At 35.1% G+C, this 142,470-nt stretch overlaps 13 protein-coding genes across 15 annotated transcripts; 7 read left to right on the top strand and 6 right to left on the bottom strand.

Moving 5' to 3' along the window:
• The first annotated feature begins 4,383 nt into the window (after positions 1-4,383).
• Positions 4,384-16,751, top strand: LOC136810204 (WD repeat-containing protein 47-like). The gene is made up of 9 exons (XM_067066775.1): positions 4,384-6,133; positions 6,467-6,596; positions 8,228-8,321; positions 10,599-10,713; positions 11,147-11,236; positions 11,836-12,043; positions 13,983-14,242; positions 14,619-14,864; positions 15,222-16,751. The coding sequence occupies exons 1-9, from the start codon at positions 4,426-4,428 to the stop codon at positions 15,533-15,535; spliced, it is 3,165 nt and encodes a 1,054-aa protein (XP_066922876.1). The 5' UTR covers positions 4,384-4,425; the 3' UTR covers positions 15,536-16,751.
• A 2,909-nt stretch (positions 16,752-19,660) lies between these two features.
• On the bottom strand, positions 19,661-24,350 carry LOC136810208 (uncharacterized). The gene is made up of 4 exons (XM_067066777.1): positions 24,189-24,350; positions 23,205-23,410; positions 21,286-21,950; positions 19,661-20,685 (listed from the first exon to the last, which is right to left on the bottom strand). The coding sequence occupies exons 1-4, from the start codon at positions 24,215-24,217 to the stop codon at positions 20,554-20,556; spliced, it is 1,032 nt and encodes a 343-aa protein (XP_066922878.1). The 5' UTR covers positions 24,218-24,350; the 3' UTR covers positions 19,661-20,553.
• Positions 24,351-29,562: 5,212 nt separating this feature from the next.
• Positions 29,563-31,446, bottom strand: LOC136810203 (KICSTOR subunit 2-like). Its single transcript, XM_067066774.1, has one exon. It carries the CDS (start codon positions 31,416-31,418, stop codon positions 30,027-30,029), a length of 1,392 nt encoding a protein of 463 aa, XP_066922875.1. The 5' UTR covers positions 31,419-31,446; the 3' UTR covers positions 29,563-30,026.
• Positions 31,447-34,207: 2,761 nt separating this feature from the next.
• LOC136810209 (Na(+)/H(+) antiporter NhaA-like) lies at positions 34,208-35,281 on the bottom strand. The gene has a single exon (XM_067066778.1). It carries the CDS (start codon positions 35,202-35,204, stop codon positions 34,287-34,289), a length of 918 nt encoding a protein of 305 aa, XP_066922879.1. The 5' UTR covers positions 35,205-35,281; the 3' UTR covers positions 34,208-34,286.
• A 14,095-nt stretch (positions 35,282-49,376) lies between these two features.
• LOC136810202 (polyunsaturated fatty acid 5-lipoxygenase-like) lies at positions 49,377-60,249 on the bottom strand. Its single transcript, XM_067066773.1, has 13 exons — positions 59,951-60,249; positions 55,305-55,639; positions 54,715-54,852; positions 53,457-53,563; positions 53,064-53,199; positions 52,805-52,903; positions 52,233-52,335; positions 51,731-51,941; positions 51,407-51,564; positions 51,070-51,149; positions 50,772-50,945; positions 49,889-50,049; positions 49,377-49,574 (listed from the first exon to the last, which is right to left on the bottom strand). Exons 1-13 carry the CDS (start codon positions 60,153-60,155, stop codon positions 49,460-49,462), a joined length of 2,022 nt encoding a protein of 673 aa, XP_066922874.1. The 5' UTR covers positions 60,156-60,249; the 3' UTR covers positions 49,377-49,459.
• A 234-nt stretch (positions 60,250-60,483) lies between these two features.
• Positions 60,484-67,318, top strand: LOC136810201 (allene oxide synthase-lipoxygenase protein-like). Its single transcript, XM_067066772.1, has 13 exons — positions 60,484-60,756; positions 61,269-61,603; positions 62,121-62,258; positions 62,599-62,705; positions 62,860-62,995; positions 64,063-64,161; positions 64,362-64,464; positions 64,763-64,973; positions 65,369-65,526; positions 65,940-66,019; positions 66,179-66,352; positions 66,500-66,660; positions 67,084-67,318. The coding sequence occupies exons 1-13, from the start codon at positions 60,552-60,554 to the stop codon at positions 67,196-67,198; spliced, it is 2,022 nt and encodes a 673-aa protein (XP_066922873.1). The 5' UTR covers positions 60,484-60,551; the 3' UTR covers positions 67,199-67,318.
• Positions 67,319-71,537: 4,219 nt separating this feature from the next.
• Positions 71,538-73,803, top strand: LOC136810200 (uncharacterized). Its single transcript, XM_067066771.1, has 2 exons — positions 71,538-71,961; positions 72,234-73,803. The coding sequence occupies exons 1-2, from the start codon at positions 71,568-71,570 to the stop codon at positions 73,166-73,168; spliced, it is 1,329 nt and encodes a 442-aa protein (XP_066922872.1). The 5' UTR covers positions 71,538-71,567; the 3' UTR covers positions 73,169-73,803.
• A 5,677-nt stretch (positions 73,804-79,480) lies between these two features.
• Positions 79,481-91,268, top strand: LOC136810199 (kinesin-like protein KIF23). Of its 2 annotated transcripts, XM_067066769.1 has the most exons (30): positions 79,481-79,584; positions 80,075-80,167; positions 80,677-80,706; positions 80,975-81,080; positions 81,355-81,491; positions 81,739-81,845; positions 82,081-82,245; positions 82,509-82,621; positions 82,999-83,120; positions 83,310-83,504; positions 83,671-83,736; positions 83,845-83,898; positions 84,190-84,251; positions 84,455-84,489; positions 84,593-84,646; positions 84,834-84,898; positions 85,123-85,225; positions 85,401-85,609; positions 85,707-85,766; positions 85,912-85,962; positions 86,856-86,945; positions 87,085-87,324; positions 87,657-87,750; positions 87,869-87,936; positions 88,166-88,183; positions 88,421-88,492; positions 88,731-88,861; positions 88,981-89,050; positions 89,409-89,467; positions 90,983-91,095. In XM_067066769.1, the coding sequence occupies exons 1-30, from the start codon at positions 79,510-79,512 to the stop codon at positions 90,996-90,998; spliced, it is 2,760 nt and encodes a 919-aa protein (XP_066922870.1). In that variant the 5' UTR covers positions 79,481-79,509; the 3' UTR covers positions 90,999-91,095. The 2 variants fall into 2 exon arrangements, with proteins under 2 accessions (XP_066922870.1, XP_066922871.1); XM_067066770.1 differs by lacking the exon at positions 88,166-88,183 and having other exon boundaries at positions 90,983-91,268.
• Positions 91,269-92,290: 1,022 nt separating this feature from the next.
• On the top strand, positions 92,291-115,947 carry LOC136810196 (fatty acyl-CoA reductase 1-like). Its single transcript, XM_067066764.1, has 14 exons — positions 92,291-92,389; positions 109,490-109,725; positions 109,871-110,046; positions 110,892-110,964; positions 111,250-111,365; positions 111,614-111,791; positions 112,053-112,097; positions 112,497-112,612; positions 112,919-113,071; positions 113,507-113,596; positions 113,882-113,954; positions 114,219-114,275; positions 114,456-114,583; positions 114,844-115,947. Exons 2-14 carry the CDS (start codon positions 109,510-109,512, stop codon positions 115,004-115,006), a joined length of 1,584 nt encoding a protein of 527 aa, XP_066922865.1. The 5' UTR covers positions 92,291-92,389; positions 109,490-109,509; the 3' UTR covers positions 115,007-115,947.
• Positions 95,620-99,402, bottom strand: LOC136810333 (uncharacterized). Its single transcript, XM_067066890.1, has one exon. The coding sequence runs from the start codon at positions 99,400-99,402 to the stop codon at positions 95,620-95,622; it is 3,783 nt and encodes a 1,260-aa protein (XP_066922991.1).
• On the bottom strand, positions 102,278-102,802 carry LOC136810332 (uncharacterized). Its single transcript, XM_067066889.1, has one exon. The coding sequence runs from the start codon at positions 102,800-102,802 to the stop codon at positions 102,278-102,280; it is 525 nt and encodes a 174-aa protein (XP_066922990.1).
• Positions 115,948-115,986: 39 nt separating the features above from the next.
• Positions 115,987-125,351, top strand: LOC136810197 (fatty acyl-CoA reductase 1-like). Its single transcript, XM_067066765.1, has 15 exons — positions 115,987-116,075; positions 116,420-116,569; positions 117,800-118,035; positions 118,238-118,413; positions 118,978-119,050; positions 119,207-119,316; positions 119,931-120,108; positions 120,284-120,328; positions 122,069-122,187; positions 122,439-122,588; positions 123,520-123,609; positions 123,772-123,844; positions 124,033-124,089; positions 124,300-124,427; positions 124,602-125,351. Exons 3-15 carry the CDS (start codon positions 117,817-117,819, stop codon positions 124,762-124,764), a joined length of 1,581 nt encoding a protein of 526 aa, XP_066922866.1. The 5' UTR covers positions 115,987-116,075; positions 116,420-116,569; positions 117,800-117,816; the 3' UTR covers positions 124,765-125,351.
• Positions 125,352-128,827: 3,476 nt separating this feature from the next.
• LOC136810198 (CD151 antigen-like) lies at positions 128,828-139,095 on the top strand. 2 transcript variants are annotated; one of them, XM_067066767.1, is made up of 7 exons: positions 128,828-129,047; positions 132,890-133,081; positions 133,332-133,406; positions 133,738-133,839; positions 134,172-134,321; positions 135,954-136,037; positions 136,846-139,095. In XM_067066767.1, the coding sequence occupies exons 1-7, from the start codon at positions 128,991-128,993 to the stop codon at positions 136,900-136,902; spliced, it is 717 nt and encodes a 238-aa protein (XP_066922868.1). In that variant the 5' UTR covers positions 128,828-128,990; the 3' UTR covers positions 136,903-139,095. The 2 variants fall into 2 exon arrangements, with proteins under 2 accessions (XP_066922868.1, XP_066922869.1); XM_067066768.1 differs by lacking the exon at positions 136,846-139,095 and adding an exon at positions 136,365-136,745.
• Positions 139,096-142,470: the final 3,375 nt, after the last annotated feature.

Here is a 142,470-nt window from a genome sequence, read left to right as displayed (position 1 = left end):
TACTCACCGTGTCATCACGATTCATTTGGCAAGTGAATATACCTTTGCCCGGGTCAACCCATGCCATGTGAGGGAAATTGGGTACCATTACTCTGATACAAGAGTGTGGGTAGATAAGACAGATATTGTGACGTGTCATGGCACTCATAAGGTTCGGCCTCGCGTGAGCATCGCTCTCCCAGTGTCGTTCGAGTGTCATGGTATACGCCATGGCTTGACAGCTCGCGTCTGTCAAGTCGCAGTGTCTGTCAGCGCCGTGATTCCTACTCCTTCGTGGGTAGGACCCATCCTGAATGCATTCGGAGAGCTCATATCTATCTATCTATCTGATTGCGCGCTGAATGGAATCGCGATTGGTCGTCACAGATCGGAATATTATTTCGGCATGTGATTTTCACAGTGGTCTACCAATGGTCCCTCATTGCGTTGATTTGATATGGCGGGATGTTTGCTTTACATTGTGATCCTTGACAAGCTGCTCAAATAACACGATATACAAGTACTTTTGGTACTTCTGTACCCGCCGCAGAGTGTATCTCACGTAAATACCGTATAGCGTAAACGACATGGTAATGCATTTTAACCGTAGATATCACATCGAACTTTTTTCAACACTTCATAATTACAAAAAGTAATGAATACATAGGGGTGGTAGTTCGGGGTTTATAAGTCACACCAGTGTGATTTTTTCCTGATGTCATAACGGTGCATTATATGGGCATGGCGCTTTTATCACCAACTGGAACTGTGGTAACCTAAACCTACCTTATTGCACGAATATTACTGGATACACAAGTATTCAACGGCCTTGAAATTAACACGCAAAAAATTAACACGAATTTTATTAGCTTTTTCAAGGACACCGCGGCTGGTTTTAATTAAGGGGTTTTTTTAAATCTCGTGTATTACTATTCGTGTACCGTAAATCCCACAGATCTGTAAGATCCACGGCCTTTACCGAAAAGTGAAGAAATCACGTGACAACAAGCAATTTCACTGATTTGAGAGATGCAAAATAGCTTTTGCCGCCTCTCTTTTTTATCTTGCGCTCCGAAAAACAAGTAAAATTTTTGCTTCACTTTTTTTTGCTGAAGAATGCTTAAAGTTGCCCCTCGGGCTTTACTTTACAGATATCCGTGGTAAATAAGGGGGCGCTTATTCGAGCGGCCGCTTATTTTTTTATTTCAGAAATTCTTATCTCATCTCAACAAATTCGGAATCAAAAAAGGATGAATAAAAGAAAAATTGGAAAAATCCAATTGACAATTATTGACAATTTCTATCATTTTATTCTTAATCGCTTTCTTTCTTTTTGAGACACAAGTATCTACTCAATCTTATTCAATCAATAACAATATTCGATAACTCGATTCGTCGAGAGGGTAAAGCGGCGGAATTTAGTTGTCTAGCGCGACTTCTACTGCTATGTTTATTTTTATCTTTGTATCGTTACACAGGATGCGAAATATTGTTTGGGAAATGGTGGATGCAAATAGCGGTGTGATGGTGTGAGCGCTCTTCAAATTTTATTTTTGTGGATGTGTTGATGTGTGGATTTGTCTGCTATTTTCTCTCAGTTTGAAATATCTTTTTTCTGATCATCCAGGTTCCTACCACTGGGCCATTCCAGAATTTGTCTGTAACAGGGGGGCGGACGACACAGGATTTCTGAGGCTGAGGGCAAACGTTTTCACCAAATTTCGAAATTTCTAATGCGATAGAAGAAAATGTATGAATTTCCAAGGCAATTGAATTAAAAAAGGTAAAAAAGAGTGGAATTTCTGATGCATTTTGCAAAAGTACATGGATTTTTATCGGAATTTCCGACCATAACTGGAAAAGAAAAATTATTTCCGAGACTAGGAAAATTTTTTTTAAATGCACGTCGTCCGACGGGGGGTAACAAAAATTTTCTGCAATGGCCCATTCTATCAGCCAGCAAAAACTATAAAATGAAATGACACATATTAGTATTAGAATTAGAGTCAAGTCACCAGGTGCACAAACAGCCCCATTGGCAGTGCACGAACGAGCGTCTTTAAACTTGAAAAAAACAACCAAAAACAAACTTTAGAACTTCCTTTGTGTAGCAGAATCCTCAAACTATCCCTTGCAATCTCTCCCAGTTTTCAGAGCATGTCATATCATGGCACTGCTGTTCTCCTCAGGCAAAATTTGTCAATTCTGTAGAGGTCACGAAATTGCCGAGTACAGACATCGAAAAAAAAAATTCAAAATGGAACTTTCTTCCAAGATGATACAGGGTACTGTATTTTAGTGAGGCTGAAAGTTCGATTTTTGAGGATTACTATTTTACCAGTTTTTTAGCGATTTTTGCCTCACTGGCCCAAATCTCGCAACCTCTTTAGTACCTTAAAGAAGATCGAAAAAAAAGCGTTCCGAAAAAAACGCATAGCAGAAATTTTTTCATCTTCACAGGATCGATTCTCAACAACAAAATACATCTTTTGGTCTTTGGGTTTGTTTCTGACGTTTTTTCTTCAAAGAATATCGATCACTTTCCTTTTCTCCTTGAGCGCGCGAGAAAAAAATGATTAGCTTCCGTTTTCGCGCGGGCAAATAAAGATGAGGCGGCAATCTTGCATTGAGGGTGCTACTTAGTTTCCGCCCTATTTTGCGCCAACGATAGAATGGTTCAAACACGGGGGTAGTCGAAATGATAAACTATGTCGTTCTGTAAGTGTTTATTTTCTGAGAGATACAAATAGTATATTGAATATTATTAACTTATTTATTTAAGTATTTTTGAGCGCAAATTTGAATATATGGTTGAATTAAAAACAAATAATAACAATTCTGTTTATTCCTCAAACCCCCAGGAAAAGTTTTTTTGCCGACTTAGCTAATTTACAAATCTCGGAAAAGAACTCCAATAGGAATTCCGATACCTAACCCGATTGGTTAATTTCGGAACGGCTTCAAGATAGTCATAATGGCAGATAATTTTAAAAGCTTCTGAAGAAATGTGTGTAATTTATCAATGTTGATGGCTTGTTGATTCTTTAAAGAAAAAAAGATAACAGGTGTAGCTTTTTCTAATCCTGGAATGTCGAGGTTCCAGCTACACTGTTCTTGCGCAAATCTTCTTATAAAAAACATTTCCTCTTGCAATCAGCCATGTTTACAAAAATCCCGAATTTTGTGATTTTTTTACTTGGCCTCATTCAAAATCGGTTTGGTGTTGTTCTAGTGCTCCGTTTATTTTGATTTTTGGAGAGATTGCAAGGGATAGTTTGAGGATTCTGCTGCACAAAGATTGTTTTATTGCGTCACCTGCCATATTTTTTGCTGTTTTCTGGTGCGGAGATGCAGAAAAAATTCGGGAAAAGCAATTTGTTCTTTTAAAGTACAGTATAGCTTTTTCTCAATTGCTATGAGTCTGACAAGTTTTTTAAAGAGAGTTTATAGTAGGTTAATGATGCGTGTCTGTGGGTTTCCATGGTCTTTCAGTAAGGGTTTACACACAGAGTGTATCAAGCATTCTATATATATCAGACTGATCTACCTTACCAAGCTCAGAAATTTTAAAACTTTGTGATCTAAGGTAATTTTTGTTTTTTCTAAAATTTTGAGCTTAGATTCCCAGTCAATTTATCAGTAATCAATTAATTAAATTGGAAATCATCGCATTTTTTCCTCAATGCTTAAGATACATGTTGGATTTTTACACTTGTTATACTTATAGTAGTGCTTTCTTTATAAAAACATCCATAATTTTTAAAGCCTAGATGTTCTTCACTTTTCACTTTTAATAAGCCTAAGAATCTTCTAAAAGTACTCTTGAATTTCACCATTTTATGGGTATTTCTGAGCAATTTCATCAAATTTGGTGTTTTGAGAGTCCCTAAAGGCTGCAACTTGTTTTTAATATTTTAGGCACTGAAGCCCCGTGGTCTTATCTGTATAGCTTTATTCTTATAAAAATGTTTAAGTTAGGGGCCGTCCACATAGTACGTACGCACTAAGGGGAGGGGGGTCTTCTCAAAAGCGTATGCTTGAGTACAGGGGGAGATGAAAGGGTCAAAGGAAAATGTACATACGCAGAGAAAAATTTTTCATATCCCTTTTTTGCTTGTTTTTTGTCGACTTGTACGATTGTTATACACATCAAGGAAAAGAAAAAGTTTTATTGATAAACATTGAGTTTCATGTATGAAATAAAGGTCCGAACCAAACAGTTTGAATTTGAAATTTTCTTCAACCGAGGGGGGGGGGTTGAATGAAAAAGTACGTACTTACTAGAGGGGGGTAAAGCCATTTGCGTACGCTTGCGTACAGGGGGGAAGGGGTACTCCATTTTCGACATTTTAGTGCGTACGTACTATGAGGACGGCCCCTTATGACCTTTACTCTTGTTTACTCAGAGATTACTGATTCGATGAGAATATTAATATTAGAGCCATCATGGATGAAAAATTGACAATAGTTGAAGAAGATCTAATCAAGCTGATTGAGGATTACTTAGAAACAAGAGACTACCATGTTACTTTACGAACACTTGAACGGGAAAGCTCTATAACAAATTGTGACTATTCAGACGTTGTGCTTTTTGTACGAGAACTTGTACTAGATGGCGATTTTGATGAAGTTTTACGGTTTGGTAATTCACTCAAATCCATTGAATCAAATGAAGATTTTGATCAAAGAAGATTCAATTATATCGTGTTACGACAAAAATTTATTGAATTGATTTATAAGAAAGCTCATATTTTGGACAAACAGAATATTGAAACTGTAAGCGAAGTGATGCGTACTTTATCAAAATTGGAAAAAAATTGTGAATCAAAGGAGGAATATAATAATCTGTGTTGGTTGCTCACCTTACCGGATTTGAATGCACATGATGAATTTGAGGATTGGAATTTAGATGTATCACGGTTAAAGTGTTTCAATGAACTATTGAATTGTTTGAGTATTTCAATGCCATTAGTTAAACGTAAAACTGGTCACAAGAAAACAGCATCTAAAGATCGATTATTGGAATTGATGATTAAGGGGCTTTTGTATGAGAAATGTACATCTTATTGTCACATGGTGGCTAACTCAGCCAACAATGCTAATTTCAATTTTAACATAGATCTACTGCACAGCTCTAATGATATCGAATCATCCTTGAATTTGGCATCCTGGATATTAAATCTACCAGCAGGTGTTTTTGAATTGCCCTTTAATCTTTGTGATATTGATATTTGTTATTCAAAAACAAATAATGTGACATCCAAACAGAATCAGATATTGTTAAATCAATCCTTGGATATCAAAAGGGATAGAAAAGGTATCGGTAAATGTCAAAAAGTATCAACCCAAGAACATACTAAACTCATACAAAGCAAATCATTTGACATGCAAGCATCTAAAATTCTCAGCTCTTCCCTTCCCACAACTGATCTTCGCAAAGAACTTTCACTATCAAAAAGAAATTATCCAACTGCTCTTCACTCAAGTATCAATATTGGAAGAACATTAGACTCGAAGCAAGCGAGTAATCCTTGGTCAACACCGGTTCTTTCATCCAGTATTGCCGAGATAAGTCCTTCCGTCAACAGAGCCCATCTTGAACAAACAGTTGAGAGAAAAAACTACTCTACAGTCCAAAGGGAGGACAATGTTATCAACCAATCGTACCAAAATTCAGCCAGGAATAGCCACATCAATGCACAAAATATGACCAGGAATAGCCAAGAAATTACTAGAGAAAGTTACACAGTTCAAAGCCAAGAAATATTGAACCAAATGAAGAGTATTGATGTTACCAGTAGTGCTAAACTAGGATCTTCGTATACAGAATCGAGCTACCTAAAAGCTTACCAAGAATCAAAGCAAGAACCGAACTGGCTTTCAACCATCAAAACATCCATAACTGAAGACCAAAAACCAACTCAACCAATTGCAATCAGTAGCTCGTTAACCACTCAACATAGCACAGATCTAGCTGGAACACCTGACTCTCCTCCTAAGAAACCAGTGGCTTTTGACCTCTTTGAAGCTAAGACACCTGATAAAGAAGGTGACGAGAAAAAGAGACGAGAAGAAATTGTGGACCGTTTGAAGAAACATGAACAAAATCGACAAGATACAATGAAAATACTTCAATCAGATCAGCCAAGCTCAGGTAACCTTTTGAATCGTTATTTTTATTCCATGCACGAAGGGAGGATGGATACATCAGCATGGCCCACTCCATGATATCTAAAGTGGGGGGGGGGCAATGAATATAGAGTCTAAGGAGGTGCAACCAAAAAATTTTACTTTGTAAAATATTGGGAGCATGGCCCCCTGGCCCCCTGGCCCCCTGCAACCCCCTGGTCCTGTGGGCCCTGATCAGTGAAAGTCTAGGTCAGAACTGAAGGACCTGGGGATGAACTTTAAGTTCCACCTTCCTCCATGTAATTGCTTCCTCGGGTAATTGAAATATTAGTGACTATTCTTCTTGTTTTCATACTAGCAATTACTCCGTTGAAAGCAACAATAGACAGTAAGATGCGTTCAAGTTTTGAGAAGAACATTCGAAGTTCCGCCGAATCTTCACCTCAACCCAAAGCACGTCACAACAATCAATATTTCTCCTTCGAGAAGTAAGTTTCTCTCAATGTCAAATACTGTAAGTTGGTCTAATGTCACCCTCGTCACCCTTCTTTAGAGATAGGAATAATAGGAAGGTCGGAATCGCTGATTGAAACTAATTTTCTTTGCATGTCCATCAGTGATTCCGACCTTCCTATTATTCCTATTTCTAAAGAAGGATGTCGAAATTAGAAGAGGGATGTCGACATTAGACCAACTTACGGTAGCATTCTTTGCGGGATCCTTAGATACTGTCGTTTCGTTAAGCAAGTAAGGAAGTAAGTAAAAGGCTGATGGTAAATTTTTCTTTCAATCTTTCATTTATACCGGGTGTCCCTTGGAAAAAAGTCTCCTTATTTGAAGTGAATTTTCTCGAGTTCTATAAACTGTTAAAGAATCGATCCATTTGCATTGAAAAGAGGAAGAATAAACTTAAATATTGAGGCGTCACTTGTTAAATTTGGTCAACTAGATAAAAAGCTATGGCCTAAATGCTAAAACATTACTAAAACATTATAAAAAAGTTTAAAAAAAGGCAAAACACGAGGGTATTAAAAAATTGTGAAGAAATTTTTCTTTTATCAATATATTAACGATCAAAGTCTCTTCCTCCTTTTCGTGGCCAGTTTTCAAGGAGATGTTGAGTGGCTCCTAAGTTTGCCTGCTCTGACAGTATGTGATTTCTTATTGTGGGGTTACACGAAATAAGAAATCTGGGAGCAACTCACAAATTTGCAATCCCAGACCCTTGATTAATTGAAAGCTTCAATCAGAAATTTTGCAGCTAAGCTCGACCCTCAAATGATTCGAAACGCCTTTGCAGGAATGATTAATTGAATGATGTGTTATACAATAAATTTGATACCCTCATTTTTTTGCCTTATTACCCTATTTGTCCTAGGGGGGGGGGCTATTTCTGTAAATTCCTAACTTTTATTTAACTTCAAAATAAATAAAAAATTGACACCTAAAAATTTTCACACTTTGAGCATGATGACATTTCTGGCAGTAAGGTGTCATGAAAATTGACACTTTTACAATACAAATTTATTTTTTATGTCAAATATATCGTTTAAACCATATTTTATTGAATATTTAGGATAAAACAAGCATTTTAGACTCAGGCAACTTTTTTCTAAAGCCTTTGTTAGAATACAATAGCTATTTAAAAGAACAAAAAAATTATCGGTTTTTGCTCACTTCGGGCATGATGAGTGACTTCATCAAAATTTTTTTGTCAAAAGTTGCCTTGTGTGACAAGGATCTTATGTGCCAAATTTCATCCAAAAAAAACCACTAGATCAAAAGTTAAGGGGTGGTACAGGAAAAGCCCTCCCCTAGTTTTGAACCGCCCCTAAAAGCCTAGGTTGAATGGGGTTAAAGTAATGTTTTAGCATTTAGACTATCACTTTTGATCTAGATGACAAAATTTGACAAATGAATCCTCAAAATTTAAGTTTATCCTTCCTCTTTCCAAGGGACAACCGGTATTTTGGGCAATTATCTGGAAATATTATTGCCATTTGATACTGAGAAGTAGAAAAACTAATTACAGAACATAATGTTTGATTTTATTAAAAGAGATTATTTTTCATTTATCTTGAATCAGCTTTTTTATATCCGCTTTATTTTTCTTACACAGAGAGACGCCAAAGCCTAGAGAAGAAGAAACCTCGATCCAACCTCAAAAGACAAACACCACAGATCAACATTTAGGAGAAACATCTTCAAGCAATGTAAAAGCTATTCCTATTCCTAATGAAATATTTCTATATTAAGGGGAGGGGGTACTAGGTTGAAGAATTTCTGGCACGTGCGAATCGGACATCTGAAAAGTGACCCTTAGAGATACTAAATTTTTGCGAAAAGCGAACCTTAAGGAAAAATTTAGAGATTTCTTTGACTTTTACGGTTTTCTTAAATGGAACCAAAAAGTCCAAAAAAAAGAGGGAAATCCTGGCCTTTAAGGATACTATTTTCACTCTTTGTTGTTTTTTGGGTTTGTAACCTTTCATAGAGAGAATTTGGAAGGTAAAAAAAACCGTCCCTTGCCGTCTGGACATATACGCTTTTTTTAATAAGAATACACTTTAGAAGAATGTCCATGATGAAAATGGCCAAACAATGAAGAATATGCTAAGAATATCACCATCATGGAATTTTGCTACTCAGCTATAAGAATGCCATTTCTAGAGCATCTTCAATTATAAATTGTCAGTTACCCCCAAGTAAGGCTCACTCCTTTGACAAAAATGCCATTTTATACTTGAAACGTGTACTAAATGTTAAATAAATCTAGTCTGAATTAGGATCTCAACCTAAGAATGCTGTAAGAATATATTTGGATGATTGGCCCAAAAAAATTAAGATTATCCATGATGAAATGGATTTTCACAGATTTACATCATTCTTATAAAAAAAAGCGTGTACTCAGTCAGCACCTAGTTCTGCCTCGAAGTAGCTTCCCTCCCTGGGGAAAAGATGGAAGATCTTACCGGTATTTCTATTTGGAAAAGATAAGGGCGTGGCCTGTGGTCAATAATAATTGAAATCATTGTTCAAAATTTGAAACATGCTACATTTTTAATGTAAATAACCATAGAAAATCATGCTGAATATGAACAATGCTAGACTCTCATAACAATAATAGGAATTCCCGATTTCTTTGCAAGGCTATTTGATATGCTTGAGTGGGCTTTGACAACAATACAAAAAAATCTTTATGTTATTTTTTTGCCAACCTCCCTTGATTTCATTTGGAAATTTTGCCAGGAGCTGTCTTCACCGAACGAGATGTTTGATTGAAACGTTTACCATTTTTAAACAGATTATACAAACGGTTGAAACAGAACGTTCTGTTTGCGTTTCTCTTATAAACCCTGTTTATTGTTGGTTTATATCGTTTGGTTATTTTATTTTTGAATATTAAAAATTGAAAAAATAAATAAAAACAGGTTTTGTTGTTTTGTTGTTGTTGCTTATTGGTGCTTATTTTCCTCCTTTCCTGAAAATCTTTTAGACACTTGTAATCATGAGAAAGGTATATTGTTACTAAATATGACTTTGTATATCAGTATTACAGTATCTTGTAAAACGACGTCGATATCTTTTTATTAGCCGCAAATGTATATGCAATTTCTCGCTTTTTACCTAACACCTTGCTTCCTCCAAAAGCCACAAAGTCTAGTTTAACAGAGTACACGTTTTTTTTTTTATAAGAACAAACTATATAAGAACATAAGGCTTCGAGGCCCAAAAATTTAAGAACATTCTAAGAACATACTAAGGCTTTGGAGACTTAAAAATATGCAATTTCTTAAGAAATTACATTAAAATGCTCAAAAAATGCTGAAAATAAGAACATTTTAAGAACATTTTTAGGCTTCAAATCCAAAAAACTAAGAACATCCGAAGGCTTCGAAAATTTTTGACGTTCTTATAAAAAAAAAAACGTGTATCTTCATCAAAACTCTATGAGAAGTGTGTCTATAAGAAAATCAATGCAATGCCATTTGACAGACCTTTGGAGTCCATGATAATTCGAACCCAGCTTCCTTACGCTTTGAGGCTTGATAGGTGTCATGGGATCACCCCCTGGAAGATGGGGGATCAACTTTTGCCCTGCAGGGGGAAGTGAATATGTTTTACCTTGATGGGCGACTAATGCAAATGGGGGATTTCAGGAAATTTTATGGGGAGTGGAGGTAGAAAGTGCAAAGAGTGGGTATAATATTTCAAATAGATGATTAAATGTGTCTATATTTGTGCGTACATTGCAGGAAACTGTTATTTTTGTTATTATGTAATATATAGCGAATCGGTTGGTCACAAAAATATTCTTCCAGTTGAGGGCACCCCGGAAAAAGGGTATGTGGGGGAGAAGACCAAGTCGGGGTTTTAGGCCCCAGATGGGGGAGGGGCTGAAAACCTGGAGGACACCATGGGTGTATTAAATATCAGCTCTCTCGGCTTTGATGAGTTTCACCATTTTTTTTCTCTATTTTTTCTATTAGAGTAAAGAAAACGATGCATCGGCACGTGGTCCGGTCATCAACGGCGTACGTCGGCCACCAAGACCTTTACATCAAAGCAACACAAAAGAATTACCTATCCTGTCAGAAAAGAAAGGTATGGTGATCTTAGGCTATCGGATAAAGCTCATGTACTCATTGTGTTCAGGGGGATCACCCAGGTAAAACGGGTTATAGAAGATGTGTCTTTTTCAAGGTTCCTTTTTCATGGTTTGAAAATATATCTGACTGGCTCGCAAATTCACTGAATTTTGAAAGGTTTATCTTACAGGGTTGACTAATATGGTCAATTTTAACCACTTTTATGTGTTTTCGAAAAAAACACAATATTTCACCTGACAGGGTCCGAATATAATTTATCAGGTTAAGAATTATGTTGGTCGGGTCCTAATTTCTTCTGTAAGAGGGTAAAAAGTTGATTTCTGACAGGGTACATTTTTCGAACTCCAACGGCACGCGGAGGACAGTAGCCAAATGAGACAATGTTATGGAATATTCAAGATATGTTAATCTGAAGTAATATTTTCTAGAATCAATCGACCAATCAAACAAATCATCAAAGACACCAAGAGAGAAATATACCAGGTCTTCATCCTACGAAAAACACCAACAAAATCAAGGTCTACACGTTTTTCTATTATTCTATTGGTCGTTCACTTATCGGAGATAAAATTGTAATACTTTCCAATCAATTAATAGGGAGGAATTTTACAAGTTTTGTGAATTGGTTGGTTGTTAACCTGTAATAAAAAAAATTTTGTCCATTTTTCTAAAAAAATGCAACATCTTCTATTACTTCAAATAACCAATTACTAAAAACGTATATTGAAAAAAACTCTAGCTTATCCAACCAAGGGATTTTTTAGAGAGAAAAACATCATAGTCATTATAAAAAATCCCGGTCTGGCAATGTATTGTTTTAGCTTTTTGTGCAATTGTCTTTTGTTACAAACAAAAGGCAAGTTGCGGTTTGCATACTTTTTGATCACGTTACCAAAATCTCCTCTTGGTATTGGTCTATTTTCCAATCACATTATCAAAAAGTTAGCAAAATAAATAGATTTTGGTACGTAAGCTCCATCTTTTAACAATAAAAAGCCTTCCAGACCAGTGTTTTTATAATGACTATGGTAAAATGATCTCTCTCGTGATACTTTGGTAAACCGATCTGTAATTTCTACCCTTTTTTGATAACGTCTAATTCGTATTAACTTTTTAGAAATCCGAGCGTCGTACGACCCATCCGGGCGCGCGCTTCAAACAGATGTTGTTCCGCAATATAATCCAATCGCAATGCTAGAGGACGGTCAAGCAGTTCGTTCCGTATGCTTTCACCCATCCGGACAATTACATGCTATCGGAGCGAATTCCAAAATCTTCCGGATCTGTAAAACTACCACGGTCAGCAGGCCTGAATCTGCTTCAAGGTATTTATTAAAATATCTCTTTTTGAAACTAATTTTCTAGAAGCCCAAAAATCTTAAGAGAACCATTTCTATTTCATTAGAAAGAAGAAAGATAAACTTAAATTTTGATGGGTCATTTATTGAATTCGATCCATTAGATCAAAAGTTATCTTCAATTGAATAAAAAAGTTACTTTCTGAAAGTGCTCAAAATCGTTAAAAATCGACCTTTTAGATCGAAATTTTTAGATTTTGAGAAAATTAGTTTTGTAAAGAGAGAAACTTTTCTGGTAGTTTACTGATTTACTACTCCGACAAAAAAAACATAATTCTTACCAATAGATTAAATCAACATTTTTCATCCATGTTCGCTCGCTCACCGAATTTTTTTAAATAATATTATAGTTTATAATATAGAAGTTCCTTAACTTATTTAGTTTGTCTCAAAGGTATGTTTTGCACTGTTGGAAAGATATTTTAGAGGAGGAAAGTTAAATAGATAAAGGTTTTTGATAGTTTGAAAATGAAAAGTAGAAAAACAGATTTTGTGTATAACTTTTGGTTATATTTTAAATATATCGATGAAGTCAAACATTTTGTTATTTACCCTCTTGCTCTATCTAACAACATGTTACAACTAATCTGGACTTGAGCCAATATCTAGGACCAAATCCTTCTGGAATTCTGAAATTTTTGTAGTTGTTTTTAAAGCTAAATAGGCCATTTGACAGTCGCAAAGCGTGGGTAATCAGGACTACTGCGTGTTAATGACGACTTACTATTGGTCTAAAGTTTTGAATTTTTGGAAGATTTTTGCGTCTAGCCAACAGAAAGCCGTTATGATGGCGCAATCAGTCCTGATTACCCATGATCCATTTCGACTGTGAAATGGCCTATAACTATAAGCAACATTTCCACCATTTTCAATAAAATTTCAAAAATATGAAAAAAAACAGCCAAATTTCAATCAAAAACGACATCACCTGGCAAGATTTTGATCCCTGATGAAGATGCGAGTGACAACAATCGATGTACCGAGCATAATTGTATAAAAGACGATGAAAAAATGAAAATCCAATGTCATAAATGCCAACGAACGCTACATTATGCTTGCACCATACCAGTTAAATATGTTTTTAAATAAAGGTTACCGAAAATACATGTGTATAACTTGTTGCTCTTCGGCAAAAGACCTCGGTAGAAAAGTTCATAACCAAACGGAAAGAATTAAAAGCTGTACGCACAGCTATAAAGAAGAAATTGAAGCCTGCGAAAGCATAATAAAAGTCAAAAGTGAAAAGTGAAAATAGTCTAAACACAATGATCAAAGATTTACAGGCAAGATATCAGGAATACATCAAGGATAAAAATCAAGTTACCAATCTAATACAGAGCCAGTTTTCCACGCTAGAAAAAAAAAACTAACAGCCAAGATAGAAGAGACGTTGAATAACAAGACTCCAAAAATTCAAACCGCAACAGAACCACGAAAGAAAAGTTTTGCTGAAGCGACTAAAAACAAGTTGGCTGAATTGAAACAACACGAGAAGTACTTGAAATTAAATATTACCGACGACTTGACAAAAATGGAGAGGGAACAAATCAAAGAGTGGAAAAAGAGAACAGACGAGAAGAATAAAGCCAGATCGAATGACGATTTTAAATGGAGGGTACGAGGAAGCCCTTGTGAAAAATTATATTTTAAGAAGATTTTTTGTACAAGAACGGTTTAGAGGCCCTTGTGCCTGAACTGTAATTCTGGTAATTCTCTATAATAATGTTTCATAGAGGTCAATAGACCTGCGAAATATATTGCTATAAAATAAAATAAAATAAAATAAATAAAAAAGTATCTCAAATACGTAAGAGTAGAAATGAATCTCCCATTGGGGAGGGGTGTGTTATTACTCATCGGCGATAGTAATCATTGATGATTCTTTATTTCAAACTATCTTTTCCAGGAATGGTGGAGTATCAACGATGCAGGTCGTATTCAGTCGTAACAAATATCACCGTGGTTCCATATACTGCATGTCTTGGGATCCCGAAGGTCGATTCATCGCCACAGGATCTAATGATAAGACTATCAAACTCATTCAATTTGACCCAAACAATTACACTCAGATCGGCGATGATACTGAATTCAATATTCATTCGGGAACTGTCCGGGAACTAGCCTTTGTACCGAATCGGAATGGTTATCTAATCTCTGGTGGAGCAGGTTTGTTTTATTTTATTTACATTTTTAATAATTTAAATGATAATCTAAAGTGTCTTGGTTGTTTTGCGAGATTAGGCTTCTTTAACATTTAATTCTGATAATGCTAATTTCTTCATCTTTGACAACCGATTTCACCTACCTTAAAGGAAGGAATTTGTTGGATTTTAGTTAAATCTACCGAACCCACCAAATTTTATTTCCGCCAAAATATTTCCCTTTAAGGTATAACTTTAAAAATCTAAGAAATTGCTTTTTCTGTTGTTTTTTATTTGTTGGGTAGTTTCAAATATTGTTCCCTTTTTTAGAAAGTCTCTACCCTCACTTTTAGAATTGAGGAGCGAATTATTATGTATGAGTATGTGTTTATTCTCTTTAGGTTCTGGAAGTGTTAACATCACAGATGTCAACGCTCAGAAAGTAGTCGGAACATTCGATGGTCATTCCGGAAATATCTTGACAGTATACGTCGGAGAAGCTGGTGATCTTGTGGCGACCGGTGGAAGCGATAACACATTACGATTGTGGGATTTGAGATCTCAGCGATGCATCGACGTGATCGTTGTCGGTGAAAGTAGTCCAGCGTCGGTCGCGTTGAGCGGACAAAACAGCTATGTAGCATCAGGTAATGATACATGTTTTATAATACATTGTATGACACAATGAAGAAAGGCAAATAATGACGAATATCTTGTAATTCGATTACCTATGGAACCACAAAGAACATTCAACTAGACCAGCTTATGAGAAATCTTTTTGTTTAACTACATTTAGTTTCAACCTAAAATAAGTAGTCTGTTTAAACTAACTACTAAGGTCTTGAATAGTTTTTCAAATATTTCTGTGGCAATTTACTTAGGATTGCTTGAAATATTATATAAATTGAGCGACAAAATTAGATCAGGGTACTGTTTATATGACCCACTTATGCAATTATTCCGAATCATTTTAAAATCATGTTTATTATCTTTTCATTTCCCAGGACAAGAAGATGGTAGCATTTTACTTTATGATATCACCGCTGGTCGAACTTTACACACGATGCGACTCCACAAGAACGATTGTCGTAGCGTGCGTTTCTCGCCCGATTCAAATTACCTGATGACAGCATCGTATGACGCGTCGATCTCTTTAATGCACATACGCGCGGACCTTGAATGGAATCCACCAAGACATTATTCGGTAGCTCAACATGTTGATAAAGTGATTCAATGTCGTTGGCATCCTCATGAGAATTTATTGTTATCTTCGTCTGCGGATAGAACGTCTATTCTATGGAAAGGTTCTGATTTATAACGTTGTGATTTGTCAAAAAAAACGTCAATTTAACGTCGGTACGTTGAAACAACGTCACAATTTAACGTCGGTACGTTGAAACAACGTCACAATTTAACGCCGGTACGTTGAAACAACGTCATTGTGTAATCTAGACTGTTACACTCATTCGGTTTTCCAAGTCAGTACAAAAAAACGTCTCCATAATATACGGTACGTTGGAACAACGTTATGTTTCGTCTAGATTGTTTTATTTATTGGGTAGGGCGACTGGATAAAAGAATGACATTCTTGACCATTATCGACGCGTAACGTTGCGTTCTGACCATTCGGAGCATGGTAGGGTCGAATTGAAAGAAATGAAAGCGCCTATGATCGATTATTGATGGACAAAACACTCCATTAAACATTTAACGATATTTTGCGCCCTTGTGAAGATATTTTATATTCATTTAATTTGATCTCAACAAAAACGATCAACAAATATTCAATGCTTAAATATCGTAAAATGGCGTGTTTCACCAGCTCTTGTTTTGAACTCTTTGTTGGAAGTTACGTATACAAGGGTTAGACGCAATTGCAATAAACATTTTTAGAAGAGATTTCTGGACCTAAAAATGACTTAGACGAATTGTTTATCGACAGTAGTAGTAGCAGGTTAAAGATTTTTTATCAAACGAAATTTTAAATTATATGTATTTGTAGATTCTTTTATTAAATTTGTCCATAAACTCATATCATTTTATTGTTTATTATTTATTTTAAAAAAAAAGTCATTCCTTGCAATTATTTTTTAGTATTTGGGGACAGAGAAGTTTGAAACTTTACTAGTTCTAGAAATGACATCTAAATCGTAGATTTTAAAGCTTACCAAAAAACTGGGTATTAAAAAAAAAAAGTCTGTCTACTATAGTGCTTAGAACTGTTTTGTCTTTATTTTAAGATACTTAGATACCTAGCTAGTTGATAGTAGACTTTTTGACTTTAATGTGGTCCCCCAGCGGTTTGATTAATGGCGTGATTGGGCTTTTTTCCATGAGTTCAAAATTCGTGATGCGTGATTACGTGACCAAAAACTCCGCTGAAGGCTATTTTAATTAGAGTAAAGAAGAAAAAATATAATATATTTAAATACACATTTAACCAGAAATTTTCAAGCTTGTAAAACGAAATGTTTTTTATCTAAATGACCTGTATTATTGAACAAAAAGAAAGATTGGTAGTATGCATTCATGAATATATCATTCCCTGGTCACTTGTGAATCCCAGTTTGAATTCAATATACAGTACTTGTCGTTGATTTCGATCCAATTTTCTTTCTACCAATAAAAGTGAAATCTCACTTTTGTCCCTGGGACAAAATCAGCGTATTTGATTTTTGATTTCTTTTTGATTTCTTTTTGATTTTTGATTTCTTTTTGATTTCTTTTTTGATTTTTCAAAAAGGTGTACGTGATTTTTTTCAGTGATTTACCCCTCGGCTTAGAACATATCGTTCATATATTCACATGGAAAAGGAGGCTTTGGCCATATGGAAAAGTCATCCGCAACCACATAGGGCCATATAGCATAAACCCTAAAAAAGCGATGAGAATTTGATACTTATCAAGAAGAATTTGAAGAGGCTAGTGCGAGCGAAGCGAGCAAAAAAATTGAGATGTTTTGTTTTAAATATTGTGTATTCACCAAATTGGTGAACACAAGTTGTGTATTCCGAGCGAAGCGAGCGAAAAAATTGCAAAATTTTAAAATTTAGTCCACCAAAATTGGTTTTGGAGCGCAATGGCTCATGATCTTCGATACCAAGGAGGTGGTCGATACCGATAGTTGACCAAAAATACCGAAATACCGACAAAAAAGGGTCTTTTACCGATACCGAGATGGTCTTAAAATACCGATTACCGATCAATTTTTTCCTCTAATACCGATTTACCGATCTAAAAAAAGGCCAATACCAATGTACCAATATCCCGTACGCCCCCCTACTACTTAATACTTACTACATAATACTTAATATTTACTGTATATACCTCAAAATTGCTCGAAAATACTTTTAAAATAATCAGTATGCCCAATCCAACCTAATCTGAAAATTTGGTATTAAAAAAATTTCAACTTTTTGTCTTTATAGCGTTTTGAAGACATGAAAATATTTGCTCTCTTTTTTTCTCTTCACTTTATTTTCCCGCGCTTTTTCTATAAAGTTTACAGACTACACAGATTTTGTCGAGACACACTTTTTCGTAGGAGAAAAATATTTCGTTCGCTGATTATTAGCTTTATTTATAAGAATCAGTCGATCTGAAAATTTAAAATAAGTGAGTATGTCCCCGTTTCATTGGGGCAGGTAACTGAATGAAGTATATAGATTGCCGAGAATATTTTGACATGGCTTGATTTTATTACAAACCTGATTACAAATGACCCTTTCAAGCCAGAATATTGTGGTGGTGAACTTTTGCCTATTATTATTGACCATCGTCTAAACAACGTTGTAGCCATTTGATCTTTATAAAGGAGACAGGGGTGTATAAGAATAACTGATTTGAATATTTACATATGTTTTCTTATAATTAGATCAAAGTCATTAAGAGATAGCAGGAGAAAGAAAAAACTAAGATAATGACCGGTTAGTGTAAAACGCAGGTCACACGTCACAGGTCGCAGGTCACAGGTCAACAAAGTGCAGACCGGAAAAAAAAAAGATCATAACATATACATAACATAACATCAATACATATCGCATCAAATTACAAAAAAGTAATACATGCTATTTAGATATTATAAAATAACAATTGAGTAGAATAACAACCTATTTTGACATAGGGACACTTACTTACAAAAATAATGACAAAATCATAAAATATGATGCCTAGCAAGACAAAAGCACAAAAAATATTTATTATACAAAATGTGATGTGGATGGTGTGAATGGATATAAAATGGCACCAAACAGAAGCTTGCAAGGACCCTAAGAGAGTGGTTTTAGAAGGATGGAACTAATTAATTATTGGGCCCCTCCAAAATGTAATTTTCTAAATTGCTCGTCTCAGACAAATTAATCGTTTCAGTATAAATAGAACTAATCATATTTCAATCATGATGTTGTTGTTTGTTGTGTATTGTCAGATATGATGACTATTGAATATAACTTTTTGGTTATTTTCTCATTTGGAATTGAACAAAAACATCGATTCTTTCGGTTGCTTCCGTTAGCTCGAAAGATACTGGTTTTAGTATGTCGATCCATGGTGTGAAAAGAGGAATTGGAAAATCATTTTCGGCCATACTTATGTCTTTTGGTTTGTCTTAAAACGGAATTAAGATACCATAATATTTAGGTCACATTAGGCGAGACCAATTAAATTTGTGCATTTGTTGTTCTACGGGCAGATTGATGACAAAATATGAGTCGGTCGGTCGAAGGAAATTAGGCTTAAGTAATATTTTCAAATAATCTTGGTTAGAAATTCATCATTCATTTTTGATGGAGTTTGTAATAAAATCTTTCGTGCATAGATTCATGATTCTAGATTCGACTCAACTTTTTTTAAGTGTAAATTTTTTAAATGACTAGTATTAGAAATTTGTGGCATAGGAAAATTTAATATTATTATTTTTTCGTTTGCAGCAAATGCTGGGTCGGTCGCGCCCGTAGAACAACAAATTAAATTGGTCTTGCCTTAGTCTACAGAATGAAAAAGACAACAACAAATGCCTGGACATGATTTTGGTTTCGTTCTAGTGATAGTTTGGGATATTTTGGCGTGTACAATATCTTTATATGATTCTGACTTGATTCAAGCAAACTCGAACCTAGTCCCTTAGTTTGCTTTTTAGGATTCTGATGGTGGTCAAGAAAGGCTGTATCGCCACAAAGAAAAAAGAATGTCCCGGCATTTAGCCCAGACCAAAAGGAAATTCGACCATGGATAAATCTCTTCCAAAACGACAAAATATGTAACTAAGCGATATGATTTTTAGCGAGAATAAACCTTTTTGATGTTGCTTGTTTAGTCGATCTGTGCTGTGAAATGATGAAATGAAAGATAATTTGGCAAATGGGGAACTTTATCAATTCAATAAAGATGCATGAAAATTTGTATGAAATTTACTGCAAAGGACTGATTCATAATGTAATAAAACTTCGGTGAATGTTCAATTCTTAATCCAAAACGAAAATACTAGAAATCATCATAAATATTTTTCTTTATAATTTTAGAGTGAGTAAAATGACAAGAGTGAATAAACAACTATTGCTGTAAAAACAACCACTAGAAATCTTATAGCGACAATAACAATCAAAAAGTCTACAAAGCATCTTCTGTAATCTGGAAATAGTACAAATTGCAAGATGTATCCTCGACCGTTACTGAGTACCATCTTCCTTATCCTACCGACATTGAGTCCGGCATGCAACTTCACCAAGATTGATCCTATCACACAGGTAGACAAACCATTACAACTGACCATCTACACAGCTGGATTTCAAACACGAACCTTGACAGGCGGGATAGGCGATCGTGACCCATATCACTTCATATCACTTCCACAGGAATTGGTATACAAAAAAGAAGCAAAACCGGGGATTGTATATAAATTAAATCTTAGACTTCCTATTTACTTAAACTGTACGATCAACGTGTACGTTAATGGATTTAAAAACATCTCGTTCGCTTTTAACTTTTATCAAGTTTTAAATGGGGAGATCAAAAAACCGAGTTGCATCCTAGCTAAATATGCGTACAAGCTTGATCAAACTGATGACCTTGTCTTTTACGTAAAGACATATTATGGCAATATGCATACGATAACGTCTCATATTATCAGATTCAAAATCGAGGAAATGAAACCATCAAGTAGCTGTAACGAAAAAGCTGCTTATTTGTTAACAGTTCTGGTGACTATTGTATATTATGTTTTTTTCTTTTAAGCAGCATTTCGTTGATTCTGTTGCAAAACACAAAAACCCAGGATTTTTGACAATACCTTTCGGAATTTCCAGGACCAAAACTCAAAAAGGAAATACAATAATTAGATTAATTCGAATTCATCCAATGTTGATATAAGCTTTGTGTCAACGGTAACAAGACTTTTTCACAAAGTTGGAAGAATCGTTCATAATCTGCTTCTCCGCCAAATAAATCATGTAAATTGTAACGTTCCGAGATCTATGATGAAAACAAAGTATGTCGTTTTAATTACAAGCCACGATATCATCACATACTCGTGAGGAACGGAGTAGTATAAAAATACCTTAAGTGGATTATTTTTGCATGGATTTACTTTGGAGATTTGCTAAATAGCGGTTTTTGGTGGGGATTTATTTTGGGGAGTGGGAAATTAGAAGCACTGAAACATTTTTTTTGGTTTGTGTTGTTTAATTTAGCAAAATTGTATTAAAATACGAGGATAATGATTCTCTTTTACTTTCGTTACTAAGCTGGAAATCTTAACAAACCAAAACGATTGGGTACTGGTCTCATTTGATTTGGCAAATGGCCACTTTTTATGATTTTTTGTGGAGATATGATGTGGGGAATTTCATTTCCCAGCAAGAATTAATCTACTTAAGACAGAAAATCTACTGCTAGTATGAATCTTTTATGGATAAGTAGAAAAGGTTCAAACGGAGGGCCATTCTTCTTCGGCTATTTTCAAAACCTTTAGGAAGAAGAAAAAAAATTAAGTTTGAGCCATTTAGACATTTTAATGCCCCCTTTACCATGGTTTTTACGAAGATAAAGCATAAAGTTTAAATGATTATCTACCTTTTTAAATATCAATAACAATAAACCAATGACAAGCCAAAACAGAGCAATATATCGGTCAGCAGCTAATGTGGCAGCCAGCAACTTTGGCACAATGAATGCGAACGTTTTTCTTGTATTTTCATCTAAATTGAACATCTCCCAAAAGTTCTGGTCAATTTCACTCAAGAGAACTTCGGCAAGTGTGATGAATAAAGTGCTCAAGGTGAAACCATTAGATTTTATGTTACCTCCAATTTCTTCTTTCAACTTTATGACCAATCTTTCAACTTGATGTTGATCAAATTTCATTCCAATGAATAAATCTTGCAGCCATTTTGTTTCAGCTTCAATGCCACGTAGAAATGATTTGAGGACATCATTGGTGTTTTTCCACGAGCTGCAACTTGATGATGATCTTGAAACACTTCTCCACCATGATTCTTTTTCGACTTTTGTGAAAGTGTATTTTGGAGGTAATGAGAATGCAATAAGTAACTCATTCACGAAATATTTACAGTTTTTATGTTTGCTGTCAAATTTGATTCTCATTTGATTGAAATTTTGACAGAACTGATGGACATCTTCTTGAAAGATTTCCATGTCTTCACTGATGAGCTCCATGTCTGAACCTTTTCTCTCCTGGTCTCGCTTCCTGAAAATGTCTTCGTCCGCCCATAAGAGCTCTAATAGAAAAATAAGCTTAAAATGTTAACGTTTCATTTTCAGCTCAAACTGTGTCTGGGAATATTTACATTTTAAGTACAGTAAGGGGCCAGTAAGTTTTAGATTTTCCTTTCAAATTCGAGAGTAATTCAGGAAAAGGGACCTACTACACGGGTGCTTTTTTCAAGCTTAACAAAGTGCACTGTAAGGGCCAAGATGATTAATCAGCATTAAAAGGTAGTCAAAAAGTGAGACTGGAGTAATTAACGTTTAAGAAATAAACTTAAACGCCTAAACAAAAGCGAATATTAGAACTCTGGTAACGATGAAATAAAAAATGATGGACACGAGATGCAAGGAATATCAAACCTCTCCAAGAACCTAATTTTTTAACCTACAAAATTCCTAAATACGCCGCTGGAAATGCATCGTAAGAGTCGATTTTTCGCAATACTTTACTTAAATTTGGCTAAATTTTCTCTGCACTGTAAGGATTTTTTTAATTATAAGTTTTTAAATCAAGTACCCCTCTGCCGGGAGAATAAATATATTTATGGAAGAGGACTATTAATTAAAGTATATTCAAAGTAAACTTAACATGGCAGATTTTTGAGAATAGTTGTAAAACATCGAGCCCATCCATAGAGTACCTAACTAACGGAGTGTCCCAAAAAATACTAGACAATTAAAAATACCTGTCAGAACGATAAATGTGATATTCAACCGTTGCTTCAGCTGTAAACTGTCAATTTATAGCAATCAAAAGAAATTTCAAAGTGTTTTTTAGTGAAACGATGAATATATTTATTCTGAAATTTCTGGCGGTAAAAGCTCATATAAAACGCACGCTCTGATTAAAAATTTTTGACAACTTGACAAGATTATACAAACAATATTATACAGACCAGAGTACTCAATGGATGAGCTTCATGATTTACAACTACCCGAGTTTAGAACGGATAAAACACAATGTAAGTGTCTGGAGGGTCAGATACATAGATTTACAACCCCGAAGGGCTAGATGTCGAGCTTTAAACCATTGCAGGAAAAGAAAATTGAAAATCGGAAAAAGTATTGTTGCTATTGTTTTCGAAAACCCGAAAAGCTTTTGATTGGTCAATTGCTGAAATTCTATTGTAATGTCACGTGACTTAGGTAGGATTTCCTATCTCTAACCACAGTACACTTTTCAGCCAAAGCTTGACATTTAGCCCTCCGGGCTTTATAAATCTATGGTCAGATATCGTTGTCATTTTCAAAAAAAAAACACTTACTTTCTTTGTTCTGTGCCTCTTTACATTCTGCAGTATAAAGAAATTTCAAAGGAGTTTTTTCGTTAGCTCTTGTCTTGTAGTGAATCATAACACTTGTGAAATTCTCTTCTGGTATGGTATACAGATAAAGGTCAGCTTTGGAGGATGTTGTCCGCCTTTCCAGGATAAATTCTTCATATTTGTTTTGATCATTCAATAGCTTGATCCTGAAAATCGAAAAGAACGAGGGGTCATGAATAGAATGTCCAAAGTGTCATCAAATTAGCTTCAACTACATTACATAGGGGGGTTGTTGGGGTTCTAAATTTATCTACCATTTTCCCGTCAAAATTTTTGCTGAATCCCGGAATCACGAAAATTGAAAAAATAGTAACACCGTCACACCGATTTGTAGATGTTAAAATACTGGCATAATGACAAAAAATAAGGCTAAATGCCGTCACCGCCTGATTTCTTTTTTCGTCAAATCCCGTGATACCGTACTAAAAAATGACCGATCCGGTCACACCGTAAAAGTATAAATTCCCACTTACATAGTAGCGGGGCCAACCCTTAGGATCCGTAACATCTTTCATAGGACTCAACCAGATGTGATTGGTTCGAAAGTAGACAGACTTTTGAGACTTTCTTGAGAGGGGGTCGTGAATTAGCAAAAGTTTTTATGACCAAAAAACTGACCGTTATAGGCAAGACCGATAACCCCCAAAATGAATAAAAAACGACGATTTTTCAAAGTCATATAAAACGAAAATAATTGACAATGTCGGATAGAACATGAAATTCTAAGCAAAAAAGTATACTACAACAAATTGTGTACTCAAACATATAAAGCCCCTATAAAGAAATGCAGGCTTTTAAAACCCTCAACATTTACTTAGAAACAGGCCCGGCGGAACAGCCGTAAAAGTGGAGTGGTCAAAGTTCAAAATGAAATAGAGAATTCGCCATGGAATCGGAGAAAAAGTCTATTTTACTCTAAATTACCTTTTACTTTCTGCAGGACTTTCAGACATGCTTCTTCCTTTTACTGATTCGTTTCCAAATATCTTCTTCTAGACATTTTAGTACATTACACACACTTTTTGATGAAAATCTCGAGAAAGTTGCTCTTAAATGTAAATATAGACTGTTCATTTCAAACTAATCATTTCAGAAGCATCCAACGAGCGATTTATAAGAATATCTGCTAACTTTCATTTCGTCATTTCCAGGGGGTCTGATTCATGTGATCGACAAAAATAACACATCTGTTTTTTAAAAGAAAGAGTAATTGATGACAAAGATGTAGATCCCCCTAATCTAGATTTCAGTGTTCTGATTGAATTACTTTTTTGATTTTAATAAGTATCTTTTCTAAGAACTTCTTTTAAAAAAAAAAAATCTTTCACTAGGAAGTGCCCCGCTAAATGCTACTTAGAAAGGGGACTTTTTATAAACAACCTCGAAATTTCCGAATTCACGCATTCCAATCAGGAACAGAAATGTGTACGACCTAATTACTAAAACGTGAAACATCCAGAAAAAAAGGTTTTCCTCCTATTTCCCGGACGTTTCACGTTTTGGTATTTACGGTGTTTTTGGTATGGGGGTATGGTTGTCCCTATCATTACTACCATTTGTCTACCTCACGCTTTATAATGTTTGTAACGTTCTTATAAAAACGTTATATTGAAAGTAATTTTTGTGCGGGGCAACATCTCATCTCTTGTTTTGTTTAATTAAAAAAATGTAGGAAAGGAATTTTAACAGATATGTCAAGTTAATCATCTCTGTTGCGGCAAAACGTTTAAGAGGGGTTATTGGTTTTTATAGTCCGACATATACATATCTGATAATGTTCTAAGAGAAATATCCTCAAAAAGGTTTGTAAAGTCTGTTCACGATAAGTGTGCACTCTTTTTTCTTTTACATATAACTCTTGAAGGAATTCTTCAATCTTTATAAATTTGGTATCGTTGGAGAGATATTTATGAGTGGAACAATTTGAAATAAAAAAGTCTTTAAAAAATTTCTAAAAACGAAGATGAAAATAAAGAAGAAAAAAATGAAGATCTTGTAGAAAAGTGCTATAACTTTAATTTTCACTGGAGAGATTCTTTAATCTTAGGAGGTCATCACTGTTAAAAAAATTCACTAAAATATTTATTCAATATATAAAGTTATGATACAAAGGTAACAAGTGATTGACCCCAAAAAACAGCAGAAAACAGCGTTTTTAGACGTCAATCAGCTTATAACTTTGTTTGATATCTTTTGACTGAATGATTATTTTTGAGAAATTTTTTCATAGTGATGACGTTCGATGATCAGAGATTCACTTCAGTGAAACTAATAGTTATAGCACTTTTCTACACGATCTTAATTTTTTTCTTCTTCATTTTCATCTTCGTTTTAAGAACTTTTTTAAAGATTTTTTTATTTCAAATTGATCCACTCACTAATATCTTTCCAATGATACCAAATTTATAAAGATTGAAGAATTCCTTCAAAGGTTATAGGTAAAAGAAAAAAGAGTGCACACTTATCGTGAATAGACTTTAATTCTTTATTCTCACAAAATTGTGAAAAATTGTGAAAATATATTTTCGCCTCAAATCAAGTTGAATTCACTTCTGAGATACTTTTTGAACGAGTAACCTTCCAATATTTTCGGGCAATAACACGAGAATCGGCGTTTGTGTAAAAACTACGCGCAGGCGTTCTGGATGGGAAATAAGTGGTTTCATTTCCCATCCAGGAGTCTCGTCTCTAGCCCTTCGGGCTCATTGCCGTAGCAGGTGCGGGGGGGGGCAAGTTACGATGTATGCATGCTCATAATCTCATAGTCATATATCGTGCATTTTTTAACGAGCTCTTATATTCTTTTATCCATAGGTGAAATCTTATTGGCTCATTTAGCTATAGAAATTAGATGAGACGAGATTCATTGTTTCTGGTGTTGAAATTCTAACAACAGCCATGAGACCGAGGAACACGACAAAATTCCGTGCAAAAATTTATCTCCATACCAGAGCAACAATGTCATCACCTAACGTTGGTAAAGATGGTATCAGGCTACCAGATGTCGAACCTCTAAAACATTGGAGTATCATAATACATTACATCGATGTTGATGCTGATGAGGAGTTGCCAATGCTCTCTATCATTGATGCTAATAGGGATGAAGAAGGTTTTCTTTTGTGTGATATTAAAATGAAAGTTGGTCAAGAAATGGAGACATACTTGGAGCAAGAATGCGAATCGATGAAACTACTGATGTCCGGAGAAGGTGGCAATGTCATAATGGTATCACCTTCAGAAATAAAAGATTTTTCTCATGATTGGAATATGAACAGAAAACCTTACAGATGCAACATTATAAGAAACAATACATGCCAAGAGTTTGTGAAAGCTTTGGCGAGAAAATTGGGTGTTGAAATCCCAGTAAGAAGTTTTAAAACCGCAGGTGAATATTCAGTATTCGGTATTGGTGCATTGATTGTTGGCTTAATTGGTATTGCCTTTGTTAGGCGTTAAATTCAAATCGAACATTTATTCTAACTAGAAAAACAGTTTTGACGTTTCAACGTCTTGATGCGACCGTAGCATGAAGGTAGAGCATCTAGCTACGGTGCTCAAGGTTGTGGGTTCGATCTCCAGCCAGGTCATACCAAAGATTCCCAAAATGAGGACCCCTCAGCGGACCCAAAATTCACGCCATCACGCCAAATTTTTTTCCATTTCACGCCATCACGCCAAATTTTTTTCCATTTCACGCCATCACGCATGAAAAATTTGATTTTCACGATCATGCCAATTTTTTCGATTTCACGCCATTACGCCTAGAAAATTTAGTTTTCACGCTCATTTGCTACTTTAATGGGATAAACTTTCGCGGGGATTAAATTTCGCGGATTTCGCGGATTTGGGTGTCATCCGCGAAAATCCGCGAAATTAAATCCCAATGGCAATTTGGAAAGGCCTCATCCGCGAAATATTTCTAATCAAAACTTAAAATATGTCAAATAAATACTTTTTGAATGTTACTTGCATCAAAAAAGCGCAAATAATGTGTATTTCGACAACCAATATGCATATGATTTGACAGTATAAAGATACAAAATCGTGAAAATATTGCCATCCCATAGTGCCACCCGCGAAATTTTATTCCATTAAAGTATTCACTTAATTTTTGCCCACAAATAGGTGTGTGTTTGGTCGTCAATCAGTTTTTCGGCATTCTCATACGAGTATATCAAGATTATATCATTTTTCCTATCGGAAACACCCGAAAAATCTGGAAGGAATTTGACCTCAGTTTTTCTATTTTAGATAATACACAGGGGTCAAATTCCAGTTTTTTCGGGTGTTTCCGATAGGAGAAATGACGTAATCTTGACTTATGCATATCAAAAATAGTTTGACAACTGTTGGGTCACATCAAAGGGCACCGGTTTGAGGGCTGAGGTTTATTTGAATAAATTTACAAAGTCCACCATGGTTGGGCAACGGAGAAATTTTTTGAATTTTTAAGGGTTTACCATTTCAATTCAACTTGAAAAATAATTCATGTAAGAATAATGGAGATCTTTTAAAAGTACAAGTAGCCTTTTGGTAAAAACATGAGGGGCCAAGCCACTGGTCCCCCGTTGACGGGACGCATTAATTGTGAATAGTTTTCAAAAGGGGAACGATGGGAGAAATTTTCAATTTAGTATGGCTACAATCGCCCTCATTTACTATCTTTTTTCCAAAATATGGTTTAAACATCACAGGATTCCTTGATCAATGCCAATCTGCTCAAAATTACACCTCATAATAAACCTGTTGCTTCTTTCTGTTTAAGGCTACAAATATATATTTTCCTGAAGTAAAGGACCCGATGTCTTTGATGCATCTAAGAAGGAGAGGAAACTGTTAGTTACGGTGGAAGCGCAACCATGGTTTGCGCCGACGGGAGAAATTTTCAATCATCGACCCTCTCATAGCATTCCACTTTATTTTGAAGACTAGATAGCGACTGCTAAAGACAATTGAAAGTTACAAGGATAAATGGCAGATGAATAAAACTGTTTGAACCGTTTCTTTTATGAAAAAAAAACCCTCTATCACGCCATCCGCTGGGGGGGGGGCTCCAAAATGGTACTTGATGCCTCTCTGCTTGATGCTCAGCAACTAAGAGACGGATCAAGGGTAAGTGGAGAAATCCAGGGAAAGGAGTGGTGCCCTCCCCTACCTTCGGGTGGGGTAGACAGCTATAGGAAAAGGGAGCCTTCGGGTCGCCCTCGACTGCGGTCGCAAACTTACTTACTTTTACTTAAGGATCGTAAGATTCACAATATATAATTTCAGTCCCACTAAGGGTCGAGTTTGAGATGATGTGTGTTTTCGTCAAAAGAATTTGTTACGTAGCAAACCCATGACACGACAGGCCCCGGGTAAAGTAGTTTTAATTTGCATTAATATCATTACATTATCTTTGGATACTTATATCTACATAAATTAATCATAGAATAATTGCGGACATGCTTCAAAATCTATCTGCCTTTTCCAAATCTCTATTATATATGTGTAAGTTTATTTAACATTGGATGGAATTTTCCCATTGATGATATTTTATGCGCACTTTTGCGCACAATACACTCTTCTCGAGATGCATAAATTTATTGTATGTTGTCCTCGTTTTCAAACAGATTTCATTGCTATGAAATTATACATTTAAACCAATTTAACAAATTTTTTTTATTTGGCTTCACGGCACTTTAGAATTGGCTGGAATGTTAATTTTCGTTGAGAAAATTTAATAATTAGTATATGTAATCACATGATAACGAGTGCAATTTTCGAATTGTACGAGTTATTATGTGATTACGAGCTAATCGCACAATGGCTTTCACTACTTTTTCTCAGTTAGGAAAGTAAATTACAGAAATTACACTGAGAGTTTTATACTTTTCTCTTCTCTTTGTGTCTTACTTTTATTGTTGTTTATTGATTTTCTTTCTCACAAAATAAATTTTGAATGTAATTAAAACGTTCGATGCAAAAAAAATGTAAGAAAAAACATTAAAATCAATTTTGTAAACATTGGCGCCGCATTGGAGAGTGTGATTAACGATTAATTGCTCTCTAAAGGATGCAATTAACGATTAATTGCTCTCTTTGAGGGCGTGCCAAATAAGAAAAAATAACCCATCGTGCGATTAAAGCCAAAAACGTAATGCCAAGCTATAACTCTTTTAATTCGGAATTTTGAAATGAATTATTGTAAATAGTCACACATCATGTATACTTTGCAAAAAGTTAATTCATTTTGTAAAAAGACCGTTGAAACTAATCTTTATTCCCGCTATCATGAGTTTATATATAGCAAAGTAGATGCTTATATTAAAAATAATCTTAAAATTTCGATCCGCAACTAATAACTAGTTGACTTGTAGTCTTCACAAAGTTTTACAGCTTGTCTAAAAAGCCTTCTCTCACACGGAGGTAAAATATTAAAAATAAAAATTTAGAATATAAAATGAATGTCTTGACCAGATGGGGGGGGGGGTACTTTGGCAAAAAGGGGTACGGAGATGTGCCGCTGGTCAGGGTAACTTTTTCACCTCCACAAGTTCTACATAGGGTCGTAAAAACATAAGAATAGAAAAATCAGTCCCGCGTAGGGTACCTTTTTGAGGGAATTTGAATTTGGAAAAAAAGTGGGAGATTTTAAGGAAATTTTGGAATCACTTTTTTTCTCAAATTTGGCAAAATTTTCAAAGTCATTTTTGGCAAGGGTAATCCACCCCACCCTCGAGGCTTCGAGAATGTGAATTAACTGAATTTACGAAAATAATCTCAATTCTTTTGATAATTAAAGAGTTTAGATTGATTTGGTTTTAACATTTGGAACAATTTATCGTGTCCCAGATTGGCTCTCATTTCTAACAAGAAGTTTTGTATGTAACTGTCACGTTCCTTCTTTTTCATCTTAAAAATGAGCACCAAATACATTCGAACATCAACTTTGATCAAGAAGTATGTACTCTCCAACCTTGTGTCATGTAAATAACCAATCTTATCAGTAGCATTCAAATCATTTGTTCGATCAGTCAACATGATGATGATATTGGGCCAGTGAGCAGTTGCTGGCACATTCTCAGGTGGAATATTGACAATACTTGGATATGAGTTGATTCCAGTGGGTGCATTAACCAGTGTGTTATCCATGAAATATCCGTGTCCCTTATACACTTTCTCCTTGGTGGTGGTATCAAGGACAAGAGAAATACTATGAGCATCTGTTTTACGTTGAAATGTGGTAATCTTGGCAACGTAATCGATACTGTTCTTGGTTAAGGAACCTTTCAGATCCGGCGAAGCAGCTTGACCATGAAGAAGTGTGGAATAGAAATAAAAACTGAATTTGGATAACATGTGAAGATGAAAGAGTTGCAACCATTGGTATAACGCTGGTGTATCGATCTGTTTCTTGGCACCTCTCATGAAGAAAGATTTATAGGTAAAGGAAGCCAACAATTGCTCTTTCACTGAATTGGATGGGGACAGCAATCTCCATGCATGAAGCTTTGATTGACACTCTCGTAAAGTAAGCAGTGATTCTAAAAACTCCCATTCACAAAGTTTGAGTTCTGCTTGCAATAACGTGTTCAGAATCTCGGTTTCAAAGTTGAATCCCGTTTTAACAGGATCCAATACAGGATGGTGGAAATCTTTGGTGAACATTGTGTTAATCTTCTGAATGGTGGTAATGATTTCCTTCGTGTTTCGCACGTGGCTCCACTTACACTTCATAAAGTATTCGTAAAAATCAATCATCTCTAGCCTGGCCTGTGTGAACCGTTTCATTTGTTTACATAGCTCTAAGGCTAGTGCCTCGCTATCATGAACTTCATTCGCAGCATCGATCAATGTGAAGAGGTCTGTGGAGAGCTGAGTATAAACAGGTTTCAAAGTACGGTTAAAGATTCGTTTCTCAATAAAAGCCATCGCAAAATAACTTTTCTCGGCATTGGCGAAAGTTATAAGCGAGTTGAGTAAGCCGTTCCATAACTGTTTCGAAGGGTCCGGAGTGCCACGTTCTTTATCGGCAAACTCGTGAGCACGATCGAATTGAAATTGTGCAATCGAATAAAAAAAGGTTTCTAAGAAAGCCAATTCGTGCGTGATGGGTTTCAGTGGACCACGTTGTGTTGTCTGACTTGTTGAGCTACTCGCTTCTGATGACATAGTTTATTTTTATTCTTTTTTCTTTATGCTGAAAAATATATTAATAAAAACATCATGAAACAAATTCAAGTACATTAAACTTAGAAAGTTACCAGCTTTTTCAATACAAACAGCGTATATCATTTGTATTTAAACGTCCAAAGATACAACTGGTGATAGTAAAGGACAATGTTGAGAAATTTAAATCAAGAAATTTTAGGTCAAAGATCGAAAATCGACCCTATGAGAAACTGAATTTCGAAAATTTAGCTCCGTTTTTTGAGTTCTTTGACGTCCGTCTTTACGACCCTGTTAGAAGCTATTTTACCAAATTTCAGCCAAAAATTTCAAACTTCGACCTTGTACTTCGTAATTTTGGGATCCTTTCAGACTCAATTGTTGTTTGATTTTCTGTGAGATTTTCAAGGATGTAGAAGGGACTCTATGGCTCCACATACCCGACACCCATTTTGCCGGAGTGCACCCCCGGCTCAGTGAATGGACACTGCTTTTCTTTCGCCAATAGAGAAGGAAGAGTGTTTAAAAATGAATTCTAGACAAAAGTCTTTTCAGAATTTGACAAGGAAAGTATTTAATGACTACTTCCCACAATACTATCGAAGATCTAAACACTGAGGTTCTAGACAGTTTTTTTCTACACTATAACTTACAATAAATATCTAAAATTAGAAAAATATGTACAATATTCTAAATTGTTGAATGTGTTTATTCCAACATTAATCACCAAGCAGATGAGATTCTTTTCAGATCATCTATCTAAAAAGACCAACTTTAACTATGGCATTTACCATATCCATTGCAGAATTTTTCATGAAAACAGATTCAGTTTACATTCCGAATACCTATCCGGTGAAGGATAGCATAATGAACAATAGCAGTCACCAAACATATGTATCAATCTTTGAATTGCCATTCTCTACGACACATGGGACAATGCTGTTGTGACTGTTGTGAGTTCAACCATTTCAAAATACAATGCATATGAAAAACATGAGAACACCTTCCCCATACTAATGGGCAGTCATCACCGGGAACTTTGCAATCAGGACAACAACCATCGAACTGCATACGGCATATACCACACGTATCATCATTTGTAATCCAATGCCAAACAGCTACTGCCATCCAACTTTTCACTTTCACTTTCATTTTTGATATTGTTTCATTTATTTTTGCTATATAAAAAAAAAGAAACATTAGATAAGGAATTGGATTGTCAAAGAATTGTAGAAGTAAAGTAAATACCAAAGACAATTTAATCCAGATTACTTTAGTCCTAATAATATCTTTCGAAAATCTATCGTACTTCAACGTTTAGACTGTTACAGGAGGGGTCAAGCAGTTAGTACAAGACATCATGCCGGTTAGTACCGTGGTGGTATACCTACAAAATTGTCAAAAATCAGATAGTACTTGATGGTACTAAGTGACTGCTAGGGTGGTGTCAAGTAAAAAATCTAGGAAAACAGTTAGTACAAATGAATACTAAGTGCTACTTTTTTACCTTTTCTAGAAAAATATTAAAAATAAATACTAAAAGCAATCAGGGAAATCCCCCTCCATAAGAGAAATCAAAGAACCTAAGACATTTAAGTCTTCCCCTTTGGAGTTTGTTTGGTATTACCCTTTAGTTAAACACTATATCAGGGGAATTCCCTAACTATAGATTGATAAATAAAAGAAAAAAGTCAGTTGATTTTCCCCTAATGTTCATAGGGTAATTCCCTGTACTTAAAAAAAGTTTTGTGTTTAAATGATGTCACACTTATTGGTTTGATATTTGTGTTATTAGTAGAATAGACGCGGTGTTGGAATAAAGCTTGATGTTGTAGTGATAATTTTTAATGAAATGATTATTTTGTCTAATATGCATCTTTTTCTTAGAAATGTTCGAATGTTTTGCTTTTGCCAAACCTCTGTGAGAGTCCGATATTAGGAGTTTATGATATTTGAAAAAAATAAGACAAAGGAAATGGATAAAAATAAAAACGAAAATAAAACCGAAAACAAAAACGAAAACAAAAATGATAATGAAAATGAAAATAATAATGAAAATGTAACTGGTTCTGATTTTGGGAACATGGTTTGACAAAAAGTAAATATCACACTCTCGTTTGATAGGTTTTAAGGGGTGGTCCTTAGTGAATTTCCTTTGAAATCACTTAGTATATTTCATACTAACTGTCAAAGGGTGGTGGTGTGGCCTCTTTCCTCCAAAGAATCACTTAGTAGGCATGATGTCTTGTACTAACTGCTTGACCCCCCCTGACTGTTATTTGATTGCTTCACCCAATTACACCATTAATAATCTTTTAATTAAAAAATTAAATTTTCTTTATCTGTCCAAAATATTCTTAAAAAATATACAGTGTGTAAGTTAGAAATATATAGTGATTATCGAAAATCAAATGCTTTTAAATCACAGTTGAAGTTTGAGAACAAGGGTTTTGAATTTTGGAATTAGGGTTCTTGATTTCAGAAAAGTTCTAGTTTTGAAGGTTTAAAAATCTGTTCAGATCATAAAACATTATTAATTCCATTACTCTCGGGTACCTAATAGCCGTCCCCCCCGCTAATTAATTTTTCCAAAATTTTCCACCCAGGACATTCTTATTCCAACCCCCCCGCTTATTAATTTTTGGGAAAATGTTTTTGAAAGTTCCCTTTTTTGTCTTAATTCTGCTGTATTAGCCTCCTTTTCAAACATTTTCCACCCAGGACATTTTTATTCCAACCCCCCCGCTTATTAAATTTTGAGATTTTTTCCAACCCCCCTGCTTATTCCAACCCCCCCGGCTATTAGGTACCCGAGAGTAAGTCTTTACCAAACAAAATAGCACACAAAACTAATTCATTTAAAAAATTACATCACATTACATCAAATCTTTTACTAAAGAGATCTTTTTGAATGTCCAGAGGAGTAGTCAGACCTCCAAACATACCACCTAACCCAAACCTGTTGGCACTTGGTGAATTCACTCTGACCAGCTTAACATCCTCACCAACTTTCCCATAACGTTGTTCAACAAAATTGCAGACATCATCAATGCCATCAATTAATCCATGTTTTATAGCATCTTGAGCGAGCCAAATGTCTCCATTAAATAATAAATCATCATTTGCATTCAATCGACCACCACGACTTTTCTTTACATGGTCAATAAAATTTTGGTGAATGGCATTTAAAAGGTACTTAATTTTCAATACATCATCCTCTTTCTCTGGTTGAAAAGGATCCATGAAAGATTTGCTTTTGCCTGCAGTATAGACACGCCAATCTACATCATACTTTTTAATTAATTCGTCAAAACCAAACTTTGCATTTATAACTCCAATGCTACCAATAAAGGAGTTATTAGTTGCATAGATTTCGTGACCAGCGCATGCAAGCCAGTATCCACCAGAAGCTGCTAGGTCTTCTACAAAGGAGTAAACTTTCACATTCTTTTGCTTTCCTAATCGTGTAATCTTATTTGCAATTAGCTCAGATTGTGCAGGTGATCCCCCAGGGCTGTTGATATTAAGCAACACTGATTTCAGTTTTTTGTAAGAAAATGCTTTATCAATTGACTTTTCCAAATTCGCAATATTCAATCTTCGACTTGCACCAAGGCCACCTCCTCTCCCTGCTTGTATTGTACCAGCCAAATCAATGACAGCAACCTCAGGCTTTGACTTCATAAAATTTGGCAATAATTTCATTTGGGAGTTTGCAGACAAAGAAAGCAAACGGATGCTCTGTTTTGTGAGATTTTTGTTGAGGCTCTTGTTGATTGAGGTCATCATTATTTTTAGTCTTTTGCTTATTTGGAGTGAAGTGTCAAGAAATAAAGATAAAGGTGAAATACTATGAATGATAATTTTCTTAAATGGGAAAAGACTGCACAGGCTGCACCAGGTTCGCTTAACAAATTTAGTCTAGTAGATCAAAATTTGTAGTTAAAAAAATGGACCTTTAAAAAGGTTCTAGATCAATAAAATACCTTCCGTATGATATTTTTGACAATAAAAAGTGTTTTTCAAACATTTTTTGTAAAAAGTGTTTTTCAAACATTTTTTGTATTTTACAGTAATTAAAGCTGACCTGTGTCAATGACCTGTTGACCTGTGACTTACGTTTCGAACTAGCCGAATAAAATTTATTTTCAAAATGAGCGGAAATGATCGAAAATGGGTTATTAGATTAACAACTAGAAATAGACGGAACTGAAATAGACATGTCTTAATTTTAAAGATTGTACTGGCAGGATTTTGTGTTTGTAATGAAGAAAATATTCACAAGGATTTATTTAAACAAAAAACTAATGTTACGTTTAAATACCTTCTGGTATCTTTTAATACTCAATGTGATAGTTAATTTCATCGTAAAAATGCATATACGTTCAATTCTAAAACAAAAGAAAGAAGGAAAAGCAAATCGAATCACCCTTTTTTGACGTATTTTTGCACTTTTTGAAAATTGATTTTTGACTTAAGTGATCATAACTCTTGAACCGATTGTCCAAATGTAAAAAGTAATACATCAAAATTTAAGTTAGACCCTCCCCAATTAAAAAAAAAAGTAAAGTAAAAGTAAACCTTACAGCTTACAGATCACTATGATAGCCCTTAAAACGTTGCAAAACATTCGAAGTTTTTTGTGAACTACCCGGTACATCAATTGCTTTGTTTGAGTCAATGAGTCAATAAATCAATGATTACCTTTTATTGTGAAAAGAAAAGTCCTGAAAAAAACTTTTTTCTTTCTCCTCTCTAATGCCAAAAGATTCATTTTGTTACAGCTCATAGAATTTGAGAAATTTAAACTTACAGTGTTCAACTTTTTTTGTGATACAATGCAACATTGGTAGCAACAATGACAATAAATAGAACAACATTTCCACTTGTTGATTGTTCAAACTGTAATTTAAATACTATATGAAGGATATTCAGCAAAATATATTGACAAGTAATTAGTTGTGTCAGATACTTTCATAAGTTTTAGTAGGTTAAGTTCATAGATTTAAGATCATAAATTTTTCTGGTTCAAAAACCGTTTAATACCAAAAAATTCAAATTTATATGGTAAGAAAGGGTAAAAAATGGCGAATTTTACGATTAAAAAGGCTAGAAGAATAGTTTGTATATGTTACTGGTACTTCTAAGGTGGATGCGTTTAAACCTGGCGTAATGAAATCAGGTGTTTGACTTACTCCAAATTCTTACTTTTTATCTGCTCATTACGCCATTACCCAATAAGTAATAACTGCCTCTCGTCGAATATATTTTGCATACTGTGCACCATTTCCAGGCTAGTACTGTAATTTTCGTCCTATATCTTAATTGTGTTGTCATTCTCAGTCCACTTTTGGCGATGGACCAATGCAACATCAAGAAAATGAGATTGCATATTCTTATTGTTTGTTTTCATCCATCCCTTTAGAGCTTTAGCGTGGTGGTGGGCAAGGTTTAGGTGGCAATCACAAATATCTTCATTTCGCTTCCTTGTAGGGTCTTAAAAGTGAGTCGGTTGGTATTGGTTGGTTGGCTGTAAAAATTTTCGGGTTTTCCGTTATAAATAAGACCTCCATCATTCATTTTTGGAGCGTATTTTTGAAGGAAACTGCCAGCCAGCGCAGCAGCCAAAACAACCACGTGTTATTGGTGGTTTCAAATTATGACCTTTGAACACTGTGACCTCTGACCCAGAATGGCGCATGTAATGATAAACAAAGTCAAAATGCCGCGAATGCGCTAGAAATCGCTTGCAGCAAATCGGCAATAATAAAATTTTTGAATTTAAAAGAAACCTCATGGACAGAAAAAGTCACTGAGTCACCAACTCAATTCTACTCAATTCTACTCAATTCGGGCGACGCAACAGAGAATTACAGTGTGTAAAATATATAAAAAATTTTTGGCCCAAAAAATTCCCCAAAATAGGGTTTTTTGGACTTTGTTAAAAATCTGTTCATTAGTTTTTCTTAATTTTTTGCACAATGACGTAGAATTACAGTGTGCTAAACAAGAGCAGCCACCGGCTAGAAAATATGAAATATCTGTTCTTGAGGTCCCTTTCTCCTGGAAAAAACGAACTGTTTTGTATTCTGGACTCTCCTAGAATATACCATCTGTTCTGGAGGAAAACGGGACTCCTGGAAAATGTATATCTGTTCTCTAGAAAGATTATGCTCCTGGAAAAATATAACAGCTATTCCCTAAGAAAGTTACAATGTTCCTAGAAAATGAGACTGTTTATTAATAAAGTTACGAAGTTCCCTTGGAAAAAAAATCTGGCATCTGGTTGTGTTTTTCACAATTTAGCTCCTGGATTTGTTGAGCAGATTGTCTGCTGGAAAATTACATGTGTTTCTCCGTAACATGTGCTCCTGGATTTTAAGAACAGATGTTTTTAAGGCGACTCCTGGATTTTAACTGGGTGTTTTAAGGCAAGTATCTCCTAGATTTATCTCTAAAATTTACTCTCCTGGAAAAAAAGAACAGATATTTCAGAAAAATTCGCCGGCGGCTGTGGCTAAATTTGAGAAGGTCTTGACAAACTTTTATACATGGACAGGCTCACAGGATTTAAAGATCACATGAATATCAAAAACTAGACTATAAAATAGTTTGCAATCTGGATACCCCAGCAGACTAAAAAATAAAAAGAAGGTTAAAAAAACATAACACTTGTCACTTCAGACGTCAGTCAAAAAAAGAGATAAAGTTAGATGGCTTTTCTACCTGAAAGATCTGTTAACATTGACCTATCTCACTAAATATATGAGTGATTAGTTTTGATAAGCTTATCACTAAAAATTGTGTTTAAATAGTCAGCTAATAATTTGTTTATATGTTTAAATATGAGCTTACCGCCACCACACTCTAATTTGTATAGTCATCTGGGGTAATTACGGGACAGTTAAAATAAAGGGGTAAATACGGGACAAGCTTTAGTGTCAGGAAGAGCTGCAATCACTTTGATTATATTTTGACTGAATTCTGACATCAAGATACTATGGTTTGAAATTATAATAGTCTCGTTATCAGACAAGGCACTGTATCTCTAAAAAGTGTGTCCCATATTTACCCCATAGTCAAATCTTAATCATGGGGTAATTATGGGACCAGGGGGGGGCACGCAGTTACTACAAGACAGTATGACACTTACTATCGTGGTGAAACTGTATTCAGAAGTTATGAAAATAGTTACTACACAGTGTAGGTTGAAACTTTTCCAGGGGGTCTGAGCCTTGATTTTCCAAGGGGTTTTTGATCAGTTTCAGATTTTCCAAGGGGCTTATTAAAGGTTTCCAGGGGGTTCCCTCCTCCTAAACTGGCATCAATACACAATAGTCACTTTCCAGGCCCTTTTTCACAAAACTTCACTTTCCAGGGGTGTCGACTCTTAATTTTCAGGGGATAGTTTGTTATCCAGAATTTCCAGGAGGGTTAGTAAAAAAAGTTCGTCAATACCCCTGTACAATTTTTTTTGGAATAGCCCATTGCCCCAGATTACTATATCCAGACGATCTCAACCGAACGGAATCGACGATCGAACCAGTCGAACCAAATCGAACACAATCGACCGATTGAAATTCGCTTGTCGAACGCAATTGAATCTCAATCGAATGTCAAAATTCTGGGTAATAGTCGATTGGTTCGATTGAGATTGTCTGGCTTTATTCTTGCAGCTTCCCAACATCCAAGCTCTCAAACACCACAAGCCGAATGAAATTACTTTCGATTTCCCGTAGATAGCAACTCCGGAAGTTTTAATTTTTTTTTCAAAATCTATCCTATCTTGTAGAGCTTTGAAAAAGAAAGAAAATGAGGGGTCATAAGCCTCCAGAGGATTAGTGGTTGTAAAGATATTCAAATTTTAGTGTCAAAAATTTGACTAAAAATGTCAAAAAAAAGGTTAGGAAAATAGCTTGGAAAAATTCAAAAAATGTGTCAAAAAAGAAAAAAAAGAAAAAAAAGAAATTTTCCAGTCATGCTTCTTAAATTTTGCATATCTCTTTTTCTAGTGTAGCTAGAAACCTCAAATTTGGAGGGAGAATTCTTTGATGGTGTTAAAATATTATTATATAAAAATATTTGTAAAATGTTTAGTATATTTATCAAAATAACAAAAGATATATCTTTTTTTGAAAAAAGAAGACATTGCATTGTTTTATTTTTATTTTTGAAGAAAATAGCTTGGAAAAGGTTGAAATGAGTCAAAAAAGGTGGTAGGACCCATTTTCAAGGGGCCTCTGGAAATGGAGGAACAAAAACTTACGAGTAAAGAAAAAGTTTTTCTGAAAGGAGAAACCCCAAATGAAAAGAAAATCCATTTCGGCAGAAATAAAAACTTTTTTTTGGAACATTCCCATGCTAAAGAAGCAAAAAAGTTAAAAAAACTACATGAAAATGAAAGAACTAGAATTAGCGATTGTGATTTTTGAATTCCTCACCCTTTTTCTGATAAACATACAAAGTTTCAGCCTCCAAATACATTTCTCTCCGTTTCCAGACACATTTGTTCTTCGATAGTTGCTAATTTTTTTTCTCCCGTCGGCAAACAATTTTCAAAATGTTGCAAAACGTTCGGCATTTTACCAATTTGCCGTCTAGCCTGTGTCCACAGTGTTATATACCGCTGGAAAGCTAAGATCGCGGGCTTTCATTTAGTAAAAACCGGAACGCTTTAGCATACATAGAAATAAAGTTCCAAGGGTTCAAAGTTCACGGAAAAATGAAACATTTGGTTTGACGTCAACGAAAATTGCATGACTTCTGAAGTCGCTACCGTAGAAATTGTGCGATGAACAATCCGGGGATCAATGAATCGACGATTGAACGCAATCGAACGCAATTGAACATCAATCGATGAACGAAAATCGAAGATCAATCGAATCTGAAAATTGCGGTAATATTCAATTGTGATTCGATTGCGCTCGACAATCGAATTTCAATCGGTCGATTGCTTTCGACTGGTTTGATCGTCGATTCAGTTCGACTGATTGAGATTGTCTGGCTATATAGGGAGTTAACTTTTAATGTATTAAATGTCCCATGATTTGATTTATTTTTGAATTAATTTTATTGATTTTATTTGTCATGTTACTTATTTCACAATTTAACTTACCTATTCCCTTGGTGCTCGGTGAGCCCCAGCCACTGACCTTTATATAACCCTGGACCAAACAATATCTGCCATCTTTGATTGGAGTTTTTTTAGAATTGGTACCCAAGGAGAAGCCATTGCAATGTTAAAAATTAACGTCTAACGCCGCTACATCATCAAAAAAATTTGAGGAAAAGTAGACCTAGCGCCGACATTAGGGTACCAATTTTCAAAAAACTTCGATCAAAGATTTTGCTTGGCTGGGATTGAGAAGCTTTGTCCAGGTATACAGGTACGAGCCAGGAAGTATCTTATCCATTTGGTGGACTAACTTTATTGGAGTTTTTCTTGTTCCTTATGGTAATAAGAATATTTTAAGCTTCTGGGCCACCTGGATTTCTCACCTGGGTGTCCATAATGGCGGATTTTTGGTCATGTGACCCCCGTAGGCAAAACTGAAAATTCTGCCAACCCAAATATAGGCATATCATATATCAATCGATCAGAAATTTGATACTGATTAATTTTGAGATACAAAGTTGGGTCTGAAAACTTTCCTATCTCGAGATATAAATCACTTTCGTTTTCTCAGGTTTGGCTGCAGTTGTAGACGGGCTTTCATGGAGTGAGGCAATTCTTTTAGTCATATCTCAAGAAATATGCTTTCAAACATATCAAAGCTTTATGTGCTCCTATAAAAGGCATTAAAAATTGTTTGTGCAAATTTTCAAAAATTTTGCAGTATAAATGTGTATTTTACAGACCAGAGTACAATTTCCTTACCGTCGAAAAAAAGATCTTTTTCTCTCCAAATTGGCCTTTTTGTCTGAAATGAATGAGCGAAATGTTTCCCAATAGGGTTTAGAACCAATCACTACTTCGTAATCTCACTCAGAGGGGTACTTAACAACAAGTAAGGGCTAAATGTGTCCGGTCAGCACTTTATAAGTATGATTTACGGTAAGACATGATCCCGAAAACTGTGAAATTTCCAAATAATTAATGAAAAATTCTCTCATTGCATCTTAACATTAAACGAGAACCATCTGTTCTTTAGATTGACTAATGCAAAGAATTATGAATAATGTAAATCGTTACAGTGTGTATTTTACAGACCAGATTTAAGTGCTTCTAGGAGCTTGTCTTGTTCTAAAACGCTTTGGATTACTACAGAAATTACCCGAACTTGAGTATTTACTGAGTAATCCATCAAAATTCGCCAGTTCCTTTATCTTTATTGTTCATGCATGAAACGAGATTTAGAGGGCTTAGAATCTGTGTTGTCTGTAGGGCCAAAAAACGGCATAATATGGCTTCGAGAAGCGATAATCCTAGGCCATTGTAGGAAGCCTAGTGATGGAGCCATATTTGTGAACCTGCCTGGGGCTATTCTGGTTACTGTTACAATTATAAGAGGTGTATAATGGTCCAATACATCATTGTATATCCGCTTTAACTACATGAATGCAACACAACGCCTTCAGCTGGTTGAAGAAGCCAGACTGTAGGAATTTTAACTAAAAGCGCTTTAAAGAAGTTATTGCCATATAAAATAATGCTTTAAGCTACATGTCCAAAATATCCCCGTTTTCTTACAAAAATCTAAGTATAATATTAAGAAATCTTGATTTTAAAATTCTTATTTGTTTCGGAAATAGCTTGCTGATGGTGATCCCATTTTCCTTTCCCCTCATGAGGTTTTAAATTTTTAGAATCATCTGGTCTCTGTGGCTTTGTCAGAACATGAACAAACGACTGGACATCCTTCTCCTTCGAAAGCACTGCTAGCTTCGTTGCCGCCTCGTTAAAACATAAAATGAAACAATAGGTTTCGATGATCTACCTTGGGAATACCTTGCTAACAACGTCAAAACTTCGACAAAAGTCTCTGTTGTTCTACTCTTCTCCAGTCTTTTATCTATATCATAACAAAGATAACAGATGCGAAATCATCGTCATTTTTCAAAACTCCGATGAAATAATATCGATTACTTTAAGGGCAGAAACTTTCGCGGGTAGAAACTTTCGCGTTTTTCGCGTTTTTGGCAGTTTCTGCCAGGTAAGAAATTAAACAAGAAATTCGCGTTATAAGTTAATTTCGCGAAAAATGAAACTTCTCCTAAAAATCGCGAAAGTTTTTTCCAAGTTTTAAAAGCCGAAAAATCTAAATAAAACGAGGACTCGGGGAAAGGCCGGGAGAGGGTAAGAATAATTTCGTCCTAGCTATAAGGGGATGTAGATTCTCAAGACAGTTAATAAAAGACAGGATTTTTAAAAATGCTTCGATAGCTTATTTTTTGTATTTTCTATAATGATTTACTCGATAGTGATACAATTCCCTTGCTCTTTTGCCTTCTTTTTACCACCTGAGGACATTTCACGAATATCTCTGCTTCCATTTCCAGCTTCTTCATTCGACTTTTCTTCCTTTTCTTTTTCTCGGATGGGGTGGTGGATAGCGGTAACGTCATCACGAAATGAGATTTGAAATAATATTTTATTCATTTTCCCTAGCCATTCGCGAAAGTTATTGCTAATAAAATTGAACATTCACAAAAAACCGCGAAAGTTTCTTCCGTAAATTTTCTCCAAAAAGTAAAAATCGCGAAACGTAAATCCGCCAAATTTCGCGACTTTTCGGTCTCGCGAAACTTTCTGCCCGCGAAACTTTCTGCCCTCAAAGTATATAGGATTGAGAGTATAGGATTCAAATTATGATATTCTTATGACACAGGCTCGCAACTTTGGCATACTTTTTTTTTCAAGTCAATAAAAAAACTAATTGGAATGACAAAAGTGATTCAAAAGTATACACGCAGTTGAAATTCTCCATTTCAGCGTATAAAAAAATTTGGAAATAATTATTTTGTGACTTAAGAGTAACTAGCCGTATGCGCAGCGTCGCACGCTGCGTGTCCCAATCCAGCAAATCACTATACATCTAAAAAAACCAACGGAAGAATAAAGATAGCTGCTGATTGATGATAAGATTTTGATTTTATAAAAGAAAGGAGAAAAAAGTTCAACGCCATGAAGAGGAGGCATTGTAGAGCCTTGTTAGATTTTCCAAAACTTTTTATAAAACGTTGTAAACACACACGTTTTAGCATATTAATATATAGATTTTCAAACTTTCAAGCTATCTATCAATCATTTTACCTAAGTATTTCAAAGAAATAGCATTGTGACGGAATATCAACAGATTTTTATACCAATTTTAAAATACAGGCGGCAACGAAGCTCGCTTCAAAGACACAATGGAAGATAGACGTCCAGTTATGATTTATCCCATGTGAAGGCGCAGTAGTGTACCAAGTATTGACCGTCGTCTAGGAGATCAGGACTAACTCCAACTCGGTGCTGTGTTTCACTTAATGAAAAGTAAATGCTACTTTGCTAGGACCAACCCATACCATGTGATGGTCGTAGGGTGGACAGAAACTCTACAGGCCGTTCAGCGACTGTGCGACAAATCTGTGCTAGTGTCTAGACAAGCTTGCAAGAAATAAAAACTTTGGGGCTTTGTTCTTTTTTAGGAAAGTAATTCAAAGTCTGACGTCTGGCGCATACAAAGCTATCCAGGCTTAGTGGTCTCAAAGCCAGACTAATTTCATCAAAATTTTATGCTTATGTAGCTACGCAGTTCTGGAAGTCCAAAGCACTTCTCAAAGTCTCAAAGACAGGCTACACAGATTTCTCGTTACATGCATGAATAATAGAGATAAAGGAATTAGAGGATCTTGACGGATTTTACTCAGTAAGATTCTCCAGCTCGGGTTTTTCCGTGGTAAGTCTAAACATTTTAGGGCAATATAACCACCTAGAAGCACTTAATTCTGGTCTGTAAAATACACACAGCGATTTACATGTATTCTTGATTCTTTGCATGTGTCAAACTAAAGAATAAGGTTCAACTTTGTTTAATGTCGAGATACAATGAGAGACTTTGTCAAATCTTTGAGTTCATAGCTTGGAAGTTTCACCGTTTTTTGGATCAAATCTTACCAAAAATAAATTGCTTATAAAGTGCTGACCGGACACATTTAGCCCTTATATATTCCACACGTACCTCTCTGAGTATAATATGAAGAATCGAGTGGCTCTAAACCTTATTAAGCATCATTTCACTAATTCATTTCAGACAAAAAGGCCAATTTGGAGAGAAAAAGATCTTTTTTCGACGGTAAGGAAATTGTACTCTGGTCTGTAAAATACACATTTTTACTGCAAAATTTTTGAAAATTTGCACAAACAATTTTTAATGCCTTTCTAGGAGCACATAAAGTTTTGATATGTTTAAAAGCATATTTCTTGAGATATGACTAAAAGAATTGCCTCACCCATGAAAGCCCGTCTACAACTGCAGCCAACCTGAGAAAACGAAAGTGATTATATCTCGAGATAGGAAAGTTTTCAGACCCAACTTTGTATCTCAAAATTAATCAGTATCAAATTTCTGATCGATTGATATATGATATGCCTATATTTGGGTTGGAAGAATTTTCAGTTTTGCCTACGGGGGTCACATGACCAAAAATCCGCCATTATGGATACCCAGGTGAGAAATCCAGGTGGCCCAGAAGCTTAAAATATTCTTATTACCATAAGGAACAAGAAAAACTCCAATAAAGTTAGTCCACCAAATGGATAAGATACTTCCTGGCTCGTACCTGTATAAGGGTATATAGTCCAGGAAAAAATGGCCAAAAACCCACCTTGAACGGAACTTTGTAAACCATGGTTTTTTAGCTTCCTATGTACCTATAGATCACGGTTTGGGATGGTTTTCAGGTTAAATAGGTGATAAAACCCTAAAATTTGACCTAAAACGGGGTCTTTTGCTCAATCAAGGGTCCCCCCTTTACTAGTCGATTTTTCAAAGTGCTCAAATGAACAAACTTTTGTGCTAATCTGATAGAGCTCGAAGTGCTGAGAAAGAAAATGGGGTCAAATGCTTGGTTTTGAACATCCGTTGCGGAGCTAGGGCCCGCCAAAGTCGTCAAAATGGCCATTTTAGCCCTTTTTCTGCTGACGTCAGCATTTTTCCTTCAAATTTTTAGGCATTTCTGACACTTTCACTGGATAGCCCTGAAAGAGTACTTCAAGAAAATGGTATGGTTTGTTGGGTTACAAATTGTAGATCTCGAGATAATTCAGTTGGAAGTTCTTTGAAAAGTGCATTTTTTTGCTGACTCAGCACTTTTTATGGGATTTGTAAGATCTATAAATGGGAATTATCTCAAATCTACAATTTGTAACCCAACGAACCTACCATTTTCTTCAAGTACTCTTTCAGGGCTATCCAGCGAAAGTGTCAGAAATGCCTAAAAATTTGAAGGAAAAATGCTGACGTCAGCAGAAAAAGGGCTAAAACGGCCATTTTGACGACTTTGGCGGGCCCTAGCTCCGCAACGGATGTTCAAAACCAAGCATTTGACCCCATTTTCTTGCTCAGCACTTTGAGCTCTATCAGATTAGCACAAAAGTTTGTTCATTTGAGCACTTTGAAAAATCGACTAGTAAAGGGGGGACCCTTGATTGAGCAAAAGACCCCGTTTTTGGTCAAATTTTAGGGTTTTATCACCTATTCAGCCTGAAAACCATCCCAAACCATGATCTATAGGTAAATAGGAAGCTAAAAAACCATGGTTCACAAAGTTCCGTTCAAGGTGGGTTTTTGGCCATTTTTTCCTGGACTAATATAAAGGTCAGTGGCCCCAGCCCCCCAGGCCCAGGTCCAGGTGCCAGGAGGTTTTATGCAATATTGTAAAATGACGACCCTGCCGATTCACCGGACATTCCGGTGTTATTTGTCCGGTTTCAAAAAAACCGGAAAAAATCACCGGACACAAGTCCGGTGTAGTGTCCGGTGTGTTTTTTTTGCAAGTGAAAAAATTGCACCGGACATTTTTTTGCCGCGGCATTCTCCGATGTCCGGTGTAGCGGGCATGGGCGTTTTCTTAATGTTCCTCAGTCCCGCCCAATATACTTTTGCGCACGCCCATACAAATTCTCGTTTTATACCGTTTTGCTAGGCTGCATATTCCAAAACGCACCGTAATCCCGACGACGGATTGTATCTAGCAGTTCTTATGTTTTGGAGGACTTCAATTTTTGAAATCTAGTGATAGATTTTAGTTTCAATCGGGCGCCTGTGTAGTTCCTTGGTTGTAATTACTCAGCTAAAATATCCAGCTTTTCGAGACTTTAGAGCACAGTGCTCGTGACCACGCATTAGCGTATTCATTTTAAGAAAAGGCCGCGCGGACCGCGCGGTACCACGAAACGCCCGCTGGAAAAGTGCGCACCGGACAGTCCGGTGTAGTCCGGTGCGCACTTTTGAAATTTACTTAAAAAATCACCGGACACAGGAAAAACAACACCGGAATGTCCGGTGAATCGGCAGGGTCGTGTAAAATGTGGATTAATAAATGAATAATACACAAGGAAGTTATATAAGACGGTGAAACTAAATGACTCAACTTACGTATGAGGCCTGAGCCTTGTTTGATCTTAGTTGTGACATGATCGATGTGAGCTTTTCAGTCAAATTTTTCATTGATAGTCTAAAATACTAAATCACCTACCTAAATATTTTGCAAAGCTAGTTCTCATTACCTGGTAATAAGATGCTGTGTAGAGTACTTTGTACATAAATCAATCTCCCCTGTAATGCCTCAAAGAACATCATGGGAATGATTTTATGACTTACCTTCTCAAAGCTGAAGGACAATTCACAAAAGGTTATGGTGAATGGTGCAATTTTTAGTCTTGCTTGGTCTTGCCGCTGCTTGGATACCATTTTAGTTTTTCAAAGTTGCTGATTCAGCGCTTTTCGGTCAAATGTAAACAAACTAATTTTTGCGGGAGATTAAAACGAAAGTAGTTCACGAAAGTATGTCACTTTGAATGATAAAGTAGATGGAAGCCTAATTTCTTTTGAGTACAAATAATGTGTCAATTTTTATTTTTTATGGATGGGAATATACTATAAAACTGTTCTTATTACTATAAATCTAAGTTTTCCTTTGTATTATTTTATACTTCCTGACATAATGTCACTTGTTATATGGCATCAAACACAGCACAGCTACTGTAGAGGCCCTGCCCCCTAGCGGACCTTCAATTCACGCAATCACTCAATGTATATATATTCGCAGTACACTCTTCTCAAGATGCATAAATTTATTGTTGTCCTCGTTTTCAAACAGATTTCATTGCTATGAAATAATAAATAAAAGCCCCAATACTTGCTTGTTTCAAAATATTTCCTCAAAGTAGGGACAGTTTTGACAAGGCACTCATTTTAGAATTTTAAGACAGTATAGACCTAACTCTTCATACAAAAATTACGGGAAACGCATATTTGGACTTTGTACCCTATGCTGCACTCAAGCACTTGAGCAAAAATCCCGCAAAGGCGGGACAAAAATCAGTTTTTCGAAGTTTGCAAAAAAACGCCACATAGAAGATCTTTCAAATTCAGTATGTGAATAGGGCAGTAAAAAATACAACTTTTCTATTTTTCCTTTTTTTTGCAAAAGTTCTAGGAATGAAAATAAAGGGATAATGATAATTGAATACTATCCATTGATGATCCGCGGCACTATCGTAAAGCTAGAATCACTTCGCGTACACTTCGCTTGAGAAAATGATTGACAGATTGAAGTTTTTCATCCCCGCGGCGCGCGCCGCGCGGGAGCTCGGGCGCTATGCGAGAGTTCTCGGCTCAATCCTCGGACCGCGCTAAAAATGGTAAACTGAGCTGTGATAGATCATTTCGATGGAAGTTGCTGGAATGTTTACAAGGCTCTTGACAGAAAATCGTTTGTTTTATTGTCAATGATGACAGTGTGGTTATTAATTTTGTTAGATCTGACAAATTGATGTTTGTAAGTGCACTTTATAGTTTTGATTCCCATTGAAGAATCATATTCTGGTTTTCATGTTATTAGATGCTGTTTTAGAGCTTTAGGTCTACACTGTAAGAGGAATTTGTGAAGAATAAGTGAAGGAGGGCGTTTTAAAAGAATATGGTTATTGGAAGTAATATGGTCAGTCCTGTAAAGGAAAGACCTTCTTAAAATTCTTTTCATGATTAGTTAGGTCTCTGTAATTTTGAGCAAATTAAATTTCTCATTTGAGCTCGAATTAATGAGAGTCAACTATTTTTCCTTCGTGTAACATGCATTCAATTCATGGAAGTAGCAATCAGATGTTTATTTATTTTATAGCTCTTTTCATATCAAAACTCTGCAATTTCCAACATAAAAAATGAGGAACTAAGTTCAGGCAAAAACATTAAAAAAGCAAAATAAAGATGAACTGTTTTTGACATTTGCCATGGGCTTAACTGTAAGGGTTTGTAATTATACGATTTATGATGTTAAAACTGAGAGTATTATTAAAAGTAAGTTGAAAAAGTGTAAAATCATGGCAGAACAGTGTGTGGCAAGATAGGTTAAATCGTTGAAGGGTTTAGAAAGTTATTTGCTGTTTGATAAAGTAATAATTTTTATCGATAGGTTCTAAAGAGACAGTAAAACATAGATGGTCTTTTGCTAAAATCATTGTTTATGTAAACCTACCAATCTTCTCCTAGCACATACCTGGGAAAATGTACATATGTACCCTTTGGATTAATTTATAGAAAAATAGCAACCTATCTTTTAACCTTCACTTTTTTATTCTTAGGAAAATCTGTCACCGGAAGCAATATAAGGTTATAAATCCATATAATGAGGCATTTAGATGTATCAATTCAGAAGAAACGCAGATCTTGTTTTTGAGAAGTAGAAATATGTAGCAGTTATATAATACTACGTATTGCAGCGTATTGAAACAATGAAGTCAACAAATTTGTATGATCAACTTTTGGACAGTATTTCTTTTAACATTAACAAGAAGGTATTTACAAAAAAAACAAATACATTTCTTAAAGTTAACAGGCTCAGATGCTGATAGAATTAGGAACAACTCTTGGTGATAGCCATGGGTAAGGATTTCTTCTTCTCAAGTTCTTCTCATCATTGTCTGTTTGAATCTTTGACAGAGCATTTATGAATCTGCAAAGAAACAGGATTTGATAATTCAAATAGACCTTATCGGAGTTTTTGACTTTTCTAAAAAGCGATGCATTGTGGGATTGTTTCGAGTGTATTACAACAGAATTCCCTCGAGGAATCCCTAAGAGATTTCTATTGTACTGTAATACACTCGAAACAATCCCACAATTCATCGGTTTTTTAGAAAAAACAAAAACTTCGATGAGGTCTATTCACAGAACCGGTGACAAGGTGATAAGAAAATGAGCATTAGAGAGGTATTATTTGACATGGGAGAAATACTGCTTGACATAACACAGATTTAGACTTCTTACCCAAGATAGTGTTCCAATATTTCAGGTTTGAATTCGTAATTTGTTTCATAATTTCCGATTTTGTTGCTTCCTTGTAAACTTAATGTTCGTCCAAGTTCCATAGTGTCCAAAGTGATATTGACGTCAAACAATTTGACCAAGTCCTCTTCGCTGATTGAATCCTGTAAAATGTTAGGAGTAGTATAAATTAGGTTTTGTTTTGTAATCATACTATGAAAGTAATAAAGATGTAGATGGAGAGAAAACATCTCAGTAATGCCCTATATGGTCGTTCAAATTCTTTGTAAATCTATTCAATAAAGAAATAAGGCGCTTTCATTTGATGTACTATCATTGGAAGGAAAAGACATCAATTTATAACCCATAAGAACAGGAAAGAGGCTGTTCCCTTGATTTAAAAAAACTTAATTGCGGAAAGTCCTTGTTAAAAATACGATCTGAAGTGGTTGCAAGGCTAAAGAAATAAAGTACTTTCATAAGGATACATTGAATTTCATTCAAAGTTATCTTAAATCTTCACTTTCAAAAGGCCCTTTCCAAATTCTGACAAAATGAATCATATGAGGTTCCTAATCGTAACATTATTTTTTTTGTAAAATCTATCGTATCTTTTTGGCAGCGATCCCTAGAATTTTGGGGATTGTGCTTATTATAGCAAGTTTCTTAAGTTCTCATGGCATGGTTATTATCTTTCCATATACTTGTTAAAATGTAATGTCTTCATTCAGATTACCAAACAGCTATTGCTTCCAATGATAAGTCAAATAGAATAAAGGCATTGACTCTCCATCTAGTTTTTTTTTATTACCTTCATGATCATACTTAATGCTTGGTTTTATTTTTTCTTCAAAATAAAATTCTTCAAAATCCAAATCACTATTACCTTATTTGTAGGTGGAGAACCTTTGAGGCGGAAAGGGAAGTTTGGTGGATAAGCATATTCATCGTATTGGTTGAAATTTGCGGCTGCGTGAACATTTGTCAAGATGAAAACCAGCGTGCTCAGGGTCTTGGTTAGATCTTCCATCGTCGTGAATTGGCCATTGCCCAAAACACCCTATGAACAGATTTAAGATCAAAAAGATTTTATTCCTATACAATTAAATCTTTCTAATATGTTCACTTTAATACTGGCTGATCATACCAAAAGAAGCAAAATGGTAATAACAAACTATAACTACCTTCATTCCTTCTTTAGGGTTACAAAGGAGTTGAGCGAAATTTTGCAGTTCGAAATCTTCTTCTACGTTCTTGTCTTCGTCTGGAAGAAATTATTAAAATTCATTTTTAAAGTTTTTTTTCGCTAAGTTGTATGAGAAGTATTTCTTTTTATCATCTTTGTAATTAAGCTTAAAATTCGCATACTAAGATTGAAGAATAAGATTGTGATTTAGACCTCTATTTGATCTTGGGTGCTGATTCTTGGAAGTTTGTATTTAAAGTACGAGGTTACACTATTGCAACCTTGTCGGTTAAGTGAAATTATGTTTTTAATTTTTATTCAAGTAAAGTACTGACCATAGATAGTTTTGATACATTGCTGAATGTAATTATGGATCGCTTCGAACATTGGTTTTGCGTCTTCGTAATAATGATAATTTGGAAGATTTTTCACTCCTCGATTCTCGATGTCATTTTCTAACCAGCCTTGATCTTTCAAACTGAATGATTGATATCTAAAGATAGGTGAGACAATATCAGCCCCAAAAAATCTTGATCTTACAAGCTGATGAATGCTAAGAATGTTCGATAGTGAAACTTCCTGAAGATTACAAGACTGTTTTTAGTTGATGTTTTATTTGCTTATACCTTAATTAATAACGGCTTGATTACTGTACTTACTTTTTCAGCATGAGATCGTAGCAATTTTCGAGCCCAAAGACGAGAATGTTGTTGAATGCACCATTTTCAGCGGTAAGTACTGGCATTCCATCCGTGTTGATATTGAGTAAGAAGATGAAATGTGGTAACATCAATTTATAAACAGGATGTGATGGTGAAATTGTGTTGTGGAAACAGGTCACGAAATCTCCAGCCACCAAATGTGTGCCCACTAAAAGAAATCGTGGAGATTTATCTAAACTAAATACCTTATTGTCTCCAGACCTTTACAACCAGCCCAACCTATTTAAACGCGTAGTACCTTGAATCAAAGCATTGTTAATCAGTGAGTGGCTAAGTTTACGGTAATTGGAATCAATTAGCTTCCGTTGGATATTTTTGTGAAACTTTCACTAGGGATGATATTTATACCTTTTTGCCCTTCAAATTTTGGTATCAAAGCTTAGGGTTTTCGGAAAGTTTAAGCGACAACTAGAAACATTTAGAAAGGAACAAAACCTACTCAAGTGAGTGACAGGTTCATGAAAATTAGAATCAGCAACGCCAAACCAAAATTTCGCGTGTAACCAAACTCGCTCTTCGTCGATTGGTGGTGGGTAGAAAACCTGAAAAAAAGGAAAAAGACATTTACCTCAATACCCAGAAGGAAGAATCTTAATTGAATTTTGCGATTACCTTAAGGGAAGACATTTTGGCGGAAATTTAATTTGGCAGATTATAGACAAAAACGCCATAAATAAGGAAAAACATCACTTTAAACCCTTAAAATGCACACATTCGGGGGAGCAACGACAGTAATTTAAATTTGGCGATAATTTAATTTGTCGGAGGTGGGAAAAATCAATTTGGCGGGAACTTAATTTGTTCCCTTCAACGTAAAAATCAAATCTTTTGTTTTCAATTTTTTTTGCAAAAGTTAACTCGCTCGACTATTCTTATCCTTAGAAAAACATCTTCTTTAGTTAAAGGGGAAGCCCTCAATCTTTGTAAATTCATAAATCTTTCAAACGTTTTGTCAAAAGTTCTTCAAATAACTTACACAAATTATACTTGTTTGGATGGTTGTTTACTTACCGGGTTGGTTTTGGATGCGATTTGGAATAATTGAATGGCCAATGGAATTAAAATGCCATCCATCCTTGCATAGAAAAGTGCGATAGGTGCTACCATGCGCTACAAAGTGAATTTGAAAATCAATAAAAATAAATTCGAACCATACAATTCTCGAAAGGGTGTAAGATCTTATGATAACATTTTCAAACCCAAAACTTCGACAAAAAATAGACGTTATAATGAGAAAATCGCTTTTGTGACAAGCAATTTATTGAGTTACCTCTTTGGAAGCTTTGGCAATATAGCCATCCAAATCTTTGTAGTCGATATAGAAGAGTCTGTCATTCTTGTAGGCTTGTTCGAATGTTTGCCCTTGCAAAAAGTGCGTTTCCAACAGTGATGTATCCACAGCAAAACTGAAAAGATAAAATCCAATCATGCTCAAAATTTTTAGAAATTATTATCGCTGTTAGACGTAAAAGAAATTCATATAGTTTGATCTGTCTCAGCACTCTAAACGATTTCAAACGGTAAAGATGTTCACGTTTAAAGCTAGTAGCTTCAGTAAAATAAAATACGGTAAATTAGGGAACGGAGATGGGCATCTCTGTTTAATAAAAATCACTCGACTGCGTGGCGTGATTTTACGTTTCTTAAAATAAATGGCACTTACTTTTCTGGTAATCCACCATCTTTCAAGACACCACGAATTACCGTACAATTTGGTCCAGTCAATCTTAATTGTGCAAATTTCTCATCTGTACGCCAAGCAGCATGACCCTTGAATCAAGAAATTCGAATAATTATCAAGCGCCACATTTGTCTATATTTTTTAGAATAACAATACTTTTATCAATACATAAATGGAGCGCTTCCCTTGCTCCCTGGTTAACGTCCTTAATTAGCTTAATTAGAAAAGATAAATCTCTATAAGAATGTTATCCAAATAAACACCCGTTCTGCTTAGTTCAGTTAATTCGACTGTTTTTAGAAGATGGATTTTGATTTCTTAAAGAATTAGCCTGGAGATCCATGCTATGATTTCTTATTTTATATTCTGATGGCGAAATATGGTATGGGCCAGGAGTTTGAATTTCCCAGATCCTAATAAAGGTTAAAAACTTAGCCAATCAAATTTTGTTATTCTTTTACTGGTCACACTTTCTTAGAGAAAGCTGTCATGGTGAATTTATGATCTACCATTTTATAACTATTGCTATAGTAACCAACTCTATAGCCATCTTATTCAGCATTTAATTATATGATGCTTAGTGAATGAATTTAAAAACACTTCTATGTTTGGGCTGGCAGAGTGAAGAGCTTGAAAAGCTTAACGATCGTATCGTGGAAGAATGTAGACGTATTGGTTTTGTACGGGAACGAGGAACGTTGCCCATGAGTCGATTGAGAGATGGCCTTTGTATTGAGCTGCGAGGAAGCTACAGGCATCTCTCGACATTCTACGTCGATCGATCGTTTAATGATCTCGAAGGCCGAAACATTGTATTTGAATACATTTTCAATCGCTAATTGTTATGTTTTAATTACTGAAGAAGTCAACAACGGATTTGTCGCTAACTACATCTAGTGTCAGTTTATGCTTTGTGCCCTGAATTCTACAATGCCCAAAAGGCTCTCCCCTTCTTCCAGCGTTGGGTTCCAGATTCGATCCCGAATACAAATTCATTGTTATTCAAGAGACAATCCCCGTTCTCCCCGTGACAAAGCGCAAGTTCCGAAAATTGGTTTTTATATTAGTAAGTGAGGACAGCGCTAAGTTCGAATTTCCCACTGTAAATATTTTGAGGCAGAAATCTGCCTCACAGGTCATACCCGTCCTGTATACATCAGATTTTAAATACGGGTCTCCTGTCTATTAAAGAATGGGCCTGTTAGTGTGATCTTTCGTTTTCAAATCAATCAATACTTACGTCAGGGATTCTGAAAGGTGATAACGGGCCACCATAGACTTTGTAAATATCATTAAATGATGAAAATTCATCTTCATATCTCATCTTTTTCAATGAATCCGAAATCTTCCCTGTCAATCCAGTGAAACCCACTTCAGCCTGAAAAGAAAAAGGGTTATAAGGAGGTATTGAAAGAAAACGTTTGTTCTTTCTCAACCATTATACAGAAATGGCTGAAATAGAGCGGTACCAACATATTACTTAAGTTTCATGTAACTCTAAGTTAAGAAAGCTTAATAGTCACTGAGATTTTGTATACACATTTTTTTTAATAAGCAACCATGTTGCTAAGGCTCGAGCCCTGAAATTAGTCATTTTTTTTCAATGTCTCGTAGAGTAAAACTTTTTAGATAATCTAAGCATGGTAAACGATAGCCCTTGACCAAATAAGCATAAATATGGTATAATATCAGGGGTGGTCAAATTTTTAATAAAATGAGCTAGAATACTAAGCAACTCAAGCCCTGACCCAAAAAATGGAGTTGTAATGAATTTTACTCGAGATTCCCACGGAAGTGAGGCTAATTTGATTGAATATGCTGGACGCTTACAAAATAGTCTCTGCTAAAAGCTTCTTCAGGCGGTAAAGTCTTGACAGTTCTTGGCATTCCTTTGATGTCACCGATAGGTTGATAGGCGAATTCCTTTTTCTTTTGTTCTAATTCTGCTTCACGTTGTTTGTAAAGTTCAGGAGAGTTCTTTTTCACCATTTGTGGTAGTTGTGAATCAAACTTGTTGAATTGCATTGCTTTGTAAGGAGGCAGCCATCTTGATAAAGGGAAATGGACATCAGCTTCGGTGTCGTGTTCAACAGCTACATGTTCCACAAACCAACTGTCGTTCATTCCACAATCGTCACGATTTAAAACGATGCTCTCAACCCGACCTGGAAGGAAAATAAAAAGTTGGTGGTGAGCAAGTGAAATAGACTGGGGCTGTTGGAATAAGCGGGGGAGGTTGGAAAATCCAAGAAAGTTCAATAAAAGCAGAATAAAATAAAAAGGGACTACATGTTTGTTTTTTCAATTCATCATGAAAATTCTTAACTTTTTGGGAAAAATCGTCCTGAAATATTCTTACGGTATCCATTTTATAATGACGTCAATTTTCAGAAAAAAACTCCTGCAAACAAGATTTGTAAAAAATTTGAAAAATCAATTTCAGTTGTCTAATCTGAAAGATCACGAAAAGTAGATAAGGGAGTTGTTTAGATTTTTCGTCAATTAGACCTCCTTATAATGTTCCCAATAGCTGGAAATCTGTCAAAATTCCTTGTGCTCATTTAGATATACATTCTCAATGAGCTCGGAAGATGGGCCAAACGTATTAACCGAAGACTGTATGGTCTACAAGGTTTTGATAGCTAGCTCGCAACATATTTTGGTTTTAAGGTCAATGATTTTCGCTAAGTCAGCACATTTTACGTCAAACAGTCGATTGGAAACGACTGAGAAAGCTATTAACTATTCAACATGCGATAAAAAATTTAGGAGTTGTCTCAAAAAGTCTAATGTTTGTCTCAAAAAAAATCTGCCTTTTCTCTTAGCACACTCGATGATCCGATCTCTGGCTTGTTCATCTACGCACTGCACTAAAGTTTCTTCTGTACTATCTTTAACTCTCCTTACTTTACAGAATAGACATATATTCTTTTCAATGGGAGAGTCTGAACATACACGGTTTGATTTCCTTCGTGGTTCCTCGCCATCATGAACAATTTCTTCCGGATCGACCTGTGCTTGGATCTTCTCATGCTGGGATTTCAGCTTGTCGATGTCTCTCTTTAGGGTGAAACGTTGGTAACATTTCCGGTGATATGAAAGATTATCGGGTACTTTGTCGGGACTGCTTGCTTCAATATCCATCAAGGGATGCCGTTTTAAAGTAGCTACTTCTTTCAGTTTCAACCAGGTATCGAGTCTCGTCAAAGGTATGAGTTCATCAGGAGTATCGGTACAGTGGATAACACAAGTGTTCTGACGTATAGAAAAAGGAAAAATCGAAATAAGTCTTTTGCGTGGAGGTAGTAGATATTGTATCGCATTCAAATCTCTCTCATACCCCTACATCACAGTTAAAAAATTGTCCCTGGTGAAAAATTACGCAGAGATTCCACCTTCTTTTTTTCCCAACTGAAAAAGGTTTAGAATACGCTCAAACTAAAAAACTAAACTATGATAAATATATTTTGGTGCCCAAACACTACATAACTGAATTTTGCAAGTTTCAAACAATATAATCAGCCTCCCCCTACAGATCAATGATACAAGTTGTTCTCTGTACAAAGCACTGTAATAGGTTGCATTTAGACAGGAACCCGTCTGCGTATTTTTTTAAATCTGATGAATACTTGACGGGTCAGAGCTGTGAGTCCGATTTTGGACTCAAAAAAATTACAGTGGGAAATTCGAATTTAGCGCTGTCCTCACTTACTAAAATAAAAACCAAATTTTGGAAGTTGCGCTTTCTTTAAGAAAGTGTGACCAGTGAAACAATAACAGGATTTGATTGGCTGTGTTTTCAACCGTTATTAGGATATGGGAAATTCAAACTCTCAACCCAAACCATGCTATATATTTCGCCATCAGTATATAGAATAAGAAACCATAGCATGGATCTCCAGGCTAGGTTGCATTGGGAGACTAAAGAAATAAAACTTACCACATTTGAACAATTTTGGTCATTTTCTTTGCGTTTTGATGATGTTGGGTTTGTTGCAGCTTTTTTGGGCAGGACAAAATCTGGATCGTCGTCTTGCTTTCTCTTTCTTCTTTTATTTTTATATTTCCCCATTTTTATCTTATCTGTATGATTAAAACTTCAAAACTTAAAACAAACTATACAAAAAAACACATAAACTAACCACATAACAGATCGCCACAACCATACTAAACAAGTCGAGTCTTACACTAAAAGTGAAAGCATATTTAGAATAATAAAAAACGCCATTTGCATAGTGCTAATTAAATATATTTTGTTACAGCTATTAGTCATAAATAGAGGCCATTTGGATGGGCTTTTGATTACGTTAAACAAATACGAAAGAAAATAGAAACTAGAAGAAAATACTACATCTCATCCATTCAAAATTTATGTTGTGAAAATAATGGGAGTTTCTAAACATCGACCAGAAATGGCGACCACGACCAGCGACCACGACCGGCGACCAGATAAATTCGGGTTATCGAGTTTTTCCTCTTTCTCCACCGTTGAGTCTTTCTCTTATGATCATTTATTTATCGAATTGAAAAGTAAAGCTCACCCCTGTCTCACCTACAGTGATTATAAAGCCACGTGCAAAACGTGTAGAGCAGCCATTTCAACGCTCATGGAGCTTGAATAGAGTGTCAATTTCTATCCTTTTGTATTTTCGGCATCAAATTAATTAGTGGCAAAATTTGTGCTGGAACTTATTTAGGAAGCTTTATATTTGATCATTAGATCATTATTTTGTCAAAATAAGTAATTTTGACAATGTAAGGACAATAGAATAATTGATGAGATTGATATCTCTAAAACTGGCCTTCCCAGCTTTTTCCTACTGACACTTTCTATCTATTCATATTAAAGGCATCTCATTCAGTACAATTAAAATATTTGGTGTAATAAAGTTTACAGGCATCACACTTAATTGCCCTGTCAATATTTTTGTCAAAAAGTGTCACTTTGTTTAGAAAATAACTGGTACGTCAAAAGTCACTTTTAGTATTCTCTCTAGCTAGAGTAATTCTCAGCCACGTGCTCAGTGGTTCATTTGAAAGCCACATCAGGACTCGATTTGGATGTTCTCTACGGTGGAGAGAGCAGGTAAACTCGATAACCCAAATTTATCTGGTCGCCGGTCGTGGTCGCTGGTCGTGGTCGCCATTTTTGGTCGATGTTTAGAAACTCCCGAAAATAATGAATTCTCTAGAGTCTTAAAATTTCTTTTCTTTTTATATATTTATATGGTCATTTTAGCGCCTTAATAAAAGTTCATACAGTCAACTATAGGCATGTCCATATAGACAAAAGTATCTTTATAAACTCTTTTTTCATTTTCATCTAGGAATCTTTAGTTATCAAATTGATTTTTGGAACAATAATTGACTAGTTTTTCAAATATTTACAAAAATTAGGGAAATTCTGATTTACAGATCAAAATGAGCGTAAATTATTTTTGATGCTTTGGCGCCCCATGAAAACCCAACGAATACTTTATTTTGAGGTATTTACTTCGTAATATGAGATTATAGGTGGTAAATTGTGTTTTTCTCGTATTTTGAGTGGTACAGGCCAAGTTAACACAAACTTTTGATCGAAATTTAGGCAAAATTTTTCATTTTTTCTATTTTTTTCAATTTCGGCGCGCCTTGGTGACGTCATAAATGATTTTTTTTTAGTTGTTTTTCTTTGAATGTAATTGTCACCTAATTATGAACATATGCTCCAAATTTCGTAGCAATACCAATTTTAGTTCCCGAGATATTTCCCAAAATGTAGAATCTTGGTCTGACTAATTTTCACACTTTTTTTTTTCACCAGGTGTCATTGTGACGTCACTAAATCCTTATTCCATTAAATTTGAACTTGCTAACATCGAAATTCTTATTCTACATAAAATTTGGAAACTTTTCATATATAATTTGTCCGGTGCACTCGTTGAGCCCAAAACCTCAAAATTTGGCTCTCAGCTCATGGACTATAGCCAAGGTTCTTAGCTAATAGTATAATTTTGACTTTAAAAAGATGTACACTATTAGCTTAGTTGCAAACAAACTCGGTAAAAACATGCTCGCCTTTATTCTCAAGACATTAAAGATATTTTGTTATCAAGTCAAAAACAATTTACAAAACATCTACGTTATTCCCAAGAGCAATTAAAAATGACAAAATTTTCCTATTTTTTAGAAACGCGTCATTTTATCAAAATAATCAGAAACGACAAATTGTCGTTTTGATTGCTAGAGAAAATACTTGAGTCTGATTCGATGCAATAAAACACGCCGCAACGAAATTTGTTAGCAATCAGGCGTTTGTGAAAGTGTAAGCGAAAGCTTGTTGAACGGAAGTTAGCAATCATGTCTGACACTCTGGCTAAAAAAGCCCTTTGCTTTGGTTGCAACGTTTTCGAAAATTTCCAGTTCATTTAACTAAAGCTCTATAGAAATAAAATGGATTTCAATAATTTTGAAGAAAGTTGTGTTACTTTGCTTACCGAAATCTTTATCTGTAAGGATGGTGTAGGAATCAATTCGCCCGTATTCGAAATCATTGTGAAGCCATTTATCAAGGACATGTTGTTCTGAATGTTTTCCTTCGTGATCGATCAGCTTAATTTTGATGGTTGCATTTGTTCCCGAACCCTTAGCTTTTCCTGTTGTTACTTTGATTCGATAACGTTTGCCTGCTGATCCAAACATTTTATTTGATTTCAAATTTGAACTTGTTTGACGTAAAGAATTCTCTCTACGATAATTGTTATTCAACTATGATCCATTCGATATCAAAGCATGAATTTATAGTCGGTAGATCATGTCTAAAGTTTATAATGCCTTTTACAATGTACTCCCTAGACAATCGATGTTTCATTTGCTCCCGAGAGACTTAATTAAACGAAAAAAATCGTTTTCTATCCTTTTGGGAATATTTTTACAAACACAACTAATTTTAATGGCATATTTGGACGCTAATTAAATGGCTTAAGGGAATATCTTTGTCAAACTCTTGAGCTTATAAATTGATATGAGTTCGATGAATCATATAACTTTCTCAGTGAGCCAATTGAGTAGGTGAAGAGCACAGCATTTTTTATTAAAATGTTTGGATCAGCAGGCAAACGTTATCGAATCAAAGTAACAACAGGAAAAGCTAAAGGCTCCGGAACAAATGCAACTATCAAAATCAAACTGATCGATCACGAAGGAAAACATTCAGAACAACACGTCCTTGATAAATGGCTTCACAATGATTTCGAATATGGGCACGTGGATTCTTACACTATGGTCACTGAAAAACATTTCGGTAAGATTTCCCTTTTTTAGCAAGCTTTCAGAAAAGTTTCACATACCTTATAACAAACAAAGGAAAGAATTGTACGGATGTGCTAAAAGCATAGTTGTTTTGCTAAATCATGACTGTAATATTTTAGGGGTGTAAATTTTCTCCAAGACTTAAATTTGATACTCATTTCATTCATCAATCTAAAGGTATCCGAAACTTACTTTTTTTAAGTTGTTTGAAGTTTTTAGTTAAATGGTATTATAAGGTATATAACGAAAAATGCCTTTTAAAGATATATAAAATTAAACTTAAAATGGCGATTATGGCTTTTGATGATGGAAGTTTTACTCTATTGGAAAGCTCCCTGCCACTTGCCACACAGCTAAACCGATGGTAATTTCGTTCGAAAAAGTATTAGCCTTGAGCTATGGTCATTGTTAGAGTGGAAAACTTTCTGGTCGTAATCGACAAAATTCACTGTCTGAGGGTTGAGTTCACGAATGAAAAATGAAACTTGACAATATTCTTTTTAGGTCGGGTTGAGAGCATCGTTTTACATCGTGACGATTGTGGAATGAACGACAGTTGGTTTGTGGAACATGTAGCTGTCGAACACGACACCGAAGCTGATGTCCATTTCCCTTTATCAAGATGGCTGCCTCCTTACAAAGCAATGCAATTCAACAAGTTTGATTCTCAACTACCACAAATGGTGAAAAAGAACTCTCCTGAACTTTACAAGCAACGTGAAGCAGAATTAGAACGAAAGAAAAAGGAATTCGCCTATCAACCTATCGGTGACATCAAAGGAATGCCAAGAACTGTCAAGACTTTACCGCCTGAAGAAGCGTTTAGCAGAGACTACTTTGTAAGTTTTACTATATTTTCTTGACTCTTTCGCACAAATTGCCCTGCCTTTTTAAAGACGTTCAGGAGGAGACTGACGCCTCGGTGATTATTCATTGTGTGATATGGTCCCGATTTTCAATTTTGATTTGCAGTACATTGTGCCCGAAGTATAACGATTTCGTAATGATTTTTTTAATTAGTTGATGTGCCGAGATTTTAAAAATTTTAGGTTGAGGTAACTCATAATTTGAAAGGGGTCAACCGAAGAGATTCATTTAAAGGGACATAAAAGTAGTAAAATGTAAACATTGCGCGAGCCATGTGTCATTAAAGAGAAAAATTAAAATCACGTGTCCAAAACAAACTTTGTAAAACAATTGAAACAATCATTTTTTATTTTGACATGTGACATTTGTCTAGACTTTTTATCCCGCGGCATACGATTTGTTTACAAATTTCGTCCCTACTTTTATGTCCCTTTAAGTATATATAGTGGCATTTTCTCTTCCACTAATCTTTTAACCTTTGCTTTTCAGGCTGAAGTGGGTTTCACTGGATTGACAGGGAAGATTTCGGATTCATTGAAAAAGATGAGATATGAAGATGAATTTTCGTCATTTAATGATATTTACAAAGTGTATGGTGGCCCGTTATCACCTTTCAGAATCCCTGACGTAAGTATTGATTGATTTAGGGTTTTCACAAATACTAATCTCCACAGCTCAAATTTCCATAAATCAAAGAAATTATCGACGCTCAAATATTTTGACAATTCTGTATTCAGTATACATTGAAAGCATTTACGAATGTTAAAAATTATCCAACCAAGACTTTGATAGTATTACACCATTTTTATGTAAGAACACAAAGGCTACGATGGTCAAGATATTAAAACTAAGTTAAAGGCATTGCGTCAACATCCGGTGGCTACAATTTTAAATGTTCTTTAGAAAAAACGCGTCGAGTAAATTGTGACTCACATGTTGTACACAGTGTTTTATTCGAATTTTCCAGGGTCATGCTGCTTGGCGTACAGATGAGAAATTTGCACAATTAAGATTGACTGGACCAAATTGTACGGTGATTCGTGGTGTCTTAAAAGATGGTGGATTACCAAGAAAGTAAGAAATGTCCATATTTTATCTTGCTGTTGGAATATATTAATCATTGAACAGAATTTTGTTTAAAGCGACTCCATTTTATTGAGTGGACGAAAAAGTAACCTATTCCATAAGTTGTGCTTATGTTAAAAATTTTGATCGCTCCCACTTTCAGTTTTGCAATCAACAAATCACTCTTGGAAGAGCATTTCTTGGAAGGGCAAACATTCGACCAAGCCTATAAGAATGACCGTCTCTTCTACATCGACTACAAAGATTTGAGTGGCTACATTGCTAAAGCTTCCAAAGAGGTATTAAGCCAGTTTTCTGAATCCGATATTTATGATTTCTAGATGACTATGGCTTCGTGAACGGGTTAGGTCGCCAAGGCTGACTATTTATAGTAGTAAATGCTATATTTTGATTGGTTTAGTAATCTCGATAATTTACTAAATAAATCCACCACAAAACTTTAAAATCTCATTTTCAGAGGAGAAACTAGTCCAAAGCACAGATATCTGTAAAGCCCGAAGTGCTAGATAGGCAACTTTAAGCTTTCTCCAGCAAAATAAAAGTGAAGCAAAAATTTGACTTTTTAAATTTCGTGCCGATGGATAGGATCTAGCATTTTAATTGTTTTCGGAGCGCGATATCAAAAAAAGTAGGCGGCAAACGCTATTTCACATCTCTCAAACCGGTGAAATTGCATATTTTAGTCACGTGACTTTGGTAGGAAATCCTTCCAAACCTAGGCTTCACTTTTCGATAAAAGCCGCAAATCTAGCCCTTCGGGCTTTACAGATCTGTGGTCCAAAGTCTCCATATGAGGCAAAAATGGTTATTTTCAGGTGTTTTCAAGCATATTCGCGAAATTAAATCCACGCGAAATTTTTCGAAACTCCGACTCGCGAATTTCGTGAAATTTAATCTCACGAAATTTAATCCGATTGAAGTAACCGAAACAAGGTCCCTTAAGGGCAAAGGACGTATTTTCATTCTTTTCGAGAAGCTGTTTTCTATCTCTTTACACTTTTCTGCACTTTTTTAGACTCGTTTCAAATTCTTTATGTCCTCTGGCAGAAGAGGATATTTCTAAAGTGAAAAGACGAACATTTTTCAACAAAAAAATCGTAATCTTTTTACCTCGCCTTATGTTATGAGAAGGGTTTAGAGGTGTTATCTGGTTCTCTCACTAGTATTACAGCAAAAATTATCCGAGGCGGACCCTCTGGTTGAAGATATATTTGTCCTTAACTCGTACACAGAATTTAACATGTACCATGTTGAATAATACGGATATTTGAAGGACTAGATTTGTGTCTCAGGGGAAATTGATTTAAGAAATCTAATTATTTTCATTGCACTATTATTATTTTAGCGCATGGTAGCACCTATCGCACTTTTCTATACAAGGATGGACGGCACTTTAATTCCATTGGCAATTCAATTGTTCCAAATCGCATCAAAAAGTAACCCAGTAAGTTTTTAAGCATCTTTTCCTTCAGTACGTTATAGGAAAACGTCGTGCTAAATGGTTATTTTACTTTAAATGAGTGAAAACTTGAAAGCTTTCAAAATGAACTCAGCATCTGTATACAATATACATGATTTCTCTTGAGAGGGTCAATTCGGATAAAACTTTAAATGCATGGCAATATTGACTTTTCCCTTTTTCAGGTTTTCTACCCACCACCAATCGACGAAGAGCGAGTTTGGTTACACGCGAAATTTTGGTTTGGCGTTGCTGATTCTAATTATCATGAGCCTGTCACTCACTTGAGTAGGTGTTGCTTTTCTCTATATTATACGAACTCGGAACCCAGGGCCTGCCAAAGCAAATCTTAAAGGCCCCACGCTAACAATTCCGAACGCTTATTCTAATACCGTAAACTTGTTACTCACTTTATTAAGAAAGTGCGTCCCATGCCTTTATTCAAGGTACAGTAAAGGTGAAAGAAATGTTGATCCGAATGTGGACTTGTGAAAGATATTCAGGTAATAAAGGTGCCGTTGATATTTCTAGTCTTTTAAATTCACTTATGAAGGCATTTGCTTCTATTCAACCTTCTTTCTTTCAGTGGGCACACATTTGGTGGCTGGAGATTTCGTGACCTGTTTTCACAACACAATTTCACCATCACATCCTGTATATAAATTGATGTTACCACATTTCATCTTCTTGCTTAATATCAACACGGATGGAATGCCAGTCCTTACCGCTGAAAATGGTGCATTCAACAAAATTCTCGTCTTTGGTCTCGAAAATTGCTACGATCTCATGCTGAAAAAGTAAGTAACCAGGGAAGATATAAAGTCATACAAGGTATACTTTGCCCAAAAAGTCAATCTTGAGTATTTACAAGATAGAAAAATACTTAAGCAGAACAGCCTTAAATACATTTAATATTTTTTCAGATAGAATGTTGAATGTTGACGATAGAATTCGTCAAAGTGATAGTATTGCATTTTCAAGTTTGTAAATAGCTACAAAAATCTCATCTATAAAAAGTAGAACGCCTATTACAGGCTTGCATTTATAGCAAAAAAGCCATTTATTTGCTAAAAAATAAGGTTGCTTTGTCAAGCAAGAATAGTTCTTATGAAGTTTTGTATCATCGAATATCGAGAACTAAAAACTGTTGTAGTTAAATCTGATTTCACTAAAAAGCGCATTTTTATTCCAGGTACAAATCATTCAGTTTGAAAGATCAAGGCTGGTTAGAAAATGACATCGAGAATCGAGGAGTGAAAAATCTTCCAAATTATCATTATTACGAAGACGCAAAACCAATGTTCGAAGCGATCCATAATTACATTCAGCAATGTATCAAAACTATCTATGGTTAGTAAAGTGATGGAAAATCTAACCCTCTTTATGTTTTAGATGTTCAGAGGTTCAGAAACTCGGTTTGTAAATTTTATATGAGATCTTCAAATTTCAATAAAATTTGAATTAAAAATCTTAATGACTGTAGGTCCATACAATAGTTGAATTTCTGAATCTTTTTAAGAAACTTGAAACAGGTTACCCCAAATTTAGGATAACTCACGGATGACAATTTGCTTCGGCAATGCGCCCAGCCTGTGGAAGGCCTGATAATATATTGGATTTTCTTAGATTTTTTATTATTCGACTTTCGAATCAGAAATTTCTCCTGAAAAATTATGTTATACCTGGTCGTTTGAAATTTTCTCGCTCAGTCATTATTGTTGGTCTTTTTTATATCTAAAAGATACATTTTTAATTCCTTTCAGGCGAAGACAAGAACGTGGAGGAAGATTTCGAATTGCAAAATTTCGCTCAACTTCTTTGTGACCCTAAAGAAGGAATGAAGGTAATTTGAATTCATGGCTGATTTTCTTCAATTTTTTCAATTATTAAAGAGAATGTGTCAAGAAAGGTGAACACATACCTTAACCTGATTGGGAATCGGGTTCTTTAAATTAGTGAGACTAACTTTAAATCAAGTCTGACATATAAATTCTGTTCGAAGGGTGTTTGGGGCAATGGCCAATTCACGACGATAGAAGATTTAACCAAGACCTTAAGCACGCTGGTTTTCATCTTGACAAATGTTCACGCAGCCGCAAATTTCAACCAATACGATGAATATGCTTATCCACCGAACTTCCCTTTCCGCCTCAAAGGTTCTCCACCTACAAATAAGGTAATAGTGATTAATTATTTTTAAAGACAAAAATAAAACCAAGCATTTAAAGTGTGATTAAAAACAGAGTTTACCTTCTGCTAATCCTAATATTTTACCAGGAGTTTATTACTTCATTACCATAATTGAAAACTCTTTTTCGACCAGGATTCAATCAGCGAAGAGGACTTGGTCAAATTGTTTGACGTCAATATCACTTTGGACACTATGGAACTTGGACGAACATTAAGTTTACAAGGAACCAACAAAATCGGAAATTATGAAACAAATTACGAATTCAAACCTGAAATATTGGAACACTATCTTGGGTAAGAAGACTGTTTGTAGTTTAAGGATCTCAGACTCTTGAACATTCTATTAAAACTCGTCTACTGTGAGAAAATACCCTGGACTTTCTCCTTGCTGAGTATGCTATTGAAAATTTAAATCCAAGTTAATTGTTAAGCTCTAAACAATTTGGAATTCACAAGCATTAAACCCAAGGAACATTTTTTCGCCATCTATTGATAGTTGATAAGTATTTTATGAGATTATTGCCCTAAATGATTCTATTCAACCATTCGTTTTCTTATAAAGCTCTTTCCACTAAAACTTCGATTCACTTCTGAAAATTTAAGCACTGTTTGTAAGCTCTTGGCTATAGCATCCTGAGAAATCCAGAAAATTGTATGGGTTCGAGCTATTCCGACCACTACGAGGGTTTGATCAATTTTTTATATTTTTCTTTGCAGATTCATAAATGCTCTGTCAAAGATTCAAACAGACAATGATGAGAAGAACTTGAGAAGAAGAAATCCTTACCCATGGCTATCACCAAGAGTTGTTCCTAATTCAATCAGTATTTGAAAACTTTAGAATTTACTTTAAAAAGTTTATATAAAGGAAAACTATATTTATTTTATAATTTCATAAATTGATGTTAACAGATTCAGTAGCAAATCAAAGATATGTACAATTTTTCATAAATTCAAATTCGTTTTTGTATGCAGTCAACACATTATTTAGGGGGGGGGTCCAAAAATGATTTTTCATGCTGATTCCGAATTTGAAATCCATTTTTCCATATCTTTTACCCCTGGGCGGCTACAGGAGACCCTTTTTTCGGAAAACCGCCCAAAACCACTAAAAGTAAATTTTTTTGAAATTTTCCATTATGAATAGCTTTCTAGTGATGTGATATCTTTTTTAAATCAGTTTTTCACGCTGATTCTGAATCTGAAATTCTTTTTGTCATAGCTCTCACCCTCGGCCTGGTATAGGAGGCTGTTTTTTTACTAAAATCTTCGAAACTAAGGAAAATTGATAATTTGAAAATGTTTCACTTTGAATGAACTTTGAAAAAATTTAATGATAACTACTTGTTTTAGATTAAGTTTTCATGCTGATTTCAAATTTAAAATTAGTTTCTGCATATTTCCGGCCACTGACCTGCTATGGGGCCGGCTACATGAGGTTCCTTATTCAGAAAATATTGCAAAAAATGTGCAAAAATCAATATTATTGAAAGGATATTTCTAAGCTTTTAGTTTGTCTGTGGCTTTTTGACACTTGGCTAATGTTATACATTCATCGGCATCGTCATCTTGAGTACTTTATCTTTATCCAATGAGCTAACCCTTTGTATTGCTGCTATTAATTTATCTGCTCCACTAGTCACAAGGCAAAATTCATCCTGCTTAGAATCTCGTTTAAACTATCTTGAGCTAGTGAACTCCTTTCAAATACAATGATTCCCTAAATTAATTGAACATTGAAAAGTTGATAATTGTTAAAGCCTTAATCATTTAAGGGGTAAGTTAAATCACTTAAATTAGTTAAATTAGTTAAATCAACTAAAATCACTAGGCTATACAGATAGCTAATATGGAATTTTTCAAATAATTTTAATTCAAACAAGGCATATAAGAACAGGTTTATAGTGAATCTATTGAAAGATACCAATGTTTAAGAAATATAACCTATTCCTAAAAAGTAACTTCCAAATAAATGGACCAATATGAAAGCATTTACATGGTTGTCTCACTGGAAAGGAGGGACGCTTTAATACTTAGAAGTTCACAAGATAATTTAATTTCTCAAAACTATTTTCTAATTAACTTTTCAAAGAACCCTTGTTTGAACAGATAGCCATATTTGTGTAAGTCCTTAATAATGGACACCAATGATATTGTAATTAAATCAGCAGCTTAAGGTCTGATTTATTTTTAAAAAGCATTAGTTCTTCAAATCTATTCAAGCAAGTATTTAAGGGATGGATAAAACAATAGCGCCTTTTGATTGGTTCAATAAACAACTATTCGAATGTAGAATTTTTAGATTCTATCTATTCGGTATAAGGTTTATACATCCCTATGATTTTCATTGTAACTTAACCTTTCAAACAATGATATACGGCTTGTTAAAGCCAATATCAACTTTTGAATGTCCAATGCGGTCAATCATTGCATTTGGAAGAAGTTTACTAGCTCAAGATATTTTTACCAATTTGATTTTTACATCTTTGATTATATTCTAAGCAGACAAATTAAAAGCAGCTCAGTTCATAGGGTTGCATCGTTGCATCATTGCATAAAGTACTCAAAACTCTTTGTAACAAGGAATGTATAACCAGATGTTTTGATAAATGGAATCCAAGTACAAGAATCTCCTTAAGAAAATTTTCATTTCAGTACATTTTTGCGATATTTTCTGAATAAGGAACCTCATGTAGCCGGCCCCGTAGCAGGCCATGGGCAAAAACTGATTTGAAAATCGGAATCAGCATGAAAATCTGATCTAAAACAAGTTGTTACCATTAAATTTTTCATTCAAAGTTCATTCAAATTCAAACATTTTCAAATTATCAATTTTCCTTTGATTCGAAGATTTTAGTAAAAAAACAGCCTCCTATACCAGGCCAAGGGTGAGAGCTATGACAAAATGAATTTCAGATTCGGAATCAGCATGAAAAACTGAGTTAAAAAAGATATCACATCACTAGAAAGCTATTCATAATGGAAAATTTCAAAAAAATTGACTTTTAGTGGTTTTGGGCGGTTTTCCGAAAAAAGGGTCTCCGGTAGCCGCTCAGTGGTAAGAGATATGGAAAAACGGATTTCAAATTCGGAATCAGCATGAAAAATTAATTTAAAAAAGATGGTTAAACTCAAAAAGTGTAATTTTGGACCCCCCCCCTAATTATATAGGGGAAGAATAATTAAACAAATTTGCTCAAAAAACAAAAATTCATAGAAATTAAGACGATTAGCTTATTCAAGTCCAATTAATATACTTTCGTTCCTCTTGTCCAATTAAGTTGTTTTACTCTTTGTGGCAGCTTGTCTGAGTGGAGGTAAAGATGTTGATCGCAACCTTACTTCTTGCTTGTCTTCATAGTATAACAAACGACTTGTAGCCGATGTCATAGGTTTCGTGTGAGAACTTGTGGTCGAGGATCTGAGTTTGACTGTATCTTTTCTCAAATATTGTCTATTACCATGTGTAATATTTGACGGCCGTGAAATTGCAGTATGCGATTCCTTTCCAGTCTGCAATGTGGAGGAACGTTGTCTCTGGTAGGATGGAACTGAAAGTGAGTCTCTATTAAAGAAAGGTTTGCTACTGATTGTCGAAGTTAAACATGGAGGTGAGGAGAGAGATTTTGACAATGTCAATTTTCTGATGGTGAAGTTGGTCGTTGAAATGTTCTCATCTGTGATCCGTTTCATTCCTTTCAATTGTTTGGTGAGCAATTGATGTTCTTGTCGATTCTTTTGGCAAGCATTCTTGATTTGTTTAGAATAATCATACCCATCTTTGGTGGTCGTTCGTAATGAAGTTGTGGATAACACTGGTAACATTGTAGCAGTTCTCTCTCTCGTCTTTCATTGATTGTTGTAATCTCTAATATAATCGGTTACCTCAAACCCCAACTCTTTTGTGTTTCACTGACCTTGTCTCCAAATTTGTGGAACTCTTCGGTCATAAGTTTCAGTAATTTATTATATATGTGGTGAGTAGGGAACATCAATATTGTTGCTGTTTTGACAATAATAAGTAACTTTGCACTGAATAAATATAATAGTTCATGACATTTAGTTTTCCCATCATATCACTTTACTCGACATTAAAAGGTGTGTCGTTACCTGATCAATTTCTCCAACGTCATTCGCACTTTGATTGACAATAACATTAAATCTTATGACTACAGTTTTTGGACTGTTAAGTCGAATAAAAAATAATCAAAAAAACTGCACTTGTCGATTTTTTGGTCTGGCCGTTTTATTTGTGCTTCTGACATGTGCATGTTATAGGACTTTTTGTCTCTTTTATACTGAACCGAAAAACTTAAATCACTTAGCGGCAGAGTATAAAAGCCTATCAAAAAAATGCATTGTTCATAAGCAAATCAAACAAAAGTCAACGAATTATTTATCAGTTTATCTTCCACAGGGCCTGGGGGGAGATATCTGCAGGCAAAAAGGGGTACGGGATGTGCCACCTCCACCAGTCCCACGTAGGGCCGTAAAAACACCTGAATAGAAAAATCAGTCCCTTGAATGGTACTTTTTTGGATATTTTGTAGAATATTTTAAGAAAATTTGAGTTTTACTGTAGTCCCATTCAGGGTCACTTTTTTCGAAAAGAAACGAGTCCCACGTAGGGTCCATTTTTCGAACTTCAGAGGCACACTTGCCGTCGGTACGTTGGCAAGGGTAGAGAGTAGCATTATCCCCCCCCTCCATGCCACAGGATAGTCCATCAACCAGTGAATATAAAGATACAGACCGTGAGAGAGACTTCTTTGTCTATGTGCTTCTCAAAAGAACTCCTTCGATATAGTCCAAAAATAATTTTCTAACAAGTATTTTGCCATAATCACTTCCGACAAAAGTATGAGTATTAGAGTCGCCAGCCTTACTTAAATTAATTAGAGACAATTTTAACGTTTGTAAAGAAATCGTATCATTAATTTTTTACTATAGAGTGTGGTCGACAGGTAAATGTTCTGTATATAATGTAGATACCAAGACAGATACCGAGTTTTTTTATTTCAAAAGGATCCTTTTTAGACGGTTTTTATGACTGATAATCATCTCAAAAACAAAAGAAATTACTAGAGTGATAGTCATACATATCTTTATTGATTTGATTGCACTGCACGCATTAATCAGACTTATAGTAAAAACTTATGTTCAAAGTTCAAAAGAAAGAGAGAAGATTGCATTAAATAACAATGCAGGATAACGAAGATCAGATTTTACAAGCTTGGTATACGAAACGCAGACGAACAACTGTTATTGGTATCTTACAAAAATGTATTTTTGCATTCGAGTATTCTTCAGTTGCAGTGTCAGCTCTTTATTATTACCAAAATACATTTCAAGTTCAAAATGCTCGTTTGTTTTATTCCATTACTATGGCTATCATGTATTTCTCTGCAGCATTTTCTGCCACCTTTGTTGGACGTTACATGGACAAAACAAGAAATCTGAGGCGAATTACAATGATGAGTGCTTTGCTTTCAATATCTGGAAATATTATCTATATTTTACCTTTCTCGAGGTATTTTCCAATATTAGCCCGCGGGCTGTGTGGGATGGCTGATGGAATACAGCCTGCAATGTCAGGTATGTGTCTTTACATTTTTACCTTTACATTCATCTGGTGAACTTTGAAATACTTGAATAAATCTCAGTTTTGTAAATTCTAGATTGCTCATTTTTGTGCCCTTAGTGAATAATTGACCTAACCTGAGCAAAAGAAAACTTGAAATTTGAAGAAAAAAAGTTTGATGATTTTGCTCAGGACCACCTAGGAGGGGACCTAGGAGTCCGACTTTTTCTAACAATAGCAAGAATTTTAAAATCGCAAAAGAAATTTCAATTTTGTTATTTTACAGGTGAATTCTCGAGAGTTTACACCAAAGATGAACTTGGAAAAGTTTTATCCATCTATCACATTTCTGCATCACTCGTCTATGCTATTGCACCATCTACTCCAGCCCTTTTCACTGATGTTCAATTTCATATTGGTCCCATTGAAATTAACCAATACAATTGTGTGGGCTTGGTCTTATCCATTGTATTATTGCTGTATGCTATACTGGCATTTATCAATGTCACTGACTTGACTAAAGAATCTGGCTATCAGATATTTATTAAAAGGTTTAAGCAGGAAAACAGTACAACAAAAGGTGATGGACACTCTGGTGAGCGATTATGGTCTTTAATGGACACTGTCACCAATATTAACTTGTTATCCATTATCCTTCCAGATGGTTTCCTTGGGTTTGTATACTCCTTAATGGAAGTCATCATCAATATGGTTGGTCTTTATAATTTCTCTTGGTCAATCACTAGAGTGAGCACCTTAACTTGCATTGGTGCTATCATCTTCAGTACAGTGATGTTCTTATTCCAACAGCGTACTCTCAAAGGAAGATACATCTTCTATTTCCTTTTCATCTCATGCTTCTCATTAGCAGCAATGGAATTGAGCTTGCTCAATATTTCAATTCAGATACCAATTAATTCACAAGCATTGAAAATGGCTTTGTTTGAGTCCTGTCTTGGATTAAACATCATTTTTGGCTTCGGTTCGACAGTTTATTCCAAGTGGTTATTATTCTCATTAGTACCTGTTAATTCCAAGAGTTACGTGGAATCGCATCGCTATATTGTTGCAAAAGTATGTTGCTGTACAGGCTTCTTTACAGCTTCTTTCATTTATCAGCAAAGCTTCGAATGGTTCACCGTCCTCATACTTTGTTGTTTCATCATTGCTTTCATCTTATTGCTCAGGAAGAATAGATTTCTTCGAAAAATTAAAGACTGATCTTTATTCGTTTTACCTACTTTAATGGGATGAAATTTCGCGAGTGTTAAATTTCACGGATTTCGCGGATTTGGGGTTGTCATCCGCGAAATTAAGTCGCAAATGGAAAATTGTAAAGGCCTTATCTGCAGAAATATTTTTAAACAAAACTAAAAAATGTCAAATAAACTACTTTTCAAATGTTTACTGGCATCAAAGAAGCGTTAATAATGTGTATTGCAACAACCAACATGCTAGACGATGCTATCGTCCGTTTAGAGGTCAGTAGTAAACGCGGGAAAGAGTTAGGGCGTAAGGGCGGTTTACAGGAAAAATAGTGGCGGTAGAGTTTTGGAACAAAACACTGTAAACATCTCCGCCACTGCTTACTCCACCCGAATTTATCACGCCTCTCCTAAATTATTCGATAGGATCGTCTACCAACATGCATGATTTGGCAGTAAAAGTCACAAAATCGTGAAAATATTGTCAAAATTATGAGCTCTACAGCGAAATTTAATCCCCACGAAAATGTATCCCATTAAAGTACTCCAAACATATTTTGTAAAATAGAGTTTAGTTTGTTTATATGTTTTTCTGTCATTGAGTTTCACCCATGAAATTGTAAATATAGCTTGTTTCGAGGCTTGTTTCTATATTTTTCTGTATTTTTCTTTATATTTCTCGTTTGAAAATAGTCGCGTTAATACCTTTATTAGTATTTAGACTGCGGGTGGTTGGAAGTAGATCTGCCGGAACTTTGAGCAAATTTTTCATAGCAAATAGACAAATTCCGTTTAACACCCTTTAAGTCGGGCGGCGCCAAAGGTGCCTAAAAGAAAGAGGAGACTCTAAGCTATCCAACAAGCTATGAACAAGCTTCTAACTCTTTAGATCTCGAGATTATGTATCATAGGATGTCGAGGGCGAAGGTAAGTGAAATCCATGCAAAACAAAGTCGCTACTTTACTCACCTAAACAGATGACTGTTGATACTTTGGTGTTTTTTACCGTAGTCGAGCAAAGTTGACGGTGATTTTGGCGACATGTCCACTTTGCTTCGTACCATCTTCCTTCCTTCCTCTAGTATGCAGGGCAGGGAACGAGGTTTTTATTGGATAGAAATGTCCGGCACACTTTTCGTAACATTGTTTCAGTTCGCGAGTAGCTTAGTCACCGTTGAGTTGGCACCACATGAATTGATGTTGTACCACCGATTCTTGAGGTGCATCCAGTTGTCGGGGTGGTGGTTGAACTGGAAGTGATTGAGCGGGTCCATTGCAATATGGAAGATGTTGTAGGACACTGCGTTGTGAACGAAATCTTTGCTATCCACTCTGTATATACTTGTTAAAAATGTAATGTCTTTTCATTCATCTTAAATATTCCCACGAGTATACCCAAAATTAATCATCTTATTCCCAAAGCAACCAAACAGCTGTTGCTTCCGATGATAAATCAGAATAGAACAAAAGGCATTGATTCTCCATCGATCTTTTAGCGAGTTTATGTATTCGAGATAAATCGAGGAGGACGGTATAAAGCAAAGTTGACATGCCTCCAAAATCACCGTCCACCTTGCTTGATGACGGTACCGTCGTCTGTTTAGGTGAGCAAAGGTGATATAGAGCCGTACATCAATTATCAACTTTGTTTTATATCATTTCTCTTACCGTCGCCCTCGATATCCTCATATACATAAACTCGGTATTACCTTCATATCTGTACACAGACCCCAGTATCTACCTACGGCTAATTTCAAAATTCATTGCCGTACTTACGTTACGAAACGATAAACGTGAGAAGAGATACACTCGGTTCAGGGTTCAGAGAGTACGTTAGTGGGTGCAGCGGCTCTTGTTCCTCGAGTCCCGCTATAAACAACTTCCGAAATATTGAAGAAGTCCGGGTCATTCAGAATTTAAAACCCACGTGATGCTCTAGGAAGGCATTTCATTGGTCCATTCCCCTCAGCGCCAATTTTGAGGCGAATTTGGAAAGTTTCAAAAACATAAACATGACGAAACATGAAAAAGTTGGTTACATGATTAACTTCAAGATTGGGTGAGAATTTCATGTCTGTTCAAGTTTGAAAATGATTCTTATATATTTACTTTAAGGTGTATGTTTTCAATTACTTTTATATATACTTCATTCATATTCAAATAATTTTCTTGTATTTCAGTTGTCAAAATATCAGCTGGTTTACAATTTTTTTTCTTTTATTTTTACTGAAACTAATCACAGAAAATTTTATTTGAATGTATATGATTTGACTCAAATTGCCAAATTTCATACTGGCAAACCTTCCCAATGAACAATCATAACCTTGCTTGGTGGCCCTTGCTTCAACCACTCCTTTATTGCAGTGTTCTATAAAGTTTTAATCTGTCCCAGACAGGCAGGGATGGGAAGGATCTAAATCATACCGTGTCGTGAGATAGACCTTTTTTCAAAGAGGACATCCTGTTGAATAATTATGTATTCCAGCCATAAAAACAATGATAGAGCCATGCATAATTACTGTATCATGCATATTTTAATAATTCTGCATGGTTTTATCATTGTTTTTCTGCTGGACTACATAATTATTCAACAGGGTGGCCTCTTTGAAAAAAGGTCTATTGGGTAACTTGCATCAGTGGAGGCAAACATGCATAGCCCTCAAATGAATGACCTGGCTAGTCATTAAAATACAAAGTTAAATAAAAACAAAAACGGTAGAGTAAAGCTGCGAGCAAAGCTGCGTAGTTCATTTGTTTTGAAATTTTCCTGCTTTGATTGGTCAGTCATTTGATGGCTATACAAGTTTCCCTCCACTGATGCAAGTTATCCGACTTCACGGTATGGAATTCAAAATCAACTCAATATAAAAAAAGCTGAGGCAGAGTAGCTCTAAAGCTCTAAAAGAGCATCTAGTAACACAGTCGAGGATTATACCCTAAATAAGAGATATACTCTATTTAAGAGAAGGTCTCTTAAGTAGGAGATTTCTTTCTCTTAACTAGGAGACTTTCCTTTCTTTGTTAATTTTTGGCCTTCCCATCATTTTGCGCAAGTTTTGAACTTCATAGATCAACTCAGCATGTTTTTTTCTCCCTTCTAGCAAAATTTGGTTGAGTTTCTGCTTATGTTTCGTGGACCTAGGATGGGTAGGGTCTATAAATCTAAAGGCTGATCTACATCATGACCAGACGGTGTCAATCGAACGAATCAAACGCCAAATCAATTGAACGCAGTTGAACACAATCGAATAATTGCAGTTCGATTGTCGAACGCAATCGAATATTACCCAGGATTTGCCAGTTGATTGCTTCGATTACGTTCGATTGTATTCGATTATGTTCGAGTCGTTCGAATTATTTAGATTTTATTCGCTCTCGTACGATACTTAATAAGCGCTCAGCCGCCCATGCTAAAAAGCTCTAACAAAGTGATCCAATTTAGCTTAATCGCAATCAGACTCATCGAACATAATCGTAATCGAAGCAATGGAACATAAACTATTAATCGAACCAATCTAACCTAACTCAAACGCAATCGAACACAATCGAATATTACCCAGGAATCGGCAGTTTGATTGAGATTCGATTACATTCGACAATCGAATCGCAATTATTCGTTCGATTGGTTCGATTGCAATTTTTGTTCGATTGACATCGTCTGGTCATGAGAATTTCATGAAAAGTAATAATATAGATCGGGCCATATTTAAGAAACATATTTAAGCGCGGTCAAACAGAGAGTGAAAGTTTAAAAATTACGTCAACACATGCAAATGAGACTATTTATGGTTTTTCGAAGTTTGAAAAAGAATGAAAAGGTATTTTATTTTGGTTTTTGGGTCATCGGAATCACGGAAACGTGTTCTTTAACGTGATCTTATTTTCATATTGTGCAAATAGTCTGCTCTGAAGTAAATTGGTGAAACGTACTCCTAGTTTAGGTAACGTTCCCTTAAAAAAATAGACTGAAAATCTCCTAAATAAGGTAATCCTCTAACTTGGGTATTCTCTTATTTAGGGTATAATCCTCGACTGTAACATGAAAACCAGAAAATGATTCTTTCATGGAAATCAAAACAAAAGAAAGATTTTCTCAGACAGGGGTTGGAATCAATGAATTGAACGTATATAATGATGATCAATTAAATCAACACACATTCCCTGTAATTCAAACTTCTCAGAAATGGTCTGGGAAAATGTGCGCTGCCATCGCTGTGTATCAAACTATTTGGGGGGTAAAGGAATGCCCTTTTGCCTGCAGCAAAGGGTTAGGGAAAGTGGGTTTTTCAGCTTCTGTTCTGACTTTTAAAAGCAATCTTTTTTTTTTTTGGCAAAAAACCTTCCACTTTAAGGAAACGCAGGCAAAACCAGGTTCGTTTAAACGAAGGTCATTTAAACAGCTAATTATAATTTTTATCTAAAATTTTTTATTTATTATATAAATTTAATAAATAAACCATCAAAATTCAAGTCAATCTTTCTTCTTTCCAATGAAATAAGAATGGTTCTTCCATAAAGTTTTTAGATTTTGAGAAGATTAGTTTTTAAAAGAGAGAAACTTTTTTTGTGTCGCACCTAGTGTGTAGTTCCAGTAGCTTGGAAAAAATCTAAAGTTATAGCTATGGAAGAGAAATTTTCAATTTTGTAGGTCAAATATTTAAGCAAGACCCAATTTTTCATTGTTGACAAGTTAAAAATCTATTAACAGGACCATAAATTTTGACTAAAGATAAAATATAATATAGAAGTACTAAAATAAAAAACTACACCATATTCAGATACTTCAGGGTATCTTTTTTTTCAAAAAATAGCATAAGAAAAAGAAGTTGAAAATTTTTTCAAATGTCCGTTTGTGTGAGTACACTTTGATTTAACTTAATGCAAACATAATTAATCTCAGGAAATTTTTGACCATACAAGCGATTTAAAGGGTATGAAATTCCTGTCAGTAACTAGCGGGCTTTGTTTGTGCCGACAATTAGCTAGTTATTTGTTTGGTAACAGTAGCCGGCAACTTTTCGGCTGTTATAGGGTGGAAAAAATGCTGCCAAAATCTGTAAACAAATTTCTCTTTGTTGCCGGCAAATTGCGGGATACTTCTCTTTGTTGTCTCCCCTTAGGCCAAATCCTCTTCTAAAAATAAAATTTACAAAAATGTTGCTGGCAAACTGTGTAATGGCTTATTGCCGGCTGTAATTGATAGGTTGAAGTGAACAGGAGTGCAGCCGACAGGGTTAAGGTTGTGTTAAGGTGCTTATCCAGTGCAGTTTTGAATTTATCAACTGGAACATTTTTCAATTTTTTAATGCACTTTGGCATTGCATTGAGCATGCACAGCTTTGCACCTTGTATTGCTAAGGTGCTGTCACATGATTTCGAATTATTTGGACAAATGTACTTGGTAACACACATTCGTCCTAGATACAGGTGTTCTTTTGCTTTGAGGCTATCATTGATGTTTGGTACTATGCTTTCTAGAATGTGCATATGATCCTATATCGTTCTCTCCTTCTCTGAAGTGAGTATATCTTGAGCTGCATGGGACTTTCCCAGTAATTTTGAGATGTTCCTCTTATTTGCTTTAAAAAAGATTTCTGTATCCCGTCAAGTCTTTGAATAAGGTTGACAGCAGTTGACAGCACAAGGGCTCCAATGAACTGAGCAGTCTTCCAGAATCAGGATAATAAGCGATTTATAGAGTTAGCATAGTATGAGATGAGCCAGGTTGAGTGGCAAGTGAAGGTTCATAATGTCCAAGAATATTTTTTGCTTTTTCAATAGTTGTTTCAATCCGATTTTTGACATGACAATCGTTGGACATTAGGACTCCCAAATCTTTAACAAAATCTTTTTCTTCAATTTTTTGTTAAAGTTTCCTTTTTGTTGGTTCAATCAAAATGGGGGGATCTGACATTTGATTTTTACACAGACCCTTTAACTAAGCACCTCGTTCAGCCCCGTTACTAAGATATAATTGCCAAAAAAACTTTGAAACCCAGTTTTTAGGAAAAATTTCAAAAAGATCTGTATGAAAATATTCTTTTTATGGTTGAGAATCCATCAAATTCATTTTTTTTTATTTTTTGTTTAATATTAATTACGCTCTGCCATTTCAAACCAGTTTAATTTCTGTTACACTTACACTTTATTTCTTGAACATAAACCTTTTAAAATCAGTTCAGCTGTCAAAACTCAATTACTAATCAAGGAAATGGACACTGACTGAAGTGCTTGGAATTTTACCTGAACTTGGTTGGAACTTAAAGAATGCAACTTGATGCAATACATTTTAAAAGTTTGTGTACACTACAACATTCTTTTATCATAATATTCTTATAGAAAATTAAAATAGTCACAATGTCAAGAAATGGTATTTTGAAAACTCCAAAAAGAAAAACTACACCTCAAACTAAGCATCAAGATCCAATAGAGGTAGGTCTCTTTCTACTTAATAATGACTTGTGCTATTTTTACTACAGTTTCTGCTAGGGACCATTCAAAAAGTATGTATGGTCTGAGGGGGGATGGGGGTCCTTTTAAGAGCATACCCCAAAGCTAGCTAAAGTGCACCTGGGGTTTCAAGCAATGTTTATAGGCTGTTGCTTTACAGTTTTTGATTTGTTTTTTCCCAGCTTTTCTCTCAAGGCTCGAAATAAAGATTTCAAGTGGGTCGGACAAAATGTCCGATCAGGGTTGCTTTAGCTTGAAAATTATGATTTTTGGGTCAGACATGAAGCTATTTGGGTCGGACAATGTCCAATGTCCGACTGTTATTTCGAGCCCTGTTTTCTAATCGTTCTAATTCAAAAAATAAGAATTTAAGTCACTTTTCCATTTGACATCCTAGAAGAAGTTTCAGCACAAATGTAAAATGTAATTATTATTGTTATAATGTCTATTATTGTTATTATTATTTTGATAGGTCTTTTGTCGTGTAAGACCTCCTAATGATGAATGTGAAGAGACTTGTGTTGAAATTTTCAATGATGGAAATCTCCAGTTGAATGCACCAAAGGTATTGCCCGTTTAAATTCTCTTATTCTTTCTAACAAACCTTTTTCACTGTTTCCCACTTGAAACAATAACATTGCATATCGTCAACCCCCTTGACTTTGGGGGGGGGGGTTACACCCAAAATAATGCAAATGAAAACCGGGAGCTAAAATACCTGAAAATACAGCCAAATATTAGGGGACTGGAATTTCAGTGGCAAAGCTGCGGGCTGACTATTTCTTCTATTATTTTTCTTTATATTAGCCTAAAATTTCGTCCTCGCTTCGCTTGTGTTATTTTTGAAGAGATTTTTACTTATTATAGCGGGCTGCTGAAAAACTTTTAATATTTGGTGAGACCTATTTTTTTGCCTTGGACCTAGACCTGGGCTGACCCTATGATTGGTTGTTACAAAGTATTCAACTTTTCACCTTAAAAGAAAATCTTTTTATAAATTAAGCCTCAATGTCAAAATAATGAATTTGAAATATGGCAAGTAATGATATTGACCATTGTATTTTCTATTTTCAGACATTGAAAACACAATCAAAGATTGAACAGGTAAGATTTCTTGTCCCTTGGCATACCAGCTAGAAAAGAAAAATCCTATTTTCTGCATTACTAGCTGGGTGAATTAATGTTATTGAATGCCTAGCTACAAAAAGTTTGGAAAAAGTTGAAAGTGAAAAGGTAGGAAGATAAAGAGGGCCAGCTTTTTTATTTGATGCAAGATGTTGCAGAGAGTTTGCATTTCTATTGGTTTTTTGATTTTTTAATTACTTGCTCAGGTAATTATATACATTACAATAATTTATTGCTCTTTATTCAGATACAATGCACTTTCAACAAGGTCTTTACAGAATCTGTTTCCCAAAGTGAATTATTTGATAATGTTGGCTTGCCTCTAGTTGAAGATTTGTTGAATGGCAAAAATGGTAAGTCAACAATCTCAATCCCCTGATTGGAATCCATCTCTTTTTTACTTCATAAAGACAAATCAATCAGAATTCATCTGTCTTATAGTAATCATGTGTACATAAGAATATTTATTTATTTTTTGGTAAACTTTTTTGAAATAAAAATGAAATGACTTTCTCCCCAATACCCTACTCATTAACTTTGGGAGAATATTTTCCTTTGGATCAAAAGGAAAGCTGATATTTTGTTTTAAGTCTCCTTTTCAAATTTACACTACATAATATTTTTCAGGATTGTGCTTTATGTATGGAATAACAGGATCAGGAAAGACACACACAATGAATGGAACTCCAACAGATGGCGGTGTTCTACCTAGATGTTTGGATGTTGTCTTTAATAGTATTGGCCAGCTTCAAACAAGCAGATGTGTAAGTTTCGCCAACAAGTTTTCATAAACTTCTAGTGAAATGCTGATGCAACTCTCTTATAGATTTTGTAAGGTAGATATACGGTTGCAAAGCTGTGGAAATTAATCTGAGTTTTTCAAAGGGGATATATATGTATATGGAAGATATTTCACTTTCTACAAGATATTTTTCAAAGGGTTTCCTTGGATGAGTTCTACATTACAGTGCTTTCTTTGCAATAGCTCTTGCTTGTTAATCCTTTTGATAGATTTTTAAACCAGACGGCTACAATGGATTTGATATCTTGGCTGATGTTGATGCTAAAGATGAGGCACAAAGGCAGCAACGTGAGCTTGAAGTGCAACAGAGAAATATGTAAGATATTATGAAAATAAACTGGAAGCAATTATTATTATGCAAGTAATTTTGATGATTTTTTTACAAAAACGGTTTGTTAAAATGTTTCAATTATTGAAATTGTTCTCTCTAATAATTCCTGCATGTTCCAATTCACAGAGAATAGTTTGGATTTTAAGTCAACACCATTTTGAATTCTATGTAAATTTCCTTTACAGGAAATGTTGACTGACAATTTGTTCTTATTTTCTAGGAGAAACAGAATGGACAACAATGACATGATGAGAATCCCAGACTCCACTTGTCTTGAGATTGATGAAGATAACAATTATGGTGTTTTCATCTCCTTTGTCGAAGTGTACAATAACTCCATTTTTGATTTGCTTGATGACAGTTGCATCGATCCAATAAAGAATAGGTATTTATCAAGCACAGGATTTTCTTGTTGGATATCAATTAATAACCAGGAGAAACTTAGATATAATCCTTCAACTTTCGTGAAATTTGTACAGCATTTTCCTTAGGGTCAAAAGAAAAGCTGGTATTCAAAAAGCACCTTAATCATCAAAACACATTACTTTGGTTTCTAAGATAAAGTGGACCGAATGGCCTATTGTACAAATTTAATTTTGTACTTACAAAATAATTTACAATAAATTGCATGTATTTTACTCTCTTTAGAACACCATCGTCAAAAATTCTACGTGAGGATCAAAGAAGAAATATGTTTGTGTATGATTCTACTGAAGTTGAAGTGAAAAGTACTGAAGAAGCTTTTGATTTGTTCTGGAAAGGTAATTTCATAGGATGCTTTGAATTTCCTAAGCTTTTCTTCAGATTACATTTTACAAAATAATAGGGTTGCTAAGGACCTGAAAACCATATAAACCATAATCTTGAAAATCAAATAAAATTTGGCTAAAAACCTTAAAACTGTCAGAAATACAATAAACACACACTGTAATAAAACACAATTATATCATAATTTGAAATACTTTTTTTTTTGTATTAACTAGGGTTTCTTTTAATAGAAACTGAAACTCACCCCAACCACACATGTTATCAGTTCCTTCATTGAAAATTTTCCCAATTGTTAAGTTCTGTTTGGAGTGAATTAGCATGACTGATTTTTAGAATGAATCGTGAGCCAATAATCACATTTTCTATTCAGGCCAAAATAGAAGGAAGACTGCTCTTACTATGCTCAATGCAGAATCAAGCAGAAGCCATTGTGTTTTCACAATCAGGCTTGTTCAAGCGCCATTGGGTCCAAATGGAGACTCAATAATGAAGGTAACATATGAAAATCTTTGCAATATGATATATCAAAGCTCCCTTGGAACTGTGAAACATTTTAATATTCTTTTGTAGTGGACTTTCTTTTGAATTTCCTAAGGAAACTTTTCTTGGAGATTCGTCAAATCTTGTAATGGTTCATAATAGCATGTTGACATTGAAACAAAAAATTATTTTTAATTTCAGGATCGTAATTTAATTGGTATCAGTCAGTTATCTTTGTGTGATTTGGCTGGATCAGAAAGAACCAGTCGTACCAAAGCTGATGGTGATAGGATAAGACAAGCAGGGCACATCAACAATTCTCTCATGACTTTGCGATCTTGCATCGAAACCTTACGAGAAAACCAAAAGAGCCAAGAAAGTGGTGGCAATTCAAAGGTAGCAATGATAATCTGTCGATGCCATGAAATAAGTGGAACTTCTCCTATGAGATAAATTGTATCTAGTGCAGTAAATAGTTTAGTTTAATTTAACCACCCCCTAACCAAATAACAAGCGTCTTTGTTCATTCCTTGATCTTATAAGGTTTCAATTCTTCTTTCAGATGGTGCCATATCGTGACTCAAAACTTACACATCTTTACAAAAATTACTTTGATGGCGACGGGAAGGTTTGTATTCACTATTGCTTTTTTTAGTATTGGTGATTAGTATATCTCTTCATGTCTCTTTTCTCAAACGCCTATAATAATTCAACCCTTATTACTATTACTATTTAGGTTCGAATGATAGTTTGCTTGAATCCAAGTGCTGCTGACTTCGACGAAAGTGTGGTAAGTATTTGCTCAATATTATTATCAAAAAAAAGAATACCATCTTCAAATTAATCAAGATTACAACTTAATGGTAATGACTTACCTTATTACACTAATATATTACTAGTCATTTTATTAACACGAACTGAAAAATTTTGTGTTAATAAAAAGACTCTTAATTAAAACCAGCTGTGGTCTCCTTGAAAAAGCAATAAAATTTGTGTTAATTTTTTGCGTGTTAATTTCAAGGCCGTGTCTACTTACTTTCGTGTAATAAGGTAGATGTAATTTTGTATCTTTGTTTTACAGCACGTTGTGAAATTTGCTGAAATGACTCAGGAAGTGAAAGTCGCCAGATCAGAGGGTGTCAAGTAAGTAACTTATTACTTTGGTTAACACCCTTTTCTAAATGACTCAAATGAATAGATTTAATGGGATCTAGAGGCGATATATCATTTGTTATATAAATAATTTACTTGTTCATTTCGATTCATTTCAATATTAAGCTATTGCCCTAATTGATAGCTGTTAAATGCTGGGCAAATGTAATTAATTTGTTTTTAAATTTTTTAAGGTTTGATCTTGGACTTACACCTGGTAGAGGAAAAGGTATGAAAATTTCTGATCGTTGTCACCTTCATTTTTATGATATTATGTTTTTAGAAACCTCTCTCCCCTGGACTACCACACTTATTTTTTACTTTATTTCCAGCCAGCAAGATGTTTAAGAATGTGGTGGAGGATGTGTCAGATGGATTAAGTAGTGGTAAGTCAAATCATTTCGTTTCTTAGAATTATGATAAGTGTATAGGCTTTTAGCATGTTTAATTGCTCGTTCAATATCGATCAGATTTTAGTCAAAAATGACCTGTGGACGCAAAATTTGATTTGATTTGAACTTGCCCAATCATCCTGAACCGTCGTGATTATGACCACCATATATTTTCCTTTAGACCTTGGAAGTCAAGAAGATTTGATGAGAACAGTTCAACAATTTGCTTCATGGCCGTTATTAGAGGTTAGTAGTTCATCTCCTGTTCCTTCACAACTCTTACAGTCATATTTTGAAAAAGTGGACCACTTTATAAAAGTTATACCTCAAAATTTAGGTTTGGCTATGTTCTCTAATAAAAGTTTTTCTGATCTCTTTTTGTTAGCGTTTTTATTAACTTTAGGATGATTAGAAAAAGGTGTTTGTTGAACAACGTTTCAATTTTTGATCAAATTATTCTATTTCCATAGCTCTCCTCATTCAATGACGCGACCACGCTTCCCAATCTACTGCAATACTTAGAAGAAAGGATAAAACTGCGGCGAACCTTGTTTACCGACTGGAAACAAAGACGTATGAAGAATATTTTGATTTGCAACAACATTCGATCAACTATAATGAGAAATGTCCCTGCATTTTATATAGAAAGATAGCACAAGGTTCTTTTTGTGTTATTGCAGTCAACGCGATTCATCTAGTTCCATGGTTTTTGATTTTATTTCAATGATATATCATTCTTCTTTTACAGAGGACGAAGTCAGACAAATGATACTGCAACTTGAACAAGATAATATTGATCTAACGAAAGCACTGGACGATCAAAGATCTGTTCTTGCTGACAGAGAAAGAGAAACAAAACAGTTCGAGAAGAAGATTCGAATTTTGAATGAGAAATGCGATACATTACAAAGATCATCACAAACTTACGAAACTCAAAAACGACAAGTCGAAGTTGAGGTATGCTCATCAAACTTTCAATTAAAATTGAACTTGTATTGTTTTAGTATAGTTGACTAATTGATTGAATTTAATAATTTGTTAATTCCATTTTTAGCTTGAAAAACAAAGAGAGCTTGTCCATAAAGAACGAACTGAGAAAATGAGACTGAAGCAGGTAAATTTTGTTTTTGATCGTTTGAAAATTTTCCATTTTGTGCAACAAAGTCATCAAGTTGTAGCCTGGCAAGTGCATTAAAACAAAGTTTTTTTCTTAAGTTATTGCCAAACAATATAAAAATATTATATGTATTTCATTATAGGCATTGAGAGATCTAACATCTTCAGAAAGGCTTCGTTACGAAAAAGAAATGGTATGTTTTCTTCAGTCTTTTTTATAAACTTTTATATCTATGAAAAGTGAAACGAAGATATTATCCTAGCCTGTACCACCCCACCCACAGGCGTTTTTATATTTTGAAAAAACATTACCGTGTGTCGGTTGGTTGCGGTTAGCGAGATTCTACGTGTCTCAGTTTGTCCCAATTTTCTGGGACAAAATCCTAAAAAATACAAGCGTAGGAGTGCTCTTTTGAAAATTGAAAGATACCATTGCATTGACGCGTTAAAAGTAACGTCACTTTAGTTGAGCTACAATCATAGACAAAATATTTGAGACAAAGGTGATTTCCCGGCGAAATTTTAAATACCACAAATGGTTTTTAAGCACCTTAAACTACAGTTGGAAAGTAGAGTTTTAACTTTGAGTTTTAACATGAGACTTAAGACTTAGGACCTTTGGATTTCAGGATTTAAAAACTCAAATTTGCTCGAATAAGGCTTGGAATATAGCCTAGAAGCCACCGAACCCCTATAAAATCGAAATATTCAATGAAAGAAAGTGGAAGTGCTAAAATAGCAATTCTCGCAGATTCTCGTCCGAACTTTAAATTCTGAAAAACGTTAAAAATCTCAATATATTTCGACCATGATTATAGATTGAATGCTAAAAATAGCTACGCTCCACCACAGAGACATACAGAGTTTTGTGGAAAAAAGTGCGAGACACGGAATGTTAACCGAACAAACCGAACTTCGAGTTATCTTTTCAGTCAGCAAAGAAGAGTTTGGTACAGGCTAATATTATCCATGCAATAGGTTTTCTTCTCAAACATTGTTGAAATGGTCATCTTACTGCGAAGTTTCCTGTCGACGTATGAAATTTTAACGTTTTGGCTTCATTTTTATGAAAACTTTTTTACTTCAGGATAAACGTGTAAAACAAACACAAATGGAAATGGAAGGACACATCTTTGAAAAATCCGAAAAACTCCGTCAACTTCGAAACGTCGTCCAAGTAAGTTTAAGCATTCTCTTATTTAGTTGTGGACAACAATTTAATGTTGACGTTTCATCAGCGTCATAAAGTATTTTATATTCGGCTGAAAGTGCGTAAAAATCTCTACAAATTTCGACTACTTTTGAAACACTTTCAGCACTTGGATGTTCCTGCTGAGAACCAAGGCAAGGTGAAGAAATCGATAAGAGAAGAGGCACCTCTTCGAGCTTACCCACAAACGCCTGCTTCCGCCCCGCACCCAGCAGTTCACAAATCGTCACGTCGACCACCCATAGCTAACAAACCTCTGCATACACGTACGAAAACCACCACCAATGCAACGCCTCACGGAAAGAAGAAAGTTCGATCTCGATCACCTCCACCCTCTGCAGGAAGGGTAAGTAAGCTTTTATAAGGGAGAAACTTTCCGCTGAAAATTTATTTTTTAGATGTTTTATGGTCAGCTACCTTTGGAAGTTATAAATTACTTATTTAAAAGGATATAAGCTTTGGCGAGATAGATTGACAACGATGCTGGTATTCTTTTGAAGCCAGTTTTAATGCCAATTTGTATTCCCAATCGAGACATACATGTCTTTTTTCAAGTCTGTATACACAAACAACTTAGAAGATCCCAGTAGAATAAATGAGCATAGTGTCAAAAACAAACTTAGTCTTAATCCAATTTAAACTTAGTATTGTCATAAAGGAGTGAAACTTTCTTTACAGAATAAAGATATTGCCCCAGTTCGCGCCAAACATCGACGATCAAGATCTTCTGATTACTGGCTTGAACATAAACCCACGGAGACACTTGCTACTAGTAATAACTTTTTCTTTTATGTTACATTTCAAAAAGTAATACCTTCCAAAGAAGGACTGAGTGTCACTTTTTTATGATTAGAATATAATATATTTACTATTGTTGGTTTTCCATTCAGATACCGTAATGCAGCCAAACTTGAAGAACAAAAAGACGGTGGATATGCCAAAAGTTAAAGATTTCAAGGTATTGTGTAAAATAAATTTTTTTATTGAATTTCTTTCTCGCGAAACTCGAATATTTTAAAACACCCTTTTCTTCTCATCGTTCTATCCCACTACTAATTGATGAGCCTATGGGTGAAAATTATTTCCATTACATGAACACAATGATTCCTGTACATGAAATTATTTGTTTTTTTTCAGTAGAAGGCAGGTCCTGATAATATTCACGGTTTATTTCTTTTTTTTTATAGCACATTTGGAACATGCCAGTAAGATTGCTTTGTCAGTAGCAAGGAGACAAATTTGCAGTTTATTCATTTTTTTTCTATTCCTAGTCATTTTCAAGTTATATCAGTTGTTTTGAGAGTCAAATTGTTCTGCCAGAAGTCCCTCGTTGTGTTGAAAGTCTCTTTATTAGTGTTCATAAGAATTGATTATATTATGTCAGTTGCTGGGCATTGCTTTATATGTTTTTGTATTCGACTGTTTCCCGTTCTTGATTTCAGTCAACACCGAACTACATCCTGACGCATCAAGAAGAAGATTCTTCCGGTGAAATCGAAACTAAATTGATTAAGGTACTTCTTTATTATAGTAATTTTTATCCACATCTGATAATCGTCTTGTGTGTGAAACACTGTAATGGTTGTTTTTAATTTTTGAAGAAAAATATATTAAATCAAGGTACTTCCTTAATTTTTTTCTTCATAGATGCATTTGTGCTTCAGTGCCTAAAAAATTTCAACATGGGGTTATCAGCAGCCACTTTTCATCCGTACTTTAGAGATGACCTACCTCACTTCTTTCAATTTTCAGGGAGAAGTAATGAAAACTCGAGGAGGTGGTACTAGTGTTCAATTCACCGACATCGAGACTTTGAAGAAAACATTAGAAGCTAAAGGTGGAATCCCCTCAACTCCTAAACCCCCGAAAACTAATACTAAAACGTGAGTATGCTTTTTCTTGGGTTTTCAAGCAGTGACGGCTGATAAAAAATTTAATTAGAAATGTTAAGCTGTTGCTATTAGCTATTTATAGATAATTTTTATTCCATTTCTATTTTCAGTAAAAAACGAAAATCAGAAGGAGAAGACGAAGGAGCGAGTGATGATAGTTGGACCAGCGTCGAAACTCGCGTATGTAGTCATTTCTTGATTCATTGTTGGTAACTCAAAATCACCTGAAGAATTAATTGTCTGCGTATTATTTAGCTTTCCATTGATATAAAAATCGTTTTCGTAGCAACTCTCTATCAAAAGTAGCAAAATTTTGTCTTGTTTTCACTTTCTTGCACGAATTTTAAAAACCAAGTAGTGAAAACTATAAGCACATTTAGATACCTTTCCAACGATACCAATGAACATGAACTGGTTGGGAAGTTATGGCCAACAAATAAAAACACTGCACACCTTTTTGAAATATACTTTAAAATGTTTTCTCAAGTTTAATTCTATATAAACGATCTTTTGAAGATGCTTATCATTTTCTTTTCAGTGTGCGGTTGGTATTGAAGGGCGACCAGGGACGTCACCAGGATTAACGCACCATGCCAAGTGAGTTTAAAATTTTGTTCCCAAGTTTGTTCCTTGGGCCTATTCTTAACTGTCACATTAGTTTTCAGGTTTTCACGCCGTTTTAATAGTAATGTTTTTTTTGGACCTACCCCTGTGGGCTGTAGGTCCTATAAATTAACCTCTGTTCGTTCGTTCGTCCGTTCGTCCGTTCGTCCGTTCGTCCGTTCGTTACTAGCTTTTCTCGGGATTGGCTCATTAGTTTTTCCTAATTTTTGGCACAAAGATGCAAAATGGTAATGCCCAAAATGTGACGGAGCCCGATTTTCGAAAAAAATTCATTTCCGGCCGAAAATGCCGGAAATATGCCGGAAAAACCGGTTTTTTGGCATTTTCTCGAGATTTCATCATTAGTTTTTTCTGATTTTTTGCACAAAGATGCGTATAAGCAATGTCTAAAACATGGCCTAGTCCGATTTTTGAGAAAAATTCTATTCCGGCTGAAAAAATGCCGGAAAATATCCCGGAAATCGCCGTTTTTGCAGATTTTCATCGGACTTTTTCCTTATATTTCGTTGTTTTTTTCACACAAAAATATTATTGATAGCAATGCCCACCATCAAGCAAGCATGGTTTAATTGTCAATAAAAGTGATTTTTGAAGCCGGAACTTTCTAAAAATCGCCGGACGGACGGAAACACGGCCTACAGCCTTTTTCGCCGGAAAAAAAAACGGTATTTCTTGAATTTCTCGAGCTGTGCTTTATATTTTTTCATGAAATTTTGCAGACTGATGCAAAATGACAATACCTAAAATGTGACGGAGCCCGATTTTCGAAAAATATTTTTTCCCGGCCGAAAATGCCAGAAAAATATGCCGGAAAAAACCGTTTTTTTTTACATTTTCTCGAATTTTCATCTTTAGCTTTTTCTGATTTTTTGCAGAAAGATGCGTATTTGCAATGCTCAAAACATGGCCGAGTTCGATTTTTGAGAAAAAGTTTTTTCCGGTTGAAAATGCCGGAAATCGCCGTCTTTGCAAATTTTCATTATATGTTTTCCTTGTATTTCTATGTTCTTCACACAAAAACATTATTGATAACAATGCTCACCATCAAGCATGATTCAATTGTCAATAAAACTGATTTTTGCGACCAGAACTTTCTATTAATTTTTCCCTACAACCCTTCCCTCTCCCCCCATCAACAATCAATGATGAATTTATTGCGTTATGCATTTTCGCTAAACGATATATTTTCTGACTGATTTTTTTCTCCTCGCATTGCTATCTAACTTTCATCATCAGGTAGGTCCATTCAGCATCTAGCTTGTTTAGTATGCGCTAACCCCGGCGCTAACGTCGCTGATAAATGCTCTAAGTTTATTAAATTTTTCGAACCTTGGAATTGTTTTTTTTTTTCAAACACATCTTCTCGTCATTAGCTCTCTAACGCAGGTGATGATCTGTAGTAATCTGTATCTCTGTGTTCGGTAGCTGTCTTACGCCATTATTCCCTTTTAAGTAAGTTTACGACGACTTGTTTTTTTCTTTTTTCAGAAAATCGAAGCATTGAGTAATCGCAGCATTGAAAATTTCGTTGGTGTGGATGAATAGGTAAATCAAATCGATTAAAGATGGTAGAAGTAGAAGAAATAACGAAAGAAAATGATTGACGAATTCGTCCTATCTGCTGATAGCTAATTATTCTAACCAAGACGATAAAAATATAGAAATATTTTGAATATTGATTTAATTATCCTAATTTGCCCCTTGTATATTTGTAATCTATTTCTATTTCTTTATTTTTAAAATACAATGTATATTTAACCACCTTTAACCTTCAGATCATATCGACTATCCTCTTTTTATCAACCACCCTAATTTATTCGTTTTTAACTCTTTTGATTGCCATAGTGCACTTTTCACAATTTCTTCCAAAACATTTTACTTTTTGGACTAAATCGAAAAAATGTCAGCAAGATTTTGACATGACTTTCCCTAGAAATTTAAGTTTTCACTCTTCAAGAGTTTGAAAAAAAATGAGGGACATTTCTTGTTTTATAAGCTAATATAATCTGCAGCAGAAACAAAATGCTGTGAATTTTGAAGGAATTCGATGGATGTTTCCGAAAGCAGCCACTGGGTACCAGAGGCCAAGTTTTCATCAGAGAAAATATTGACGTTATCTATTCGAGCTGTGATACTCAACTCACGGTAGCCACCAGGGGTAAAGGACGAAAAAGCTGCTGTGTTTCATTTTATTTTAGTTTTGTGCCCGTTGAAAAAATATTCAGTAGCCCACCCAACCCGGTAAAGGGGTTTTGGTGTTTTGGGTGAATGTCGGGTATGCCTCCCATAACGCGACAGAGAAACTAAATTTAGAGACAATTTTCGAAAAATATTCTAGCCCTAGACAAATTTTTACAACCGTCTTTTATGTTTTTTTATATCCGTAAGAGAGGGACTTTCTGTTGTTTTTGTAAGAGGGTTTGGATTGGAGGGGTAAAAAACGATGGCTCTTACATAAACAAGTACCAATTTTTTTCCTACGTACAGCAACGACATGTCGCTGTTGGCCGTCAAAGCAGGTCTACTCTAGACCAGCAGTACCCCCTTCCCACCCTTACAGAAGGTCGTATGTGCTAATGTAAGCAATAGACAGTTTATAGGATTTTTAGTCGCCCTCTTGGGAAGATGTGAGTATAGTAGGAAGATTACCAATGTTACGCTACGTTTAGCATCGTGTAAGTCTTCAGTCTTACTGGTCTTCCTCCTTTTTATTCTGCAGCAGGTCGATGGTGGGTGATATGGCGGGGGCGCTACATTTGAATTATGCCGGGCGGCGAATGAATGGTGCCATTTTAAAATCAGGTCACCCACCTATGTCTGTATGTATTTCAAAACAAAGTGCAAAGCAGCTTGCACATTGATTGCACACGCCGAAAACCTCATCGTTGTTGGCAGGTATGTATTTCAAAATCACTGGTCTGATGGAACTCTTATTTCAAGGATATTGATAGGTTCAAAGCTCCCTTAGATAAAATTGGGCTCGTCCAGAAAAGATTTGATTGGGGGTGGATGATTACCTACCTTTGATTACCTTTGATGTGTTTCAGCAAATTCTCTGCTCACTCAACCCATGGCGTGGGGTCCGGTGTTTGACCATTTCAACAATTGAATTTGAGTCAGCCATCCTGTAAGGGAGATAGGCAGGGAGCAGTGGCTGGTTGGGCGGGAACATCTTGCAGAAATTGATCTTAAAGTAGGGTGTGGCGTCAAAACCCAAAGTTGTTTTTTGAAGGAATTTTTGGAACATTTGGTCATGTCACGTATTTTTCTTGGTAACACATTTGAATAGTCTTGGACCGGTGTCTGAAAGGCAGCTCTTCCAAATGTTCTTGTTCGTTGTATTCACTGGTTTGAGGTGGCATTTTCTTCCCAGGCATTGGTTTGCATGGCATGAGTAATAAGTAATAAGTTGGAGATTTGATATTTCACAGAAAAGTGCTACCAAGGGGTATTTCGGGTCCCATATCTTCCGAAGGACTTTTCAGTTTGCCTTGAAATTTAATAAACTTCTTAACCTAAGGTTGAACTACCACTGGTGTAAAAATGAACGTTATAGCATAAGTAGAAAAAAAGCTCAATTTTTGCAATCGCAAATTTAACCGCTAAAAATCGCGAATTTTTCAACAAAAAATACATTGAAATATAGCGCTCTTGATTCTCTAAAACAAGCGAAAAAAATTTCCATAATTACATTTGACTATCAAAAGTTACAGGCATTCTTGTTTCCACTGCCAATTATATCTGGACAGACTTTAGTAGTAACTTAACATTATACAACTTATGCACCCTTGAGTTCTTAAAATTGCCCTCTGAAATAGTGCCAAGAGGCAGTTTCCAAGATTAATTTTCCCTGACTTTTGGTTACAAATCCACCCTTTTCCCCTGACAATTATCATGATTATTTGGAGGACCCACCATGGTTGGGTCCGACAAGAAAAATTTTGAAAAGAAGAGATTCCTAGATTGGCTAAAAATCATCAAATTCAAGGCATTCTGGAAAAAAATTCCCTGACTTTTCCAGGTTTTGCCTTTTTCTAAAAGCAGTCCTTTTTCCAGGTTTTCCCTGACCGCTGGGAACCCTGCAAGGATTTCCAAAGCTCTATTTACATATGTGTGCACTTCTAAGGATCAGATCACACTTCGCATGAAGACATAAAGGTTTTTTAGAGAAATTAAAAACAGTAAAGAAAAATATTTAGGAAGTGTTATTTAGCCCCCAGAGTTACATAAAATTATGCAGGTCCCCCCCAAGATAGAGCTCCCCCCGCCTGTCAGGAAAAACAAACAGCTCCCACCTCTTATATGGCAAATTTGAGGTGTAGCTCCCCCCGCTCAGGCGGGGGGATGCGAGCCATGCTTATACCCTTGACTCTGTCAGTGATCGTTTGAATGTGCATTTCATATGGTAAACGTAAAATACAAACCTCCGAGATATGATCCTTATCTCTGCTCCTGTCTTTCTCTTTTCTGACTGTCTGAGTTTCTGAGTTTCTGAGACTTAGTTTCTCATTTCTGACTGAGTTTTCATACCTGTCAATCATTTGTCCATCAATTTCGACCAGTCTGATTTTCGCACCGAGTGGGATTCGAACCACCACCAAAGAAAGACCTTCAGTTTCGGAAGCCAGCGCTCTATCCCTTGAGCCATCACCGCACAGCAAAATCACGCAATTCATAACATTTTATACCAAACTGGCAAAAGACGGGGGTAATGTTATTATAATATGGGTAAAAGTACCCCTTTTTTAAACCTTACTGAAATTCGAGCCGTTACTAGCAACCCTGCGGGGCCCAAGGCGCCAAGTATGCACAGTGACAAGCCGTTACTAGCAACCCTGCCGCCAAAAAAGCCAATCACATTTTGGAGGTTTGTATCTTATGTTTTCCATTTCATATGAGAGGTTGTTTGAGAGTAGGATACCCAGGTCTTTCACTGCATTTTTTATTTCGATTGGCTGCCGTATATACATCTGATTTGTAGACTGAGTGTACTTTCAGTTGTTCATTTTTTCCGTATGCAATGTGTACAAACTTTTTTCCATTCAGCTTCATATTGTTGATGGATGTCCAGTCATAGACAACGTCTAGATCATCTTGAAGCAGACTCACATCTGCAGCGCAAGATATTGCCTTTATAAGTCTTGTGTCGTCAGTGTTTTGGCGAAGACGAAGTCTTTGAAATAAATGCGGTTGACACATATATTTTAAGCTAGAAAAGGAAAAACACAAACTGATTTAGAACTATATACAAACTCGAAAGCTTAAGCTAAGATAAATCTCGATAGATCAAAAATATACAAATGTACAATACAAAACTATACTTACAAATTTCGTCACATATATTCACGATTGAATGCCAAAACAAATGCACGATATGCAAAAATCCCAAAAATTCTCTAAAGTTCGAACGAAACTCAAAACATTTCTATGTGTTAAATTCGAGAACGATTTTCTCTTACACGTCTCATCTCAACAAGTTTCTCAAGTGAAGTCCAGAAAAAGGCGATGGAAAAAACCTATACAGTAAAAAACTAATTAAAAATAGACAAAAGACGCACGATCAAATACACATGACGATACGCACAACACATAACACTAAAATGCTAATTACCCAACGCAACATCATTAATTAGCCAAAACACTCCCCGGCAGAATTTGGGACCATTTTTAATCGGCACCTTCCAATAAGTAACATTTAGCCGCCGGGCGTGTGTGGACGCCGTTTTTTGTTTTTAAAATTACTTTTCTCACGATACCATCGTTTCCTGGAAATGTTTTCATTATTCTTCCAATCGGCCATTTCTGTCTCTCGACCGTATTATCAATATAAACAACGACATCATTTACGCGTAACGTGCGGGTGTTTTCGAACCACTTGAGACGTTTCGTAAGTTGAGGTAGATAATTACTCAACCAAAGCTGCCAAAATTTCGAGGTTGCAGCCTGCACTTTTCGCCACTTTTTTCTAACTCTTAACTCATATTCCGGTACAATCTCTTCAGGAACGGATACCTGACCGGTTAAAAATGACTTGGTGTGATGGACGTCAATATCATCTGGGTCATCAGTTGTTGAGGTGAGTGGGCGACTGTTCATGAAAGATTCGACCTCCACAAGGAATGTTCTTAAGCATTCTTCGTCAAAAAAAACAATTTCTCAGTAATAACCGTTTTCAAACACTTTTTGGCAATTTTAACCATGGATTCGTATATGCCTCCCATCCATGGAGAAGCAGGTGGTAATAATTTCCATTCGATCGACCAATTCGAGAGGGAATTCAAAAGCTTGTGATCATTCAAAACGTTGATCGCTCCAACAAAATTCGTACCATTATCGCTGATCATCTTCTTTGGTTTGCCTCTTCTAGCTATGAAACGTCGAAAAGCTAGGAGGAAGCAATCAGTGGTTAGATCGTGTACAAGCTCAAGGTGGACAGCCCTTGTCGTCAGGCATGTCATTAGGGATACCCATCGCTTGGCGGTTGCTGCGTTCGAACGTGTAGCGTAGCGATTGAGTTTGATGATCATCGGGCCAAAGTAGTCGACACCACAATACGTAAATGGATGTTCGTTCGTTGCCAGACGTTCTTTTGGAATATCGCTCATCATTGGGAATTTTGTCGTCGCTCGGATGATCTTACACGCACTGCAGTTTCTAATTATAGTTCTTACAAAGTATTTGCCTGATATCAACCAAAATTGATTTCGAAGGATTGCAAGTGTTGCTTCACGACCACAGTGGAAGTTTGATTCGTGGAAATGCAGTGTAAGAATTCTCGCGATGGGATGTTTGTTGCAGATGACGATTTGATGTTTACGAGTGTAGTCGACTTTTGCATGCTTGATACGACCACCAACACGAAGGATGCCATCATCATCTACGAACGGTTTGAGTTGAAGAAGTTTTTTGCTCTTCATAGCAGTCGTTTCATCAGTGAATGATTCTCTTTGTGCGATTTGGATGATGACCTTCTCAGCTTCTTCTAATTCGTTTGATGTAAGAATCTTCCAATTGATTGGTTGCGTCTTTGATTTTCGAAAATTGCGTTTGATCTTCAACAGCCATGCGACCTGACGTTTGAGCTTCGACCAAGATGAATAGTGATCCCACTTGATAATGTCGCTTCTTTCGTTCGTCGTGTCGTTGGTTGTGACTTCATTGGTTGTTGTCATCTTGTTTGTGATGATGTCATTCGACGTAGCTGAAACAGTAGAAGACAGAAGGGCCAGAACATCGTTGGCTCTAATGTCTCCTTTTTCATGAAGAATTGGAGGTCCATTGAACCAGCGATGTCCAGCAGAGGTAAGTTTAAATGGTGATACGTACCTCGTGCAGTCATCTGCTGGATTGTCGTTTCCAGAGATGAACTGCCAATCTTTAAGGTCGCTGTTGGTTCTAACTTCATCCAATCTGTTCATCACGTACTTGGAGAAGGTTGTTGATTCGTTCTTGATGCATTTAAGAGTGCATTCAGAGTCTGCCCAGAATGTTGTTGATACGATCTCGAACTTGGTTTCTTTCAGAATGGTTGTTTTCATGCGACTTCCAATAACTGCACCTTGTAACTCCAATGCTGGCGTAGTAGTTGATTCCGTTTTGGTCTTTTTGAGTGGAGCAAGTCTTGATTTCGACATAACCAATGAACACTGAACTGACTCTGGAGTTACGAAACGTAAGTAGGCTACTGCACCATAAGCGTCATCAGAACCGTCAACGAATACATGTAATTCTGGTGCGTTATGAACTTCTGGCTGATAACCACACCATCTTGGCACTGTAACACCATCAAGCTGTTTGATCTTGGCTTTCCAGTCAAACCATCTCTTTTTCAAGTCGAGTGGTAATGGTTCATCCCAATCGAATTTACGTTTCCAAAGCTGTTGGATGATAAGCTTTGATTCTAGGACGACTGGTGTGAGAAATCCAAGTGGATCGAAGATGGTTCCAATTTGGGAGAGGATTTGTCTCTTTGTTGGCTCACAATCAATCAGGTTCACGGTGAAGATAAATGAGTCTTGATTCGGATCCCAGAGGAGACCAAGTGTTTTCTGTCGAGGAACTTGCTTGTTGATGTCGATAATTTTAGGAGATATCTTTTCGGCTGGCAGATGTCTTATCAGTTCAATCTCGTTTGATGACCATTTTGTAAGGTTGAAACCACGTGTTGATAAAACACAGTTGAGTTGTGTGGCTTCTGAGATGAGTTGTTCAATGGTGTAGAACGAACCAAGGTAATCGTCAACGTAGAAATTACGGAGGATTTCATCACGGATGCTTTCGATGTCTGTCTCCTCAGCACACGACCTGAGAGCGAAATTTGCGATACAGGGTGAATCTTTCTTTCCGAACACGTGAAACAACAATACACAATCTTTAACCTCCCCACCAGGATCAAAGCGATAGAGGAATCTCAATGTGTCACTGTCTTTCGGTGATACCTTGACTTGGTTGAACATTTTCTCAATATCTGCTGATGCTGCAAAGCGACCAGCTCGAAAGCGATGCAGCACGGCCACTAAGCTGTTCAGCAGGTCTGGTCCAGCAAGAAGTTTGTCATTCAGAGATGTCCCTTTGAATTTTGCAGCAGCATCGAATACGACACGAACTTTTCCAGGTTTGTTGGGATGTGTCACTCCATGATGTGGTATGTAATTGGTAACGTCAGATCGAGATTTGACTTCAGAATCGGTTAGAATACGAGCATGACCAAGATCGATGAATTCTCGAATAGCAGTGTCGTACATACGAGCAAGTGTTGTGTCCTTGGCAAGCCTTTTTTCTAACGAGTTGAGTCTCTGCATTGCGTAATCTCTATTGAAAGGCATTGTTGGATGGTCTTCTTTCCAAAGTAGATCAACTTCCATACGATTGTCGATGATTTTGGATGTCTGTTCCAGCTTCTCGAGGGCTCGCTGGTCGATAGGTGCAAGATTGCTTTTGTGCCAGTCTGGTAGAGTACCGTAAGATTCCATCTGCCAAAAACGTTCGATTTTGTCGGAAATCTCGTCTTTCGATCTCTTCAAAAAATTGCTGGTGACTATTAGCGAAGTGAAAGCTTTTCCACCGAACAACATCCAGCCGAGCTTTGTCTTGACTGCCGATGGTTGATTTCTTGTACCAGTGACTGATTGTTCTTGCACGAGAAGATATGATAAGTCAGCGCCAATGAGGATTGTGACGTCTGAATCATGAGGTGTTGGAAATGTAATGTCTTTCAGGTGTTGAAATTCTGTTTTCACTTTATTGATGTCGTACCTATTTACTGGTACGTCAAGGTTCTCAATTACCCAAACGCTGTCGAGTTTCTCTTTGGTTTTGTTGTCGTGTGATTCAAGATTGAAGCAGACTCTCTTGATTTGCAGACTTGTCTCCTTTGATAATACGTTCGACATTCGAAGAGTTTCTTTCTTACCGGATAGGTGTAGAGCCTCGGCGGTATCAGCACGAATCAAGGTACTATCAGATCCAGAGTCGAGGACTGCATTGGTTTTGATGCTGTATTTACCATTTGATAATACGACAGGGACAATTTGAAGGAAGGTCTGGTTGGTAGTAGAACATTGCATACTTTTTGCTGATCCAGGAGTATCAGTAGTAGTGGCTGTATCTCTGTGAAGCAAAGTGTGATGTTTTTTACCACATCCGTCCTTCGTACATGTAAATTTGGATGGACACTCTTTAATAATATGATTGTTAGAGAGACAGTTGAAACAAAGTCCTTTTTCTCTCACGATTTTCTGTCGATCGTCTGTAGATGCATTGAGGATCTTTGGACATTTTGATATTTTGTGGTCTTTGGAGCACAACCAGCATTTGAATTGCCTACCGACGAAATTGTTTCGAATTTTTGGGTTTCTACTTTCTTTGTCTTTCGGTGACTTCGACGTTTTTTCATCACTGATGATCATGGCAATGGGATTGAACAACTCTTTGACGATACATACATTCGAGCCAGTTGACAAATACGTAGAGGTCAGTCAATTTGGGTTGATCGTTACCATATCTATTAAAGAATCGGAACTTGTGTTGTATTGGAATGATAGATACTGCTTTTGCGACGGTTTCTGGATTGTTGTAGCTACTGTTGCCAATGGATTCGAACCATGCCATTGCTGTCTTCAACTGTTGGTAGAAGTTTCTCAATCCTTCATGGTCGGTTATGGTGATTTGAGGTCTGTCAAAACATTTCTTTCAGCTTGAGATGAGCGATGACGTAAGGGTTGCCATAATCACGTTTTAAGGCCTTCAGTCAGTGCTGTCGCGTAGAAGATAGAATTGGTTCCGATCGATTCAATAGAAGATCTTGCTGGTCCGTCCAGTACACTAAGTAGTCTTTCCATTCTAATAGTGTCATTAAAACTACTTTTCAAATGAATCCTGGACTTGAAATTCTGTATGAATTCTGGCCATTGCAACGAACTACCATCAAATCGTTTCAACTCAATAGGTGGCAGGTGTCTTGACTCGCACTCTACTTGGATCACCCTAGATGCCAACGTATTGTCTACTGGAATCTCAGTCTCTTTATATTCAATCAATTCATCAATAAATGCATCACAAGACTCGACCTGTCTGTGACTTGCCTTTAACTGTGTCGATGGTTGTTGATGAGACAATGGCTGACTATTAGTAGCTTTGATGGATGGTTGTTCCAAGTGCTGACTGTCTGGTTGCTTCTGATGACAACTTTTGGCAGTGGCTGTGTGATGAATCTTGGTTTCAGGAGAGCGTTTCTTGGGTAAGAGTAAGTGGCGAAAGGATGAAACTGAAGATACACGAGATGAAGCATAACGAGTGTGAAGTTCCTTTGATTGATTGTGGTTGATGGGAAAGTGGTGAGAAATGACTGACTTCCTATCCTCCTCTTCGTTCTCTATCTGGTCTCTCTCGAGTTTGGCGTTCGACTTGATTATTTGAAGATCGAGTTTAAATTTGTCTTCTAAAAACTGATGTTTTAGTTTGGCGATCTCACTGGCCTTCTTCATGGTAACATCTCTCAGCTTGTCTGACTTTGTTGACGAAGTCTTTCCTGATGAACTGACTGAACTTTGGCTGCTATGTTGTGACGATGCCAGAGGGATGTCTCGAAATAAGGTTTCATATTGAGAGAAAAGCTGCTGAGATGGGCGTGGTTTCGTTTCAATTTGTGAAGCAGTAGAAAAAGGTTTGGCAGATGTCTCTTGAGGCAGTAGAGGTGTTTCTAGGTGTGATGGAATCGGAGGTGTCTGGTGGAATTCAGGACTTGGATCAATTGTGTCGATGAAAGACGGGGCTGTTACGAAGCGACTCAAGGATGGTGGGGTTGAAAATGCGACTGGAAGTACAAATTGGGTGTCTGGTAGATCTGGTAATGATAACGTTTCTCGTTTGTTGGCCCAATTCCTTTGAGTAATATGTGTGGCCATTCCATCTAATCTATTTTCAACCCTTTCTTGATATTCTTCAAGTAACTTGCCATCAGTAGCCCCTGCCTCAATCAAGAGCTCCTCCTGGGCTGCAAACTTTCTAAATGTGTCACTCAACTGTCTTCCGGTCTTAAGGATTTCTTCACGTGTAGCCTGGACACTTATAAGATGATCTAATCGACTGAGATACTTGTTGATGAACGAGAGCTGTTGTTGACGGTTAAACGAGAGATCCATACTTGGACTACGACTAGGATTCGATAAATCAAGTGTCTACGTAGGATTCGGTAAATTACGACTGAGGATTCGATAAATCACGACTAAGGATTCGGTAAATCACGACTAAGGATTTGATAAATCACGACTAAGGATTCGATAAATCACGGTAGGATACGATAAGCGAAATTTCTTAAAAGTTTGTTTTGGCGAAGACGAAGTCTTTGAAATAAATGCGGTTGACACATATATTTTAAGCTAGAAAAGGAAAAACACAAACTGATTTAGAACTATATACAAACTCGAAAGCTTAAGCTAAGATAAATCTCGATAAATCTCGATAGATCAAAAATATACAAATGTACAATACAAAACTATACTTACAAATTTCGTCACATATATTCACGATTGAATGCCAAAACAAATGCACGATATGCAAAAATCCCAAAAATTCTCTAAAGTTCGAACGAAACTCAAAACATTTCTATGTGTTAAATTCGAGAACGATTTTCTCTTGCACGTCTCATCTCAACAAGTTTCTCAAGTGAAGTCCAGAAAAAGGCGATGGAAAAAACCTATACAGTAAAAAACTAATTAAAAATAGACAAAAGACGCACGATCAAATACACATGACGATACGCACAACACATAACACTAAAATGCTAATTACCCAACGCAACATCATTAATTAGCCAAAACAGTCAGCAAAAGATGAGAGGATGGAATGTTTAATCTTTTTGTTTATGTCACTAATCATTACCAGAAACAAGAGGGGGCCTAGAACTAGCCTTGTGGAACTCCGCTTGTAACTTTCGCTTCATCTGATAGGAATGTTTTTATGGAAACTTTTTGGTATCTCTCAGTAAGGAAGGATTGTATCCAGTTCAATAGTTGTCCTTTGATTCCATTGATTTTTAGCTTGTGTAGCAAGATATGATGGTCCACCTTGTCAAAGGCCTTGCTGAAGTCAAGGTAGATTACATCAACATTTTCATTGTTTTGTAGGTGAGATATCAGTCTTTCTACATGAGCCAATAGTTGACTCAAGCAAGATCGCCCTGGTCTGAAACCGTGTTGTGTTGGATTGTATAGCTTGTTTTCTTCAAGGTGGGTTTGCAATTTCTCTCTGACTATTTGATGTAATTGATGTCAGGGCAACAGGTCAATAATTCTCTGGTAAACCTTGATCTCCTTTCTTGAAGATTGGTGTAATGTGGCTTATTTTGAGAATTTCAGGTGTGATTCCTTTGTCAAAGTTTTTTTGCCATATCATCTTAAGTGGCTTAGAAAGTGATTTCTTGCACATTTTGAAAAACTTTGCTGGCAAGCCATCTGGTCCGGCTGACGAGTTGGCTGGAATAGTGTCAATTTGTTGGATGAAATCATCTTCTGTGAAAGTAATGTGCTCAAGGGTGGAGTAGTCTTTTGTCTCATTTGAATTCAGAAAACTGTAGTCTGTTTTGGGAGTGGTAAATACTGAACAGTATTGCTTTTGTAAGATGTTTGCCATCTCTTGCGAGTCAGATGTTAATTTGTTGGTGGTTGGATTTTTCAGTGGGCCAACTTTAGGTTTAGTTTTTGTGAATCTTTTTGCATAGGAGTAGAAGTATTTAGGATTGCTTTTGATTTTCAGTGAGGCATCAAGCTCTGCTTTATCGCGTTTATTTTTGTGGGATTGCTGTAGCATCAGTTCAATGTCAATTAGTTTCTGATTAGTTTTATTGGTTTTGAAATTCTTTTTGGAGTCTTTTACTTTTTCTCATAAGAATACGACGATCTCTTGGAATCTTTGAAATTTTTTTGGAGGTTTTCTCTTTGGCAAATGCTTTTTCACACATTTTTCAAGGAAGTTGACATTTTGACGATTTGAATTCTTTGTTAATAATTTCCCAGTCAATTTTATCACTTTGGAAGTTGTAGAGGTCAAATTTGCTTATTAAGTTACGTTCTTCAGTTTCTCCGAATTGATTATCAAAATTCAAATGTGTTGTAACATCTACAACAAGATGATCTGAATAAATAGTAGGTGAGCATGTGTAATTAAATATAGTGTCTGTGTTGTTTGTGAATAGAAAGTCTAAAATATTACCATTACGGTGTGTTGATTTGTGTATCAGTTGATTAATGTGCAAGTCTGCTTTAAAAACATTTAAAACATCCAGAAGCTGTTTATTGCAATTTCGTGTTGGTGTTGAAGTCTCATCATTAAGAGGTGTACGTGTGGTATGTTAAAATCCCCAAGGATGTATGTGTCAGGTGTACAATCAGTAATACTATCAATTTTTGCTATCATTGCAAAAAGGAGTTCTTGACTGGAATTTTCAGATAAAAAAGCACCCAGAAAACCATAGTCAATTTTTTGAAATTGCTAGCTGTTCAAATTCTGCTCAATTTTTTATTTAAACCCTTTATATAATTCAATATTAGAGTTTGCATCTGTTTGCATATCCAAATTTTCTAAAAAATATTAGAAATTCCACATTTCTTCCACCATCCACCAAGAAATTTTTGTATCCAGACAGTTCAGTGTCAATCATAACAACTTTGAACAGAAATCGCAATCGAACCAATCGAATGTAATACACCTTTCCTGCAATTCAAACTTTTCAGAAATGGCCTGGGAAAATGTGTGCTCCACCGCTGTGTATAAAATTGTTTGGGAGGTAAACGAACGCCTTTTTGCCTGTGAGGGGTTAAGGGAAAGTGGGTTTTCAGCTTCTAACTTTTGATAGTGATCTTGTTTTGGCAAAAGATTTTCTGGGTGGCATAATATCATGAATAGATTGAACATACTAAAATTTGAGGGGATTTTGTTTGACAGAACGTAAGAAGAGCTGAAAAAAACAATTTTCCCTAAAAAAAGGAAACACAGGCAAAAACGGGTTTGTTACCTCTCCAGAGACCAAAGAGCGGATAGCATCAAAATAATGAGCGCGCATTAGCTTTACAAGTTACAAATAATTGCATAATATTATAGATGCAATTCGATTGCAATCGACAATAGAATTGCAATTATTCGATTGTGTTCGATTGCGTTTAATTGACACCATCTGGTTGTATTGTAAATCCATGAGTTTCAATGCTTTTGTATTTGAAATCCAGGAATTTCAAAAAACATTTAACCTTTACAAATCTTCCGTTGTTCATCTCCAACTTTTTCTGTTGGAATTTTTTTTGCATTAGCCACCGTAAGTTGGTCTAATGTCGACATTTCCTCTTCTAATAGTTGTTTTGCTTTGGAGAACGCTACAGGTTAATTGAATACCAAATTACTCCACATTACCAGTTGGCAGTTAGTCACACTAGCGTCCCGCAAAAATGCGTATCAAAGATTAATGCTGCAAAAGCACTATATCGTTTACCTGACTCTCAATCAAAAAATGCGCCTCAAAACTTTTAAAGGGATTCATGGAAAAATAACCCGGCGCTTTTAAATAAAATTAACATTCTCAAAAACTATAAGAAATTGCCTAAAATTTGAGCCATAGATGAAATTATTTGAGCCAAGCCAACCTTGAGAACTAATTTGAAGATCAACTTCCCAAGAAAAAGATCTACGGAGGAGACGGAACTCACCTAGATCCGTGCACTGCCGGATAGGCTATTTCCTGGAAATTTTGCCGGACCTCAAACACTGACCCATTTACATGTGCGGAATTGTTTTTACTTTAGCGTATAAACTGGTATAGACTAGGCCTTAAAAATCGAAGCGCTGTGTCGGGAATTGAATGACAAATTTTGGTTGGTTGATTTTGGCTGCTGCACGTTTTATTTTGTTTCAAACTTTCAAGTTTTAATTAATTTTCTTGTGAACTTGATTCAGGTAACTCTCATCCTCGTTGTTGCAAATACATCCTGTAGATGACTGATGTTGTTTTTTCTGAAAGCTAGATTTCCTAGTGTGACTAACTGGTTGGGTGTTTAAGATAAAAAATACAATTATTGTTCTTTTTGGCAATTATTGCTAAAAATGGCAATTTTTTTAACGATGAAATGCTGAATGAGCGAAATGTGTTGTCGTTGGTGAGCTGTCCATCCATATTCATTTGACAATGCAAAATGTCTAATTAACGTTATGAGGGGGTGGGGGTTATTCAAAAGTTAGTTTTGACGTTTTAAGAAATCAAAGGTATACCGTGAGTGGTCCTAAATCCGACAGCCCTGCCTAAATCCGATGGGGTCTTTCAAAGATACAAACTAAAATAAAAACAAACCTTTCGCTGTGACACAAATTAAGATACCAAAGTGTCAACTAACCTGAGAGATTTGATACACTGACTGAACCAATTGAACCAAATAACAATAATTGCTTCTTATACAAAACATATTTTTTTATTACAAAATTGTTCAAGTTTTAAACACAAACAACGGATTCAGAAAAATAATGGAGGTAATTAATTTTACAACTCACACTTTATGATCACATTGATTGAAATCTTGACATTATAGTCATCTTGTTAGATGTTTTATTACAAAAGTTATTACAATAGTTTTATTGTTCAACTTGGAGAGGGAATGTTTGTTAAAATAGAATTTTTTTCATAGCAGTTATTTGGGGGGTCGGATTTAGGCAGGGCTGTCAGATTTAGGACCACTCACGGTATATACTTTTTTGTGAAAATCCCAAATAATTGTTACCACCAACCACACTGTATTTTTAAGCTGTCGAAAATATATTTGTGTATGAATTACATGAAAATTGTTCTCATAATCCCATTGGTTCACGACATGATGTCATTACATCATATTTTCATTGTTTGCGCAATCGAGCAAGTGGGCAAAGAAGGTGGTACGCCTAAAGCACAGCACGGACCTAGTGCCAAGTGGAGGTTTTAATTTCTTCTTAAATAAAGGCTATTTAGTTAAAAGAACACATGCATGCACGGGTACACAACCAAGTACAAACTTTGCGACAAAAAAACTTGTTGATGAAAAAATGGTGACAATTTTTAGTATACATCGCTTGACGTTATCCGTGGGGGGTAGGGAATGAATATGGACAAGTCCCCTTATAAGGGCAAAGATGTCAGAGGTGTTTGAAAATTGTAAAATTGCATAGAGAAAAAGGATTTTTGAGGATTTTTAAAAGTGATTTTTTCAATTTTTCGTTGCTCAATAACATGAAAAGTTCTAAAATAATATGTAAAATCTAAAAACATCTTGCATCAATGCCAAAACACAGCCAGAAAGAGATAACAAAACCCCCGTTATAATATAAGTTAGTTACATATGACTCGATTTTTCTATCTGCATTTCCAACAAAAACTAGTTGAAAACAAAACTAAACGAGGCACAGTATAAAGATTTTATCCTTTTGTTGGTCTCATATTCTTATTTCTTTTAAATCTTTATATTTTTCTATCTTAAATGAAAATCAAAACAAACTATCAATATCAATTTCTGTAAGACTTCACTACTAAATCAACAAAATGAATATTCGTCTCAGATGTGTATATAATAGAATCAACATAAACTTGTCAAAAAATTAACTAAAATTATAATGTAATGTAATGTATTCTTTATGAATAAAAGCAATGAAATGTCTTGAAAAACTTACAATGCAACAAAGAGAACTTTAAAAGGTTTTGTCTGTTCCGTTTTAGAGACTGTTGTCTCAAAAGCCTTGCAATCAATTCATTCAGTCAAGAATCATTTACCATTTGGAACATCTTACAGTCTTAGCAATGCAATAACTTCTTTTTGATATATATGCAATACAATAGCTTCAAAAAGTCAGACTTGAAAAATTAAAGGCTTGTGTACTTTTTAAAGCTATCTTTCACCTAGACTAAGATGCTACCCCTGTGACTAGCAATTTTTGCCCTACGATACAAATTCCCCTTTTTCACAATTTTTTTTCAGGTGATCAAGTGATATAATTGTAACTTTCCAATCCTACTTTCTTCCAAAGAACATTTTAAGCCTAATTTGAGGTTTGTAGCACCAACAGAACAGATTTTAGGTTTTATTTCCAGGCAAAACCCTGTTTTTCCCCGATTTCGGTCAGTTTTGGCCTAAATACCTAATTCTTTGAATTTTATATATATGGTAGAGGTATATAATTGTTACATTCTCATCCTACTTTTTTCCACAGAACATTTTGAGCCTAAGTTGAGGTTTATAGCACCATCAGAACAGATTTTAGCTTTTATTCCCAAGCAAACCCCGTTTTTCCCTGTTTTCGGTCAATTTTGGCCTAAATACCTGAATTTTTAAATTTTATATTTATGGTTCAGGTACATAATTGTTACATTCCAATCCTACTTTTTTCCAAGGAATATTTTAAGCCTAATTTGAGGCTTGTAGCAGCAACAGAAAAGATTTTAGATTTTTTCCTGGGCAAAACCTCGTTTTTTCGTGGTTTCGGTCAATTTTGGCCTAAATACCTAATCATTTGAAGTCTATGTATATGGTAGAGGTATATAATTGTTACATTCTAATCCTAGTTTTTTCCAAGGAATATTTTAAGCCCAATTCAGTGCTGCAAATAAGGAAATTTCAGTTGGCCGGTAATTTTTTGAGTGCCACGAAAATGATTTGAGCAGGGGGTCTGGCAGAACCCCATTTGAAAAGTCTGAAACGACCTTTAGATTGGCTAAACACATGTATTAATTCAAAATCTATTCCTCTTTTAAGAAACGTTATTAAGTATTTATCTAAGCCTCTAGTCTTTAAATTTTAACCGGACAAAATGAAAGATTGAATTTCAGATTGGCCGGTAGAAACTACGAAATGACCGGTAATTACCAGTCACCGACCGTTATTTGCAGCACTGCCAATTTGAGGGTGGTAGCACCAACAGAACAGGTTATAGGTTTTTTATCCAGGCAATAAAAAAGGCCGGAGAACCGTCAAAAATTGAAAAAATCAAAAAATATCTCAGATTTGTGTTATTTGGGTCCCAACGGACCAAAAAAAAATATGCAAACTTAATTTAAAAAAAAAAGTCTCTATAGCCCACTGCTACTTTAAGTATATCTCAAATTATGATAATTTTGCGAAGCTGGCTGATGATGTAACATTGTATTTTTTTTTAAAGTTGGCTAATGATTTCTAAAACAGCTGTTAGGTAATATTCACATAAAAAATAGCACATTGGTATCATTAGGGGGATATTATTGGCAATGTATTTGAGTTAAAAAATTGATTGGCTAATGGTGTAACAAGGCTTAAAGGTTGTAATGTTCTGTTCCTTTTAAGCCAGATTTTGTTGATTTATCAATGAATCCTTTAATTTATCAAAAGGCTTGTTTACTCAATGCTTTGTTTGAGACAATATTATGACTTTACTGACAAATAATAGGACAAATTAGCTAATATTGTAACATGTTACTTCTCTAGCCAATATCTTTGGTTTAACTATGTGCAATTTACGCAAATAACAACCCGCTAGTTAACACACTAAAGTTTCATTTCTAAACCTTGCTTTAATTATTTTCACCTGAAATTAAAATCTCTTTGTCAAAATAACCTAAAAATCCAAATTCTTCCAATTCTAGTGCCTTGGACTCATGTCACCTTTTTAGCCCAGAAATTTTATTGATCTAGAAGCTATTTTGAAGGTTTTATCAACAAAAAACGATTTTTTGAATGTGACAAGGCTTTTTTTACGAACATGTTCACATGCTATGATTTCTTATTTATTGATGGCAAAATGAAAAGCGTGTGGTCAGGGCTAATAATTTAAAAGTTTTAATTTTCCCACCAAATAAATTTTTGATGAGAATCTGCAAAATGAAACACGTCTTCTTTGTGTCTGTGCACTGTGATCACACTTATATACTTATAAGATTTATGAATTTTAAAACGTTTTGCTTTGGACGGCATATAAGGCATTTCCATAAATAGGTCAAAACAAAAACGCAAGGATGGCAAGAATAGGAAAAGGTCCTGAAACAATGAAATACATGTTGTTTTTTTTTATAAGCAAGTGTCTGCCCCTACATCAGGCTCGCATTATGCTTAGCATTCTATTGTTCTCAAACAATAGAGCTATTGTTTAGGTACCAAAAACTGAGCCTGCATATGCTTATAAACGTTATGCTTATAAAAGAAAAAACATGTATATTGCATAAAAACTCATTTTTAAAGGAACCTTCATCAATACTCTTTTGAATGTTTTTAGGCATTTTATATCTATATGATAATTAGATTGTGTTCTATATTTAGATAAAAACATTTGATTGTAAGTTTTTTGGAAATCAACTTTGCAATTTTTTTGTTTGAAAAAGCAATGGAAGGTCACTTTTCGAAAATATTCATCTTTAATTTAAAGTGGCTTTTTTTATCAAACTCAACACAGGTGTCATGCCACCCTTTCTGTGGCTTCCTTTTAACCCAAGTATAACTTTAACCCTTTCTTTCACTATTGCAGAAAATTCAACTTTAACAAAAATGGCTGATTCATTGGACACATTCCACTGTTCCAATATTGCACAATTTTATGATGGTAGATCCATTTTCCTAACTGGGGGAACTGGTTTTATTGGTAAAGTTATTGTTGAAAAACTTCTACGGTCGTGTCCAAATATCAATACAATATATTTCTTGGTTCGCCCAAAGAAAGGGAAAACATGTGAGGAAAGAATGGATTCAATATTTTCTCTCCCTGTAAGTTTTGAATTTATTTACATCTCTCATATATCTCAAAATTAACCATACAATACAAATATTCTTTACTTTGAAAAAGTTGTAAACTAGAAACTGTAAACTTTCTATTCTGTTTGCCTCAATTTAAACTCCATTCTACCCTTAGTTATTCAAGAAATTGAATGAAAAAGATCCAGAGGCAAGGAATAAAGTTGTTCCTATTCAAGGTGATATTACCCACAAGTCTTTGGGTATTAGTGATGAAGATCGTCAAACATTGGTTGATAATGTAGATATCATCATGCATAGTGCAGCCACTGTCAAGTTCAATGAGCATATCAGGTGAACATTTATTGCGTTATATATATCTCTAAGTACTGGGAAAGATTGCTTGGATTTTTAAGAATCTTCTCAAAGCTTTGGGACTAATTGTTTTGACTATTCTGAATGCATCATTAGCATTAACATATAATGCAACCCCCTTGCTCTTAGGGGGGGGGCTAGAACCTAAAGTTCTGGCTGGGTGCTCTTTTTCCCTAAGATCAGGGGGGGCTACTTACTCAGGGGGGTGCTATTTGTTTAGGTCTGTTGACTGGGGGCTAACCTAACAACTTTTTCCAAGAACTATGAAATTTTTCTTTGTACATTTTGGTATTTTGTTTGTGTAAGATGAAGTCGTACTATTGACGTTTGTTGATTAGAATTTCAAAAGAAGACATACATTTGGTATCTCTTTTTTTCCATTCTAACATATTTGTTTTTTTTGTATTGTGGTGTGTGCGTGCGGGTGTGTGATATGACATCCTATTAAGATGGCTGGAATCGAACCTGCTACCTCCCTAGCTAGTTCAAGACTTTTATCTCATTAAATTATTTTCTTGTTGTTCTTTATAAGTTCTGATAGGTTAGTTCTATTATTCTTTAACTTTGATTTTTCTAGTTTATTTTGCTAGCTTTTTAATGAGCTTTTTGATAGTTCTAGTTTTTAAATTCTGAAGAGTTCAAATTTTTAAGCATAAATTAAATTTTTTTTTTGTATTTTGGTAGGGGGGCTGTCTATTTCGAATTTTGGTGGGGGCTAAATCTCAGGGGGGGGGCTGAACCTTCAGGGGGGGCTTCAACCCCTCTGCACTCTATGATTAATTTTAATGTTTGTTTTCAATTACAACTATTCCGTTACATTGTAGGATTGCAATGGAGATGAATGTTATTGCTGTCATAGAGATGATCAAGCTAGCAAAGGCAATGAAGAAACTTGAGGTTAAAAATACTGAAAATATGATATGAAATTATGAAATTTTTAAAAGAATTGAATTCATTTTCAAGGATAGACAATAGAGGGAATAAAGAAATCAAGTCAAGAGCCTGGATCTTACCCCATAATGATAAGCATATTTGGTGAGGTTGCTTGGAAATTCATATTTCCCATATCTGCAAAATTTTATTCAGCCATGTGCCTGAAAATTGACATTCTTTATGTACCTTCAATTAGCTTACTATTTTTATTTTTATTTATTTCATTTTTAAAATGTCTTTTTTCTTCAGATTTTTTGCCATGTCTCAACTGCTTACTCCCAATGCAATCAACCAAAATCATTAGACATATTGGAAAAGTTTTACCCAGTATCTGTTGAACCAGAAAACATTATTGAAGCTATGGGGTAAGATATTGATTTTCCTGCTTTTATCTAGTGTGTAACTTTTTTTATGTGCTGGACTCCCTGGTACTAGAAGGTAAGTTTACTATAAGTCAATACATTACAATACAATGTTATTTTTTATTTTGTTAGATAAGAGGGTTTCCAGGGGTTTCCTTCTTTAAAAAAAACTTGCATAATAGGATTTGAACTGTGTCAAGTTAGATATATTTCCCATCAGTATTTATATCTATAATTTGAAATTGGTCTAGATGGATGAATGACAAAATGTTGACTGGATTCACAGAACCATTGATCGATAAATATCCCAATACCTACACATTTACTAAAGCACTCGCTGAGCACCTTATTAAAAAAGAATCTGAAAATATACCGTTTATGATTGTTCGCCCGTCCATTGTCAGTTCCAGTATCTCTGATCCGTTTCCTGTAAGTTTTGACTTCACTGTATTTCTCGTCTATTTTAGTTTTTCACTTTGAATTATTATTCTAACCTTACTACAGTATCTCTGATCCGTTTCCTGTAAGTTTTTTTTGCTAGTAAGAAAGAAAATCTTTTCTGAACAATCTTCTGGTTTAATTAACAAGATACACATTTTTTGCACATTGTATATGGCAAGACTTTGAATTGGATATTCATTATTTAATTTGTCAAATGGATTTATTATGTTCTTTTACTTATATTTTCAGGGATGGGTAGATAATTACAATGGAGTTAGTGGCATGATGGTTGCTGTAAGTTGAATGCTTTGTCTCGCTATGGTAGAAGTCCATGACAGATTAGCTAGTATCTGATTGTCACTTCTTTTCTATTAATTATACATGAGACTACTAGACTAACTCACTGAGCTTTATATATATGAACCCTGTTTTTGACTGTTTCTAAATCCTGGGCAATCAAAATCTGTGATTAAAGTTTTTTTTAGTGGTACTTGTTAAGTCCGAAGTTTTTAATTTCATTAACTTTTACATAAAGTGTCTTCTTTCATCTGATTAAAATTGAAAAATGTCACTGTGGTCAATTTCCTTTAAAATCTTTTAGTATCAAAATAGCAAACAGCAACAAAATATCATTACTGACAACTATTACCAAATTATTTTTCAATTTGGGGTTTTGTTTATTGTTACTTGAAGGTTGGACGAGGAATTGTTCGATCTCTGTATGCTCCAGAAATCAAGCATGATATTGTGCCAGTAGACTTTGTCTCCAATTGTATCATTGTTTCAACTTGGTATTATGGTGTGTCCAGGTATTGATTATATCAACTTATTTTGCCGAGCAAATGTTCAAAGTTATCAAATTAAAAATACTGAAAGATTGTGCTAGCAGATTAACCTATTTGCACCTAACTATGAAAAAATCTATCTTTAAGCAAGAAGGTAATCGAATTCGGGTAACTTTGATACAAGTGTTTTCTGCTGTAATTTTATTATTTTAAAGGGGTAAGTGTAAAATTGCTCATTTATTGGTTTATTATTTGGAACAAGATTCATTCTTTATCAAATCCTAAGAAAATGTTGACAGTGTTAACAAAGTGAGTATATATTCATTACAGACTAAAGACACCCATGATATGTAACTGCACTTCAGGCAACGTGAACCCAACAAGTTTTGTTGACATGCAGAAAGTTGTCTTACCAGTGTTCTCCCATCATTATCCTTTGACCAGCATCTTCAGAAGACCAAATTTTGCTTTTGCTCCCAACAGGTAAGCATGTATTTCCAATTTCGATAAGATGGTTTTCAAACTTCCAAATCTTATCGCCAAAAATCTAACTTCAATTAGTAGTTCAAGTCCAGGACAAAGCCAGCAATACGAAATACCAACATCACGCATTTGCAGATTTGAATTCCCAGTTATCGCTTTAAAGGGACATAACAGTACTTGCGAAATTTGTAATCAAACTGTATGCAGCGGATACAAAATCAAAACAAATGTCACATGTCAAAATAAAAATAAAACCAAATATGGCTAATTTTGATTGTTCAATTGTTTTACAAGTTTGTTTTGGACACGTGATTTTAATTGTTCTCTTTAATGACACGTGGTTCGCGCAATGTTTACATTTTACTACTATTATGTCCCTTTAAATGTTCATTAGCCTTTGATAGCGTTCTGAAAATCTGTTCAAATTATCTTTAGGTTTTTGAATCAGTATTGGCAGATGGTTAGTCACTACATTCCAGCTATCATTCTCGATGGATTGACTGTTCTTGTCGGTATGAAACCGAGGTTTGTTGTTCTTTATCTTCTGCATCGTCAAAATTAGTTGCCCAACTTTAGTCGAGCTACAATGTGAGAATATGTCCCGTATACTTTGGGGAGCCTGGAGCCGTTATAAATGGCCAAGGGTGTTCTCTTTTGTCAAAAATAGTTTTTGGAACCTTGGAACACTTTCTTCACTTTTTCTACACAAGGCTCCGATTATATTTGGAAAAAAGTTTGTCTCTGCATTGTTTTACTCAAAATTAAAATTTTATTTTGTAAATCATTTCAAAGTAAATGTTTTTTCTGTAGGTTCATGAATATCTACCGCACCATTGACTCCAGTATCAGCACACTCGATTTCTTCATACAAAATGAATGGAAAGTAAGGATTTCTTAATTATTATTGTGCTTATAAATGCCTTCAATCTTACAAATACCAATAGGTCTTCTTCTTACCCTAAATATTTGAACAAATTTTTGACAGCCCCTGCCACAGCTGACCTTTTCAGTTTAAGCCCCATGGATTTTATATGTACGACGACCACTAAAATGTATGCTTTACCGAGAGCGTTCAAGAAAGGATTGATTTACGTTTTTGTTTTCATTTATGACGAATAGTTCAACCTCTTTATTTTTTATGTTTCAGTGGGGACATACAGAATTTTCAAAGATTTTGAAAGCTGTACCAGAAGATGATAAAGAGGTAACACTGTTCTTTGTTCATCTCTTTATATGAGAAATGTGTCTACTTAGTGCCTTGAAAAACATTCAAGAATCTTCTTCGTTAACAGCATAGAGATCACTACTTTTCAAGAAGGGTGGAAACTCAAATGAGATCTTTTCGATTGTCTAATTCTTCACTTTATCGTTCGTTTTCTTTCAGGCGTTTGATTTTGATATGAGGAAGATTGACTGGAGTAATTATTATGCTGACATGACGATTGGTGTCAAGAAATTCCTTGTCAAGGATGATATGGCTGAGTTACCTAAAGCACGCAATATTCATAGGAGGTATCTTCTTTCTTTTCTCTTGAACCATTTTTTATGAAAATTCAAGTTCCATTCATTTTTCTCATGGCGTGATGACGCCATTTCGGCCATGTTGAAACTTCAAGTAAAGGTTGTATCATGTTTTTAGGATTCTTTAATGATAAGCTTTATTTAGCTTTACGGGGTGGTATATACCAGAATCTAACATTTCGTTAATTCTTTTAAAATTTTGCACGGCTCATCAAATTTCTTTTGTAAATCATACATTTTCTTGCTTTTAGATACAAAATGGTGCGATGGTTGTCTTCTACGATTTTCATTTTATTGGCTGGTCGTTTCTTCTTCTTGAAATCTGAAAGATTCCGTAAATTATGGTTCGAAGCTTTGTTCTCCATCTACAAATTCTTACAATTTTTCCGTATAACCAGTATATCTTCTGTGTAACGTGTCTAAACAGAAACTAAGTATTTAGCACTTCTAAAGATTGGTATATACAGTGTTGATGGAGTACAGACGATTGCATCAGATCTCGGTTGCTGTGTATGGTTCTTTTGGCTTCCCATGATATGGATGGAGTGTATCATCGAACCCTTGATAGCTCTATTCAATTCAAACACTATGACAAGTTCTTCTTGTCAAAAGGAGCAATAGTAACAATCGATTTGTTGTTGTTGTTGTTGTTTATACTTTTCTTTGTTTTATGATATTCATTATTTTGTTATCAGTTCAGTTTATAGTTTATTTAATTTGATGAATTTTTACTATTTTTTATTTTTTTTTGTCAAATAATTTTCTAATGCACAAAAATCATTAGGTCACTTAAACAAGTGTGTACTCTCTCATAGTTTTAAATTACAACTTGGGAGATATTATCGTTGTGATAAAAAATTATTGAGATCCAAAAAGTTTTTTTACAACTATTTATTTGATAAAAATTATTCTTTTTTCGGTCAGTATCTATTCTAGACCATTTAGGGTTACTTTTAAGTTTATTATGTTTGAATTTTTAATTTAATTTTTCATATTCTGTCATACATGAATGCTTACCTAAGTGAAAATATTCTCTGAGCGAAAAGGGGTCATTCTTCTCGAATTTTAAATCTGTAGTGAAATTGTCTGGTTTAGTTATGACTTAAAGAGGCGCCTCAAGCGTTTACTTGAATTTTGTTTATGTCGAATCAAATTTATCAAATTTATCAAATCAGTCTTGATGTATCTTTCACTAAATCATTGAAAGTGTAGTTTAAAATTGCGACGAAATTTACGTTGCTTTTTGAACCATTTAATTTATCTAGGATTTCTTATTTTGAAGCATTTTATCAATATCGATATAATTAAGAGAATTATATGTGAAAAAACTGCCTTCGAAACTTCTACAGACTTAACTAAGTGTCAAAACTGGCACGTGACATTTTATTCCTGTTAATTCTTTCTCAAGTATTAAAACACAAGATATTCACAGATAGTCTCAGAAGAAAAATGTCCATCTGACATAAATCCAATGTTATACTTTGTAAGTTATGATAATACATACTTTCTTTTATAATTTCTAATCAAACTTACTATAAGTGTCAAGAGAAGTTACAAATTACTAAGTGCAATGCATAGTACAGAATTATTGATATAGTGTAGATGTTATCTGTTGATCGCCAGATAAGAAGTTAGTATGGGAAACCAGACGTTGTTGAAATCTAACTCCTCCTTTTCTTTTCAAAATAATTTATCTTTTACACAAATATGAGGCGAGGAGTCTATTTACACTCTTCGATTCTCTTGTTTGATATATTGCTATGAGAAATGAACATTTTGTCGAGTAAAATCACAAATCTTTTTCATGCTTTTCTTTTCCTTTTGTAGACAAAGTTCAAGCTTGTCAAAAAGTTCATGTGTAAACGTGGCTTTGTGCAATGTATATATATGGTTGGTGGGACATTATATCACCCTGGCTGATTAGAAAAATTGTATGAGCTTTATCGTTGATGTGCTCTACTGTATCACAGTACTAAGGTTAGTATGTCCACTACCCATTTCCCGCCTCACTAATGTTTCTCGCTTACCAGGATCACGTTATATTCTTTGGATAAAACTTTGAATTGCCACTTATTATCGCTAGTTATAATTATCAATCGAATAGTTTCTCGGGATAAGATCTTCTAAATAGCTTTAGCAAAATTTTGTTGATTTTTTTTCTATTTTTTTCATAACCTATTCTCCGTCGAAAAATAACGTAAGAATTTTCCAATTACTTTAATTAAAACATACGATTCGAGTACATTGAACTAAAACTTTTCGCGTCAGTGACTGTAATTAGAAAGTCATTTACACCAATTATATTCCTCCTTGTAATTAATGTTTTGTTTTCATGAAATGAGTGTTATACTAAAACACCTTCAATTAAAATTAGTCTCAAGTTCAATTGCCTTCAAAAAAGTCTTTTGTTTTGGACGAGTTGTCATCGTATATTTTTTGTTGGCTCGCTTTCAAATTGGATTACTGTAAAAGAGAAAAATATTTTCATTGCAAGAAAACCAAAATATTTTGAAAATAATTTAGGAACCGCAAACATTTGATTACTCCTAAGCAACAATAAATCTTCTCATTTTGTCTTGTATAGTAAATCTAAGATAGCTAGCGAAAGGACCCTGTATCTTCTTTGAAGAAAGGTTGAAAGGTTCCTTCTCATGCATATGGCTCTTACGCTACCATTTTCGTTAGCATTTCTCTATCTTTTTATGTCTTTCTCTAGTATTTTACTTCCACAGTTAGAAAAAGTATATTTCGTTGAAATGCGATAGCGCATGGTATTACTTTCGATTTCTGTTTGTTCTCTTACCGAGTGATTTCATCATGGAGAGGCTTTGTGTTGCAACAACAACAAATTGACGTGTGTAGGTGGTTGCAACAAACAATCTTATAAAGGCATTTCTTATGGATTGAATAACTTTATAGATGGAGTTTGGTTGTGAATTTATGAAATGGCTATGAATGGCTGAGGTCGTGCATTCAGGGTTTTATCAGGAAAAAGTCTCAATACATAATAAATGCAAGGAGTTTCCTCCAAACCACCATATGGTCGACCTGTGAAAGAAACATCTCATCAATTTTGCTGTAAAAAAAGAGAAAAGTGGTGAAGATGAAATATCTATAAATTGGAAAGAAGCTTCTTTAAATTTTCCAGTTTTTATTGATTGGTAAAATGGTTATTATAATCATGGTTATTTTTTCTTCTCTTTATAGACATTGAACAATTAGAAATGTCAGCCTGTGTTTCACAAGAAGAATCTCCTTCGGGAATTCGACAATATTATGCTGGCAAATCGGTTTTCATAACTGGTGCTACTGGATTTATCGGGAAAGTCATCGTTGAAAAGCTTCTACGTACATGTCCGGATATCAGAGCAATTTATATCCTGATTCGTCCGAAGAAGGGCATGGATTGTCATAAAAGAATTGAAAAGATATTTTTGCTTCCGGTAAGTCCGACTCAAAAGTATATGGACGCCCCTTTTATTACTAAACATTTTCTCAGCACTCAATTTATGCTATATTTAAAGGTTTTCAGCCGTTGAAAAGATATTTTTGAGAGGTATAATAAAAATTATTTAAGATTTTGAACGCAGAAAGGATGATCTGTTATGAGAATAGTTAAACTCTATTTTTTTTAATCTTTCTCAGTTATTCAGGTTATTGAATGAAAAAGATCCAGAGGCAAGGAATAAAGTTGTTCCTATTCAAGGTGATATTACCCACAAGTCTTTGGGTATTAGTGATGAAGATCGTCAAACATTGGTTGATAATGTTGATATCATCATGCATAGTGCAGCCACTGTCAAGTTCAATGAGCATATCAGGTAGATAATGTGCCTGCCGGGGAGGGGGCTTAGGCAAGTGAAGGTATGGGTATGTGCCGTCCTTAAGGATGCCTTTTTGCGAACCTGGCAGTCCCTGTAACGTTTCGAAAAATCTGAAAATTGAATCTCAGTCCCATCAAGGGTCATATAATAGGGAATTTTCAATTTTTTACGTCTAAAAACAACGAAAGAGTCGTAAAATTCGCAAAATCTTACAGTTTTCCATCATTTTAAGTTCTGCTAAGGGACCGAGGGTCGACAGCCTGGCGGCAACCCCCGTCATCCTGTAAACCTAGGATTCCCTCGCCCTTCGGGTGTGCCTGCACCTTTCAAGTTCGATCTCTAAAAAGTCTTACCTCTGCTTGGTTTTGTTTGAAATGTTTTCACTTAAACGAGAGGCAATTTCTTCCAAAAAGCCGAAAAAGTCATGTTATTGTTATTGTTATCTGTTGTTATTCTACGTTAGTTATTATATTATGACCTAAGAAAATCTCAAAGTTTTCTCTTTTCTAATACCATACCAATTTCTTGAACTTTAAACTCAAGTAACTTCGCTTTTATTAGGGTTGCAATGGAAATGAATGTGGTAGCCGTCAAAGAAATTCTTACTCTTGCAAAAGCCCTGAAACATTTAGAGGTATCGGCATTCTTTTCTTTCGAACATACAAACTAACCTAAGTCATGCAGGAACATTTATGACAAAACATTCATCAAGCAGCTTACTCTATGCTAAATTTTGACATAGATATTTTTAATCAAAATCAAGGCAATTTTTCTTGTTGTTGGTTTCTAGGTATTTTGTCACGTCTCCACGGCGTATTCACAATGTAATCAAGAGAAGGCTATTATGGAGAGATTTTATCCTGTCACCATCGAACCTGGCCGCATACTTGAAGCAATGGAGTGAGTATACTGGGACCATTACAACACGCTGGAAAGTCCATCAGTAATTTTGTACATTTTTGTGATATAGTTTTAAACTGTCAAGCATGGATCTATCCATACTTATCTATCTATACTTTCTATAGAAAGTATTGGGTCATTTTTTATTAGGCTTTTTTCAAGATGTGAAAGTGCCTAATATTCCTCTGAGACATGGCATCACCTCAAACACTTTTCACGTTGTCAAAAATCTGTGCTTCTCTTTCTTTCCGTCTGTCTATTTGTCTGTTTTTCCGTCTGTAATACTTTAAAGGAAGAAATTTTGGCGGATTTGGCCAAAATCCGCCAAATTAAGTTCCCGCCAAAAGTTATATTATCCGTAGTCCGCCAAATCAAATTCTCGCCAAATTTAATTTATATAACGTATCGCCAAATTTCGTCCTATATTAGACTCCAAAATTTGGTTTTCAACGATTTTGCTATCATTTTTTACCCTAAATATCTTGCAACCGCCAAACTTAATTTTCACGGCCATCCGCCAAATTCAATTCCGTCTGAAAAAACTTTTTCAACCATCTGTCAATAAATTAAATTCCCGCCAAAATCTCCTCATTTAATGTAATCGAACTTTGCAGGTGGATGAACGACGAGATGCTTGCCGGATTCACAGAACCATTGATCGATAAATATCCCAATACCTACACATTTACTAAAGCACTCGCTGAGCACCTTATTAAGAAAGAATCTGAAAATATACCATTTATGATTGTCCGCCCGTCCATTGTCAGTTCCAGTATCTCTGATCCTTTTCCTGTAAGTTTTGACTTGACTGTATTTCTCGTCTATTTTAGTTTTTCACTTTGAATTATTATTCTAACCTTACTATTATTTCAGTTTCGTAAGATTATTAACATTCTACTTGAAAACTGTCAATGGTGTTGTTTATGCACGTTGCAATTATCTTGTACCCACATTTTTTCACTTTCAGGGCTGGGTAGATAATTACAACGGTGTCAGTGGTATTGTTGTTGCTGTAAGTTGTTCTTTTTTCTCTCTATCACCAAAAAACAGGTCCCTAGGTTCACTTAACTAAAATTAACTGAGATCAAGTAATAGTAATTTTAAAAGACTTTTAATAGGATATGTATTGTACTATACTTCTACTACTATCTTAGAGATTTTGGGATTTTATCGAAGCAATCCTGAGAGGGGTTGTTCGAGGTTAAATAATTGATTTTTGGACCTACCCCGGTGGAGGTCCTATAAATTAACCTTTGTCCGTTCGTTTGTTCGTTCGTTCGTTCGTTCGTTATTAGTTTTCGTCATGATTGGCTCATTATTTTTTTCTGATTTTTTGCAGAATGTGACGGAGCCTGATTTTCGAAAAAAAAATTTTTTGGGCAAATTTGGGCCAAAAAAAGGCTAAAAAACGGTTTTTTTTTGTGAAAAATTGGATCATTAATTTTTTCTGATTTTTTGCATGAAAGTAGGGTACCATCATAGGTAAAAGAAAGCTCAAGCAGATTTTTGCAAACAAATTTTGTAAGCTCAAAAAACGCATGTTTATCTATAAGAATCTCTATTAATAAGCATACTTCAATGTTCTTAGTCAAATTATTCAAATTTTTTATGAGATAGATGTTTTTTTTGCTCACGAGGACTTACTTTTAAAGAATATGTGTGTTTAGACAAGAAATTTTGGTTGCTTGGCGTTTTTCTTTTTAGAAAAACTGCCCAAATTCGATATCTTTTTATAAGCACATTATCGATTACTTAGGTATTAGCTTTTCTGGAGAACAATTTTTGGGGTAAATTTCAGCTAAAAAACGGCTAAAAAATGGGTTTTTTGGACTTTGTGAAATATTGGATCATTGCTTTTTTCTGACTTTTTGCGTGAAAGTAGGTAAAAGATAGCTCAAGCAAATTTTTTCAGCTCAAAAAACACATCTTTATCTATAAGAATCACTATTAATAAGCATACATCAATGTTCTTAAAATTAATGAAATTTTGGTTTCTAAACGATTTTTTATAAGAAACAAACGACTAATTTTAATAGATCGTACACTATTTGTGTTCTGAATGATTGTTTAATGGTCACGCTCACGTAGATATCAATTGTATATGTGTTAAATGCATAACCAGGTATGTCCATAAAAGTATCACTTGTTTTCAAGCGATTTACTCATTTAAAAGGAGGTTTCCCGAAAGCTGATGCCATAAGTTTTTATCGTATAACTATCCTGTGAGATGTTTAATTGATGAATTCGTTTGAAGCAACTCAAAAACTCTTGCGAAATGATTGTAAACAACCAGTATGAAGTAAAATACAAAATCAAAACAAATGTCACATGTCAAAACATGAAATCAATTCAATATGACTGTTCTTCTTGTTGAGCAGATTGTCAATTGTGCATGACACACGATGCTCGAACTTAAGTACTTTAACTGATATCCCACCTTTAAGCACCTAAATCCAAACAATTGCATCAACAATTGCAGGGAAAATGAAAACCTGCAATCTAAAAAATACAAAATCCATAATCGAATTATCGGGAACATCTAATTGAAGGCTAAATCACTCGGTAAAAACATGATACAATTTCAAAAAAATCTACGAAATTCCATACCTCTAACATTATTTATGGAATCGTTTATTTTGAAATACAAATACGTAATTCTATAAGAAGAGCCTGTAAAGAAAATCGAGGAAATTTAATAATGGTCGCCGGTGCTTATTAGAGGTCCTTATGACTAATTTTATTTTTGTTCCAGATTTCGCGAGGTCTCCTGCGTTCAATGCATGTCCCGACGGTTATCAAACACGATATCGTTCCTGTAGACTATGTGTCCAATTGTATCATCACTTCAACGTGGTACTATGCTACTTCAAGGTTTGTCAATCACCAACCTTAAGAAATCTTTCATGTGACAAGAACAGTCCGACTGCTCCTTTTTGATCACACCTTTCTAAAAACAAAGCTGAGTCTGAATAAAAGGTCAGAAAGAATACCTCATTATTGCCCAAAAATAAAAACAGGGTAAGAACAATTTGAGATTTAAAATGCCAAAAAAATGAACAGCTGAGCCTTTAAGAAAAAATTTAGTGGTTCTCATTAAAAAGAATTTTTTTTTTCTTCACCAGAGACAAGCAACCATTGATTTGCAACTGTACGTCAAGCGGTGTCAATCCTACATCATTCTGTGACCTAGGAAATATGGTTAACGACTTTTACACCTATGACAATCCACTGAATTGTATAATACGTCGTCCCAACTTCAAGGTTACAAACAGGTAGATTTTGTTTTCTTCTATATTCCTGGGTTAATTCTCAACTTCAGTTGAGCTATAATCTGAGAATGTCTGTATGTATGTCTGTCTGTATGTATGTATGTCTGTATGTCTGTATGTCCGTCCGAAAACTTTAGGGCAGGCTGGACACTTCAAAAAAGGTCGGATTTGGCTGAAATTTGGCACACTTGTTCCTTGGGTGAATATCTGGGGGTGTTTTTTTCATTTTTTGAAAATTTTGATTTTTGGGGCCTGGGGACGAGTTTTTCGCCAAAACGAGGCTAAAACTTTGGGGCAGCCTGGACACTTCAAAAAAGGTCGGATTTGGCTGAAATTTGGCACACTTGTTCCTTGGGTGAATATCTGAGGGTGTTTTTTTTCATTTTTTGAAAATTTTTTTATTTTGGGGCCTGGGGACGAGTTTTTCGCCAAAACGAGGCTAAAACTTTGGGGCAGCCTGGACACTTCAAAAAAGGTCGGATTTGACTGGAATTTGGCACACTTGTTCCTTGGGTGAATATCTGGGGGTGTTTTTTTCATTTTTTGAAAATTTTGATTTTTGGGGCCTGGGGACGAGTTTTTCACCAAAACGAGGCTGGCAGCCTGGACACTTCAAAAAAGGTCGGATTTGGCTGAAATTTGGCACACTTGTTCCTTGGGTGAATATCTGGGGGTGTTTTTTTCATTTTTTGAAAATTTTGATTTTTGGGGCCGAGTTTCAGCCAAAACGGACAAAGTATATTTGCTACCTAATACTAAATATTTGAAATGTTACAATTGGGCCTTCTAATAACGGGAAAATCTGAAGTTGAGCCCAGTGCGGTGCGCACGTTCGACTATTTGTATTGTAATCGGACAATGTACTTCCAGTAGATTTGAAGTTGTTTCTAACGTTTGGACTGAACCTTTATCAACTTTTTTTTCAATTGCACAGATATATGAATCAGTATTGGCAAGTGTTCAGTCACTATCTACCAGCTATCATCCTCGATGGATTGTCCATCATCACTGGATCAAAACCAAGGTAATACATAACCTCTTACGAAAATGTCACAAGCTACACCTTGTCTTAACACCTTGATTGATATTGAAACAATTTTTGTACGTTTGGAACCCTTTTTACTTTTTATGGTAACCTTTTTAAACTCTGTACACAATATTTGATGGATCATTCACTTATTTTCAGGTTTATGAACATCTACCGAACAATTGACACCTCTTTAACAACACTCGACTACTTCATTCAAAACCAGTGGAAGGTATAGAACTTCTTCTTTAACTGAAACTTATCAAACGATTTCAGACTGTTGAAATATATCACCTTTGCTAACGGACATAAAAATATTAAATCCTCGGGTTTCGTAAAACAATTCTGCCTCAATTCGTACATGTACTAAGGCTTTTACGTGAGATGCAGTTGTCATTATTACATAACTTATTTTTTTAGTGGGGTAACCATAATCAACAAAAGATATTGAAAGCCATTCCCGAAGATGAAGTCGAGGTAAGATGAAATTTTAGCCTGAAATGTTTCAAACAAAAATGAAATGAAGATGTTCTCAAAGTCTGTTTTGATAATGTACAAAAAGCTTCGTATTTATGTTCTGACACGGCTTGTTGATTGATCATGGTAAATATAATGAAGATAATTGTTTTTCAATTTTATATACTGATACCTTTATACCTTACAGGCCTTGTCTTTTTTTGGTTGTAGGTATTCGATTTTGATATGCGCAAGATAGTTTGGAAGACATATTATCAAGAAATGATGACAGGAATAAAATTGTATTTAGTGAAAGAAGATCAGTCAGAACTCCCTAAAGCCCGAAGCACACATCGAAGGTTTTTGCCCTACTTTTCAATTTCTTTTGATAACTGTTGCCAGGTTCATAGGTTGCTGGCATCCTCATACTCCTTATAGATTATCAACCATTGGATTTGTGTAGACTATCAGATTTTCTATGCTAAATAGATAGCTCCTATGAATTTTTCTAAGTAGCATTTTCTTGCTTTTAGATACAAAATGGTGCGATGGTTGTCTTCTACGATTTTCATTTTATTGGCTGGTCGATTCTTCTTCTTGAAATCTGAAAGATTCCGTAAATTATGGTTCGAAGCTTTGTTCTCCATCTACAAATTTTTGCACCTTCTACGAATTCCAACTTTTCGAATTGTATGATATGTGAAATGAAGAAAGGGCATTTTCATTGGTCGTTCATTTTTCTTGGTCGTTCATTGGTCATTCTGTGAATCTATTTTATTGAAATTTGTTTCAATTTGGTTTTTCAATCAGATCAACGCGGCTGTACTGAAATATGAGGAGTACATAATTTACTCCTTCTTACCGGTGTTTTGATAGATTTAAAAAAAACTCTCTTAGGTGAATTTATTATAGTTGTAATTTGTTAAATTTTTCTTCTTAACCCTTAATTATATACCTGGAAGTTTTAATAACTAAATTTTATGTGCTAAGCCACCTTTTATGTTGAAAATTGAAAAATGTATATCTATCTATCTATCTACTTTTAAAAATTTGATTTATTTTTAATTCGGTACGCACCAAAGTTAGTCCAATCAATATATTTATTTGTGCTTAATTGCCTTACGGGTTCTTTATTGAATATTAAGATGCATATAAGCAGAATGTCGTATTCTTGATTATGATTTTGCGGAAATTTTTGTATTCGTTATCATTTTTAGGTATTTATTGAAAATTATGGTAAAATAAAAGTGAAAGTGAATCTGAATAACTCTTAACGAAATTAAGTCGATTTTTTCGATACCTTTTTATCTTTTGACAAGAAGCTTTTTAGGACAACGGTATTTTTTATCCTGGAAGCCGCTATCGGAACATTTTAATAGACTCGTTGGCGCTCCGATGTAATAAAGCATAAAGTTTACTCATTCCCGCCCTCTTAGCTCTGCAAACTTCTGTCTATCGTTTATCGGCTTATTTATTTTCTCTTTTGTGACCGGTGTTTCACTTGGAGAATAAGGTACTAATGCCTGCAGTTTCGGCGATAGCAAGTTTTTGTTGAGGACTTCGCTGAGACTTCGCTGAGACGATTTTATGAATTCTATAAAGCTCTTAACAATTGTAACAGTGTCCCCACCCACCGCAGTAAAATCCAAAAGTGGTGACATTAGGATGGAGGGATTTCATGGAGAGGGAAATGAATTTGAGGAGTTGGTCATCATATGTGTTCGTATGGAATAAATCCAGGCAATAAGGTGACAAATGTTAAACTCAACTCATCTGGATTAGAGAAACATTTATAAAATTTAAGTCTAGTGTACTAGATTGCTTGGTGCGACCCGCAATTTTGACCTTCAAAATTGAGGTTAATTTTTACGTCAGAGGGTCGAAATGTTATTAACTGTGTAAACAGGTGAAGATTTTGTATTTGTATTAATTAGGTTCCGAAATGTGTATTTGTCGAAATGAGTAAATTATAGTAAACGATTGAAATTTGCCGAAATCTGTGAAATGAAATAAATGTGAGATATTGTTCGCTTTGGGGCTGATGTTTGGGATGTACCATGCAATATGAGGTCTAACTTAAGCGCCTAAGACCGTAAGGATGACGGCCTGTCGAAGGACTGTAAGGAGGACAGCCATATGAGCGTGGACTGTAAGTAGGACAGCCTTACTCCTAACCTTATGAGCGTGGACTGTAAGGAGGACAGCCTTTACTCCTGAACCTTATGAGCGTGGACTGTAAGGAGGACAGTCAAATGAGCGTGGACTGTAAGGAGGACAGCCATATGAGCGTGGACTGTAAGGAGGACATCCTTTATACTCCTGAACCTTATGAGTGTGGACTGTAAGGAGGACATCCTTTACTCCTAGCCTTATGAGCGTGGACTGTAAGAAGGACAGCCTTTACTCCTGAACCTTATGAGCGTGCTATGCTTTTACTAATACTTTTATAAATATTACATTTAATCGAGAAGAGCCGACCGATGGTTAGCCCGGGGTCCACTTAAAGCTTTTTTTATAGACTGGATGGCGCGATTAAGTGGCCCGGTAGTATATGGTAATATGCTTTTGCTTAGGCGGACTGTAAAACAGTCCGCCAAATTGTAGTTGATTTTGGAAGGTAAAAACAGTATGAAGCAATATTTTTATTTGAAAATAAGGGATTGCAAATCTGCTAATCGTGTTTGTTTCTCATTTTCGATTATATCTTTCAATTCCAAGTAGTTTTGTTGTTATTTGGATTTTTAATTTTTTTTCTTCAATTTTTCAAAATGGCGAACTCGCCAAATGCTCCTAGTCTACTTCACTTGACTCAGCGTCATAAAAAATTATCAAAAAGCAAAGTTCAGCCAAAAGTAGACTCTAGTCTAACTGATGGTACATCTCTATGGAGAGCTGTTTGTAGAAATATTCACTCGATTATTTTTTTGATAAAATTTAACATTATCATTCGGTAAATTCAATTATCATTCGGTAAATTCAATATTATCATTCGGTAAATTCAATATTATTATTCGGTAAATTCAATTCTCATTCGGTAAATTTAATATTATCATTCGGTAAATGCAATTTGCATTTGGTAAATTCAATTATCATTCGGTAAATTCAATCATCATTCGGTAAATTCAATTCTCATTCGGTAAATTCATTTTACATTCATTTCAAAGTTTTCATTTGATTTCTTTCATTTGGTTTGATAGAAGTTTAATCTCATTCTGCAAGAAATTCAATATTTTATTTTATTAATTTATTCAACCATTACTTTTAAAGGCAACACGTCATTTTTCATGTGGGTTAGAATCGCAACAGATAAAACCGACGTTTTTGTGACTTTTTTAACACGTAGTAATATCCCCCATGATGCAACGGGTGGGTAGGGTAAAAGGGAAAACAAAATGTGCACTTTTTGATGAATACCCAGATTGCTCACGAGAATTTTTTGACCCGCATCCCACGCGATCGTATTTAATCGCCCGCGCATGTATGCTGTGTCCATCGCAAGAACAAGATTCTCCTCTCTTGAGACTTTAAGAAGATTGGAAAGTGTCTTAATCATCCCAGATGAAAATAAGGAATATTTATGTAATCAAATTTATGGATGTAGTAAGTAAGGGTGGCTGAGTGGTTAAGGCGATGGTTTGAAGTACAGGCGGTGATCTGTTTTGAGAGTTTGAATCCCATACAGTGCGGTGATGTTTGTGTTATTTTGTCAGTGTTGAACAAACTTTTCTGGTTTTATAAGCCATGACTTCGTGTTGGATACGCACGAATCAGACGGATTAAAATGTCGTTCTTTCTCCAAAAAGGAGATGGCTATGACGTAGAGACGGCAAGACACGCTCTGCACCGAGACATGATGATCGATGAATCTCCATCAATTGAATTTACAGAATGAGAATAGAATTTACCGAATGAAAATAGATTTTACTGAATAAAAATAGAATTTGATTGATAATAATAATAAAGAATTTACCGAATGAAAATAGAATTTATTTTGAATGATAATAAAATTTACCGAATGATAATTGAATTTACCGAATAATAATTGAATTTACCGAATGCAAATTGCATTTACCGAATGATAATATTGAATTTACCGAATGAGAATTGAATTTACCAAATGAGAATTGAATTTACCGAATGATAATTGAATTTACCGAATGAAAATATTGAATTTAATCAAAAAAATAATCGAATAAATATTTCTACAAACGGCTCTCCATACATCTCCGCGGCTCTTGTTATTTAGAGCTCTAGGAGCGTGGCACGGTAGCAACCGCGAGTAAAATTAAGAGATAGGTTGACCGCGTCGTGTAAGGGCGGGAATTAATACTTTTGATAGGTAGACTATTTTTGTTTACATGATTTCAAAATGGCTGACAGAAGCATTCAAGATTTCTCTTTTACAAGATTTTTTATTTTGATTTAGTAAATACTAACCTGAGATCAGATTGTGGTTGTTTTCTGCCCACCACGCTGTAGCTCTAAAGGGATGGGTGAAAACATACAATCTGACGAATATGCAATCTCGAAATCGTAAGGACCGCGTTCGTCTAAAAGGACTGGGGATGACAACAAAGTTGCGTGATTGTATTTATGAATAGGGCGCCGTATCAGTTTTTGACTTCCTGGCGCACAACAAGATTCTTGTTGTAAAATTTTCCGCGGGAGGAGTATTTTCCTCAGATGTATAATTTTCAAGTGCCTTTAGAGGTTTACCGTGCACGTAAGAAAATTATGAACAGCTGTTATCAGGTTAGTAAATACTTTCTACATAATTCAGTGTGTATTTTGTATTGCTGCAGCAAGCGGGAGTTTTCAGAGTTTGAACTGCTTTTTTATGGGCGAGCACCTAATTTTAAAGTAGCTTGCAGTTGTTTTTTTTTTAGTGTGGCATAGTTTTTTTTGAAAACAGAGAGAAGAATATGACTGCGAAGTCTTGCATCAAGTATTTGTTGTTTTCTTTTAATGTCATATTTTGGGTGAGTAATTTTCTTTTTGAATTTTGGAAAGATAGTCATTGGGCCTTTCCAAAACTTGTCTGTATAAACAGGCAGGAGAGGGCGGGCGACACAGGATTTTTGAGGGCAACAGTTTTCACCAAAATTTAACATTTCCAAGGCGAGAGAGAAGAAAATGTATGAATCTCCAAGGCAATTGAATTAAAAACGGTAAAAAAGAGTGGAAATTCCGCAACATTTTGCAAAAGTAAATAGATTTTTATAGCCTGGAGCTGGATATCCAGGGCTGTAAACTACCGTAAGTTGGTCTAATCTCGACCTCCGTCTTCTAATTTCGACACCCTTCTTTAGTTTAGAGATAGGCAGTCCGTCACAAACCGCCATATAAACAAAATTCAACATTCTCACCAAAGTGGTCTTTTTGATTTCCCAAACATTCCTCTAAAGCGTTCACTTCCACAATAATTTATGTAAATTGCAATTTCGGTCAGTCCACAGTCGGCTTCAACATATACACGTGTTTTTATTTACGTGACCGAAGTGTCTACTAAAACAATCCGGGGGAAAGTGGCGAAGCAACACAACAGATTATTCGCAAAGTAAAGAAATATCTTTTCGCATTGACAATCAAATATAATATATTATATTATTATATCCTTAATTCAAAAATCAAAAATTCATTTTTCATTCGCGAAAAAAAAATAAAATAATGAATTACTATTACTAAGACGCCCCCGTTTTTTACTCTCGTTTAATTTCCGATCTCGGAATGTGCAAAACGCCCGTCCGCCCCATATCCACCCAATCAGCTTAAATTCACTTTAATTGTCCATTGACTTTCAAAAAATAGTATTTAAAAATTATGAATTTATAATAATTACAAAAAACAAAAAGTTTGATACTTCATCAGTGAAATATTCAATAAATTCCTAGTTTAAATTTTCAGTGGGCGTTTTTCTAGGGCTTCGTTTATCGCGCAATTTCTGCGTCACACAAACTTTCTCGGCCGCTCGTAATAATTATGCATTGCCAAATTTGGTTCTCCATTGTCAAGTCAGGATCGATGGTGACGTCACCTAAGCATAAAAAAGAAAGGATTTCGTCAGTTTTATGCATATATTAATTTGCGAGATATTCTATTCGCCGCGCGAGCGCACTTTTCGTAGACTAGTCGGAATACTTTTTTTACTCGCGGGATTGATGGTAACTTTTCATCTTCGTTATTTTTAAAATGAAGCACAACCGAAAAAAAACAAAACTTCAGAAAGTTGCGTATTTCCAGTGAGTAAACAATTCTGAAAATTAACAAAATTGATGATGATGATTTTTTTTCGGTCAGGCAAATGTCTCGTATTGGGGGTTCTAGTCTTGAACCCTAAGCCTACGCGGGATTGCAGCGTTTGGATAAACGAGACAAAACTCTAAAAAAGCTGGTGTTTTGACGCGCTTCCGTGTTCTCGAAATATCGCGGTTTGTGGCGCACTGATAGGAATAATATGAAAGTCGGAATCGGTGATTGAAAAAAAGATTTATCCTCCCTTACCGTGAAAAAGGGTAACTTGCATCAGTGGAGGCTAACATGCATAGCCCTCAAATGAATGACCTGGCTGGTCATTAAAATACACATACGCAGCTCCGCTCGCAGCTCTACTCTCCCATTTTTGTTTCGATTTATTTTCGTATTTTAATGACCAGCGGGGCCTTTCATTTGAGGGCTATGCATGTTAGCCTCCACTGATGCAAGTTACCCTTTCTCACGGTACCACTAAGCAAATAATTTCTTAATTTTTCAGTTCTAGAAAAGGGTGTCGAATGTAGAGGAGGGATGTCGACAAGTGTTGACATTAGACCAAGTTACGGTACACAGTGAGATCAGCAGGTAAACTTGCATCAGGCTAACATGCATAGCCCTTAAATGAATGACCTGGCTGGTCAACGACCCTCGACATGGCCCGAGAATTCTCGGGCCAAAACTTTAATTGGAATTCGCGTAAAGCCCGAGTATGGCCCGAGCTGGCCCGAGAATTCTTGGGCCACGCACGGGCCACGCACGGGCCACACCACAATTTTTGAAAACATGATTTAAACAGGCGTGTAATTTCAGGACTGAATTTTTTTAACATTTTCTTTGAGAAAAACTTGGTTTCTCTTAATTATATTAAATATATATATTTTTGCAGCTCGTGCTCACTTCGCTAAAGCTGTAAGGACCAATCTACACGGTGCGGAGCAATTCTGAAGCAAAAATAGGGTAGTTGTCCACTTGCTACTGTAGAATCGTCTAATATCGACATGCGTCTTCTAAAGTCGATACCGGATCTGTAAAATAATCAAAACAAACCTTGAATGAAATTCTTCGTATCATTCTTATCAAACAAGTTCATCCATCAAACTAGAAGTTCAATAAACATTGCAATCCTTTTAATTAAAAAAATAGCCAAAATTATAATCAGTTTTACACAAACAAAACACTTCCTCATAACTTTCTCGTGTCCACCATTAAAATTTTACAACTTTATTACGCTTCAAGTTATGATAAAAATAATTTGTGCGCTTAGCCTGGTTTCCCCTTCCTTATTTATCAAAAACACACGCTCTACACAGGAAAAAATTTTCGATTTCCAACGTTGGAAATTCAAATTTGAAAAAACCTTTGAGAAAACCACAAGCGATTTTTCGCTCAAAACAGGTAGGTCCTTTCAGCATGTAGCTTGTTTGCTTATTCTTTTTTCTACATGATCTTGAACGAATTTTGAAAAACAAATTAGTGGAAAATATAAGCAAATTTGAATATCTTTCAAATGATAATTTTTATTATACAACAAATGCTTGGGAAATTATGGCCAAGAATTGAATTACTTACCTATACAATACTGGAAACTGGATCTTCTAGCTCATTTTAAGGGGAGAAAAGATGCACAAGAAAATAGATAACTGAGTATACACCCTCAAAAAATTGTACAGTGCATAATGTGTATTTTTTACCATATTTTTCTTGTTTCGATCCCTTCTTTATCTAAAGAATATCCTTGAAAAATTTCATTGACCTGTGACAATTTGAAAAAAAAGTTACAGCCAAAGTTATATTTTTGTGAATTTTTCCATGATTGATTTAGTAGTGAGTGTGTTTTAATGAACCTTTTCAACAGTATATAATTTGATATATTTGAAGCCTTGTTTAAGAAATGACAAGCACAACTTGAAATGAACGAACTTTAAATATGTGTTAAACTTTTGGTAAAAGTTAATGGGGCAATTTTCTTAGGGCAAATTCTAAAGGATAATTTTCCTAGTAGAGGCCAAATTTCTAGGGAAGGGGGGGTGTTTAGATTTTAGACTAAAAAGTATAGAAATTATTCTTTCTTGGAGCTTGCATTTGTTTTCTTGCTATTGCTTTCTTGCTATTGCTGCTATTGACAGTAAGTCACACTAGCGTCCCGCCAAAATGCATATCAAAGATTAATGCTGCGAAAGCGCTATATCGTTTACTTGACTCACAAGCAAAAAAATGCGCCGCAAAACTCCTAAAAGGATTTATGAAAAAATGACACGGCGCTTTTTGATCCATTTACATGATTCATTTACATGTGCGGAATTGATTTTACTTTAGCGTATAAACAATGCCTTAAAAATCGAAGCGAAATTACTCCAATCAAAAATAATTCTAAATTCATACATAACTGTTTGATGCATTTGTGAAATCCCAGTGATTAGTGGCTTTTAAAGCATTTTTCATAAAGTCCATCTAAATAAATTGCTAGTCTTGGGATTAAAATTTTGTTAATATTTAATCTCAATATGTACTTTATTGATGATGAAATTTAAATCAATCTGACTGTAGTTTTCCCTTCATATAAATTCAGCTTGCTGGGTTAGCAGCTGTTGGTGTTGGCATATGGCTTCTATTTGATCCTGGACGCTTCAACGACTTCTTAGGGAGATACACGTTTACAATCCCAGCCTCGATTCTCATTGCAACTGGCCTATTTGTTTGTATGGTTGGCTTTTGTGGATGTGCTGGTGCAATCAAAGAGAGTAAATGTCTTCTCGGCACAGTAAGTTGTGTAAAATCTATAGGTTAAAGAAGATTCTGTTTTGATTAGTGACGAAAATACGGGATTCTCTCTTTTCAAAAATCTTATTCAAGTAATACTATTGCGCAAGGCATTCTAAATCTAGTTCGTAAGGCGATTGACAGCAGCTTAGCAGCTTCAGTTAAAACTATTCTTAAGAAGGTTTGGTTTCTATTTAGGTCCCTCCGGAATAAATTATGTCAGATTAAACACAACTTTTCATATTTTTTAGTATTTCACAATGCTTCTCATCATCTTTTGTGCGGAAATTGCTGCTGGTGTCCTTGGGTTCCTTTACCGAGATAAGGTGAGTATAATTTCTCAAAAGTAACAGGTTAGAGTGGCTCTTCTAATACAAAACTTATAAAAAGAATACTTCTTACTGCTTATGTTCTGGCTTTATTAACGCAACCCCCTTTCAGTAAGCTAGTTCTGCTAAATCAGTTTATTTCAAATTTGTCAAATCTCACTTCACCAGCAACTCATTACAATTACATTTCTTGACAAGTTTTTACACTCTTTTCGAACTATATATGTGATTTTTTATCAAAGAAGATAAGAACTGAGAATCGAGAATAGTAGGAAATATGTAAGATGCCTTTGAAACAGGAAAAATTTCGAATTTATTGTTCTCACAGATCAAAGATGAAGTGACAACAGAGGCGCAGAGAGTCATTGAAAAAGAATATGGTACAGGAAATTCTGATATCGACCATGCTGTGGATATCTTACAAGAAAAGGTCAGGCTTCCCAATTTAAAACTACTTAAATTACGCAAAATAAAAAGCTCCTCTTGGTTTTGATCAACCATGTATGTAGAAATACAGAAATGTAGAAATACAGATTAACAGTGACAGTTTTCTTATAACATTTCTTCAAAGACATCTTTCCACAATGTGCCAAATACTTCTTTGTATGTATAAGATCCGAACATTTTTAAAACAGTTTGATTGTCAACATTTTAAAAGGTTGGGACAAGGTTCTTTCATCTTCCCTTTTTACGTGGAAACCCTTTCAATGTTTATTCATATAGTTCTTTTCTGGATATAAAATAAAGGTTTTGATTTTTCAGTTGAAATGTTGTGGAGTGAAATCGGCAACAGAGTACATCACTTCTGCTTGGAAACAGACCACCAACAAGTCTTATCCTCCATCTTGTTGCTCGAATCAACAATCATGTGCGATTTCCACACCTGATAATAATCAATTGGTCTACCTGGATGTAAGTCTTTCTATTGTTGTTTACAGGGAAATAAAATTGAAATCTCTAAAACAAAAATTGATTTTCTGGGTTTCTACCAGTATCGTGCTGACAGAGTGCTGAAGACAACAAAGCACAGCTCCAATAAATTAAGAAATAATAGTGAGCGAGTACTGTCGTCAAACCCGAGTGGTGAATAAGTGATTAAAGCCGATTTACTCATATTCACTTGGTCATAATATCCTGCGTGATATTAAGTTTTACGGTTAGGGGTGTCCTCGAAAAGACTTTGTCCCTTCAGATTACTATTTCACTGCTTAAATAGAATTTTCACAGCAAAGGTTAAAAAGTTATCTTAAACATCAAATATCCGAACAAAAAAGTCAAAGATATAAGTATTTTTCCTTCTGTGCGAGTCCTCAATTTGTACTATGATTCATTATACCTTCACCCTGACCAACCCGTGTCATAATATTTTGTTTTATAAGAATAAGCCATATGTAATAACATAAAGCTTCCATGATTAAAATGTTAGGAACAAGTCAAGAACATTTTAAAGGCTTTGCGGACTCTAAAACACCCGACTGAAATTGCATAAACACACTCACAAAATGGTGAAATTGGAATATTTTAAGAAAACATTTGGGCTAAAACTGAAATTAAGAGCATGCGAAGGGTTCAAAAGTTTTGAACGTTCTTATAAAAAACGTGAGTCAATAAAAAAAAAGGAGAAATCAATGACAGTTTTGGTTACGGTATGCCAAGATAATCCATTGGTTATCTGATATTCCGATGTTAGATTGGTGGCCGTCCACCCTAAGGCTCTAAGGCAGTGGGTTATTTCCCATCGGATAGAAATGGTAGTAGCCCAGCACTACAGCACGCTCCAGCTGAGCTCAACTTGGTCTTTTGCGTGTTAAAAAGATATTTCCCAACTATCAGAGTTTCCGCTTGTCACAAGAGAATTTTGAAATTGGGTGCCAGGTAGTGGGTTTGGTGGATTGACCGAGACTCTGGAGGCACATTTTCAAACATTGCATTTTGGCCTTCTCTTACCAATAAAGTTTGGCTTGGTTCACAAATTTGTTTTTGGCGGTCTTTGTCTCTCGGTTTCACAGTAAAATAATTGGCTCTGGTAACAGTAGTAAACTGCATTGTCACCATATCTTGATAAGATTTTGTTAAAAGAAAGTTTCAAGTCGTTTAAAAATGTTTTCTCCGAGATTTATCTGATATTCCGATGGCGGATTGGCGGCCGCCCACGATAAAGCTCTAAAGGAGCGCGCCGATTTCCCATCGGAGAGGAAACTAACTAAGACTCTAAAACACCTGGATGTAAACGAGAAAAACCGAAAACGAGGGCTGGGTTACAAGACCTCCCGCTGCAAAATTCTTGATGCGGTCTCGCAAAATTCCGTAATGTAAACTTTCCAGATGTTGAAAAATTTCCCGACCTTCAGAGCTTTAGCGTGTCGGAAGAAAATTTCACCATCTGGGTGCCAGATAACTCCAAGATACACACAAAAGAACTCCAGCGTGGTAGATTCTACCCCCCTGGGGCTGAAAGTGTTGATAGAGATCTTGGTTTTAATTCTCATATATAAAACAGCTTTTTGGTTTGTGTGTAATTCTCGTATTCCCTTTTTCTTTTAGGGATGCCTTGACAAGTTAACAGAGTATGTTAAAGACAACTTGATGATTCTTGGCGGTATTGGTGTCGGACTGGCATGTATTCAGGTATGAACAAATAGAACTCACTCTATGTGATTATAAACCATTTAGTGATGATCCTAGCCAAGGTTCTGAGCTAATAGTATAATTTTGACTTTAAAAAAGATTGTTTACTATTAGCTTACTTGCAAACTCGGTAAAACATGCTCGCCTTTGCCGAAGACTCTTCGTATTCCCGAGGCAATGAGTATATTTTGTTATCAAAGGCAAAAATAATACATATTCGATATTCCCAAGAGCAATTAAAAATAACAAACTTTTTCTCTTTGTTTTGAACGTGTTATTTATGTTATCAAAACAATTAGAACCGACAAATTGTCGTGTTTTTGACAGGGAAAATACTAAAATCTGATTGGATGCGAAAAAACGAGCTGCAACGAGATTAGTTTACAATCAGGCGTTCGTATAAGTGTAGTGAAAACTTGTTGAGCAGCGGTTATGCATCACGCATGACACTCTGGCTATGACCCATTGTGAAAAATTAGTTCCTCAAACACATCCGATGGTCGGGAACTCACATGCTCGACATTCTCCAATCCTAGTATCCCCGGGTGAAAGTTACACTGCTACCATAGCCTTCCTTTGGTATTGAATTCGTTCGGGCCGAGGCGAGCCGAGACGAGCTGAGTCCCCTCTTAGGTATGCAGAATACCCGTCAAGTATTTTCATAATCTGATATATTTAGTATGTAAAAGGAGAAGCATGGATTTCTTAGGTACAAAACTTCATTAAAAAGCCCCTTCTCTAAAAGTTGAAATTTGAAATATGACGTGATTTTAAAAAATTTCTCTTCTTTATATTTTTTACACTTTAGATATTGGGGATGTGCTTTGCTTGTTGTATGTTCTTTGCCATTGATGATGAATACTGAAGAAAATCAGAGCTCATAAGTTTGATTGGAATTAAATTTGCACGAGTAGAATTTTTATAATGTTTGTAACAATCTTTTCTCTCATAAAAACAAGGCTTGGCTCTCCTCGTTTTGGTATTGTAAAAACAGCGCCTTAGCACGAAACCTTCGAATAATTCTATAACTAAAGTCTATTCACGATAAGTGTGCACTCTTTTTTCTTTTACCTATAACTTTTGAAGGAATTCTTCAATCTTTATAAATTTGGTATCATTGGAAAGATATTAGTGAGTGGAACAATTTGAAACAAAAAAATATTTTAAAACATTCTAAAAATGAAGATGAAAATGAAGAAGAAAAAAAGGAAGATCTTGTAGAAAAGTGCTATAACTTTAGTTTTTACTGGAGAGATTCTTTGATCTTAGGAGATCATCACTGTGAAGAAATTTCATTAAAATATTTATTCAATATAAAGTTATGATACAAAGTTAATAAGTGATTGACCCCAAAAAACAGCAAAAAACTCCAGAAAACAGCGTTTTTAGACGTCAATCAGCTTATAACTTTGTTTGATATCTTTTGATTGAATGATTATTTTTGAGAATTATTTTCACAGTGATGACGTTCGATGATCAAGGATTCACTTGAGTGAAAATGATAGTTATAGCACTTTTCTACAAGATCTTCATTTTTTACTTCTTCATTTTTATCTTCATTTTTAAAATTTTTTTAAAGATTTTTTTATTTTAAATTGTTCCACTCACTAATATCTTTCCAATGATACCAAATTTATAAAGATTGAATAATTCCTTCAAAAGTTATAGGTAAAAGAAAAAAGAGTGCACACTTATCGTGAATAGACTTTAAGGCTCTATCTACATAGCGGTTTTGTTTGTAAGTCGAATCATTTTTTCGATTTTACCGCTATTGGTCAAGAAACAAAAGACGATCATTTTGTAAACAAAAGAAATAATTTATGCTCTGAACCATGATTGGTCAATAATATCAGAGGTATAGGTTTTCTGCCAATCAAATTATTTTATGGATCATCATTCGAACTTTATCACATGTTTTGAAAACTAAATATTCTTTTGGTGTGTGCACTGGACATGAAAAGAACAAGTCTAAGTAAGTGTCTTCTGATCAATTTCACTGTTTTTGTTTGTAACTTATTTTATTTCCTGATTATTTTATAGAGATTTTTAAATGTAGATTTTTTTGTATATGCAGGTATATATGATATTTGAATGAATGAATGAGTGTGCTTTAGTATTTCTAGCGCTGATATTTTCTTCCCTTTAATAAACGAAATTATGTTCTGAAATTGATTTGAAAAAGACAGTCTTTAAGGAATCTTTTTGGGAAAACAGCAGATGTTATTTGGTAAAAAAATCTTCCACAATTATACAATTTCACTTTTGTTAATAAATTTTGCCGGGGGGATTTAGGCTAAAAATACAAACTTTGTATCCGGGGGAGGGGGGGGGTACTTAGGCAAAAATAGGTGCTGGGTATGTGCGGACGGTAAGGGTCGGGTTTTTCACATTTCAAAGTCTCTCTAAGGGTTACAAAAATCAGGAAATTTCAAAATAGTCTCTCTAAGGGTGGGAAAAATCACGATTTTTAGAAAAAAATTTTGATTTTGAGAGAAAAAATTACAAAAAGTCTCACTAAGGGTAGGAAATTTTTGAAAATCAGAGAAAATTTTTCGAAAAGTCACTCTAAGGGTCACTTTTTCACTAAAATTTGGTCTCTCTAAGGGTCGGTTTTCGGAGGTCCCGTCCGCACACACCCCTCATTCACCAACCCTAGTACCCCCCGGGCTTTGTATCAATATATGTAAATAATGCAATTTATTGATAGAAAATTATAGTGCATCATGTTAAATTTCACTCAAAATTTTATCCAATTTTTTCAAGATTATTTATTATGTTTTATAATTACACTCGGCAGTATTTGTCACTATGTTATTCTGTGTCACAAATCATTACAAACTGTTTTGAATTTGTTAATGTACATTAAAAATGATTTGTTGATGTCGTCATACTGAATAGTCCTTAAGTCGCGTATTTTTTTTATCGTAAATTATTGTATATTTCATAGTTCATTCAAAAATGTCTAGTACAGTAAAAGTTTATTTTGAAAAAAATGAAAAATTATATGTTCGTCTTGTTTGTAAGGTGGGACATCCTAAATACATGTGCATAAAACTGATTTTTTGTCCTTTTATTTGATCTGCAGAATTATGCTGATTTTTGAAACTAATTTAATTTGGGAATAAAGAGATGGTTTGAGAATTATGGCATGTAACCTTATAATATTTATGAGACTGATGAAACTTTGCGACTCTTTTTGTCCAATTACTTTCCAATTTTCCAAAATTAATTTTAAGATATTAAAACTAATTTAATTTAATTCCAAAATTAATTTTAAGATATTAAATCATTAGATATGGAACTGGAATATATCAAATTTGGAGAGAAAATTTTCAAACCATCTCATGTCCCTTTATAACTTATTATAACACTCACAAAAATGTGTAACACCGATCCAATTCTCAACTAAACCTTTTCCTTTTTGTTTTAGCAACTAATCAAAAATGAAAAATGAAATGCCATTACTGCAATTTGACTTCAGTGATGTAACCAATGATTAACAAAATAATTTGACTCGATGTTAGGTAGATGGATTATGGCAAACTTCGAAATGAGGAGTTCCTGGAAAACACATCGATGAAAATCAAGCTGGTAAGCTTCATTAATTCAAATTTTGATTGATTTTTAATTGAATGACTTGTGAGCTAGTCAGAGGGATTGTTTATACAGTTGACCTATGACGCTTTCTTTCTATGGCCCTAAACAAAAACCTTGAAAAACCTCTTAATTCTTTCATATACAAGGCCTTAAAATAGGTAAAATCGATCATCCATTAAAATCGATTGCGATTGATTGATTATTCATTGATTATTATAAATTGAACGATTACGATGGATAATTCATCGATTGTCATAGATTTTCCATCGATGTCATCGATAAAATCTTTAGAAATCTATAACTGATCGAACAGCGATTAGCTATTGTATCTAACAATTTTAACGTTAAAGGAGATTCGGCAAACCAATATTTTTCTGTTCCATTTATGCACCTACATTTGAAGCCTTTTACTTGGATTTCTCAAATGTCTCTGTTTGAATCTTCACCAGATTTCTCAACGATGATACTCCTAAATTGAAGACTTTTTTTGTGATATAGAAAGGAGCCTCTATGCTGATAAAGCATAATTAACAAATGATTTGTACTAGTAATCGTATGGTTTGGAGTGCAATTAACGATTAATCACGAGTAACAAAGGAGAAAATAGTAATTTGCACGAGTCCGAAGGACGAGTGCAAATTACGGTATTTTCTCCTTTGTTACGAGTAATTAATCGTTAATTGCACGACAAAACATACGATTCCGAGGTAATCGACAGTAAATAGTTTTGAAAAAGAATCTTTTTCTAACTTTTATATTTTTGTAAACATTCGAAAACCTCCTTTTTTTTCTTTTGTTTAAAAAGAAAACATTGCAGTGTAATTTTTCTTTGTTTTCAATTAAAAGAAGCTATTGTAACGTAAAATTTCTTTGTTTTTTATTATATGGTAAAAAAAAGTCTCTGACACAGGACTTGGGAGAGAAAAGAATAAGGGGACAAAAGTGTCCCCCCGCCGAAGAGTGCAAAAAGTGGTAATAGTGCAATTAACGATTAATTGCACTCCTCTAAACCAATCAGATTCGAGTAATTTTGCACGGCTGACGATTACCTCAAAAATACGTGCTCGCGCTGCGCAGAAAATTGTTTTTTGATGTGTTTAAAACTGCTTTATAAGCAAATGGTAGGAGATACGGTGAAATGATGTCTTTAAAGAACAGCTATTTTAACATTTTGGAAAACGTCGAAGTTTAAATTTTTATTATTTGGTAACAGGATAACCGATTGATAGATTTTGAACAGTGGTTTGATTAAAATATTATTTTGAAAACTCACTTCACTTTAAATTCTCTTGTTTTTTTCATTTATTTATTAATTCCTTGATTTATCTCAGCTAGAATCCGCTAAATTCCAAGAATGGTATTAGAGGTATTAGTAAATATATTGAGACTTGGATTTGGCCAGAACTGACGCATAGCTTTTCGCATAAAACTGGTGATGATTTTTTTTTTAACCTGAGATGAACGAGTTTCACAATGCTGTCCATCCACTTCCAAATATGATCTTGTCCGGGGAAAGGAGAACGGCAGTACGCGGACATATTGAACCATTACACTGCAGAGAAAATTCAGCTAAATTTGAAATCTTATTTACATTTTGCCCATTATAGAATTATAAGGCAAAAATGGTCTGATTTCCCAAAACTCTACTTTCACTAGGAAGCCATAAGAAACTCATATTTCTGGGGTTAAGCATAATTTAAAGTAAAAAACCATACACTTGTATCAGCTGTTCATACTTAAGTTTCCACAAGTTGATTCCTCCTCCAAAATATCTTGCCAATGGTGTGTAGCTTTTTACTACCATAATAAAGTGATTTTTAGAAGTGTTCACATCAGTACTGGTTCACATACTTTTGAGACGGACTATATGAAATTTCAAGACAGCAACCAATTTGTTAAATGAGATTTATATTTGTTATAAAGATTTCTTAACTTGTTTTGCTTTGTGAATGAAGCACTAAAGGCTATCCAGATATAATTGGCATTGGAAGGCATTCTTGTTTCCACTGCCAATTCTAACTAATCATCTAAAAGAGTGCGACAAAGATAACTCTTGAATGAAAGAGCGGCAAATAGATAGATGTTCCGAAGATTAATTTACTTCAAACGCCTTATTTATCAAATAGTCTTCTTGGATGAATTTATTTATTCGCTGCTGGATTCTTTAGTAGGAAGCTTAATTCCCTCTGTTTAAAGTGACAAATAAGGCGGCACCACCATGGTTAATAGTGCCTCGGAACGAAAACTTTGATCAACACTTAAAGTTAGAATTAGCTGAATAAGTTAATTGACCGGACCAAAGGCATGTAACCCTTATAAGATATGAACCTGGTTTTCTTCGTTGAATCTCTTTTTAAAGAATTCTGTTTTCATTAGTTATTTCCTTGATTACTATTTACATTTTTTTGTTGACATTTCTGCAACTCTTCAAGTGCGTTATTAAGTGTTGATATTTTCGAATTTCTATTATTTAATCTCCTAAGGAGCTTTTATGTATAACGAAAAATTTTCCTGTTTTAAATTTTACTTTGCTAATTTTATTGTAACAAAAGTACTGAAATTGACACCCTCGTCGTTAATTTTTATGGGGGTTATATAAACAACTTAACTCTCATGGAAAACCACAATTATCTAGGGAATTAGTTAACCATTGCATAACTACCAAAGAAAGTTCCGCTTTCTGACAACAATATAAATTCCTTTTCTTCAAAACTAGTACAATTATTTTTAAAGCAAATCTATTATGCGGTTTTGTCCTTGGATTTTTTCAAATCTTGCATGCGATTTGGACATTGGTTAAGGAGGAATGGTTGTTAGCAACAAAAATGATATGGTT

Source organism: Clytia hemisphaerica, unplaced genomic scaffold, assembly GCF_902728285.1.
Source record: "Clytia hemisphaerica strain Z4C2 unplaced genomic scaffold, Clytia hemisphaerica genome assembly, whole genome shotgun sequence".
NCBI lineage: Eukaryota > Metazoa > Cnidaria > Hydrozoa > Leptothecata > Clytiidae > Clytia > Clytia hemisphaerica.
The sequence above is the reverse complement of the archived record's forward strand: the minus strand, read 5'-3'. Positions and strand labels throughout refer to the sequence as shown.

Bases quoted from the DNA above. Each gene is read 5' to 3' on its own strand.
- LOC136810204 (XM_067066775.1), top strand. From the start codon at position 4,426: ATGGATGAAAAATTGACAATAGTTGAAGAAGATCTAATCAAGCTGATT. The intron at 10,714-11,146 runs GTATGGTGATCT...AATATTTTCTAG, and splicing joins TATCCTGTCAGAAAAGAAAG to AATCAATCGACCAATCAAAC. The intron at 14,865-15,221 runs GTAATGATACAT...TTCATTTCCCAG, and splicing joins AAACAGCTATGTAGCATCAG to GACAAGAAGATGGTAGCATT.
- LOC136810208 (XM_067066777.1), bottom strand. From the start codon at position 24,217: ATGTCTGAAAGTCCTGCAGAAAGTAAAAG. The intron at 21,951-23,204 runs GTAAGTGTTTTT...TTTTTCTATTAG, and splicing joins AGAGGCACAGAACAAAGAAA to AGCTCTTATGGGCGGACGAA. The intron at 20,686-21,285 runs GTAGATAATCAT...TTTTCATCATAG, and splicing joins TGTTATTGATATTTAAAAAG to ATCTCGGAACGTTACAATTT.
- LOC136810203 (XM_067066774.1), bottom strand. From the start codon at position 31,418: ATGTCATCAGAAGCGAGTAGCTCAACAAGTCAGACAACACAACGTGGT.
- LOC136810209 (XM_067066778.1), bottom strand. From the start codon at position 35,204: ATGATGACCTCAATCAACAAGAGCCTCAACAAAAATCTCACAAAACAG.
- LOC136810202 (XM_067066773.1), bottom strand. From the start codon at position 60,155: ATGTTTGGATCAGCAGGCAAACGTTATCGAATCAAAGTAACAACAGGA. The intron at 52,336-52,804 runs GTAAGTAAACAA...CCTTTTTTTCAG, and splicing joins TCGCATCCAAAACCAACCCG to GTTTTCTACCCACCACCAAT. The intron at 49,575-49,888 runs GTAAGAAGTCTA...GTTTCTTTGCAG, and splicing joins ATATTGGAACACTATCTTGG to ATTCATAAATGCTCTGTCAA.
- LOC136810201 (XM_067066772.1), top strand. From the start codon at position 60,552: ATGTTTGGATCAGCAGGCAAACGTTATCGAATCAAAGTAACAACAGGA. The intron at 64,162-64,361 runs GTAAGTTTTTAA...TCCCTTTTTCAG, and splicing joins TCGCATCAAAAAGTAACCCA to GTTTTCTACCCACCACCAAT. The intron at 66,020-66,178 runs GTAATTTGAATT...TTCTGTTCGAAG, and splicing joins ACCCTAAAGAAGGAATGAAG to GGTGTTTGGGGCAATGGCCA.
- LOC136810200 (XM_067066771.1), top strand. From the start codon at position 71,568: ATGCAGGATAACGAAGATCAGATTTTACAAGCTTGGTATACGAAACGC. The intron at 71,962-72,233 runs GTATGTGTCTTT...GTTATTTTACAG, and splicing joins AATACAGCCTGCAATGTCAG to GTGAATTCTCGAGAGTTTAC.
- LOC136810199 (XM_067066769.1), top strand. From the start codon at position 79,510: ATGTCAAGAAATGGTATTTTGAAAACTCCAAAAAGAAAAACTACACCT. The intron at 81,846-82,080 runs GTAAGATATTAT...CTTATTTTCTAG, and splicing joins GAAGTGCAACAGAGAAATAT to GAGAAACAGAATGGACAACA. The intron at 83,899-84,189 runs GTAAGTATTTGC...TTTGTTTTACAG, and splicing joins CTGACTTCGACGAAAGTGTG to CACGTTGTGAAATTTGCTGA.
- LOC136810333 (XM_067066890.1), bottom strand. From the start codon at position 99,402: ATGATCATCAGTGATGAAAAAACGTCGAAGTCACCGAAAGACAAAGAA.
- LOC136810332 (XM_067066889.1), bottom strand. From the start codon at position 102,802: ATGCTACAGCAATCCCACAAAAATAAACGCGATAAAGCAGAGCTTGAT.
- LOC136810196 (XM_067066764.1), top strand. From the start codon at position 109,510: ATGGCTGATTCATTGGACACATTCCACTGTTCCAATATTGCACAATTT. The intron at 111,366-111,613 runs GTAAGATATTGA...AAATTGGTCTAG, and splicing joins AACATTATTGAAGCTATGGG to ATGGATGAATGACAAAATGT. The intron at 112,098-112,496 runs GTAAGTTGAATG...TGTTACTTGAAG, and splicing joins TTAGTGGCATGATGGTTGCT to GTTGGACGAGGAATTGTTCG.
- LOC136810197 (XM_067066765.1), top strand. From the start codon at position 117,817: ATGTCAGCCTGTGTTTCACAAGAAGAATCTCCTTCGGGAATTCGACAA. The intron at 119,317-119,930 runs GTGAGTATACTG...CGAACTTTGCAG, and splicing joins CGCATACTTGAAGCAATGGA to GTGGATGAACGACGAGATGC. The intron at 123,845-124,032 runs GTATAGAACTTC...TTATTTTTTTAG, and splicing joins TCATTCAAAACCAGTGGAAG to TGGGGTAACCATAATCAACA.
- LOC136810198 (XM_067066767.1), top strand. From the start codon at position 128,991: ATGACTGCGAAGTCTTGCATCAAGTATTTGTTGTTTTCTTTTAATGTC. The intron at 133,082-133,331 runs GTAAGTTGTGTA...CATATTTTTTAG, and splicing joins GTAAATGTCTTCTCGGCACA to TATTTCACAATGCTTCTCAT. The intron at 133,840-134,171 runs GTCAGGCTTCCC...TTGATTTTTCAG, and splicing joins TGGATATCTTACAAGAAAAG to TTGAAATGTTGTGGAGTGAA.